The sequence below is a fragment of the Parasteatoda tepidariorum genome, chromosome 4 (genome assembly GCF_982258835.1).
Source record: "Parasteatoda tepidariorum strain Cologne lab strain chromosome 4, Ptep-v5.0, whole genome shotgun sequence".
NCBI classification, from domain to species: Eukaryota; Metazoa; Arthropoda; class Arachnida; order Araneae; family Theridiidae; genus Parasteatoda; species Parasteatoda tepidariorum.
The window spans coordinates 120891382-121035560 of record NC_141758.1 but is presented as its reverse complement, the minus strand read 5'-3'; the positions used below and the strand labels follow the sequence as shown (position 1 = coordinate 121035560).

The 144179-nt window shown below is 30.2% G+C and overlaps 3 protein-coding genes across 5 annotated transcripts in view; 1 reads left to right on the top strand and 2 right to left on the bottom strand.

Annotated features, from left to right (window-relative positions):
* The first annotated feature begins 45246 nt into the window (after nucleotides 1-45246).
* On the top strand, nucleotides 45247-83144 carry LOC107441406 (uncharacterized). Its single transcript, XM_016054646.4, has 18 exons — nucleotides 45247-45871; nucleotides 49097-49185; nucleotides 52191-52297; nucleotides 52384-52664; nucleotides 55090-55258; nucleotides 58123-58248; nucleotides 61650-61782; nucleotides 64058-64200; nucleotides 67387-67512; nucleotides 68889-69108; nucleotides 70092-70267; nucleotides 70930-71031; nucleotides 72862-72978; nucleotides 73056-73153; nucleotides 74958-75123; nucleotides 77718-77862; nucleotides 79105-79226; nucleotides 81416-83144. The coding sequence occupies exons 1-18, from the start codon at nucleotides 45507-45509 to the stop codon at nucleotides 81779-81781; spliced, it is 3051 nt and encodes a 1016-aa protein (XP_015910132.1). The 5' UTR covers nucleotides 45247-45506; the 3' UTR covers nucleotides 81782-83144.
* Nucleotides 83145-92571: 9427 nt separating this feature from the next.
* Nucleotides 92572-113479, bottom strand: LOC107441407 (receptor expression-enhancing protein 5). Of its 2 annotated transcripts, XM_043054212.3 has the most exons (5): nucleotides 113168-113479; nucleotides 107779-107872; nucleotides 105786-105921; nucleotides 102395-102542; nucleotides 92572-92721 (listed from the first exon to the last, which is right to left on the bottom strand). In XM_043054212.3, the coding sequence occupies exons 1-5, from the start codon at nucleotides 113328-113330 to the stop codon at nucleotides 92705-92707; spliced, it is 558 nt and encodes a 185-aa protein (XP_042910146.2). In that variant the 5' UTR covers nucleotides 113331-113479; the 3' UTR covers nucleotides 92572-92704. The 2 variants fall into 2 exon arrangements, with proteins under 2 accessions (XP_042910146.2, XP_042910147.2); XM_043054213.3 differs by lacking the exon at nucleotides 105786-105921.
* Nucleotides 113480-143475: 29996 nt separating this feature from the next.
* LOC147812667 (DENN domain-containing protein Crag-like) overlaps nucleotides 143476-144179 on the bottom strand; it is a 36993-nt gene continuing 36289 nt past the window's right edge. The window contains exon 5 of one of the 2 annotated variants that reach the window (XR_015433361.1): nucleotides 143476-143771. The gene's annotated coding sequence lies outside the window, so the exon portion shown is untranslated. The other variant, XM_087162026.1, reaches the window with a different exon arrangement.

The following is a 144179-nucleotide window of genomic DNA, read 5'->3' as shown; positions in this document are numbered from 1 at the left end:
GAGTTTACGACTACTAATATTCAACTCCGTGGCCTTGTCATTTTGAACCCAATCCAGCAGTCCCTGGAGCAGTTGAGGGCCATTATATTAATGCTGTTTGTAAAAATAAAAGGAACATTTCGTAAGCTGATATTATTTAATTGATGCTTATATTGAAAATATTTCTTCATCATTTTTGCTTTTTTTAAAATTATTTTAAGTACATTTGTTAAATTTTAGTGCAAGAAATTTTTTTCATTATTTATGTAAATTTTTGGCTTATATTTTTAAGGATTTATTAAAGGGTCTATTAAATATCAGAGAGAATAAATGTCATACGGGTTCAAAGTATCAGCTCTGCTCTTGATCGTGTATAGTGGCTAGAATGTGAAAGAGCAACTGTCCCGGGCATCCAGCCAAAACGAGCATTCAACATATCAATGGAACACACTAAAGCTTTATATCAATTAGCAATTAGTTTTAGATAATTACAATTGCAGAATAAGTATCTTAATATAGAATGAAATGTTTCAAAAGACAAATATCTGTTAATGTTTAACATTTAATCAACGAAAAAACCGAACCAATATTGAAATATGACGAATTTATTGTTTTTAATTATTGATACAGTTTGTGACAGAAAATATAATATAATATTGAGGATTTTAAATTAAATGAAATTTGTTTTTTTTTGTTTTTTTTGTATGCCTCTTTTATTACGTCACCATCACACCCACACGCAACTGTCTACTCTAAATAATGCTATATAGAATGAGATAGCAAGACAAACGTATGTAGTTATTTAAATTCTTATTCAAAAGTATTAGTTAATTTTTTTTTTTTGAACTGACAATTTCTGTTTTTTTTTTTTAGATATTTTAAATTGCTATTTAAAACTGCTGCATATCACATGAAAGCATTAAATATATTATTTGTACAATTTTAAAGTAAAATAAAAGGGAATTCTGATCCTTAGAAACAGATATTAAATAGTCTGATGATCGAATGATGGAGCAAAAAAAAAACTTTTTAACCTTTTAAACTAAAAAAAAAAATTTTTTTTAAATAATTTATTAATACTCAAATTGCTTGAAAGATGATATGTTCCCTACTAAAGACAACGAAGTTTTTTGTTTTATTCAGCCATTTATTTATATTTATTATGTCCGACAATGTAAAAAAGAAAAAAATGTGCATTTTGGGCTTCTGAGGGCCCCAGCTCCGATTGAAAAAAAGTGGGGGGAAAGTAGGATCAGGGGCTCTTGTCATCTCGGGGCCCCAAGCTACAGCTTATTTAGTTTATACGTAAATCCGGCCTTGAGTTTCTCTCATAGAAGCTTTAACTTATGAAGAGTTCAATATAATTTTTAAAAAAAAGCAACTCTGTATAAATTTGTGTTTTGTTACTAGACATTAATGCATGTAATAAAATTTAAGAGAAATAATTTTTCAGTAATCATAAAGTAAAAATATTTACCTTATCTTAAGAGAAATGCCTTTTTTTTTTAAAAGGGAAGAAAAAGAGCATATTTTTTTAAAGGAACTTTTCTTCTTTCGAGTTTTAAAATTCAAATTTTAAATGCAACAAACTATCTTGTTTTGAAAAAACCAAACTTATGATCGAGTACAATTCAGAAAGCGTGTGCATTACCGATTTATTAATTAGTAATAAATGAACCATTTAAAAAAAAAAAAAAATTAAAAAAAATAAAAAAAGACCGATATTCACTTCACCTGCTTCGGCTGCTTTTACCAGCACCTACGATGTTAGCAGATGGAACGAAAATATCCAAACAGCTTCTTGAAGCAGACGATTGATCAAGCTATTATTATTACACCACCTATTATTATTACCAAGCTATTATTATTTTAAAGTCTCTTTTAAAAAGTGACCTTTTATCTTTGTTGAATCTAAACTAAGCCAAACCAAATAAAAAATATATATAATAATAAGCGTTAAAAGATTTAGATAGAAAAAATGGGATAGTGGGCGTAATAATCTTTGAATTTTTGTTTAGTTATTGAATTTTTTTTTTAAAATATGCAATCTATTCTATTATCTAAGTTATTTTCCTACACTGTTGTCATTACGCTTTTAATTCAAGGGAATTGTTTTTTATTAAGTTATTCTGCTCTACATTTTAAGATAAAGTTATTTAGAAAGGTGGTCTAATCTTATTAACCGTTTTACAATTATTTTTGTGCAAATAACATTAATATACTGTAATAAATTAGAGTTAAAGAAATCTGTTAGAGCTATTTAGAACTGTTAGAAATCTATTAGATCTGTAAATCTTCTCAGTTAGAAATTTTGTGAGCTTAACGATCAGCTTCCTGTGCAGTAAGATACAAATAAAAGTATTTTTAACATTTCCGCCTAATGGGTTAGCGAAAATAATAAAGTACGATTGTGAATTCAAATTCGTTTGAACAATATAATGTTATAACACTATAAATGTTACTTAAAAAATATGATTACTTCTGTTCACCAATAGATCTAAATATTTAGAATATTTGGACGTGGGAAGTGGAAGCACACGCAAACAGAATTATTTTATGTTAATTCATTTATGTTAAGTGAATAATTTTCTCAAGTAGATAAACTGCAAAAGAAGCTGTCACCGGGGTTGGTGAGCGGCAGCGATCTGAACCCCTAATACTTTAAATATAGTTCATTATTGCTAGATATTGTTTCGTCATTCTTTTGAACAATTAATATTTGTACACAGTTTTCGAAAATCCGATCATTGGAACGAAAATTTACTCAACTTGAAAGTTTATTTTGCGCACTATTGAAACATATATTACAGAAATACTTTTCGCTGATATATTCCCTTCGAATCTGAAAAAATAACAACATAAATTTATTGAAGTTTGATTATGATCCCGTATCGAGAAATTTTAATATAAACTTTTATTAAGCCTAGGAAAATATAAAGTCAGCCACAAACTAACTCGTAAACTAAACTGCAAGCATAACACTTTTGTTTATAACTAAAACATTACAAAACACAGATGAAATAGAAATTCAATCTGCACATTATGTAAAAAGTCTAACGCAAAATACAAAATTGAACAACTTCAGCAATCCAATAGAAGAAAATTTAATACAATTTCAGATGTACAGTAATATCAAAGTTATACAATACTGCACAATACAATACTACACCATATCAAAATTTGCTACTAATTGACTAAATTTGAATTAGCTAACTATATATATAAAAAACAAAACACTTTTAATATAACTTGTCTAGTTTTTGTTCACAGCTATAACCGTAGAGTACATAAATTCGAAGTAATTACAGAATTAAATTTTACAAAAGTTTTCTAAAACTTATTTTGTTTCAAGCATTTTAGTTTCGAACAGTAAATAATTACAGTAAATAAAATGGCTAGGTTTGAAAAACTTTTCTGAAATAACAAACAAAAGACAGTAAAAGCTTTGGTGACTGAGAGCAGACTTACGACCGCTATAAAATCCCTAGTTCATCTGAAAGTTTATTCGATTATTTTAGATTGAGTTATTTAAAACATATTCTGCGAGATATTTGCCAACATATCCATAAAAAATTTAAATGAGTGCCCATATTACCAGATATACTTTTAATAAAACTAAAGAAAAATGTCCTTTATGGTTTTCATACACTGCTGGTAGAGAAACAAAGTACCTTTGGAATTTAATATTTTTCTCAAATTAGGATTAAGATTAAGATTTCCAAGAAACAGTTCAACGTTTCTTAAATATGTATTAAAGTAAAAAGCTTGAAAAAATTAGAAGCCGAGGTTTCAATTTCATTAATCTTTAAGTTTTATCCTCTAAAAACAGCTTATTCCCCCAAAACATTTAAAGTAAAAAAAAAAAAACTAAGGGAAAAAAATTTTAAGTAAAAACTTATTTCAACAATTTGAAATTGCATTTTATTTCATGAATTTAAGCCAGTATATGAAAAAAGTTAAATGAATTTATGAAATAAACTTTTTCTATGAAATTTTAAACTTGCTTAATCACCTGCATTAAAAGGGGATTTTGATCAAAGTTATTTTTCATAATTATAAAATTAAACAACGCATTTAAAAAAATTCCAGATCAGACAAACTTAAAAAAATTGAATTAAATCATTTTGAAAAGGAGTTTTCTCCGATGGATCCAAAGTGAAGCTCACCCCTTCTCAAAATAACCAATTCAATTTTTAAAAGTCCCGCAGTGGACTGATCGTTAAGACACGATTCCCAGCAGGTCACTGAAGTCAAGCATCACTGGCTGCGGTCAGTGTGCGGGTGGGTGACCCACTTGGATCAGTCTGCGTAGTCACCGAGGGTGTGCGGTATGGGTCCTCGTTAAACTGTGCTACCGTGAAGTGCTTGACTTCGCGTGCAGGTCACCGGTCTACTGAAGCGGGGGGTTCCATCCCCTCTGTAGAGGATCAAAATTGTGATGGCATGTCTTCGGATCATCCTCAGGGATGTTTCCCAGACCGTCGCCAATAGCCCATTGTGCAGCTCTAGTGCGACGTAAATGAACTACAACAACAATTTTTAAAAGTCCTACGAAAAACTTAGTTTTTCAAGACTTTAAGGGATCTAAAAAAATTTTTTTTACCAATGTTAATACAAAAACAAGTACAGTACAGAGCCCGTTATCCGGAAATCAGAAAACCGGAAAACCAAAAAACCGGAACGAAATTCGATAAATTTTCCCGCCATTTTTTTAAAAAAAAATTTTTCTCCTCATAAGATTTTAGGATTTTCCTTTCTTTTTTGAAAGATGTTTACCTTACCATCATTTTGGAAATAATCATTAGTGTATTACTTCATCGTTTTTTCTTCTTTTTAAGATTATATCCAAAAAAAAATTTTTTTCAGTTTGTTTTAACAATTAAAAAAACGGCTTTTTGTAGCGATGCAGAAAACCAGAAAAATCAGTTATCCGGAATAGCGATGGTCCCGATCATTCCGGATAATCGGTTCCCTACTGTAATATACAAAAATAATTTTAAAGTTGTTTCCTACTTAGGTTAACAAAGAAAAATTTTGTTTTAGTTACTTATTAAATAATTACGATTTTCTCTCTTAAAAAATTAATTACTTTTAAATTATGAATTAATATTTGAAAAAACTGTATTAATATCAAGTGTCATCCACTATTAAGTTTTAAAAAAATGTATTTGAACTTGAAGGGATGAATAAATAGTATTTTATGAACGATTAAAAATTTTAACGAGATATATAGAGGGAGAGTGTGGGAACTACTAGGAATTGAATAATCACTACTCGTTTCAATAAGTTACGAATTAATGTTTCGACAACTGATCAATTTGGTCGGGAAACTGATTTTCGATCAACGATTTGGTTGTTAAATTATATCTATTACCAATTACTCCTATTATTTCTGCTGTTATCAATAGCCACGCTTTAAAACCTCACTCTGCAATCGCAGGTCTGCTCTTAGACACAAAAAATTTTCTCTACTTTATTCTAACAGTAAAAACCACTTATTGCACTTAACAACAATTTTTATTCAAGTATAGGCTCTGGAAATACATAATCTTGGAAATATTTAACAGCTTTTCTTTAAAAAAAAAAATTCTACATTAACTTTTATTGCACTCTCATTCAACAAAAAATGGGTATAAAGCCAGTATGTCAACTACACAAACTTAATACAACCGTATAGAGTTTAATATTTTATAAATTAGCTACAATTTGTACAAAACTTTTGTATGCCATTGTAGAGTTTGGAGCAACGGAAATTTCAATTCCCTAAAACTTGGTATAAACAGTTTCTTTTGTGTGCAAAAATATGTGCCATCAAATAAACTTATTGTAACACCGGGGTTGGACAGCAGACCCATTTCTGGGTATACAGTTATTAATGTTCAGTTCTTAATGTTCAAACTTGCAAATTGGAACCCAATCCAAAAGACCAGGAAACTCCTGGATCAAACTAGAATTCAAGGAGGACTTTTTGTAGCAACTAACCCGCATTTGCGTTACATGGAGAGGAAAACCTGGCTCTCCCACGGTTAGCCCGACGGTAAGGAGATTTTAACCCACAATCCATCTATAACTCAGGATATTTTATGTCAGCACTGTGGTCTGTGCCGGTAGAATAATTAGCACACACCATTCAATTCCAGGGATAGAAACTTGAGACACCTCATCGGGAGGGCAACCACGAATCAGTTCTTAATTTCATTTGCAGACAAAATGCTCGCAGGATCTCGACGACACATGAATTTGCGAAATTGCAAAGATTCAATCTGAGCAAAATTAAACTTTTAGTTTCAAATAGAAAGAGAGAAGAGAAAAATCAAGGTCTCACCAACTATTGCAAAGTTTTCTGGGTGGGAAGAAGCCATCTTAAAATAGTGCAGTTTTTTCATAGACTCTTCTAATGCTTTTATTCGAAGCTGTGCAGTTTTAGTTCCTCAAGGCGTGTTCATCAGCAGCATACCAAGAAGACAGTCCATCCTGAAAAATACAAGACATAAAAGCAGGACAAAACAAAAAGGATAAATATCGAAACCAATGAGATAGAATTATCCAACATTCTAAACCAAAATAAAGTAAGTTATTGAACAATATTAATAATGCACTTGCTGTAATTAACACTCATTTCGAAGTATATCAATACAATTTAATGTTAAGCACAGATGACAGTACAGTATTACCAATAGTTATGAATGTTTAAAAGAGAGAGTAACGCAAAAAATAAAAATATACATTCTGAAGTAGTGACACTAAAAAAGGCTTTTAGTTCACTCTTTAGCAATGTGTAAAGCCATATTTGGATTGTGCCGATATAAAAAGGTAACTCAAAGTCAACTGGTTAAACAAGCTGATAATTTCTCCATATTTTAATAACTTTCATTTAATAATTTTTATTTAACTTACTTAACATTTTAACAGCTTATATTTGAATAGCTTTTTTAATTACCTTAATAGTGATGCTTTCTGAGTTCCTATGCTTTCTTTAAAAAAAGAGCATAGGGAACAGATAAAAAAAATAGTTGTACTATTGAATAGTGGATTGAAATGAAAATGAATAACCGGTTTAAGTTCAATATATAAAACAACAGTAATATTAATGCATTAGCTTAATGTATTAAAACGGTTCTAATTCTTTTTTGAAATCACAATCATAAAAAATATAAAACTTCTCAAAATAATATATTAGATTATTTACGCACCACAAAGATCCTGAAGACAATAAAAAATACTAGTTAAATGGTTACGTTATTTTAACTCTTAATTAATTTAAGAAATGGGCTGTAACAGTGCAATGGGTTAGTAGCAGTTGTTTTTCAAATTGAATTGATTTAAAATCTTTTATTAGAGTGAGAAACGGGCAACTTTTCAAATGGATTAGAATTAAATTTCCCCGTCGTTTGCAATGGGTCTTTCACTATATTTTTCTCATCAGGCTGCTTCTTAGACTATTTGTGAATTTACAATTCATATTCAATACACTATGAAAGCATATTGTGCGTAATGAAGCACTTATCTGATACAATCCACTTTCTGTTGATAATTTTACACAGAAATGAAATCAAAGTGAAGCAACAGTTCAATTATAAAGTTAATTAATTCAAAACAATTCGATTTTGTGACACTAAAACAAGAAACGTTAAACGCCCTTTCTAAAGACGATGGAGTTACCATCGTTACAAACACGAAGTTGAGTTAATTAAGTTAAGAATAATAATAAATGCTGTTGATAGTAAGAAAACTTTTATAAATTTACGGACAACTGTCATAGGTTTCCCAATATTCTCAGAGATTTAAAAAAAAAAAAGGGAGAAAAACACTTATTAATTATTCCGCTTTTGCACTGAATTTGAGATTTTTTTCCCATAAAGATTCGCTTAAGTTTGATTGTTTCTTTTTTTTACATGAATATTAACTTGAACTCCACATTGAAAATATTTTTAGTAAAAATTAAATAAATATATTTGAAGACATTACGGAACACTCGGATAGTTTGTGTAAAAAATTAGGTTGTATTTTGTAGTGTTGAAATGGGGGGGGGGGGATAATATCTTGACGATTAAGAAATTTTTCTCAAAAATAAAACGCTAGAAATGTCAAAATTATTTCAGTTTTGTTCTAAAATCACAAAATACGTGGTTAGCGTTGAAAATCCTTCCAAGAATGAATTGAAAAATTTTGATTTCCACCAGATCCTCTGGAAAAACCTTAAAATTCGCCGTTATGTAATTTATTTATTTTTGTAAATTTACTTTAATTTTATTTAAGAAAAATATTTTTTATTGCATTGATGTTTTTATAAAAATATTTAAATTTCAACTTAGAACTTGTATATTATGTTTTATTTTAGTGCCTTGTATTTATTAATAAAAAATTGCTAAGGGAAGCTGTTAATAAATTGAATGAATTTCGATCTCTATGAAAGAAATCTTTCTCAAATCTTTTTTTTTTTTAATTAAATGTTGACTTTTCGTGCCCCATTTTTCAGCGGCATGTAATTTAGGAGTTTGTGCCGGATATCTCAACAACACCTACAACGGAATACACACATCACGAATGAAAATACGCGTGACGTTCTTAAATTATGTTTTTTTTAAATCTTAACAATAGAAAGTTGTTATGTTTGATTTTCTATACTATATGTATATTTTTTATTCAAATTTTATGGCCCTTAACAACGCATGAACAGGACACGAATAAAATGAAGAACGATTTTACCAGCCCGCTGGGGATAACCACCTATGACGTCAATACTTGTCCTCCCACCAAACGAAAAAAAGAACGGAAATTCCGGCTACTTTATAAAAAAGAACTCTTTCTTGGAAAATTGCACTCGGAATTTTTCCATCTCTCAGATTTAATTGCGATCTAAGTAACCGACAAAGGTAAATAGAGCTTTTAAAACAAAAAGATTAAATCTTGTTCTCACGTATTATTCTTTTTATTCATGTGTCATTTAACTTTACACTTTTTAATTAAAAAAAAAGAAAGATTATTCTGAACGGAGATGCATGCAAAGAGGCGACCTAAGGGAGCTAAACGGAGACAGTAAGGGGGCATCGAATAACGCAACAATTTTATATTGATTCTTTGCGTTTTTATAAATAGTAGAAATACCAAATTAAGTCCATAATGAAGGACATTAGATGTCTTATACTTTTTACATTTGAAGGGAAAAAAGAATATTTTGTTGGAGATAAAAAAAATAAAAAAAATTAAAAACACTTATTGATTTTTTTTTAACGTTGAATAATTTTTACTTCTATTCGCATAAAGGAGTTAAAAATGTAGTTTCTAATTTTTATTAATGTTTCGTTTTTCCAATGTTTTCGTTTTCCGTTGAATAAGTTACCCCCTTTTATTGTTTAATATTTGAACTCCTTTTTTCAGGGACATCTCATTAAAGAGCTATTGTCCACCCACCTTTTCTATGGGTCATTTACACGCTTTTCTATCATTCTTAAATAAAAAGAAAGTTTGAACTGAACTCGGCTCATTAAATTTAGATTATAAAAGGTTTATACGCTAATTTTTCGCGTTCTTTTTACACACTTTTAGAACCATTTACCTTAATCTATCTACTAAACTCAGTGGTGCTACAGCCCATAGAGGGCCAAGGCTAACCGAACCCATCTCAGTTTTCTTAACCTTGGGCTACGGGGTGCAGGAGCAGATGTTACGGTTGGGTGGGCAGTCGAACGCAGAACCCCCCTAGTATTTAGTCCCCAAGCATGCTTGGTACTTATTTAATCGACCTACAAAAGGGATGAATTTACTACACTGACAAGTGTTAGTGCTGTATTTAAAGCAAAATTTCAAAATTATTTAATATTTAATTTAAAAAAAAAAAAACTGTGTGTAGCGGCAACTCATGAAGAGGAAAGGGAGGAGGTGACTTGGCGTTCACTATTTCGCAGCCCGATTATTATTATTATTTAGCCAAATCTCTCTCGTACCCGGATGCGATTTTTCAATCCAGTGGCGTTTAACGACCCGCTCTCCAGCGTGACCCTTTAATAAGAAAAAAGCTATATATTTGAAAAAAAATTTTTAAAGATAATTTAATTTTTTAAAAATAATTTAAAATAAAAAAAAGTTTGTATTATAATTATATAACCGTCGTTGAACAGACGACTCCATTTTGGGCTTACGACTACCAATAATCAGCTCCGTAGCTTTGTCATTTTGAACCCAATCCAGAAGACAAGGGAACTCCTGGATCAAGTAATGGGAGACATTTGCCTTCGAGGGGGGACTTTATGATGGAACTAACCCGCATTTACGTTACATGAAGAGGGAGACCACGAAAACCTCCCACGGTTAGCCTGACGGCAAAGGGACTCTAATACGTGATCCGTCTATCTCTGAAGATATTTTACGTCAGCACTCGGTGCGTCCGGTTTCGGAATTCGAATCGATCAGCCATCGTTGGGATTCGAACTCAATTCACCTCATTAGAAAGTGAACGGTCTATCCCCCGCTTTTATTGTAATTGTGATCACCAGCAACCTAGAAAAAAAATACTGCGGGAAAGAAAATAACGAGTCTTTAAAAGTCGTTGGATCGTAAATTAGCTGCCCAGAAATAGATTGAAAAATTGTAATAACTAATCCAATAGTACCATCTTTTATGTTACTATTATCATATTTTTCGTGCGTATCTAATTTAACTCAACAAATTTTAAACTGAATTAATAATGTGTGTAAAATTTATTTTTAATATATTTAATCACTCGTTGTAAATAATCTTAAGATGATTCGGCCATTAAAATCTTAAACCACTGGTTAGAAAGCAAAACTATAGAAAAATCATGTTAGAGAAAAATATTTCCGTTGACTGGTATTTAAAAAGTTGACCGCTTGTGGAATTGCTTTGATTCTTTGAACGAAAGCGGCGGAAGACATTGTCCCGCCCCGGGCAATACTGAAAACGACGCCCTTAACTCAATCTTGGGAAAGGAAGTCTTGCTGATGTAATAGCTCTGTAGTGGAATGCTTTGCATAGAATTATAAAATCTATAACAATCCTAAATGTTGATTTGGTAATACAAAATAAATTAGCCTTCAAGATTAAAAATGTTAGTTTATTTATTGAGAATATCATCTCAAGTATTCTAGAATAAATATAGATAATATTCATAATGTGCATATTCTTTTATGGTACACAAATATAAAAGCATTAAAAAAAGCATTATTGTAAATGGCATTCAATATGTCGCTATTTTGTAAAAAATTGAACAATTTTGTCGTCGACTGCCGCAATACAATTTTTGGTTTACAAATATTTTGATACATTTATAAACTCATTCATTCATTCCTCGTTTTATCTTCATTCACTCACTATATCTTAAAATGTTCACGATGACAGTTTTCATGACGAAGCGACAACCGTTTTTTATGAAATCTTAAAAATCATGATCAATGGCACGACAGCTCAGGGTGGGCATTGGTCTTCTTAAGAAGTTTTTTTTCTAGGTTAACCTTTTCCTGGTAGTGTTTTCTACTTTTTAGCTTTTAAGACCAAAAAGTCTTTTTCTAGGCCATCTATCCATCTCAAATTCGGCCTGCCTCATAATCGTGCGCCAACTGATCTGGCATTGAAAACTTTTTTTGTGGTACGGTTTTCGTCCATTCTGATAACGTTGCCTGCCCATTTTATTCTTTGTCGTTTAATAAAGTTAATAATGTCAGGCTCATTATATGAGTGATAAAGCTCTAGATTTGATCTTCTAAGCCTCACACCATTTTTTTTTAATTACTTCAAAAATACTTCTCAAGACCTTTTACTCTAAGGTACCCAACATAACCTCATCCGTGCAAGATATGCTCCAGGTTTCACAAGCATATGTTAAAATTGATCTTAAAAAGAGATTTATATAATAAAACTTTTGTTTTTCTATGAATTACATTAGATTTTGTGCACATTTTCGAATTCCAATTATTGGCTATAGTAATTCTCCTTTGTAGTATTTCCATTGTTCCTGTTGTTGATTACAGAACCCAAGTAGACGAAATTGTCAACAACCTTAAATTTATATTCTTCAATTTCTAAATGGGTGTTACTGAAGTTTGTTTTAGTACAGGGCAGGGTATTTAGTTTCGTTCTCAGGCCCATCCTGAGCGCCGCTCTCAACAAAAGCCTGTCATCAGCAAAGGCCAACAGTTGTACAGATTTATCAAAAATATTTCCCCTGATGTTAATGTTGGAATCTTTTATTACTTTTTCTAATACTAAATTGAAGAATAGGCATGCCAATGCGTCCCCTGTCACACACCATTATTTATTACCTTGATAGATTATTCTGTATTTTGGTTTCATTTAGTGTCAGGCATATCAGCCTCTTTTTAGGCACTCGCTCAATGCTGCAATGAGGGCTTTTCTATTGATGCTATCGTAGAAATTCGCATCAATGAAAAGATCGATTCCTTAGTCTTCTCCAGAATCTGTTAATATTTGCTCAGTGGTGGATCTTGATTGTCTCCAACCAGTTTTTTGTCTGTTGTTTATAAAATATTTTTGAAAATACTTTACAGCTTGTTTGGGGGACAAAACCCCCGCCGAAATTATATATATTACTTAATTAATGAGCTATTCGGTTCGGTAAATAAGATGCAGACGTATAAAATTTTCATTATTTATTTTTTTCATAATAAAGGTAAGCTGGTGGTTATAACAGTTCACATCCCCACTCCACAAGGGAGGGTGTATGGACAAAACTCCGGATGGTTCCGGCAGATTCTTTATGGAACACGTTAGTCAGCAAGAGACACGCGAAAACCATCGGTCTCGCATTAAATACTTACAGACATGGGGGTAAAAAGGCTCAGTCACTGCATAGTTTTGTAACTCTGCGCATCATCGATAATCATTTAATGCTTCCTAATATGGATGTGAAGGAGGGACAAGATTCTAAAAATAACTCATCCTTTGAAATATAAATCTAATTATAATTCAATGGTATGTTTTCAGCCTTGAAGTCCCGAAATAGAATTTCTACACGTATTCTTTACCAAAGACATTTAATGAAAGCGAAAGAGTTTTATTGTTGTTATAAATACAAAAGTATTTATTATTTTTGCATTACATATATACATATGCCTGTCAGAGGCGTAACTCCCTCTAAACATACAATAAAACTACGCCACTGGCTTGTACAAAGCAAACCTCTATTGTTTGAGCATTCAAGTAGATCGCCTATTACACTCATTTTCCATTCTTCAGGGATTATTTCCTGATCCCAAATTGCTTTTTATTAAGTTACTTAGTCATTTCAATTCCACCATTTTTCAGCAATTCGGATGGAATCGGTGTCTTTGTTAATACCTTCAGCTTCTTCCTCAGACGAGATTGGCTGACATCTTGGCTGAGATGTTTTCTGTATCCATTGTTGTCTCTTTATGTTGTTGTAGACCAGGGGTGGCGAACCTTTATACACCAACGTGCCATTTTCTCTAAAAAATTGCTTAATGAGGTCATAGACGTGCCGTCAAATAATTTTGACTTCGTGATTATTGAAAAAATAATAATACTAAATACTATCAACTCAAAACTCTTTATTTTCATTGAAAAAAAAATACATTTTGCAATGTCTCAGCTATACACGTAATTCAACTTAAAGTAACATTAGTGTGACTTCTGTTGTTGCAGATTAGATGACCAATGACTTATATTAGGTAGTAAGATGTTAGTTTAAGCAGGACTGTTGATTTTTTTGCTCGTTATTTATTGTTAGCTTGGTTTTTACGGTTATTAATTGTTTTTTTAGTATTAATTTTTTTATTAATAACTGTTTATTATTTTGTTTGTTTTTTGTGAATTTTAATTTAATTGTTACATATGCTTCATAGCGTAATAACATTTGTGTAATAACAATTCATAATGTAACAACAATTGTGGTCGGTGGAGTACCCAAAATATTGCGTCGCGTGCCATAAATGGCACGCGTGCCATTGGTTCGCTATCCCTGTTGTAGACAATCATTCCATCTCTTCAGCACTTACTCCTTCCTTATTACGATCTTAAAAATAACTGTTTAAAATAAATTAAAAATGACCTCGAATAAAACGTATTATTAAAAGAACGGACATTAGTAATATTAATTAATTATTCCTATCTAATAACTTTTGGGAAAGATGGATATTCTCGACTCAGACTAACATTGGTATATAAAACTACATATAAAACTAAATGGGGAAAAAAAGTGCAACGCTGGATACAGGAATAATAAACATTTAAGCAAATCAAATGAATAAAAAAGCAGTCAAGCCCACTATAAGCAAATATTTATTATTTTTTTTAAAGGAAAAAGTCTTAGTTTCCCAGAAAAATCTTTTAATTTGCTTATTTAAAATTTACTAAGCTCTTGATAATTATCTTAGAAATGAACCTTTTGGTCTTGTTCTTAAATAGCCCCGATTTCTCAAATTCGGATTAAAAATACTTAAATTTAAATAACATTTTGAGACGAGTATTTTCCACATGAAATATCAGCAAAGACCCTCACAAAACATTTTTTTTTTCTCTTTTGGGGCTTGTTTGATGATTTTCGCTACAGAAAAAATCTTCATTGGAAATTACATTCTATTCAAATAAATGGTTTTTCTACAGCACAATCCATACTTATTAAAACTTTTACTTAGAAAATTTCCATCATAAAATAAGCAAACCTAAGAATATAAAAAATAACCTATAAATATATTTTGAAAGTGAATAAAACTTTAAAATAAGGAGAAAATAAATAATTTACTTAACATTTATTCTCGTTTGCCCTGGAATTACATGACGACTTGTGATGGGGCTTGTCAGGTGTGTGTAGGAATTCCGACATTCCAATACATGGCATGTCCAAGTTATTCCGGATTTTTGTAAAGCAAAGTAATTTTATTTTGTTTTATATCCGTCATTGAACAGCCGACCCAATTTTTGGGTTCACGACTACTAATGTTCAACTCCGTAGCCTTGTCATTTTGATCCCAAACCAGAAGACAAGGAAACTTCCGAACCAGTACCCCCAGAGGTATTGATTTGTTACGGGAACATGGAGGACTTTGCTACTCGACAGATTTAACGTGCACCAGTCACTATTTACTACACGGGGAGTCTTCGGCCGGTTGGGATCGAACTCACGAACACTTGGACATGGGCCCAGTGCCCTAACAACCAGGGTATCCCGGTCCAAAGCAAATTATTTGGAATGAAAATGCATTAATAAAAGAAACGGAACAATCAAGGACGATCGGAGAAAGTAAAAAGTGGGTAAGCAACAAAACAAAACAAAAAAGAGAGAGAGAGAGGAAAGCTCCGAGAGAAAAAGTCTAGATAAAGAAGCACCAAAAAAAGAGCACCAGAAAAAAACCCCTCTTTAGTAAGTATATGAATTTAACAATCTATTTAATGTCACTGAATATTCATTCGAATAAAATTAGATATTTTTTAAAAATATTAATTAATATATAAGGGTTCATTTAAACCCACTTCATAATATTAAACAAAATAATTATAAAAGACAATTTCAATAATTAAACTCACATGAAATTCGTCATTAGATAAAATTCGGATTCAATGTAAAGGTCGTGGGGAATCATGGATGTTTCGTAACCAATGCTTTGTACTGCCCAGACAAGCCGCCATTGAGGATATTTGTGGAAAGAACAAAAATGGTAATCATTAATATACTGTGGTACTGATGTTATAAAATGTGCTGTGTGCAACCTTAATAACTTTTAATCCAGTTCGAGAAATGTTTTTAAACCCTAAATATGTTAATTAATTAAAGCAAACGGTATTTTAAGTAAAATAATCACATCTACATTTTATTTCAGCCTTTGACTTATAAAATACGTGGGGGTTATCATAATTAAAAAATTCCAAAATTTGAATGAATTCGGCTCAATTGTTTCTGGTCTATAAAACTTACAATAGGTTGTATTTTTAATTTTTTTCTTCTCGAGAACTGTTCGACCTAAATTGTTCTCATTTTGTATTTTTTCAATTTGTAATATTCCATAATTTGAAATAATTTAAAAATGTGAAGACCTTACTATTCATAATGCTTACGATAGAAGTTAAATTAAGTGACAAATAATTATTAAAAAAAAATTTTTTGCATGCCATAAAGAAATTATTTATGGAAAAACGAAACTCATAATAGAGTGCAAAAATATTTTTTTAATCGCTTAAAGAGTGAAGAGATATATAGCGAAATATACAATTAAAGAAATTAATATTGATATCAAAGGACAACTAAACCATAATATTTCAAAGATTACGTCATTTCATATTTTAACGATTAGAAATCCATCGGCAACAAGAACAAAAAGTTCTTTTATGCAGAACGTGTTTGCTTTTGTAACTTCACCTGGTCTAATTAAATTTCAAACGCCTCAAACCACATGTTAGTCCGTGTATCATAAATTATTCATAAGTTCTATTTTTTGTTCTCTGCACTTTTTTTTTATATATATAATAAAAATAGAATTGGAAAAAACTTGAACCGAAATTTCTTTTTAACGAAGTCTGTTTTATTTTTCCTCTAAGGAAAAATTTAAAAATGCGAAACTTAAATCTTCCGCAAAATGGCTGCAATTTTGAAGACATTTTTCTCATCTTTTAATTATTTTCTTCTTAATCAAAAATTTCAAGATATATTTTGCTTCGTGACTGAATTCGCCGTCATAGAGTAAAAAATAAAAGTTCAAAACGAAAATTTAAAATAAATAACGTAATACTTAAATAGTTAATTTAACTAACAAGTAATTTAAATAATAATTTTAATTAATAATTAATTTAAATAATAAATTAAATTTTAATAATAAATATTGCAAAAATAAAATGTTCAAAATAAAAAGTTTAAAAATGGAAATTAATAAATTACCTACTCTTAACTACTAACTGCAAAATTAGATTGATACACTTTATAAGTTTGAGAAAAAAAGAAATTAACAAAAGTTACGAATTGCTATTTCTCACAGTTTAAACTAAGCATTTCTTTTCAATCTTTATATAGTATTGTGTTTTCAATGATATTTTATAATCAAAGGATATAATAATTAAAAACAAAAAGAAAAAACTCTTAAAAATAAAATTTAAAATGTAACGTTAAACTCCAAATAACGCGAAAAAACGACTTCTAAAGTTTTTTCAAATGAAGTGATAACCCTGAATTACCAAAATCCCGCACACAAACGATAATGGAAACGCAGACGACAACAGCACACGTGGCAGGAAATAGTTCTCTACCTGTAACATTCCAAGGTTAGTCATTGCACGGAACACTTTTGCTTTCAGGATCAAAAGTTTGCTTCCGAAGATTATGGCGGATTAGGCCTCGAGAATTATGATTTCTGCCTCTTGTGGCTATATACAAACAATAAAACTAGAAGTACTACGTATAACATTTTTATTAAGGAGATAGAAAAGGATTTCAGGGTTTGGTTTCCGTATTTCTTGTAAATGAGTCTTTCGTTCCGAAATAAAATAGAGAAGCATTAATATACTTAAATTTTTTTCTTTCTTTAAAAAAAAAAATAAATACATCGAAAAAACTGCTCATGTGAAGTTAAAAATATTTTAAATTCTGCATTGAAGAGTTCTTAAGTTATGAGATCAAAAGAAATGTTCTTTATTGAAAAAGATTTTTTAATTTTTTATTATTCTAATTTCGCATTGTCATATTTAAAATTGACTGTAGATATGTATCATGTAAAGTTACGAGATTAAAATGAAATTTCAATTACGTATAGAATAGGTAGTTTTTGAATATAAATATATAGTTAACATGACGAAAAAAGAAAGTTTATTGACTCAATAATTATTCTATATAGAGATAAAATCATTTAAATCGCATTCTTATTTTATAATTTAAATAATTTTAGCCCACGCATTTAAAAAATGTGGTATTTTCATTAAAATTTGCTTAAATTACGTTCATTAAAACAAAACAAAGTTTTGTGCGTGAATAATACTATTTTATTTTTTTGAAGAAAAAAAATGAATGGTAAAGTAAATCAAATTGTAATAAAATGCAAAATGTTATTGAAGCATAAATAGTAATGATAAAATGGTAATTTCATTTACAAAACTTTCAACGTTAATCCATTATAAAAACATATGATTCACCACAAGTGGAATTTACAAAAGGTCGAATTTGCCAATAACGAAGTCAAATTTTAAGTTTTCGAAAAAAAAAGAAAAAAAAAACTTTATTTTTGTTCCAAAAAGTTATTCACTATATTAAATTACAAAATTAAAATATCTAACTAAATTCGCTTGAAATTATTGAAACAAAATTTATTTCAAAGCATTAATATAAATTACAGAGCGAAAATGAAAAGTGAATTTTTTTTTTTTTTACAAAATATTGGCTTGGAAATAATGTGCCGATGCACGTGCTCGTGCATTCAAAAAACTGTAAAAACATCCGAAATTCTTTATGAATATGAAATGTTAGACAAATGACTTTGTAGTACGTTAACTACATTATAATCTATCCATTTAAGTGAACATATATAAAAAAAGCTATATTAGAAGTTAAAAACCAATTAAATTCGTTGCATAATTTTTCTTGATAACATCGCAAATAAGTGTCTAAAAACGAATATAAAAGAATAAAAAAAAATGTTCTTTGTGTCAGTAGATATAACAGATATAAAATAAAAATGAAATAAAATTTTTCACCCTGTGGACCCCATTCCAACAAAAATTAAAAATTCACATCCCAGTTCAACTAAACATCCAATTGTGGTTCTTTTATTCGTTATTTGATGTATTGGGGTGAAATAATATGTTTGGCTGAAAAAATAACTCTTACTGAAAAAGTGTTTCCAAAACGTTTTCTGCAGCATTCTTAAAAATTACTTTTCGCAACGAAAAAGAAAATCTCGACTGTTTAACTGAAACCACCTAAAATAAATTTGCATCTTCTTTTTTTTGTTGTTGAAAGATTGTTCAATGAGGACGTAATAATTTGACTTGAAAAATCCCTCACCAAAAAATCTTTTTAAAACATCCTCCCCCTCCCCCCTCGAAATTTTAAAAAAATACCCCTTAAATAATCAGAAATATTCTCCAAAATTAATTTTGCACTTAAGAGACTGCAAAAAATATTTTAAATATTTTTAAAAAAAGTATCCAAATAAAAATTGTTTTGATAAACTTTTACCCCAAAATTTTCTTTGGTATCCCCTGTGGGTACTTCTGATTAGTGTAATATCGAAATGCGAAAATGTTTTATTAACTGACTTGTTGTGTTTATCTTAAAATTTTAAATTAAATTACATTTTGAAATTTAGATGAAAACTAGAACAACTCATAAAAACCTGCTGTTCATATTTATTTTCTTAAAGAAAAAACATTTGTTATTTATTAACTAACTTGTTGCGCATAGTAGTATTTTTTTTTTAACACTTTAAAATTAAGATAAAAACTAGATCAACTAATAAAAACCTGTTTTTTTTATTTTTTTATTTTGAAGAAGAAGCATTTGTTTGATAATTTTTTCATTTTTATTTTTTCTATATCTTTTTTATGAATAAAACTACATTAAAATCAGAGCCGTTTTAATGGCAAATTTTTCAAAGGGTTAACGTTTAACATTGCCGCATTTAATATTCTAGAAATAGACTTGTAGGATTTTTATAGGTCTCGCAGTGGACTGATCGTTAAGATTACAGAAGTCAAGCATCACTGGCTGCGGTCAGCGTGCTGGTGGGTGACCACTTGGATCAGTCTGAGTAGGGACCTAGGGTGTGCGGTATGGGTCCTCGTTAAACTTTTCTACCGTATAGTGCTCGACTTTGCGTGCAGGTCGTCGGGCTACCGAAGCGGGGATGCCATCTCCTCTTCAGAGGAGATGGCACCCCGTTACAAAATTGTGATGGCATGTCTTCGGATCATCCTCAGGGATGTTTCCCAGACCTTCGCCAATAGCCCATTGTGCAGCTCTAGAGCGACGTAAATAAACAACAACAGGGTTTTTATAGAAGCTTCTGTTTCAAATTGCATCTAGTTTAAAATTCTTTAAACTATAATAAATGATTCTTTTCAGTTCTCAGCCATTATCAAAGTCAGAGTGATTGGTATGGTTGCGGGAGCGCAGACGGTCGACTTCCTTGCTTCGAAAATAACTTCAACTTTCACTGTGTCGTGACGTAAGAGTTATAAACATTTTCTCAACTGCTCACGACAAGTGAAATTCGAAGTTATTTTCCAAGTTACTTCGACCTCCGCAATTTTTAAATCAGCTTTTTTTAAAAAGTTAAATAAATACAGCACCGTACGTCTAAATTGCTTAAATATAATTCTTTCTTGTCTACGTGTTTTTTTTAACTTTGATTTATTATTTGTTTACACATTTTATTGTGACCGTGATGCATTTTTGCAATTTCGATGCGTAATTTGTTTACTTATGTTCTACATGGCTTTGTGCCTGTCGTTGTGTTAAGTAAGAAGTATAGAGTGAAAGGATTGAAGTGTTGTAAAAGAATCTTTGTGAAAGAATATAGAATGTGTCACGTAAGAGAATTGATACTTGACTGGCTTAGTTTACTTGAAATGGAATGGAAAGAACAGTTGTTAACGGAAACAAATGCCACGTTTCAACAACCAATCATGATCGAGATATTCACTCTACGTCACTTGCAGGCATCCCATAAAAATCGAAAACATTTTATAAAAAGGGAACAAACAGTGGAGATAGATACTCCGTGTATCTCCTCCATTACACCAGTGTTTGTATACTCATAAAAAAATTAATGTATTTTTTACTGTAAAAAATTGCACAAAAGTTAAAAATCACAACGGGCTGTTGACACCACTATTTATTAACTGTTAAATCTGCAAAAAATAGCCAATGAAAAATACGTAATGGTAAATTTTCATAGCTAGCTTTGTTTATAAATAAAATATTTTAAAATGTTCGTTTGTTGCAAGATATTTCGCATACGAAAGCTCAGTCATTTTATGATCTAAACTTTTCCCGTACCCCTGGGGGTACGCGTACTACACTTTGAGAAACACAGCACTACTCCAGATCAGAAGACGTATGAAAATATGAAATATCACAAAGTATAATGGAGTCTTACTTAACATTATCAAGCAAATAGAACAAAAATAATCAGCCCCATAAAAAGAATGTTTCGGTAATATGTTCATATTTCATCAGCTTCATATCTCTTTTTATCTCTTTGCTTAAAAAAAAAAAGAAAAAAAGAAAAAAAAGAAAGGAGGAAAGAAAAACACTGCATATTTAGAGTTAGGTTTTATTATAGCCTTCATTCCCAAACCAGAAAAATTTCATATTGATAAAGGTCTTAACAATCCATAGTCGACACGCTGCTTGAAAATATCGTAGATGGATCTAAATATTTAAATAAAATTTAACCCTTTTTTTAAAAAAGTTTTTACTGAAAGTAAAAATATTTTCAGAAAAAAAGGAGATTTTTTTAAACGTGGTTAGTATAATTCTTGTATTTTTCAGATTACATTAATGACTGAAAATTGCATTAAAATTGTATAGAAGACATTTTATATATTCGAATAATGATAGTTTTCGCTATGTAATGAAGAAAAAAAAAGCTTCCACACTATTTCATTCCTAGCAACCCCTAAAAATGTGTTTTTCAATAAACAAAGGCTTTCTAATTTTTACTATTTAATTATTAATTTTTAAGAAAAGTTTACAAAAAAAATACAGCTATTTTTTTAAATTTTCTTTTTACATTTTAAATTAAGTGAGTCATTGAAATAGTTGGCCTTATTATTATTATTATTTTTTTTTTTTTTGGCATGAGGTATAAGTCTGTGACTTTTGAGAGTTAGTGTTTAAAAGAATTTTGTATTAGCAAACAGAAATCAATTTTTTTTTAACACCTTAATTTGTTGAAACATCAAAATGCAACAATGTTTATTAAAAATAACAAAAAGTTTTAATTTTTTTTTATTTTTTTTTTTTTTTTTATCTCCAAATAGACGCTTTCAAAAATGACGGCTCACATGGTTGAGATACCACAATTTCTGACTGCTTCCTCTTCTGTTTTGTTTATGGGATGTATTATTTTTATTTTTTTTATTTTCTATGGTGACATAAAACATCTTCCGTCGAACAACGGAAGCTGCTGCCACTAGAAGAAGAAAGAAAAATATCTGAAAAATAAATAAGTAAAAATAATAATAAGATTCCTTTAAAAGTCATTTTTATAGAAAAGAAAGTAAAGGGGAAGTTGCGTATGACGTCAATTAATCCACCTTGCATACCTTCGGGTTTCCTCTCACAGGGGAAAAAGGGGGGAGGGGAGATAGGAGAGATAATTCAAGTGTTATTGATAACCATCTCAAGTGAAAGATCTATTTTATGATCTTAAAAATGATTTTCATTTGCGTCATTACCAACTCAACCGGTACAATATTTGTTTAAATTATGAATTGACTACAACACCCAGGTTGCAACATGATATTATCTAACATTAGAAAGATGCAATATCTGCTGTCAGTTTTAAGGCATGCTCGAGGGGGACTATCGGTTACCTCCCCTTCTAATGTGTATATATATATATATATATATATATATATATATATATATATATATATATATATATATATATATATATATATATATATATATATATATATATATATATATATATATATATATATATATATATATATATATATATATATATATATATATTCGAAGCCTTTAAATAGACTGGAATAGCCTGGCTGGTAGGAAGCTGGACTCCCGTTTGTGAGAACGGGAGTTCGAATCCGCTCGGCCGAAGTAAATGGTGACTGATGCACATCAAATCGATCGGTTTACAAAGTCCTCCATATTCCCATGTCAAATCCACCCTATAAACCAGCATTTATTGAGTCTACCCTATAAACGGGTGGGACGTATGGGTGTGGAAGAGGTCGACTTCTTAGCCATAGATGGCACTACTGAAACACAAGAACAATCACACACCCCCTCTGCCGACAACAACAGCAACAAATGTTTAAATTACAAAAAAATGAATAATAAATTACTTTTTTATATCTACATGCTACTTGAAGTACAAGATTCATTAATCAAGTAATATGTATATATAATTTCTGAGGGGGTTTTGTCCCCCAGAACTACGCCACTGACTGCGGTGCTAAAAAACGCTAGCCTTCTGAATCCTATCTGTAAATAATACAGCTAATATTATATAACATCAAATAGTGTTCAATCTAACATTCATACTTTTAAAATTATCATCCAGCGTCATTTTTTTTATTTTTTATGAAAGGGCATCCCATATGATTAGCAAATAAGCATACATTTATAAAAGAAAACAATAAATTAAATATTATTTTATTTTACCCAATGCAATTTTATGCCAGAAAACGCGAGAAAATATAAGATGAAGTAAATTCTGTTCGCGAACGATATGAAACTGGAAAAACTCAACTGTTGAGTTGTAATTTCTTCACGATTGCCAAATGTTATATTGTTCGTGGCCGGCAGCTAGAATGAATCGCTTCTACTTCTTAAGGTATTTATAATTTTGTAATTTTTAGTAAACTGTATAAATTTCAGTGATAGCTATATAAAACATTAAAATAGTATCGTAGATAGTGTTTTTCTTTTAGTTAAAAATCAGCTGGAAAAGTTATAAAAAGCAAGATGTAGTAGAACCATTCAGTGTACCTAATTAACGTGAGCGCTTAATCAAAACATTTAAGAATTAATTTAATGATCTTGTATCGAATAAAGTCAGTAAATAGTATGAATTATAACCATTATTGACTATGAACAGTTCGCACTTTATAGTTGACTTCTCTGTTAAAACGTATTGTCAAGCTATAAATACTGCTGTTAGTTCAGAACTTGTAAAACAACTTTTACTTAGTTACTCGTCTGTGAGGAACTTTTTCTGCAACAATGAAAAAAGATTTTTAAAAAAATGATTGTCGGTAAACAAATTAACCATGTTAAGACAGTTAAAATCATTACATTGTAGAATGTTTAAAGTTTAATACAAACAATATTGATACCGAAGTAATATTCCACGTTTAAAATATTCTATAGCGGGGTACCTTTTCATAGATGAAAGTTGACAGGGTCCCCACATGGGGGACATTCGGGGGTGATATGAGCATGCCTACCTTGACAGAAACTCCACGCCTATCTTAACAGTAATGCCCTATTCGATTTGAACAGCCCAACTTTAATGGATCCTTCACATTGAGCAGTTGACTTGTGACTGTGACATTGTCCTCCTCACGTTGTTGCTTCTCAGTCTCGATTACACACAACGTATACACTCGACTGCTAAAGGCAACACAGGGAACGACTGTGAACAGCTCTCACGATCAGCACTCAAGAAGTACAGTGATCTTAATACACAGCTCTCCCGTCTTCCCACAAAACAGCAATGAATCAACTAGTGGAATTCTATTCATCGAATTTTATCACAGATAAGAATCTGGTGGGGAAATACTGTAGTGTATCTGCCACTACAAAAATATAATTCCAATTCAATAGAAGACATTTTTCGAAAGAAGTTATCGGAATTTACCCATTGAGTTTCCCCGTAAAGGATAACGACACTATTTAAAAAATATTTTCAAATTAAATAGTTTCAATCGATGTTTCATTGTCTTAAATTGGGTTGTTTTCATTGTAAAGTTTAATTTATTTTCTTTTATAATTTCAGCTCTTCATCTTCAAGAAAATCTACCATGAAGAAACTGTTTGTTTTCAAATGGAGAAATTTCCTTTCGGGCCAATTTAGTTTTGAGAAGGGCCCCTTTTCCACATGATTAAAAAATATTTCTTCTAATGGTAGCGTGTATTAATATTTTAATGAATTAGAAATAGGAAGAAAAAATAATTTTTTCTCTATTACTTATAAATATTTTAAACAATATATTAAAGGTCAAATCGATAAATGGTCAAGTCCATATTAAAGTCTATTAAGAATTCTATTTGTTTTGAAGTTCTTGACTTTCCTCTGCTGCCACTGGTAAATGTATTTTGCACAAAATTCAAATGTTGAGGAATTATGCAATAAGTACCTAATATAGGTACGAAGTATTGATATATTGAGTGCTTATTAAAACAGCACCCATACTAAGCATTTGTAATACCCATAGAGTGGAAATGAATGCCCCATGAAAGGGAAGAAGTGAATCAATCGTGGTACATTTCTATTCTAATGAGGTGAACTATAAAAAGCGAGTTTTTCTTGATTTAATAACATAAAGCCACTGGAAAGTGCAACAAACAATAATGAATAAAAATAATAAATTATTTGAGCTTTCTTAATTGTGTCGGTATATGCCTTTTAGTACCGTGCATGATTTCGTCGGTTCTGATTTATTGTGATTCTTTTCTTTTATAATTTTTTTTATTATTTTCTCTTTTTTATTTATTCCGTACAAAGAACGGGTATTCAGCAAGTTATATATAAATCCAATAGCTTTTGATCTGTTTATTAATATTATAGTTCATATAATATTATAGTTTATATAATTATTAGTACACTTTTACTGTTGAAATGGCCCATAAATTTATACTTCCATAGCTTTTCGACTTTGTGCAATGCGTTACCAGATTCTAGGATTTTTTCCCCACCAATATTAAAAATGAAATAAACTAAATAATAATAATAATAATTGAATAAATAAATAAAATGAGGGTGGCCATATTTTGCCGTTGATTTCAGGTCATTTGTCACGAATATACCGATTAAATAATAAATTAAGATTTAGAGATCCTTTTTAATATAAAAATAATGCTCCAGCAAGTATCTATGGGAATTCTAAAAACTATTATTTAAGTAGAGAATTTTTCTGAGAGAAAATTCCAATTATGGGTTTTGCCATGACAACTCTAAATGGAATACCGCAGACGATGTCGTAAAATAGAACTTTAGTGTTTGTTTTATGAATATAATAAGAACGTTTCACTTATCGTAGCATTTCATTTCCTACTGAATGTCTTTTTTTCGTGGAAATCATTCTTCGGCAAATAATTCTCATTATTTTGTTTCTTCTTCCCTTTTGTGTGTGTGTGTGTGTGTGTGTTTTTCACCTTCTAAAAAAAACTCGATGATTTGATCTAAGTTATTCTACAACCATAAATAAAAAGATCAGAGGAAATAATAAAGTTTCCCATAGTAATTCCAAACACAAAATAATTCACATTTTATTCGCATTCATATTTCAATCACTTTTTTAGATACATAAGAAATGCATATAAAGGTTTTTTTTTTTCAATTTTAACAGAAATGAATGACTTTTTTTAACTTTAATTTCACTGAAAATTTTAATATGGAGAAAATTTTAACGATAAATAATGTCCGCATGTAAATAACACTGTTTCAGAAACGCGTTTAAGCAAATACAGGTAGTTGGAAATTCTTTTAACTTTTTTTTATATCATTAAATTTGAATACAATATATATATATATATATCTGCCAACTTGCGCGGTCGCGAGTAAAGTTTGAAAGATCTTTTAATAATTAAACTAATTAAACATTGAAAATCTAAGTAAGGTAAAAATAGATCATATTTACATTATTTTTTTTTAATTATTGATTTGTCGTGGTAGGTTGAAATTTTGTTTGAAAATTTAAATTGATGCTCCAAACTGCTATAATGTTGCTACAACTAAGAAGTTCTTTCTGTGAAAAAAGTGAAGTTAAAAAAATGAATGATGAATATTTTTTTATGTCTACTTCCAACTTATCGAACTGAATAACTCATTAATCTAGTAATGTATAATTTCGGAGGAGGTTTTCTCCGCAAAACTACGCCACTGGGTGCATGATACATTCTTCAAAACCGTGATACTCCTTTTTTCTTTCTTTCTAAGATTAAGAAGTTCCTGTTGGGCTTTTATTACGTGATGTACATTGCGTAAATAACAATTCTTTTCCTCCTCTAGAGAAAATAGATTTTAGCGTAAATAGAGTGAATGATCTCTAAAAAACCTGTTTTTAAAAATGGGTCATGTTTCATTTATCCCCGAGTCAGAAAAAAAAAACTTCTTTTCGCATGAAAGATGATGATATCTGGAAGAATTGGTTTCACACAGCGTGTTTATCACATTCTATTTTTAGTGTGATGGACTGAGATTTAATTCAATTCATGGACAATATTTGTGCTGCCGATAAAGAGGATTATAAATTGAATGGTATCAGTAGAAAATGATATGTTTTAGTGAAAGATGGTTTTGACGAAATGCATTTCATAAAAGTCGTGAAAGATTAAAAGATAGACGCGCAATTTAATAAGATTTAATTTACGACGTCATTTTAAATGGGACCCATATATACATACATATATATACATATATATATGGGGGAAAAAGACATTAATTAACTTAACACTAATGCTTTAAGTTTTTTAAAAATGCAAATAAATTCTAGCATTGTTTTTATCAATCAAATAAAAATAGAAGATGCAAAAGAAAAATCATTTAATGTCTGAATCATCAACAACTTAGAGCGGAAGAAATAAAAATATCGCCCAATTACTAATAAACGTTGATTCCCCAAGTTTTAACAGTAATCCATTCATTGCACGTTAAGTAGATTTTGATGTATTTACTTTCAAATGAGTCATATAAAGTTGAGTCTTTTTTTCTTCTAATATACATTGTAAGAGAGCCATGGAGAAAAGCTTAAATATAGCAGCTGTCATTAATGTTGAAGAAGAGGGTGATTCAGGGGGGGATTCCACACTAATCTCAAAATCACTCGTAAAGGCAGGATACAGCAACCCTACAAAAAAATTCGATCTTTTTTTTTACAACACACTTATATAGCTTTGGATTTATTCATTAACTAAATACTTCATTCATAATGCCAAGAATAAAACAAATGACGACAAAGAATGTTTTAAAACTTTTTTCAAAAGGGGTCTATTTTTAAGAAAGGCCCCCCCCCCCCACCACTTCGGCTGGGGCCCAGGGCTTTTTTTTTTCCAGGTCTATGGCCAGTCCGACAAGGATCCACTATGAGTTTTATAGTATTTGAAATCTCTGTATACATCGTTAGGAGAAAATTCGATGGGAGTAAAACATTTTTTTTCTCTTCAGGATATTGTTTCGTTCTTTCAGCGGCAATTTTTCCTTCCATGGGGTGGTTACATTTCTTCTGACAAAGGGCGTGTACATCGTGCTGGATTAAAAAAGCTGAGGGGAATTTAGTTATCGAGTGTAAAGTCAAATTATATTTTTTGTTTACTCTTTTCGAGCAGCGATGGGCTCAGGGGATAGAGCGTTCGCCTTTCAATGAGGAGGTGAACCAGGTTCGATCCCTGCGATGGCGGGTCGATACGAATCTCGCATCCGGCTTGCACCGACCCCAGTGCTGACGTGAAATATCCTCAGTGGTAGACGGATCACGGGTTCGAGTCCTCTTGCCGTTAGGCTAACCGTGGGAGGTTCTCGTGGTCTTCCTCTCCATGTAACGCTAATGCGGGTTAGTTCCCTCAAAAAGTCCTCCACGAAGGCAAATGTCTCCAATCCAGGAGTTCCCTTGTCTTCTGGATTGGGTTCAAAATGATAAGGCTACAGAGTTGAGCATGAGTAGTCGCAAGCCCAAAAATCAGGTCGGCTGTTCAACGACTGTATAAAATAAAAGTAAAATAATAAGAATAATAAGAAATAAATGCTACGTTTCGAGCACTCAAAATACTTTTTGCAGTTTAAATGTGAAAAATTAGGAGCGAAAAGTTAATTTAAGTTTTCGATGCAAACACATGCATATATCGAGTACGATGATCAATTATTAATTCTACAAAAAATTTTAGAATTATAATAAATAAACTCTCCTACACCATTATAGCAATTGCTTCAAAAGGTTTGTCAAGTGAAACCTGAAGTAATCCAAATCATTTTTGTCTAGTTTTTCTTTTTTTTTTCTTTCGACATATTTAGCAATGTTTTTGATAATTAATAATTTAGTTGTATTTTCCCAACATGAGTAATAAAATTGTTTTTTAAATCCTCGGATGACATAATTTTTTTTATGAATCATTTCAAGTAATTTATGGTTTAAAGAAAACGGAACAAGAACTTTGGTGAAACCGTTTTTACGTTAGTATAAAATATTATTGATTTCAATAAAATTTCCAGTTAAATTATTTTGATGGACTTCAGGAATTTCGAGTAACTGCAAAAAATAGTTTTCATTATTTATTTCAATATTTTTATTATTATTACTATGTACTACTACTACTATTGTCAGCTGTATTCCAGTCAGCATTAAAATTTAAGGCGTCTTTGGAGTATTTTATATAAGCATAAATATTTCATCGAAAAGATCGGCATTGCTTTTAAATTTTTTGCATTTTTTTAACCACACTAATGCATGCTGCATGATCTGTGTGTGGTAAATTTATTGTCAATGTTAATGCATCAAAACATGTTCTCTTAAAGAACGAGAATGTTGGATGTTAAAGGCTGTTTACTTCAGCACCATTTTGACATGCATCCACAAAAACATAACATTCTAATTTAGGATTAACTATTTTTAAGACAGGTTTACGAATTGAAACATTCGAATGTTTCTTGACTCATTCTTTTCAGATGATTATTTAAAGCTGCTCGAATTTTAGCACAATTATATCGTTACACATTCATTTAACCTTTCAAGAGACTTAACATTAGTTGGAGGTTTTTATTATGTTATCATAATCAGAAGTCCCAAGAATAAAATTTTAAAACCTAAAATTTAAATTTTCGCTTGTGAAAAAGAATATTTTAAGTTTTTCAAAAATTTCCTCGGTTCACAGCTCTTAAAAACACACCCTCAGTGAACTTGCAGAAGTTATTTGAGTAGAATTCTACATCCGATCTATGGTCTCAAAAATGTAACTCATTTTAAATATCCTATAATTTAGTTATTTTAAAAATAATTATTTTTCTTTTGACTTAGTAGTTCCGTATGAAGCTTTTAAATTTATATTTACTGATATTTAGAAATAATACAGTCAAGAACATACAGGTATGTATGGCGGAATTTAGACACTGAAATCTGGTAGTGTTATGAGTATTTATTTTTATATCTGCAGGGTGGCTACAAAATATTGAATGCTTTTATTATACAGATATTAAATAGAAAACGCTCAATGTACAAATAGGATGAACATTATAAATGGAAGTTTACCTTAAAATATCTTATTCGAATCGACATTCATCTTTATCGATTACTAAAGATAATCTCTTATGTCGGTTTCACACACGAATCATTTTAAGAGGTCCGATTCACGCAATAAAGAAGCTCTGTGCTGCTTAACTTTAGACTCTAGTATTCTCCAACACAATAGTTTAAAGGACCCGGTGAAGGAGGGGGCCAATCTTCCTTCTTGATAAGCTTCGGGCAATTGACATGCATGTGTTGTATTGTCTCGGTGCGATGATGCAATATCTGGCTGAAATATTCAAACCGTTTTGGTTTACAATATGTCAGCATGTGTAGCCAATACTTTTCCTTCTTCTCTTTTTTTTTTTTTTTTTGCAATATTCTGCATTGATTTTTTTCCCCTTTGTAGATGAATTTCAGAGGAAATTTTCCGTTATTTGACAATGCAGCCAAAACAATTACAGAAGTCTTGTTCTGAAAACGTTGAACAGTTCGAAGACTTTCTGGTATATCATATCCGAGTTTATAAACTACATTACTTCTAGCATTATAACATTGTTTCGGGGAAAATATTTTCTCATCAGAAAAGATTATTCTGTCAACACTTTTGGTGCTATCATGCAGGATCAGAAATTTCTTACATCTTTGTAACCTTTTAAATTTTTATGCAGTAGTCAAACCTTGAACTTTTCTTTTGCGATAAGGTCGAAAACCCCGGTCTTCATTTAATATAACTTGCATAGTTCTTCTGCAGCCATTTTTATAACAGAACTTTGTGGATTTCTTTGTATATCTTCACGAATTCTTCTAATGCACTCTTTAGTACGATATGAGAGTGAACGGCGAGATGCTATAAGTATCGAACAATCGATTTATAGTTCTATATATAAATGTTCCATTAAACGCAAGAGATTTTAATCGCTTAAAGATTCTACCTCCAGAAAATACACTATCGAAAAACTGTTCAACCATGAACTTTTTTTGATTCCATCTTTAAACTGATTCTAAGTTTTTTGTTTTAAACAAAAATCGTCTGCACTTATAGAAAGTGTCACTCACAGGAACACTGAGAGATCAATTGTTTTACTGAACAATCGAAATGAATTACTACTTTTGGAGAGTTACAGTATTTAGTAGCCACCCTGCATTTAGTTATATTTTTATACAGGGTGTCTCAGTTAAGCGTTTCAGAACTTCTAAGAGGGGTAGGGGGCATCCTGACGACTCGAAATCATATCGCAATGTGGGGTCGAAAATGCTTTCCTGAAGCGGTGACGTACACAGAAGCACCATAAACAAAAGAGACCGTAAGTGAAAAATCGCTATAATAATACACTGAAAAAATTATATGGTACATGGGCCAAAATAAGTGTTCGAAGTTTCTGCCACCGGCTACAATGTACACCTCACATCTCCGGCGCATGGACATTCGAACATTCTGCAATACTCCAGGCCTTGGCGAACAAAAAACAAGAGGTATTCTTTAGGTATACTTTACTTTATACTTTAGGTATTCTTTGGCCAAGCTCCAGGCATATCTCGCAGGCAGTTACTGCGATTCTTGCAACCAGCATTATCAACAGGGGTGTCATAAACCAGTCAAGGGCGCCGGCAGAATAATACAAAAGGGGGTGCAACCCTCTAACAAACTACTCCCCACCCCCACCCAAAGAAATTACAAATATTCTGTTATCACATTTTGTTTTGTTATTACATATACTTTCATCTGTTAATTTTTTTCAAGATACATTTCTTCATTGTTAACAAGACATTTAAAAAAAAAGTACGAATTTACGTGGTACGAAATGTGGAGGAATAGAGAAAATTCTTATGAATCCCTCATCGATTTAGTTATTGAGGCCACACCGTTTTATCTAGCTATAACGGAGGCAATCAAAATTAGCCTAACTCTTCTAGCTACTACGTGCACTATTGAACGCACTTTTAGTACAATGCGACGCATCAAAAATGGAATCGGTCTACAATGCCTCACGAGAGGTTAAGTAGTTTGTGCATGCTCAGTGTGCATAAGAAAAGAATCAAAGATGACTCAGAATTCATTGAAAAAGTTATAAATAGATTTGGGCAGCTAACAAAATGATTACAATCTTTGTTCGATTAAACAGTTTTTTAATTGTTATGTATCAATAATTACTTAATTATTTGTCTTCGAATAAAAATATTTTTAATAAAAAAAATTTATACTCTTCAATTGTTAAAAAAAAAAGTCAGGGGGGTGCAAGTACACCCCCTTGCACCCGGCTGCCGGCGCCCTTGAAACCAGTGTTTTCATATGACTCCAGAAATCAAGACATGATAGGTCGGGTGACCGAGGAGGCCATATAATTTTTTCAATGTATTATTATATCGATTTTTCACTTACGGTCTCTTTTCTTTATGGTGCTTCTGTGTACGTCACCGCTTCAGGAAAGCATTTCCGACCACACATTGCTATATGATTTCGAGTCGTCAGGATGCCCCCTACCCCTCTTAGAAGTTCTGAAACGCTTAACTGAGACACCCTGTATATATGGGAACAACAATTAATTAGGTACACACATGAAGGTACATACATATACATTTAATTTCCACTTTTAGTACCCTAATTCCACTTCTTTCTTCCTTCCATAATTTTAAAATTTTACCCATAAGTATTAAATTTTCTTATTTTTATAATTAATGTGAGATTCTTTTCAATAATTATTTATTTTGAGTGGTTCGCATAAATAAAATAGTTTTGAAACTGAGATTTGATGCCGTATTGCATTGTTCTCAAATAAAGCTTCGCGAATTCTTTTTTCTAAATAAATATTAATTGTATTCATTATTGTATTTAAATAGACCATAATATAACAATATCTGCTCCTACTTTAGGTGCCATTTAATATTTCAACTATTTATATATTCTTTTACTTCGTTAAAGCTTCACGAATGTGTACCTAAAATTATTAGTCCCCCCCCCATATTTTATTTATCTTATTATGACTTATGGCAGTCCAATAAAAATTCTGAATTGCAAAATATTTTTTGCTACATTCCTTTATATTTCAGTAGTGAAGAGGTTAAAATGATAAAGCGAACTATAAGCAAAAAGTAATAATAATATTGTCAAAATAATTAGCTGCAATATTTAGGAAGAATATAGCGGATTGTTCTTTGAAAGAGCATTCTTTTACCGAGATGGCAATCTTAACCATTCATATAAGCCATTGTTAGTAACAAATACAAGTTTTGATATTGCAAAAACTACTGACCAATCGACTTATATAATCACTATTTTGCCTCTATAAGAGGTTCTGCATCCAATTTAGTAATTTGATTTCCTCTTCCAAAGTCTATACATCAGTCAGCCGAAGACTCCCCATGTAGAAAGTGGACACAGGTGCACGTTAAATCTGTCGGGTCAACAAGTCCTCAATGTTCCCATAACAAATCAATACCTCTGAGGGTACTGAATTCGAGATGGATTGTTCTCTGGTCAAAATTGCGATCTGTGGATAAATGAATGGGTGTATGAATGGGTTAGCCCTATAAACGCGCTGACGTAAAATATCCTCAGTGGTAGACGGATCATGGGTAAGAGTCCCCTTGCCATCAAGCTAACCTTGGGAGGTTTTCTCTCCATGTAAAGCAAATGCGGATTAGCTCCATCAAAAAGTTCTCCACGAAGGCACATTTCTCCCAATACTTGATCCAGAAGTTTCTTTGTCTTCTGGTTCGGGTTCAAAATTGCAAGGCTACGGAGTTGAACATGAGTAGTCATAAACCAAAAAATTGGGTCAGCTGGTCAACGACGGTTACATAATACTACCATAGATAAATTTTGAAAATTTTAAGAGTTTCTTCTTCTGCACCTTTAATACATCTATACTGATTATCAGAGAAAAAGATTAGTTGCCTGATCTATGTACTGTGATAAAATGTTTTTTAGACTTCTCCGAATTCGATAAATACCTTTAATATGACATTTTTCATGGCACCTAATTAGATTTTCAATAATGACCTCAACTCACCGAAAGATGTGCGATATTTAAAAAAATCCAAATTTCACAACAATTTTCCTACATTCAAATTAATTTTATTAGCTCTTCCAACATTCATAGAAGAACACGCTTTAATATATCTAATTATTAAACGTTGCGAAATTATTAACGTTGATTTTGTTTGTAATAACGGAAACAAAAGATAGCTAATTCATAAAAACTATTTTTTGATTGATTAAATCAGCAAGTAAGCGATTCTTTCCTATTATAAAGTATTTACCTAATTCAATTAAAAACTCTTCTTTTTTTTGGGGGGGGGGGTGTAGCGCCAAAAAAGAGAGTCGGAGGTAGATTTGAAGACGGATCCCCCGTGTTTCCGAACGTATTTCACACCCAATTGGGTGCGGATCGGTCCAGAATGTTGGATTTATATACTCACCCAAATATTTATTAACATTCTGTTTTATGTATGAAGATTTATTTATTATATGACGAGAAAGGGAAGTAAATTCGGATCATAGTGCGGACGTTCTAAAGAGAGCTAATCCGTCGTTGTAATGGGTAGTATCGTTGTAATGGGAGGAGAATAAAAATGAGTTCCTCTCCTTCTACATCAGCAAAATTGAATGAAATGACGTAACAAAGTGAGAATAAATTATTCGTTTCCTCTTCAAGATTAGAGATTATGTTATCTTTTAAAGAACGTGACAGTTATATTACTGAACCCGATAATAAGTATTGTGACGATAAAATGTTTTTTCTTCTTTTTCTTGTTCTGCAAATCAAACAAATCTTACATTCACTTACCATTTTTCTCCCTATTGAAACTAGATTAATTAATGTGGAATTTTCATGTCGTATTTATTTTTTATCCGCATGCACGATTTTAAAAAAAGTATCGGTCATAACTCATGCATAAATGCACTCTAACACTACATCTAATTTAAGTATAGTACAAATGAAAGTACAGGATCTAAAAATTTCATAATTCTATAGAGGAACCCATTAAAATATAGAATTTGATGCCATAAACTGCTTTATTCATTTATTTCAAGAAGTATTCTATAAAAAGAATACTTTTAATACTTTATGTAGTAAAATTAATAATAATTATTGTTATTTATATGAACGTAGTTCTAAATCATTTTCATCCCTTTCAAACCTCCAAACTTTTCTTCCCCCCCCTTTTTTTAAAGAAAAATTTTGAATAAAATAATTAAAGTAATTAAATTTTCATTTATTATTATTATTCAGTGTAATTATTATCTGAGAAATCCTCTGAAAAAGTACAACCAAACATAAAAGGAAGATACCATAAAATGTCATCTCTAGGAGGAAACGACTCCGTAAAATACATCCGGAACGATTTTAGGATTTCTTCCGTACATTATCCCTTTCAAGGGGTTATAAAGACACTTATTTTCACAGTATTAAAACTGCTTATTATTACAGTTTTAATCATCACCAAATATATCAATATAATAACCTATTTTTGTATACTTATTGCGTCCAACATTTGAGTTTTGTGCAAAATACAGCAAACTAAAGCCGACATTTTTAAAATAAATGACGGTTCTAATGTCGACCGTGCTTTGAGTTATCGGTATGCCAAATTTCACCGCTTTCGGTCGGATGGTTTGAGTGTTAATAAAGGACACATTCATTTTTATACGGAGATTAAGGAACTGAATGAATATGAATGTGTCTTTAAAATAAATAAGGAAAAACTGTTTTATAATACATTTTTATGATCGCTTAAATTATTGCAATGTATCATTCAGACTTGTTTTCGTTAATATAAACAAATAAAATAAAATTACTTTGTTCTTAAAATATTTTCCTGTAATTAAAAAAAATTTTAATTCTATTTTTCTTTTTTTTTCAGGGGCTGAGCAGTAATGGATCGCCCTTAAAGCTTTGATGATAACCCAAATTAATTATTATTAAAGGGTATGACATGAATTTAAACTATTATCATAACGTAACACGATTGTTTTTGACTATAATAAATATTTATTTATTTTAAATTTTTTGTTGATTTTTTTTTAAAATGAAGTTTCAAGCTGTAGAAATTTTCGAAAATTCTTTCAATTTTATGCTAAAATTAGTTTGATTTTTTCTAAAAAATAAATTTTAAAAAAAATTGCTTTTAATTTTAGGAAATTCTTATTTTATTTGTATTTTTTTTCTTCAAATTTTTCAGTGTTTTTGGAACTAAGCAAACTTAAATTGGAAGCACTATTTCGAACACACGTTAAAGCAGCTTCAAATTGTTTCCATAAACCATCCAAATAACTGCATCACAAATATTAATGTTTTTTATTGTTATTTTTTTTCATTTATTTATTATTTACTTCCTTATTTATTATTTACTTCTTTATTTATTACTTACTTATTGATACATTTATTAGTTACTTATTTATTTATTACTTACTTATTTATATATTATTTACTTATTTATTTACTTATTCATTTATTATTTACTTATTTATTTTTGCGGGTCACTTGTTTTAAGGAATCGAAACATATTGTAAGCTACACAGGAACTCTTTTTATTCTATATTTAATCATTATATGCATAGCTTTTATGATTTCTTTCAAGGATTTCGATTTCACTGCAATTTCCCTTTTTTAATTATTATTATTATGAACACGAATGGAACGGATGAGTCAGTTTCATACTGTATAATTAAGTAATAATAGTAATAAAAGAAAATGTTTCTTTTTCATTCGTCCAAATGATACCCCTTTCATGTGCATCTTCCACCCTTTCATCTTCTCGGAATGTTACTCACAAAACCACATCCTTCTCATCTTTTGGGAGACTTCACAAAAAGGACACCTAAAGCGAAACACACATTGAATAAACGTTTTATTTTACAATTTATACATAATACCGTTTTAATGAAATGTGTGCATCAAATATTTGCAATCTGTATAACACAATAACAAAGTAAACAGAACAATTCAACGAGCGGTTCCTAAGGTTAGGGCTGGCCTGAAAGACAGTAATACAAACTTATGAATAAAATAATTTATAAATACGATAAACACGTCGCTTCTTTACTCCAGATATAAGCTAGATAGGAGCTGCAGTATAGGATCCCGACTACTAATAATGATCGGAATTTCCTTCTTAGAATAAAGTTCTTTGTTAAATTCAAAGCAATTTATACGGGTCATTTTTCCCCCTACCAGATTTTGCTCTTTTCTTCTTTATTGGAAATTTCGAAAAAGTTCTTAGTTGCCCTCTTGAATGGAATCTAGTGTCAAATGTAATCCAACTTTAAGAAATTTTCGTATATTTTTGTAGCTAAGAGATTCACGTGCAATAACAATCTGAAAAGACTGGTCTAACTGTTAGGGGAAAGGAAGTTCTTTCTCAGGGATAAATAGTGCGCGCTGTTTAGAAAATGTTCTTTGCTTCTCCCCTCAATTCAGGGTAATGCCAGGTATTTCCGCGGAAGTCTTTGTTTTTTTCCGATACATTCTTCAAATTCTAGTCGGTAAAAATATTTAGTACGATAATTTAACGCTATTATAGAGTAGTATATAAAGATAGAAGCTGAGATTCTAAATTTACTATTCAAATCTCTTTTTTTTTCCTAATGAGATAGATTTGAACTAACAGTACATATATATATTATTCAAAGAAGCAAGATGGCTAGGAAAAATTCCGTTTAATTCAGTTATGTAGTAGCATAGTTATTGCTTATCAGCAAACAGTAGTCTTTCAAATTAAAAATATCAACAAAAATAATAAGTTGAAGAAGTATTATATGTATTATTGTATCACACTATAATTAGTGGAATCAGTAAAATTTAGAACTACTGAAGAATCCTAATCATTTTGTTAAATAAAGTGGGTTCTTTTCAGTAAACTCTAAAGTTAATCCTGTATTTCAATCACATTTTTAAGAAATATCTAATTAAAAACTCGTATTCAACGGCCCGAATTGAGTCAGTTGTTACATTTATACTAGAGTGAATGAGGTTTTTTTCTTTTATTTATTTTTTGCCGCTATTTCAGAGCTTGCCCAAAATCTTTATACGTAACAAAAAAAAGGAAGAAAAAAATCTCTTTTAAATCTTTTTTCAAAAGTGAATTCATTGTGTAAGAAGCCGCCCCTTTTTCATATTATTAAATGGATAAATAATGATGACGACACAACTTATTCAAACTACAAGCATTCACTTACTCAAAGAAATTAAATACTATAAATCTCTCGCAAAACTGGACAAAAGTGATTATTTTATTTACGCGTGCAATATTTCGAAAAATAACCGATGATAACGGAGCATTTCTTAAAGGTCTATCGAATAAATTGAAAGGAAATATTTCGGAGAAAAGCACGAACTTATGAACACAGACTTCTAGGAAAGCGCTATTTCGTTTATTTTAAGAAAACCAAATCATGTTATCTAGTGGTTAAAACAATTGTTCAGAATTAAACTTAGAAGAAATATGTATTCCACCATTCTATTAGGATTCGAATAAAATCTTTGCTTTGCCCCCTTAAAAAAATTATAAACAGGTGTAAAAAACTTTGCACAATTGCAGGAGAGAAGTAAGGATAACTTTAACAGGGTTGTTAAGATCTAATCATCAATATATATATCCATCTAATTCAACGTGGATATACAACGTGTTTACAGTTGTTAAATATTGATATTCTTGTTATCTTAACATTTTTCCGCTACAAAAAAAAAAAAAAAAAAAAAAAAAAGCGGGTAAATTGATAGACGATATCTATTTTTTTCGAAGCAGGGAAAACCAACTGCTTTCATTCTTATTTCTAAGTTATGTATAATTTTCTGAATAACATTCTCAACTTTGCCTCCATATTTAAAAACTGCTGTTTTCACGAGACATGCTCTATATTTTTCACACTCTACATCAATATACGTTTTGTTACCTCAAATATTTCATTTTTTAAATCACCTACTATACTGCCATTTTTCTTTTTCTTTTTTTTTTTTTATAAGTAGAACTCATTTCTTGGAAAATTTACGCCTTCATTACATTTTTTTTTCGGGTATGAACCCCTAAATAGTCTACCTTTTTTGGCAGAAGCCTGATACTTGATACATACATTTTATTAGCAATTGTGAATACAATAACAAACGAAAGACTGTTATTTGAAAAATATTGAATGATTGAAATTCTGTGAATTATTTTAAAAATATTTGATAAATTAACTTTTTGAAGAATGAAATGTTTTCATCGATATTTGTCTGAAAATTGAGTTTTATAGGAGGCATTGTCTGGAACAGTCTAATTAAATTTTAAACTGAATACATGAACTGAAAATTATTGAGCAAAAATGTGATTTCCGTTGAAATAAAATAACGAAAATAAACGTTGAAAGCAGAGAAACTTATTCTTTTTAGGCGTGCTCACATCGCCAACATGATCATTTTGCTGCATGCTCATTTCGTCGATATGATAATTTCTTGCACCTGATCACTTCACCAATTATAAATATACTTTTCAATTGCTCGCTCAAAATTTGGTTATTGCTGAGATCTAGGAAAGTAAATATTAAGTAATAACGTTGTACAGATTTCCCCTAATTCAAATGCATGTCAATTATATAAATAATTTTTAATTTACAAAATATTTTTTTGATAATAAATTGAAAAAAAATTTTTTTTAAAGTTTTATATAGAATATATTTTACTTTAAAATAATTGCATCTTATGCCATCTATGACTACGGCGTAGATTTACATATAATTTTATTTTAGTCCTACACAGGGTTCTCGCTAAAGCCATTGCTACAAATTGTAACAAAATGCCTCATAATTTCATTAAAATTTAAAATTTCATAATTTTATTACAATTTTACATGATCGAATTTTTATGATGACGAATTCAGGGGTTCATAACACTTATTTATTATTTTTAACAATCTTGTGAGGGTGGTTTTTACTATCATTGATTTGCCTTATTCATCATTAATTGACGCTGGTTATTATTCTTACTCTGCAACACTAATATAAAAAAAATTTTATACTATGTTTTCAGTTATTCATTGCTTCTTTAAAAAAGTTAATCTGGAAACTGTTAAAACTTTTTATTTTAAACAAAACAAAATTATTCAAAAATTAAAAAATAGAGTTTTTTCTTTTTTTGAAAAAAAAATTAGTATAAAATTTACCATTTTCTATTTTCCGAAATTTACTCAATGATGATTTATGTTTTTAGAGAGAATGTCCAGATTTCATTCTTCTTTAAATTTGGCAAAGAATCAAATTCTCTTCTTCCAGGTGAACTACACTATCTATTAATACATCTTCTGCATAAGCCTGATGGGAAGAAATCTGTTGAAGTTGTTGGTAAGGTAGTTTTTCTTATTATTAATTTCCTCTACCGAAACTACAGCAACAATAATTTATTTTCTGAAAATGGGAACAGCTTTATGAGTCTGAAAGAACAATAAATGATGCAAGTATCACAACCCAGATAGCATGCAATCTTACGGCAATCTTGTTTCCGAATTTTCTCTTCATTCTCACCAAAATGTTTGTACTAAAAACGCCTTTTTTAGCAAAGCAAAAAAAAAAAATTGCAGTTTCAAACCTTTCATCCTAAAGGAATTAAAAATCTTTTTTTAAAGCTTTTTTTAAAAGTATTGTCACTTAGTTCTATAATGACGTTTTAGCTGACGACACACGAGTGATAGGATCAAATTGCATTGCATTTTAAGGTTAGAAGGTTTACACGTAAACCGTATGGTGATATATATATATATATATATATATATATATATATATATATATATATATATATATATATATATATATATATATATATATATATATATATATATAAAAAATATATATATATATATATATATATATAAAAAAAAATATATATATATATATATATATATATAAATAAAGACTCTCTTATCTATTACTCTTTTTTCAATCCTTCTATTACGTTTCAAAATATTGGATAGATCCAATTCTTTGTCACTGTCATAAATTGTCGCAAACAAAAAATTATCTAGAATTTCAAGGACTATAAATATATTAGATGGCTCAATGGCACTGAAGTGTCATTGTGAAGAACTGGGGTTCGATTCCCAGCTTCAGATCGATGAGTACCAGCTTGTCTGGGATGTACAGTGTTGACCACAATCATGGCCACAAAATTGTGGACCTCCATGACCCTCTGAACCACAGCGGGCTGTTGCAGGAATGTTTAGATCAACCTCTTAAGAGGAAGTCTCTCTCTCTCTAGTCAGTCACTGAGTCACTGCAAAAGCGTTACCATATTTTTTTCCCTCCAGTTTTTGTTGTTGTTATTGCAGTTCATTTACGTCGCACTAGAGCTGCACAATGGGCTATTGGCGAAGGTCTGGGAAACATCTCTGAGCATGATCCGAAAATATGCCATCACAATTTTGATCCTCTGCAGAGGGGGTGGCACCCCCGCTTCGGTAGCCCGACGATCTGCACGCGAAGTCGAGCTCTTTACGGTAGAACAGTTTAACGAGGACCAATACCGCACACCCTCGGTCCCTACGCAGACTGATCCAAGTGGTCAACCACCCGCACACTGACCGCAGCCAGTAATGCTTGACTTCGGTGATCAGCTGGGAACCGTGTCTTAACTGTCAGTTCACAGCGGGACCTCCGGCTTTTCAATGTAAACGTTTCCAATTTAAAACTCGTTTCCTTATAAGAAGTTTCTTTTATTCAATTTTATTATTACGTATTTTAACTGAAGGCTATTAATTTGATTTATCATGCGTGTTACAGGTTTTATTCAAATTTTTTTAATTTTATTAATTTATCTTTATTCAAACAAAATGTGACATCTTCTCATCTTAAATAGACACACTTCAAACAAATTGATTCATTTGGAGGTAAGCAAATATTTGTATTAATTCATATATATTTGTATGTAATATTTGTATTGTGCATTAAGTTTATTTATTTAGCAAGTTAGATTTGATTGTACATGCATGGTTCTATTTTTAGCTCAGATTTTTGTACTTATCTTATAATTTTAAAATGAGTCCTTTAAATTTTTATAATTGTAAATTGAAAATTTAAACATCTTTTTTACAATTCAAAAGTGAAACATTTATATTACTTTTAATTTAGAAAAATATAAACAAAGTTTCACTTATAAATAGCTGAGAATATGTAATCTTTCAATTTATTTTAGTACAAATGAGGATTTTAAAATTAAATTATTTTTACTCAATTAAAAATAAATTTATTTAAAACATTTCTATATACATACTCTAGTATACTCTACAGTGATATATATATAGATATATATTACGTTTGTATGCCACTGCCCGGTATACTTGCAATAAAAAATTCAATGACAAAAAAAAAAAAAAAAAGAAAGAAATTATACGTTTCTCAAATTGTGACAATTTGTTTTTGAAATAAATGGAAAAATATGCGTTAAACTTTTATTTGTGTTGTTATTTAGCAAATACAGTTTTTTGAGTAATTTCAGTTCTGATCGATACGAAATTCTAAGGTTAGGACATCTTGTTTTACTAAACCCCGCATTCAATCTAATTAAAATGAATTTAATTTAAACGCTGTAACACGCGAAATTTCAGACAAAAGTAAAAACAAAATTAAGCCAAATTAAAGACATAAAAAATTTAAAAAGGAATTAAGCTAAATAATGTGGATTGCAGCAGACTTCTAATCTAAAACTTTCAAATTACTTATTTTTAATTCATTTATTTTTGTCAAAAGCGGGTTTCTATCACAAATAATATAAATTTGGACTTTAATGTGCCCCTTGAAAATAAATATTTCATGATTAGAATAAAAATACAATTGCCTTATTGAATCAGTGAAAATTCGATAAAATATTAAAACCAAAATATCCGGATCATCTGTTTTAAAAAGTTCAAAATCAAGGAATTAAATAAAGAAAGAAAATCCTTTTTATTATGTGCTCTACACAGACATTTATCATTCTGATTGGGAAATTCAAATTAAAATAACATTCCACTAAGATTGGTCTAAAACAAACTATCAATTTTTCTCTTTCTGTCAGTTGTGGACGTGCTAGAAAATGCCCCACCCCAAAAGAAAAAAAAAAAAAAAAAATTTTAAGCACTTACACTTTTGAAAAAAAGAGTATATATATAGGTATATGTATATATAGGTGTATATATATAGGTACGTGTATATATAAGTATTTGTATATAATGGTATATGTATAAGCGTATATATATATATATAAGCGTATATATATTTATAAGCGTATATATACATAGTATAGATATAGGGTGCGTAGCCAAATCCTTTAACAAAAAATAAGCACCTTTTAAGTACTTTTTAAGCACGTAGAAAATATTTTTAAGCTCTATATACATTAACAAAATGCAAAATAATTTTCAATGACTTTCCATGATCATGATAAAATGACTAGTTTCTGACAAAGAACTCTTTTCTTGATTATATTAGCCATGATAAAATGATCGAGAGATTTCTGGGTTCGATATCAGAGGGTGGAAAATGAAGTCTGAAATGGAGAATATCTTGAAAAATGCAGCAGAGGAGAGTGCAATAATCTCACCGAACCCAGATCAGTAGACTCGTAAGTATTTTATCAGACATGTAAAATGGTTGGCGCCTTCATACTCTACGGACCGACGGTAAGCTGAAATGGATTGTGGTTGACTGAATTGTGAAAACGTAGAGTAGAACAATGTAAAAAGCACGCTTGGCGAAAATCGACATGGAAAAGAAAATATTTAATTTACGAAGAGGAAAAATTGAGCACTTTTTAAAAGCCCCCAATGAAAAAAGAACGAAATCGAAGCACCTTTAAGCATTTTTTAAAAAAGCAATGCACCATGTATATGTAATGACGATTATTTAAATGATCTTTTAGATAAATGTGAGGTCAGAAAAGAGAGGGAAATAACGATGGGATGAATGACTTCATTTGCTTCCTTATATCGCATTCAAAGGTATCCAAATAACACCAGCAAATGAATGTCTATAAAATTTGTAAAGGAGCTAAAATGAGGCTGTTCAATGTTCATAAATGATGTTCCATATAAAAACACTCTTTGATCCCCTTAGAGCACTTCACGACGCATTGGGTCTTGATAGCCTAGCTATTAGGGCGTTGGGCCAGTATATAAGACATCTTAACTTGATTCCATCTTGATGTACCTTTTGATAGACGAAGGTTGACATAGTCGATAATTAATTCTCCTCAGGGGCCATACGATCGATTCTCTCCTTCCGAAGATTCTGAGTGCACAAAATGGAGACTGGTGTACGCTAAATCTGTCTGGGTCACAAAGTCATCCAAGTTCCCATTAAAAATTAATATCTCTGGGGGTACTGGATAGGAAATGGATGGTGCTTTAGTTCAAGTCTAAGTTACAAATGGAATGGTGTGTGAATGTGTCCTCCCTGTAAAAAAGGATTTAACTGTGTTGTCTCCGGATCATCCTCAGGGATGTTTCCCAGGACGTCGCCAATATGACACTGTGCAGCTCTAGTGCACTAAATAAAACTGCCAGTTCTACATCATAATTAAAATTTTACTTTAAAACTTTATCTATGCAATCTAAACTCACACAGCGCATATCACAGCGTTAACATCGCTTCAAATTTCAAATTATAAAAGATGTGAAAAAATATAAAACTAAATAATGTTAGTATATTTAAACGGGTGATTTTAAGGGTTTTTATTTTAACCAGAATATGTGATGTCAAACTTCTTAGAAGCGCCTTTCCCCCACCCCCTTATTTATCACAATTTCACATTAGAACAATCTCACAAAATTAAAAAAAAAAAAAAAAAAAATCTTGCACATTGAAATCCCTATTAAGAACTCCGTTTCTTTTTTACTATTTATAAGTATTTGATTTTATAATACCTATTTACTACCTACATTTGGTAGAAAAAAAAATTAAGGAAGAGAACTCTGCCAAAATTTATTGCTAAATTTTGGATATATTTTAAAAAGTAAATATTGCTGCCAGTAAAATTTTTCCTTTTCGTTTGCATTCTGATTTTTCTATTTTGGTTAGTATTATGGAATCGTCTTGCCCCTAGATGCTTGTAACTCAATAACTTCTTGCAGTGTTTTCTAAATTGTTATTCATTCTTTCATCCCAAATCAAGCGAAATTGGCGACAAACGCAATAGTTTTTCTACGCCAAGCATAGATGCCAAGTTTGCCAATCTATTGCATGATGATCGTCAGTCTCTTATATCACTTTACACCAAAAGAGACGAAAGCAATGGAAATTCGTTCCACTCGAATGAGGAGGGACTTCTCTCTTTTTACCGCCTGCTGAGGAATTATCAACTGTACAATCAAGACTGAACAAGATAGGATTGTGATAAATCACAGCATTTTGATCCTTACAGGTGTGGCGGAATATTTTTCATTTCCAAACTATGTGAAAATTTTTTCTTCCGATGTTTGGCGATTTTCCTCAGCTGTGTTACCAGCATTCCATGGCACCCGGTGTGCCACAATCGTCGAATGATTTCGCTACAAAAACTGACAGTGTCGTGCTTGTAGCGAATATACACGAACAACAACTTCGAAACTTTTCATCTGAATATAATAATGAAAGAAAGAAATCAATGGAATTAATTGGCATTCTACTTGTGGATGATCGGGCCGTAGGTAAAGTAAATGTCAGTGCGGATAGCCGTAATGTTGTTCTAGGCACTGTATGTACTGAAAATACCCAACTTAATTTAGAAGAATTACGTCGTTTGATGTGTACGGAACTTCCTTGTTTACCTGCCTCGTTTAATTTTTTAACTAGAGATGGGTGAGCAATATTTCAATTCCATTTGTCTAATATTTATTTATTTTTTTGCTTTGATTTTCAAGGACGTATGGGAGGCAGGGCTTGTTAAATTAAATCAACTCACTTACATTAATTGGCAAAATTACAAAAGTAACTATTTGATTTGTAATAATTTTGCACCAGTATTTATATCTTCAGGAGTACCTGTTCATGACCCTCTCTTTCACTTAACCTTATTTTCTTCTCATTTATTGCATACTATACATAATTTTAAATTTTTGTAATATTCACCTCAGATTCAATTTTAACACATTTTTGATTCAACACTTATTTCTGCTGTGAGTTGTGTTGCATATTTAAAGTAGACGTTTTTTTTGTATTTTCTATGAAAGATTACCTATCTTTAAACATTTAAATATTAGAAAACAAATTTCAAAAGAGGAAAACATTAAAGGAATCTGTAATTTAACCTATAATACAATTGAACAAGTATTTTATATATGCTAAGCAGCAATATTTGTACATGATGTGATTATGATTGCTGCCCTGACTTTTATATTACAAGTCAAGACTGAAGGCTGTAATTATTTTATTTTCTGACATCAAGTAATGAACATTGTAAAATGATGATTTTTTTGTTTTGAAGAAAATTGTTTAAAAAATAATTATTAATATTTTTATTAACCTTTAAAATAAATCGGAGGCAATGTATTTGCTGAGATAGGTGTCGCAACAAACAAATGTTGTAGAAATCTTCTGCGAAAGTGAAACCTAAAATATACTTTGCTTATGTTTATGTGTATATTTTGTGTTGTATTAATGTTTTGTTTGTCAATAAATCTGTAGTTTATTCATCCTTAAACCACTGTGATAAGCAAAAGTAGCATAATTGATCCCAAGTAACTATAAAAAAAAAATATTCATTTAAATATAATAATTAAAATGATTAATAATTATGATTTAATGATAGTGGAAGTAACTGCAAACTTTCAAAGATAAGTGCAATAATGGCTATTTTTCCTTTCCCATATAAATCTATGTATTGACAGCAACACCAAACTAAATAAAAAGCATTGAAAAGTTTAAGAAATCTATTGTAGAGTTTGGTGGAAAAATAAAGAAGGGTTGAGGAAAGAAAGGGACTCTATTACATCAGGACACTAATTTACTTCAGGGGCAACAGGGTGGATTCTTTTGACTAAAAGGATGCTGCGCCCTGTTTACCCTGCCTAGAATGAGATTTGTGATTACAATAATATTACGGTGCAAAGTATTTACAAGTTTTTTAAATTAATTTAGTATATGGCAAAATTTACTTAACACATAATGATATATGTTTTGTAACATTGTGTTCTTCCTTTATTGTTATTAGTAAGATGAGTAAATGAAAATTAAAAGAAGTTAAAATTTACTTATATATGATAATTTGTTTACATCCACCTGGCTTAATCATAGCGACATTGTTACAGAGTTTATTACTTTTCTTTTCAACAGAAATTTGCACTCAATATTTGAATCACGCATTTAGATAATCACTTTTTGACACGCTCAATTTATGCAGATAGTAATCGAAAATCAGTGCAGTGTTTCAATTGTGTTTTTGGCAGTTATTGATATTGATTTTTTTCTGATATTAAATATTCCCATATATTTCAAACAATATACAAAACTCAAATCATGTATTTGAGTATTTACTTTTTAAGGCAATAATTCTATCGAATTTTTGGCTGCTATTGCTATTGTTTTTTCTATAGCTTTCAAATCCGATATTTCTTATAAGATATTATTTATTACAACAAGCTAATCTCGAAACGAAAGACTTATTCGAAAAGTCCGATGCGTGTGATTTCGTGGTCGATCTTTTTTTTAACAATTACTACTACAAATGTTAAATTTTTTTTTTTATTGTGGTGATTATTTACAAAATGCGAAGGAAATAATTTGTGCGCCCCCCCCCCACTAACAAAGTGTGAGAATATCGCACATTTTATTAGTATACGAAATTGCTACATGTTCAATTAAAAAAAATTATATAGCTTTTTTTGTAAACACGTAGCGCTTTTGTTATTTTAAATAAGTAACATATATGTTTGTTATTATTAAAAAAATCTTGCAGAAAGAGAGCTTTGTCGCAAAAAGGTCAAAGAAATTTTGCCACATGGGTTTACGTTATACATAACTTGAGAAAGTTTTTTGTAAATAACGTATAAGTTTGGTTTTAGATAAATGCGTGTAAAATATTGTATGTCAGTAAATATACATTAGATAAATAAATGTAAAATTACCTAAGAAAATCATTGCGGTTTCAAATACCAGGTCATATGCATAGAATTATTAATGCATTTCATCGGGGCATCTGTTGGTATATCTGCTATTTTAAAGATCTCTGAAAAGATTTTTAAAATTTTTTATTTAGTGTTTAAAACTCTTATCTTTTTCCTTGTTTCATTACTGATGAGTTATCACTAAGTATTCAGTCTTTTGAGAAATCTGTTTATGTAACTATATGATTTATAATAATAATTTGTGTATAAAAGTGTATTTTTAAAATTGATTCATAAAGAAATAAATATCCTTTGAAGGAATACATAGAGCTATTTAGGTTTTCAAATTGTTTAAGTTTAGAATAGTTAAGGTTACATAAGTTAAAAAATAGTAGAATAAATTTTTTATAAAATTCTATTGACACAGTTGTAACAAAGAATTTTTTTTCAATTGCGGAATTAATTCTATATGGAAACCACTGGGAACAATATGGAAAACAATAACAAAAAAAAAAAACTACTGTAATTTTATTTTATTTAGTTCGAAGTTCACGTCCTTTCAATTCTACTGTGGCAAACTGACAATTATTTCCATCACTATTTTTAACCTAAGGATTATTATAACTATATTTACAGTAATGATTGTTTTTTCTATTGCATTTAATATGAAAGCAGAACAGTTAAACATTACTCTGTACTAACTTAAATTAAAAAATTTTAACCAAGTGTTATTGATGAAAAAGTAAAAGACATAACACTTATATTCTTCATGAAGACAAGAATACTGAAATCATAGATTGAATAGCCAAAAATTTTCTGAATATGCAGATATTGAAACAAAAGCTTTTAATGACGCAGCATCCCAAGACTTTAGCATTATTCTTTAGATATTTATGCGATTTTTCCAAAAATTTGAATAATGAAAACAGAAAATACATACTATTTTCTTATTAACAAAATTGAAACTGTATTCTAATTTTAGGTGGCCTATTCATAAACTGCAGGAGTATAAAATTAATTCTAGTCATGTTATTAGAGATGATAATTGTATTTGCATCAAGACAGAATATGGTAAGTTCTTTTCTCTTAGTTACTTCAATGTTATGATAACACTAAACTTATATGCAACCAAGACGTGATAAAAGATAATTTAATATTTTAATCTCTTAGTTTTCAAAAAAATTTTGTTAACTCCAGCAACACAGAAAAGCATTTACTCCAATATCTTTTTCAGTTCATTATACACTGTCAAAAGTTATTACTAAACTTTCATTGTTAAAAGTGCCACCAGATGAATCGAGTCGACACGTCTTATCTACTAGTGAACGGGAATTGAATAGCTACAGTACTCTCCCATCAGAATTTTATCTGTGATAGAATTTGATGAATGGATACAACTAATTGATTCAATGCTGATTTCTGTGAGCGGCAGGGAGTGCTGTAGTAAGATCATCGAAATTTTAGGCACTGGTCCTGATAGTTGTATTGAAATCATGGTTGTGGGGGTGCTCACTACTGTGTTGCTGTTTAGCAGTCTAGTGTGTGCAGGTATCGATTGTGTTTGATTAAGTCTGAGTAGGAACAGCAGGAGTAGGATAATGTTTGCAGTTATATTTGGAAAGTCAACTCTTCACTGCGTTCCATCGATTAAACATATCAAGGTGGACGTTTTTGTCGAGATAGGCGTGTTCAGATCCGGTCTTAGGGTCAGCAATGAGATGATAGTTGACACCTTACATTAGATCATGTCAAAGTCATCAATGTGAGGAGACAGTTATCTATCTAATGATATTCCCTAAGTGTCTCATATAGTAATGAATGAAAATTAAATTGTTGTTGTGATACACGTTTGAAATATCGTTAAATATTGTGAGGTAAGATTCCATGGATATCTTCAATCATATAATATTTGAATAATTTCAAAGATAATATTTCCCCAACATCTTTTTAGAATAATATACCAGGCCATAAATCAGACGTATCAAAATATCATGTCATTATAAGATGCAGGATTGAAGTCTTTCGGGGATATTCTTCCAATGGGTTTACATTTGATGTTTACAATTATTTATTTAATGTTTATAAAATATTCAACTTTCATGTCTAATGATTATACAAATATTTTACAGATATTGATGCAATTTATACTTGAATATTTATTAGGTGTACAAAGTGATAATAAAAATGACTGATGATAAAATCGTTACTGTATAAAGTGTTTACAATGAAATAGATTACTGCCTTTTTAAGTGTATGACCAAAACTAAGATATGACTTCTTTTTTTTTAAGTATGTAATATTTTCTCAGATTCATCAAAAGCCCTCAGAGACCTTTGCCTAGGGTCCCCTCATATTTGCTTTCTTCTATTAGTATTAAATATATTTTTGTTTGTGTTTTCCTTAAGAGTTATTGTTATTAGATTTATGAGTTTGCAAAAATTGAAAGAAGCCTAAATTTACTAATATATCATAAATTGCATATGTAATAAATAACTTAACAGCATGTTGTGAATAAGCAAATAAATTTCGTTTAAAGTTACGACCAGTGTGGGGGACTCTGTGCTTGAGCCCTGCCTTGCTTATTAATAGTTCTGTTATCGCATTTTGCATGTATGAAAAACATTCAATATAAATCAGATAAATACATGTAAAATATTTGTACAATACTGAATATGTGCTTATTAGTAAAATATTCAATATACATTAGATAAAATAGGTAAAATAACCTAAAAAAATCATGGCAGATTAAATAAATGCCTGACATATACATAGAATTATTAGTGCATTTCATTTGGGAATCGATATTAAGTATATATGTTATAAATATTCACTAATACTGCTATTAAATTGAGAAATGCTAAATTAATGCTAATTTAATGCTAAAAACTACACTTTTTTTTCTTAGTTTCATTCTTTATAAGTAGTTAGAAAGTGATCATTCTTCAGAGAAATCAATATTAGTTAACATAACAGTTTTAGGTCTGAAAATATTTATGTATAAAACTGATTAAATAAGAAATAAATATCATTAGAATTAATAATAAAGCTTTTTACAGAGACTAGAGCTTTTATCCGCTGTCCTTGGTGCAAGAGTGCTAGACTCCATGAGAAGTGTTTTTCACGTAAAGAACAATTGTTATTTATGGAATGGATGTTGACTTTACATATCGGATCAAAGGGTGTGCTAACAATCGTAAGTACTTTGTTGGGAACACAGTAATGGAAGTTAAAGTGAAAACTGGAGGAGAAAATTTGGGACATTGCTGTTGTATTGTTAATCCTGCTGATTTGTTGACACATTGGTGGAAAGCAAGCGAATTAAAAGAAGGATATAAATGGTGGCATGGACCACCTTGATTGAGCTTTAAAGAGTTTGAATGGAATAATGTTTTATCTCTTTGAATAACTGACACTTAGTTGTGGAAATTCTTGTTGAGAAACAAATTAAGCCCATTAACATTATAAATGCTTGCAAGGAAGACTCTGTTAGCTTGATCTTATGAACGTCATAAATAAAATTTCATCGTGGATGCAAAGAGTATTTGCCTGGTGTGGAAGATTTATCTAAATTGCAAGCTTCCAACTGGAAAAGCTTTTTAACAACTGCAGAGATACAAAATATTAAAAATTCTCTTGTGAAGATAGTTCAAGAAAATGCTTTTGGTACTGAAATGGAATATCTGCAGAAGACACTTCCAAAAAGTAGCAATCTGTTGCCACCCTTTTTTGACTCATTGGGGACTGCTCCGAGTTGGTTGAAGAATTCCAATTTTCCTGACCGTCAAAAACATCCAATGCTTCTTCCAAAAAAAAGAGATATTTTCTATAGATTTATTGGGGGAGATATTTTCATGAAATCCATCTACATGGAACTATTCAAATGACATTATCATCATTAACGCAAGACTCACATGTGCCGTGAGAGGAGATCTCCTTCAGATCACATACACGTCACGGTCCTTAAGAAGTTAATAAAACATCTTTTCTTATGTTTCAGTTATGTAATTTAATTTGTAGCATAATATCTTAAGATTTTGAGAAATGCTTAGTTTATTTAATTTATTGTTTTTTTATAGAAAAGTCTAGAATCGGTGTCGTAACATCCAAAGGAGATTCCATGGGGTTCGTTTTTGCAGATCTCAATGTAAATATCAAGCAGTTACGAGAAATAATTGAACAGCAAGTAAGGCCCTATTTTTTAAAAATTTTATTTCAGCAGAGGTTTCAAAAGGGTTTGTCCATGCTTACAATATAAACTTTCTCTTTCAGCTTAAACTTAGTCAACAGATGAGGTTGGAGTACAGGTTTGTGGAGAAAAACGGTTGGCCTGTCATGTCCAAGCAGGAACCAACCCTTTCCCTGTTGGACATAATGTTAGGCCAAATTGTATGCATTCAAAGTTGTTGTTCTAAGCCAGCAGTTTCAATAGAAAGGCCAACTTCTCTAGTCTATAATACAAATACTTCCATTGAAAGTCAGCTTCCTAGTCCTCAAGAAAGCACTACTGGGGAGCAAGAATTGGTGAAACGAAAGAAGTCAATTAAATTTAAGTAAGTATGCCTTGTTTCTTTTATTTCCAATCATATTTCTTTATCATGGTGGGTAGTATATTTAAAAAGTGCGTAAAGGTGCTTATTTTCAATTTTAAAAGCTCTTAAAAGTGCTTTTTATATTGGGTGTTTTTAAAAAGTGCTTAATTTTTCCTTTTCGAAAATGAAATATTTTTCTTCGCCGTGTCGATTTTTGCCCCGTGTTTAAAAAAAAAAAAAAAAAAAATCCTTATGCTTACAGATTGTAGACTGGACTAGGAGTCAATTACAATAATTGACATTATTGATAACTCTGAATATTAATTCCAATAGCAGGCTGTCAAGAAAGGAAATAAAGGTGGTCAACAAAAGGTAAGTTTTTTTCTTTCTTTCATGAAGTGTACAGAAAAATTTTTCTTTTGTAAAGAAACATAATTTGGTCAATGGTAAACATAACGTCATAAGCATAATAAAATTAGGTTTGTTTTTTGCATTTCTCTAATGATGCAAAAGCGTGTTTTAACAATTTATTCAAGCACAGTCTATTTCAGCTTACCGTCGGTCCATAGTGTATGAAAACTTCAGTCATTTTACATGTTAGATTTATTCTACTACTGCGTATAGTGAGCTGTTTTCGGTGAGATTAGTTCACTCTTGTGTGCAACTCTGCTGCATTTTGCAAGATATTTCCACCTTCTGATTTCGAACTGAAAAATCTTTCGATCTTTTTATAATGACTAAGGTAATCAAGAAAAGAGTTCTTTGTCAGAAACTAATTATTTTATCATGATCATGTAAAGTCTTTGAAAATTATATTGCATTTCGTTAATGTATATAGTGCTTAAAAATAATTTTTGAGTGCTTAAAAATTACTGAAAAGGTGTTTATTTTTTGTTGAAAGATTTGGCTATGCACCCTGAATATATTTATTAGTTTTTTTATATTAAGTTCTACCTATTTTTTTCATATTTAATTGAGGAATAGGCTGGCATTCTTAGAAAAATACATATTTTTATATATGTAAATGACAGTGAAAGCTCAATGTAACAGGTACAGAATGTTAAGGAAGTTTCCAAGCCACCATCAAAATGCTAGTATTAAAGATACAAAAAATGACAAGTCTTCTGCTGTTACTGCAATATTTTTCTCTCTTTGAGATAAATAAATTTTTTACTGTTCAAGCGATCAAGATTGTACATAAAAAAAGGGGAGGGATTATGAATGAAGAAGGATTAAAAACAATTGGAACACATTTTTATGTGTGTTATCGTTAGAGAAATGGAAAAAACAAGCCTAATTTTATTATGCTTATGACGTTATGTTTACCTTTGACCAAATTATGTTTCTTTACAGAAGAAAAATTTTTCTGTACACTTCATGAAAGAAAGAAAAAAACTTACCTTTTGTTGACCACCTTTATTTCCTTTCTTGACAGCCTGCTATTGGAATTAATATTCAGTGTTATCAATAATGTCAATTATTGTAATTGACTCCTAGTCCAGTCTACAATCTGTAAGCAGAAGCAGTTTTTTTTTTCATTTTAAATTAAATTAGTTATTCAAGTAAAAGGAAAATGTGTATTTAATTTTTTATTGTTTTAACATTAAATGCATGTTTCTGTTTATAACATGCACACTCAGGCACGAACTGGTCAAGTTATCCAAAGGCAGAAGGAAAACATGTATGATTTTGTTTAAAAAAAGATTTTACATATAATTGCCAAAAATTAGAACACCTAGAGAGAATTGTCAAACAAAATTTTACATTTGCAAGCAGTGGCACAGTTTTACTGTATGTTTGGAGGGGGTTACGCCTTCTGACATGCATACTCTCTCTCTATATATACATATACACACACACCTGCCAACTTGTACGGTCACTGAAAAAAGATTTTAACAAAATGGTAATGATCAAGTAAAGTTGAAAATTTTTTTAAATAATTACCTTTTGAGGTACCTTTTGATAGATGAAGGTTGGCATTGTCTAATGATCTAGCCCCCACATTGGTGATATGATCACGCCTATTTCGATGAATGGTCCACGTACAACAGTCGTCTTTCTACTTTGTGACTGCGACATGGTCCTCCTCACGCTGATGCTTCTCAGTCTCACACACAACTGGTTTCTGCACACACTCGACTTTTAGTGGCAACGCAGGAGTGACCACAACCCTGCACTTAATACCGCTCTCATGGCTTAAGCTAAAGAAAACCCGGTGAACAAATACAGTAACTAGTGGTTCATCGAATTCTATCCCTGATAAAATTCTGGTGAGGGGGGGAGTATTGATTATTAAACATCAATTCACCAGTGTAATGCTAACTTGATTCAATTTTGAGATACCTTTTGAATAGATTGTCTAATGGCCTACAGTAAGTTTTCACTCTAGGATGTGATGCTGATTGAAATGATTTTAAAACATTGTATTTAAACTGTACATTTTCAGACCTGAAAGCCAATTTTCAATCAAATTAAGAAGCAGTGATAAAAGACCAAGAATAGGAAAAAACTCTTTAGTCAGACCCATTCTGATCAGCTATGTAAGAGCAGAAGCTGCCCAGTATGCCCTAGACTTGAAGCAAGAACTGGTCACTTTGGGATTCAGTGTATACCTGGTACTCATTATTCTTCTCATTTTTCAGAAACTTTTTTTCTCTTGAATTTATGAAATTACATAATTAGTCTCTCTATATTAAGTGATGCTCTTTTGAATATTCATAGCTGCCAACTCTATTGCCAGTTTCTACTGATTTCCTGGTTTTTTTACATTTTAGTAAATTCCCTAAAATGGGGAAAGTTTTCTAAAAAAAAATCCCTATTGAATAGGATTTTTGTACGGATTATTGTTTGAGTATTTAGATAAGCATTACTAATACGTAATGAAACGAACCTCATTTATAAAAATCATTTCAAACTTTTTTTTTCTTAAATGTTCAGTTTATTTTTTATTCCGAACTCTCTTTTGTAAATCAATTAAAACAAAACTTTTAACCAACTTTGATGAATTAAATGTCTATTAATCAAAATTATGAGTAAACTTAATACATAACATTTCAAGTATGTTTAATATCAATCATAACTGGAAATTATTGCAGTTTTTCTATTCTGATGATAATAAAGATCTCTAAAATTCCCTAAACTATTTAGTACATTATGCCACAATTATCAGGAAATTTATATTATGTAAAATCTACTGGATTTTTCCTATCCATGTTGGCAGCTATGGGTGTTCATTTTGTTTTGTTGTCAACATAGCAACGTGAAATGACTGAGGTGTGTCGAAAGATTGCGACAAGAGTTTAACGTTTGATTCTAGATTTATTAACTGTTTGTGTTAAAAAAAAGTATTATACAGACCAGGTAGCAGGAAAGCAACTTGGTGTTAATAACTCGTTTGAAAGGGATTGAAATTTTAAGATTTTTTTTCTTCTCCTTTTCTGCTTAATGTTGTACTTTGCTTAGCTGCTCAATATCTATAAGACTTTGAAATTATAAAGGTATGTAGAAAAAGTATAGAGTATACGATGGAATATAAAAAATTTAATTTTGATCATTAGTTTCAGAATTATCAACTGTAGTTAAAAAACAATGAACAATGTTGATCGATTCACTAAAATGCAACTAGAGTTCAAATTGGACATGCTGGTAGGGCCATTTTGTATTATAATTTTAAAACTTTCAAAAAGTTAATGCTGAAAATTTAGTTTTTATTCACGAGATCTTTATTTTATTAGAGCACACTTGAGTAAATATCAATTAAAAGTTGTAAAAGAAAAAGAGACACATTTAACATGTTGCCAGATATAAATCTTAATATTCATATTTAAACTTTTAAAGATTAAAAGAAACTTAAAATTTTTTCATAAAAACAGTATTTGAATTGTTCTCCTCAGCGAGTAAAACTCTTTTCTTTCTTCTAATTGAGTCTTGCAACCACCTTAGGTTAATTCAAATACATCTTATCATTTTCCAAATCTAGGTCCTTTCAATTAGGTAACATAAATATTTTTACATAAAGCTACGATAGTTGTATATTTTTTAACTAAAATGTGATTCTCGGGACCTTCAAGAAGAAATAAATGATTGACGGGCACCCAAAAATAAGTAAAGTGTTCAAAATTATGGACAATCAGCTAGGAAACAGAAATGATTTTTCCAACCTTTTTCTAAATGAAATATCAAACATTCCTACAATTTTTAAAAAAAAATTTTAAGCACAATCTAATTTAAAATAATTATAAACACTAATACAAACCACATATTGAATCTGCAGTCCCAAATAGTGTACAAGTAGCATTTATAATCGAGTAATATTAAGTTTGACTCTAAAATAATGTGATTTTAAAATTCTGTTTTAAACTATGGAAAAATAGATGTTAAAAAATGTTTGATATTGAAATAAATTTGTTTAGATCTACAGTCCCTTAACAAATTATTAGACACACTATAAGATTCTATATAAAATCATAATTATTAGGCGATACTATACAGCTTTATTGTTTTCACGCGGTTTGCTCTTGTTTACGTTAGTGTATCCATTGGTTAAATTAGGCGATATATAATGTAAATTTGACGATAAGATAAATTAGATGATTTATTATATAAATATAGAATATTAATTATATCACGCATTATATTAATATAGTATTACTATAATTAGATAAAATTATTAGACGCGCTTTAGTTTTTTTAATAATGACATGTTTTGCACGAGTTTAATATGCAATACTTTTATATTTAAACATATATGTAATGGGTTTTTATTCAGGAGATTTTTTATATACTTCCTATTTGTAATTATTTTAAACGTATTGCATTACAATGTTAAATGTTTTTAATAATGACATGTTTTGCACGAGTATAATATGCAATACTTTTATATTTAAACATATATGTAATGGGTTTTTATTCAGGAGATTTTTTATATACTTCCTATTTGTAATTATTTTAAACGTATTGCATTACAATGTTAACCCATTGATAAAAAAGTGCAAACCGGTTTCTCTCGTGTAAAAACAATAAAGTTGTATAGTATCACCTGATAAGTAGATTTTACATAGAATCGTCTAATAATTTGCCAGGGACTGTAAGTTAGTGTTATTGAAAAAAAATTGTATTGGCCATTGTTATTTCTTCCTGGAAGAAATAGGACAAAATGATGACAGCAATATATTTTTTGATCACAATTTATAGAAACTATTTTGGTATTTAGCAATAGAATGTAACAAGGGAAGATCAATAGCAGAGCAAATATTCTGTTTCAGTGTATCAAACAGTCTTACATAAAGCCAATACTGAAGTAAGGCTACCAGTAAAGGTATTAATAATGAAGATTCTCCTTTTTATTTTAAGTAGTGCTTTAGACTAGATTAATATGAGTTACTTTCATTGTTTTGTCTCTTTCAAATGATATTGGATGACAGCGTACTTGAATCTTTTATGCAAACTCAGTAATAGAAGTGTTTTTATCTCCACACAGGATGTTCATGAAATTAAAACTGGTTCTGATTGGCAAGATGCTTTGAATCATGCTGTCACACATTGTTTTCTTTTTGTTCCACTCATCACACCAATGTATGGAAAAACTCAATGGACTAACAGAGAGGTATTAACCATTTCATTTAAGCATCTCTAGAATTATTTACTTAAATGTTTTGCATACAAACTTGTATACAGGGTATCTTGAAAAGTCATGTATTTCGGCATTGAACAAAATTTGTCATGATTTTTATCTGAATTTGTAAAAAAATCCCCACTCAGTCATATTTTATTAAATTATGAAATGTTTTTATCATGTTCTTTAAAAATTATGCCGATCTTTCAAAAAATGAAAGAAGAAACATTTCTAAAGCGAATTATCTTTTTAACTTCTGTGATTTCAGAATTTTTGTTATTACTTTTATTTTATCTGTTTTGAATTCTGGCTGAAGCAAGCCAGGCATTGGTAAATTTTTTTTATTCCGAGAGTAGAAAAATCAGGGGTATTTCTTTCCTTTCGGATGAACAAGAAAATTATCTTTAGAATATAATTCTGCAAAAAAGAAAAAATATTATTTGCTTTTGTATTTTTTTCAGCTATTTTATTGCTTCAACTCTTTCTTTACTCTGTTTTTTAAATTTGAAATCTATAAATATGAAGATGCAGAGTATAACAGTTTTAGTTATGCCTATCATTTCAATGAATGTTATTAGAATGCTTTTTTAAATTTATTGTTGTGTTTTTGTCTGAGAAAATAGTTACTTCATTAAGTCGTGAAAAACTCTTGGAATTAGTCGTGGAAAGTCGTGAATTGGAAAATCTAAAATGTAGCAGATACCCTGTAGCTTTTGTAAACTTTTTTAAATAAAATTTTGCTACTTTTTAAAAAAAAAAAAATTATAAATATATTTAATGTAGTGGGAAAAAAATGAAGAAATTCAACTCAAAATTTAAAATATCTAACTAAATTATGGTTAGATATAAATAAAGTAGGACAGCCAATTAGCAACATTTAAAAAAACAACAACATCATTATTAAATAATTTTTATATATAAATTAGTTTGGACATTATTGGAACATAATCAAAACTTAGCTATATTATTGGTATGGGGTATAAAGGGGAAAAAAACCTAATACAAATATAAAGATAAAGATGATTAAATATTAAGATAATTAAAATTATTTACGATATATAAAAAGACTAACAGCTATTAAAAAAAAAAAGAAAAATAGAAGAAATATTTTTGTAGTTCTTAAAAAAAAAACTTAAATTTTGAAAAAAATATTTTCTGAAATAAAAAAGTATCCATAACGCATTAATAAGGGATATAGTCTATCAGAAACTCTTTTAAAAATGCAGCACACAAAAGTGCACATAAAAAGTTTATCTAAAAACAAAACAGAAAAAATAAAAATACGAAAGAAATTTAAAGTTAAATATTTGTTTTCTTATTACTGTTTTTTCTAGAAAAAGTGAAAAAAAAGTTTAACAGAAACCCTTTTAATTGTCGCGTCGTAATAAAAAAATCTATGAAAAAACAAAATCTAAAATTAAAATGGGAGAAGCTAAATAGAAACCAAAACAAAAAATTTTCTTCATTATTAGGCCAAATCTCAGTTTAACTTTTTCACATTTCCATATTTTTAGAAAAAAGTGACTATAAAAGAACAACGTTTATTAAAAACAATCTTTAAAAACTGCTGGCATAATAAAAACGCTGATAAAAAAGAGCAAAAGATAATCAGAAGTAAAAAATAATTCTTCGTTCTGAAGTATGACATTAACATCATGAGTCAGAGTTATATATATATATATATATATATATATATATATATATATATATATTATATATATATATATATATATATATATATATATATATATATATATTATATATATATATATATATATATATATATATATATATATATATATATATATTATATATATATATATATATATATATATATATATATATATATATATATATATATATATATATATATATATAAATTTCACTTTTTTAACCTCTTCTCTGATTATCCAGAGTTAATGTGTAAATTGCAAATATTTATTACTCGAGTAAACTCGGGCATAGCTTGATTCAGTCAATACGTTTCGTTTTATTGACTGAAAGCAAAGCAAAAAACAATGATAATCTTTGGAAGTTTGGCAATTTTTGCTTGGGAGCTTTGCTATTTGTGGGACTGTAGACGTGTTTTGTACAATTGTATATTGGTGGATGAATTTACATAGAAAAAAGAGTAAAAAAATGGTGTCCGCAAGCGAAAGTAATGCAAATGATGTTTCAGATGATGAAGATGTGAACATATACAAAGACTAATATTTAATTTTTTTCATTTGCCCCCAGATCATTTGGGATAATAAACTGAAGGTAAATTAAATATTTTTTTACTCATAAAAAAAATTCAAAAGTCAACTTAGAACTTGTGTATTATGTTTTGTTTTAGTTCTTTGTATTTATAAATGAAATTAAAAAAAAATGGGTTGATTTTTTGAATTTTTTCTCTTCAAAAAAATTGGTAAGGGAATCGGTTAAACAAAAAGTGTTAAAAAAAAATTACTTACATGAATATAATAATCAGCTGTACAAAACTCATGGTTTAGTATAAAGTTTCAAAAATGACTTACATGATTATAATAATCAGCTGTACAAAACTCATGGTTTAGTATAAAGTTCTTCAAATTTTCCTTTTCCATTTGTCTTTCAGATCAACTATTTTAAAACTTAAAAATTTGTGCAAAAACTATTTCTAATAATGTATAGTAAAAAAAATTATAATATGGATAAACATTCAGCTTACTGAATATTCGGTGAAAGGGCTGAGTACTAAGCAGTGGCTGAATATTCGTTACGTCCCTAAAATAAAGTTTTATCATTTTCTCTTCTTTTCCTTCTAATGATAATCTAAATGTCAATAACAAATGTAAAATTAGTAGAACTTATATTTAGATTCAAGTGACAAAAGAAATAGCTTATTTCTAACTTTTTTTTACTTTCTGTTTGTCAAACTATTTGAATAATTTTTGTATTAGTGTTTAATATCTTGATTGAAAATTGCTAATAAAATTTAATATTCTTTTAGTGAATTTATTCGTCGGAAAATTTAAATTCTTACAACTGCTATAATGAGCATCTTGCATCAGCCAGGAATTTCTTGTTTAGAAGCAAATATTATGATATGAGAAATATTATTATTGACTGTTGAGTTACATAAAGATTGTGTGTGTCATCTATCCGCATCAGGTTTGAGGTTTGCTCCTCAAAAATTTAATCTCTTGTTAAAATATTTTTCCTACCGTCGAATAAAGACGATGTTCGTATATTCTAAATTTCGGAAATGAATTGCTATTGTTTTAATCTCTTTTATGTGAGATTTCTCAAAATGGGATAAAATTGGCTTTCTAAAACTTCTTTGGATGACATATCAAGAGAAATAGATGAATTATTATTTTTTTTAAACTTCTTAAGTGACTGTTTTGTTGAATGATTATTATTTTCAGGTTAAATTAGCTGATGTACTGGGAAAAATGATAATACCAGTGAATTTTATGGATCAGTGGCCCCCTCCTTGTTTAGCTATTCAATTTGCCTCTACGCAGTACATACCTTGGAAATTGCAAGAGAGTGAACACAGTAAGTCTCATCCATTAGAAATGTTCATAACAATAAAGTACGTTTTTGGTTGCAATCTAGTTTTATAACAGTATGTCTATTTAAAAGAAATGTTACCTGATGCTTCTTCTCTTCATAAAAGCGCAGAAAAATGTAACTCCGAGAATAGTTTTTAATCTAATAATCGGAATTTCTTACTTCTTAAATATTTTAATTTTGTGTAATCTTTTGTGTAATTCTTAAATATTTTAATTTTGTAATGCGTTGTATTTTAATTTTCTCTAACGAAGGAAACAATTATTCAATGTTTTTAATCCTCAAGGTTTAAAGAGTAACCACATTCTAGACTGCAGTCTACTATCTGCTGTGTACGGGAATTCAAAAATGTCAACTTATAGTTTTCATATTTCCTGCAAAAGTTTTTTTTTTGAATGTTAATGACACAAAAATTCATTAGTTGCATTTTTAGTGGTTAATGGTGCTTAGTTTCAATTTTTGTTTTTTAAAAGCTCTTAAAGGTGCTTTTTTTTATTGGGTGTTTTTAAAAAGTGCTTAATTTTCCCTTTTTGAAAATTTTTTACTGGCCGATTTTTGCCACTTACTATTTTTTCACCTTGTTCTGTTCAACGTTTTCATAATTCATTCAAACAATGCATTTCGGCGTACCGTTGATCCATAGTGTATGAAAGCACCCATTATGTCATGTTTGACGAAATACTTGCAGGTCCCCATGTGCGTCTACTAATCTAGATTCAGTGAGACTCTTGCACTCTCGTTTGCAACTCTGCTGCATTTTGCAAACTATTCTCAATTTCAGGCATCATTTTAAACCCTCTGAAATCGAACCGAAAAATGTTTCGATCTCTTTGAGGTGGCTAATATAATCAAGAAATAAGTTCTTTGTCAGAAACTAAGTATTTCAACGAAACTAATTATTATAAAGTTAAACTAAGTATTAAAAAATTATTTTTCATTTTGTTAATGTACATGGTGCTTAAACAGTACTTAAAAGGTGCTTTTTTTGTTGAAGAAAGATAACCTTTTAATTGTTGTTATTTATGTGGGTGCGAATATTATATCTTACTCTTTAAATTTTTTTTATCATTCTTTAATAAAATAATATTTTATCATTTAGGTAATTTTTGGATAAATGAATGTTGTAAAATGAGTTTGAAAAATAAATATATCATTTAAGTAATTAAACTTTTAATCTTTTACTTGATTAAACTATTGCGACCATATTTTTTAAGTGAGGGACTACCCCATACATTAAGTTCCAAAAATCTAAAAGGTAAGGTTATTTTTTAAAACTTTTTTTGTTGAGAAAGTCTGTTTTTGTGTCTGATTTCTGTTTAACTTACATATTCAAAGTGTCCCTTTTATATTGAAATATCCTCTTATTATTGCATGAAATTCTCACCTTTATCTCTTTTGCTGCCTTAAAAAAAAAAAAAAAAAAAAAGAAATTAACAGGAAAAATAACATTAAAACAATGTTTTTAAAGAATCTACAATTATTATCTATCTAAATCTACTATAAATATTAATATTATTTTTCCTTTCTATATGTTTCATTATGGCATTGTTCTTATTTTATTAGGCCAGATAGTAAAAACAATAATATTTAAATAATTCTGTGTGCAGTTATTAACTGCTAAGTATTTATTTATTATTTTTTTTTATTTTTTATCAAAGAATATGCAGTGAACTAAAAAATAGTATAAGTATACATAATTTATCAAGATCTAAGTGTACTTATCTATTTTGGAGAATAAGAATAACATGAATCCCATTTAAAATAAATAATTTTAGTACAGATTATATGGATTTCATAACAGTATGAAAATAGTTATTTTAAGAAAAAGTAGACGTGAAACTTAACTTCCTTGTAGTATAATAGTTTATTTATTCAGTCCTTATTAATTATTAATTTAATCAGTCCTTATAGCACTTATTTAACAATCAAGTTGTGCAGTTTTTAGTTTGTTCTACTTTCCCAGTTTTTTCTACTTCTGCTTTTTTTTCGTTTTTTCCCCAATGTCCTAGAAGAAATCTCAATTTTGTTCTTTGGTTGGTTATCGTGTTCTGAACATGGAAAATAAATCAATAGATGGGACAGAAGGTCCTATACGCAATCTTGTTCTTCCTGTTCAATCACAATCCTGTTTATACTTTTAATAATTAAAGTGTCTTACACATGTCATAGATGATTGTTGAATTTAGAAATTTCATTGTTTTGTATTTTAGTGATTCTATTCCATTTAATTATGTAATTGAAATTTTTTTCTTCAATGCAGCTAGAGTTGAACCTGAAAAAGCTACTGATCATCGTCATTGGGATCGTGCATGCGTCAAGAGAGTATCTCGTCAGATTGCTGATTGCTTTAAGGACTATTATTTTAAATTGCCCAAAAGAACTCCATCCAGCAAAGAAATTACTGTAAATACATATTTGTTATTGGTTAATGCGTGTAGATTCCCTATATTTTATTACTGGCGCAAATTATCCCATTGCAAAACTTGATAAGTATTTTCCGGTATAATTTACTTATCTTAAAAAGCAATACTTAATGAGTTTTGTAACTGGGAGAGTCCTCCATGTATATGTTATGTAAATATATTTTGCATTGTGATAAAATGTAGGAAAGCACTGCTGTCTATGATGATGTGATGTGGATTAAATAGTAGCTGAATGCTCTGCACAGGGAAAAGAAATGAATAAATCAGTACTGAACATCACTGAAACTGAACACAATTAATCAAGCTAAAATAATTCTATTTGTTGTTTTTTGTTCTTGCTGGTGGCGGCAAGCAAACCTTCTTAATAATTCATTCCTTCAAAATAAATATGATCAGTGTCTTTTTGGCATGATGCTATTGTTTGAAGCCAACACATGATCAGAGATGATTGTGCTCCGTGTAAAAAAAACACGATCCGGAAATCCGAGATCCAGAAGTTTCGAGAAATTATCGATCACATTTATAAATAAAAATTCTTGTATATTTTATTTAAAAATATTAGTACTAGAATTTATACTTTGCATCTCTTTCATTTGTAAATACTTCTTCTGGTAGAATAATAAATGTGATTAGAGATAAAAGTAAACCTATTCATAATTATTCATCTAAATTATGCTGCATATATATTAGAATTTCATGTTTTAAAAATATCAATGATTTAAATTTAGAAAGACATTAAATTGAAATGCGTCATTAATGATTTTACTCAATAAATTTTCAGGAATTTTGACTCTCCCCTGCATCATAGTCAAGAGTTACCACAATCATACATTTTCCTCCTTTTGAAAAATCATAAGAAATGTTTATTAAAACTGCAGAGTATTAATACAGTTTTAATAGGTACTAATTGTACCTATATAAGTATATTTGGCACCTATTAAAATTGCACCAGTTTCCATAATACCAAAAGTGCTTTTCCAAAATAGTTCAAGTACCATTAGCATCAATAGAGAATGAAATTTTTTTAATTTTCTAAATAACTTAATAATATTTTTCAATTAGTTTTATTTCAGTATATAGCTCATTTTTTATTTCAATTAGTGCCTATTGCAAAAATTAATAAAACATAATTGGCATCAATAATAATTGCTTTTAGTACATAGCTCATATTTTCATTTGAATTATTATCTTTACACCAAAATTATTATCTTCCATTACTCAACCTATTTTGTTATTTATTTCAATTACTGTTGATTTTTAATTATTTTTATAGATTCACACTTTTAAAGCATAACTAAAAACAAGTGAAACACATGGTTTCAAATAATTTGGGGACATAATCTATCAAGACTATTATGTTCATGCTGATCATAGAGTTTTTTTGGCATAACTATTAAAAAATAATTAATCATTAAAGAACATCAGCAAATATCACCAATGAAATCTTTGAAATAATTGAAGGAAAGAAAATTGTCCGATTCCTCGTTTTTATTAACGGCGGCAAGCTAGTGAAAAAAAATATCAAATTTTTCAAATGTCTTTCCTAATTAAATTTTTTTATTCAATTTTAGAATCTTTTCATCCACTGTTCAAATTTCAGGATGCTAGCTGAAACGATTCTTGAGTTGATACATGCACAGACTCTTCATTTTATTATTATAAATTAATTTATGTAACATTATAATCCGATCATTGAAATAGAATTCTTTTCAATTTCAAAGAGAAAAAAAAAAAAGACTTTTTAAAAAAAAAGAAATCTCCATTTAATGCTGAAAGTTTATGTTTAGAAATCATGAGTGTCATAAAACATTTTTATTCATGAGATAATCTGTCATTACATAAGCAGTCTTAATTCAGTTGTAGCCTTATAACAAACTTCTGTTATGTGCTACGATCCTTTAGGATACACTTGGATATGTATTTTAAAGTTTTAAAAATGATTATATTTTTATTTTAGGAAGAAGTGTTTGATTTCATAGATGTGCGTTCAGTGTGCAAAATAAAACTTAGATTTAATAATTGGATTACCGCATGCTAGGTTACATTATTTTTGGTTATTTTAAATATGCTATTTAATTTGTGCATGTAATGTTTTAAGCTATTAAATCGATGCAGAAGTCTCTGATTAAGGCATATAGATTTAAATTTAAAACTCTTAAATTTTGAGGGAAATGCAATAAGAATCCTCGATTCTTTTAATTATGCTTATTAAAATCTGTCTCTCCTAGTTAAGTATTTAAAGAAGACAATGTAGAGATTCAAATATTAAAGGAAAAGTTTTTCCCTTTTAAATTTGTTTATCCACCTTCTCCGAAACCAAACTATTTAAAAGCATTTTTTTATCCTAGAGTCATTTTAAGAAGTTACATAGATTTAAGTACACATTTGGGCTCAAAATATTTGGTTTTACTGCATCGAGTTTGACATTTGGAGTTATTTGAGTCGTAATATTTGTATTAAAATTTATATGATAATTAATATTTTTATTCTTTTTATATTTACTATAATTTCTGTGGAATTTGAATTTGCACGTGGGTACAATTGAACCAATGCTTTCACAGTTATTTAAAAAAATACTTACTATAATTTTGCAGAGATACGCCACAGCGTTTATGATTTAAAATGATGATTATTATCATGATGCAAGCGTGATGGTTCAATTGTACAATTTTTTGCTCCTAGTCCTATTCTTTTTATCAATATATTGTATTCTGATAACTTACTTTAATTATATTAGATTCTTAATGCCTTGCTTAATATAATATGCAAATATTTTAAATTAGTATTTATTATCCTAATACGCATGGAATTGTGTTGCATTTGAACTGGGTACATTTGAAAATTTCTGATAAAAATGATCAAAATATGTCATTTTTGATATTAAGTAAGATTGCACCCATTAATTTATTGTATATCTATTAATTATTTTTAAACGTTGAATAACTTATTTCGCATTTAATTTGTTATTTGTAACAGATGCATTAACTCTGCAATCGCCCATCTATTAAAATTTTGTGTGACATTTCATTTTTTAGTAAAATTTTAGTGTAGCGTGTCTCTGCGAAATTGCAATAATTCTACAGATTTCGTTAAAAATAGTTCAAATGATAATAAATGAAAACATATTGCTGGACACAAAGAATAAAAATGCTATTTTTTCCAATAGCGTGAAGTAAGCAGACCCTTGCTGTCTCAGAGAGGTGAAGATTATTATTCACTATCAAAAGATGATTATTATGTTGATGGGAAACAAAGTATTGTGATCAGTGCGCATCCCAGGCAAAGGTACTTGGTAAGTATCTTAAATAACTATTGTTTTTAACAATGCAATATTCAGTGATTCCCAAAGTAAAATGCTTTTATTTATTATGTTTCTATATATCGTATTAATATTTCTTTTGAATGCTCTCAAAAGAATTTCAACATTTTTATGACTGTTTTGTTAAATCGAGAACAGGATTCTTTCTAAACTTTATTCTCTTTAATCACGATTTATTAATAAAGCTTAGCAGTATATTAAACTCTCAATGTACACAGATATTTTTTAAATTTTAGCTTAAAATAGTTTTACTCTTTTTTTTATTCTTCATAAATTGAGTATTTTCAGACATTTTGGTTTTTTTCTCATGCCTAAAAAAGGTAAATGTGCAAGGTAGATGTTTTTGTGAGTTATTTGTAAATATTTCTACAATTAGAATTGTCTGTTACTGAAGCTCATTAACATAGTGCAAAAGAAATTCCTCGTATTTTGTTTTAATTTACTAATTATTAAATAAAGATTCATGTTGGAAGTACTAAAACAAAATCCTATTTTTTTTATCACTGGAAAGGTCATTTTAAAGGTTTTACATTGTATTAATATTTTGTATATTTATATAAGAAACATTTTTACACTGCAAAAGAAATACTGGCAAAATATCTAATAACAGTTATAATAATAGTAGTAGTATAATAATAACAGCTTGTGTTTTGACTTCTTATCAAACACAATTAGTAAAGTTAAGCATAAATATAAATTATTATGTAAATAAGATTTCAGGCTCACTCATTATTGCCAATTTTTATGTAACAACTGAAGAGAAAGGATCCCTAGTTTCTCCTTTTTAGAAAACTATCTAAAAAGCTTTCCGATTTTGAGAGCGATTGAATATGAAATTTTTTTTCTCTCCTTAAAATGACTAAAAATATATCAAAAGAGGGCGTGCTTTAGGGTCATTTGAATGGCTTTTATTTAGGGTATCGAGCAGGGTTCTTTGAAGTCGAACATTCAGAAAGTGTAGCTATAGTTGAGCAAAGTTTCATATTAGCAAAGTATGTAGAACAATGCAAAGGATCCTCCATTAAAAATTACATTTTTGTTTTCATTTGTAAATTTTCAATTTATTATCTTTTCTTTTTACTAGTGTAAGAAAATGTGTAGTATTGTTTGAACTTGTAGCATGAAAACTAAATACTCTTGACTAAAGCTTATGCTGCGAAATGCTAACATAAAATCCCTAATGTTTCTTATTTCCCCTTTTTATTCTACTTTTAGTATTAAGACATCTATTCTTTGCATAAGCAAGCACAAATAATAATCTAAATTCAATTTCAAAAGAACTATTTAAATTAGACAAAAGTAATATCTTAATTGTTTTGCATGTAAGTAATAGCAGTGGTTTATTTTAGGCACAGGATCTAAAAGACATGTTTGAAAAAATTGGTCATGAAGTCTGGTGCTCTGTTGATCTTTTGGATCAAGGAAATTTAGGATCTGAAGAGATCGCCGCTGCTGATCCTAACACACCCCATCTTCCGACTATACAAGAGGGAGATGTGTTTTTCAATCAGACGGATGTAGAACTTTTTAATTCTGGTGGTGATAAAAACTATTCAGGAGTTACTTATGGTAACTATTATTTTCCCTTTCATTAGTGCAACATTAAGAAAGATTAAGTACTAAATTAAAAAAAAAAAAAAAATCAATATAGCTAACTAAGTAAGTGTTCTCTTTTGGGAGAAGGATAAGAGTATATTTTCTTAAATATGACTTATTTAATTTAAACTTAAAACATAGAAAAAAACAACAATGTTTAAAATATATATATAAAAAAAATTTGAAAATAAAGTCTAGTGAAGAATTTTAAAAAAGAATAGTTGAATTTATTATGTGAAAAAGAGTTTGGTTTGATTTAACTGTATAAAGAAAAATAGTTGCTTCCTAGTGTAAAAAATACCTGTCTGAGAATTTCTAGACAATTTTGCCTTCAAAAAAGTGTGCAAAATTTAAATTAAGTTAGCGCATCATTGTTTGGTTTACCGATACACCTAATGATTTTTTAAAAAAATTAGTTTAGAAAAACTCATTATTTTTGCTCTTAACAAATGGAGTTCATTGAAAAGAGTTCCAAAAAGCACTCCCTCTAGTGTTCCATTCCGATTGATTTACAACTTAGAGAAAATATTCTTGACATGTTGTATCGAAGAAAAAAAAAGAAAGTTTTTTTGAAATTTCGTGATCTCGATCAACTTTTTAAGAAACTTATCATTTTTTTAACTATTGGTTTTGTTAGAGAAACTTTTTTCTATTTAATTTTAGTTTCTCTGTTACTGATCTTTGAAATGTTAATCAATTTTCTTCAATTATTTGTTTGTATTTATGTTCCTTTATTTTTATAAAGAGCTCTTCATTTTCGTTTAAAAAGTAATACATTGAGTTCTCATAAAATGTATTATGCTTAATTTTTAGTTACATAAATCAGTGTAAATGTTGAAAAATGATTCATTTCAAAGTTATGAAAAAAAGAAAATTTGTTGTGCTGTTTTTATTACAGTTATTCATTACTATCAACAGATAAGTTTGCATTCTTTTTTTATTTGAAAAAAAAATAGGACGAAGACCATTATCTCGCCTAATGTCTCAATTAAGTGACATCAGTCAACCCTCAACTCTTAGTCGAGAGAAACTTGACCAACTGCACACCTTTCAGCTGAAAGTTGACCAAGCAGCTGTGATCATAGTATTAGTTTCTGCTGCCTATACAAAGTCAGCATTTTCACACCAACAGGTAAGATTTAAATTGTGCTCATAAACATTTGAATTCTCGAGTAAAAAATGTTTAGATATTTCACTTCATAAAGTTAAACCGAGCTAACTTTCGGAAGAGAAACAATATGAACAAAATTATATAAAGGAATATAAAAAAAGATAATTATTATAATTTTCCTGTTTTGAATAAGGGGTAAGAATAATCCTAACACTCTAAATTCTCAGTAAAATATTTAAAAATGTAATTCAACAACATACATTCAAAACCAGATTTGTCTATTTATATGCTACTAATTTTTATTATTATTATTTTTTTGAATAGCAAGCATAAAATGTCTTTGATCTACTTTCAAGTTCGGCTTAATACAGCAAAATCATAACTTATTTTTAAATGGAACATAAGGTATACAGAGATTTGATAGAGGTGTTTTAGTTATAATTAGGAACCACACTTATTATTAATTAAAAATATTATTGTACTAGATAATGAATCTTAGGAATTGCATAATTAAAACTGTGTTTAGTTTTATAAATGCATATTTATTAATTAAAATTCATTATTAAAGCAAGCTAAAATGTTTCAATATGTTCCTCAACACCCAGTTTTTGATCAGAAATTGTTTGAACATAACTTATCGGGAGATTTCATAGACACATATAAATTCTTTTTCTTTCTTACAGGTATTTTACTGTGAGCATAGGAAGCGAGTCGTCCTTGTGAACTGTGATTCTGCCACAATACCAAAATGGTTTAGGCTATTGATGGGAAATGATATGATTATGGTAAAATCATCTTCAATATTAATCAGTATTATATATTGCATAGCTGCCAACTCTACTGGATTTTGCCACATTCTCCTGGTCCACTGGTTTAATAGAAATTCTCCTGGTTTTTGTACATTTTAGAATATTCCCTAAAATTAAAAAAGTTTCCTTAAAAAATCCCTATTGAAATAGAATTTTTGAGCAGATTATTACTTACTTGAATACTTAAATAAGTGTTACTAATGCATAAAGAAGTGGGCCTCATTTATCATTTATAAAAGTCAGTTAACTGTCTTTAATGAATTATATCCTTATTACAGTTCAAAATTTAAAGTAAACATAATACACAACATTTCAAGTTGATTTAGTATTAATTATAACTGGAAAATATTGCAGTTTTTTATTTTAATGACGAAAATTCCCTAAGTGTAAAATATTTAAAACATTTTGTAACAAGTGTCAAGAAATTTATACAATTTCGTAAAATCTACTGGATTTTTCCCTATTCATGTTGGCAGTTATGATATTGGCTTTTTTTTTTATCATTTATCATTTATAAAAGTCAGTTAACTGTCTTTAATGAATTATATCCTTATTACAGTTCAAAATTTAAAGTAAACATAATACACAACATTTCAAGTTCATTTAGTATTAATTATAACTGGAAAATATTGCAGTTTTTTATTTTAATGACGAAAATTCCCTATGTGTAAAATATTTAAAACATTTTGTAACAAGTGTCAAGAAATTTATACAATTTCGTAAAATCTACTGGATTTTTCCCTATTCATGTTGGCAGTTATGATATTGGCTTTTTTTTTATCATTTATCATTTATAAAAGTCAGTTAACTGTCTTTAATGAATTATATCCTTATTACAGTTCAAAATTTAAAGTAAGCATAATACACAACATTTCAATTTCATTTAGTATTAATTATAACTGGAAAATATTGCAGTTTTTTTATTTTAATGACGAAAATTCCCTATGTGTTAAATATTTAAAACATTTTGTAACAAGTGTCAAGAAATTTATACAATTTCGTAAAATCTACTGGATTTTTCCCTATTCATGTTGGCAGTTATGATATTGGCTTTTTTTTTAATCATTTATCATTTATAAAAGTCAGTTAACTGTCTTTAATGAATTATATCCTTATTACAGTTCAAAATTTAAAGTAAGCATAATACACAACATTTCAAGTTCATTTAGTATTAATTATAACTGGAAAATATTGCAGTTTTTTATTTTAATGACGAAAATTCCCTATGTGTAAAATATTTGAAACATTTTGTAACAAGTGTCAAGAAATTTATGCAATTTCGTAAAATCTACTGGATTTTTCCCTATTCACGTTGGCAGTTATGATATTGGCTTTTTTTTAAGTTGTATCAAATTAAGAAATCGACTTGCTAAACATGGAATATATAATTAAATTTAGTTACTTAGGATCATGGGCAGAAATTATGAAAATTTAATCACTGGTCTAAAGAATCAATAACTAAAAGATATTACTAATCATTACATTTTCTCTATTAAATTTTATTTTAAAAAAAACCTATTTACTAACTTTAAAAAATTACAATGCAGAAAAGTGCGATGTTCTATTTTATAATGAAATTTGCCAATATGTGAGAAACAAAAGCCATTGATTGCTGTCCCTAAGAGACCTCTAATAATTTATTTTATAGTGGTCTGAGACAAATATTAGTGGACTAAGCGAAATGAGTCACCATTCTTTTCTGGACCTGATTAATATTATTGAATAAAATTAAACTAATTGTATCAAAATTGAGTTCTTCTAAATGATGTGCACATTTCATGATATTAAATAGATATTTTATTGCAGAAAAAGGACAATCCTGAATTTGAAAGTATTCTGAAGACACGTGTTAAGAGGGCCTTAAATCCATCTTCTTCAGAGACACCCAAAGATGCTACAGCTGAAGCAAAGATGAATTATTTAGTAATTACACTTTAAAATAAGACAATTTTTATTCCTCATTTGATTGCATGTATTTTCATGAACTTCCCTGTGTTTAGGTAAATTTTCTAAAAAGAAACCTACCTCTCCAAGACTTGTGTGTTTATGTTGCTGGTAGCAGTAAACTACAATCTGAAAGAGCTGAAGAAATATGCAAGTACGTTACACGTTTTTCAATAAATATTTTTTTAAATACATTTATAGATTTTCTTTGAAGCTAGTTGATATTATAAATCTTGTCTCTCTTTTTATCTAAACTATTTTTTGATATGATATTCTTGATTTCAATGCTGTGAATAAAGTAGTTGATACTTTTTTGTTCTAGAGTTTTGTTAAAATTTAACTTACTTTTTTTTGTATCACTATTTCTGATTACGAACAACATAAGTCATAATAGTACGAGACTGAGTAGTTCCTTCCATCAATGCATAATGTTTTCTTTTCCATAAACACAATGTTATTTGAAGGTCCAAATTCATTCTAATATAGTGTTCAAAAAATCACTCCAAAACAAGCATGACAAAGGTGCTCAATGAACATGAATGAAAGGTTACTATTTATAAGAGCATCTTCCTGTTAGTCATGAATGTTTGAAATCTGTATTTATTTATTTTTTTTGTCACATAGTATGAGACCCCTAATTCGGCACCTAATCCAATCTTTCTTTTTTTTTTTTTTTTAAAAAAGAAATTTTTATTGATAAGAGAAAAAAAAATTAATTATATTCTCTTTTTATGTGGAATTTTATTCTCTTGAAGTAAGTAATAAAAAAAGCATAGAAAAAAAAATAATAATACTGTGTCAAACAAAACATCTGTTTCTAAAGCAGTTTAAAATAGAATAAAAACTGCATTTCCAATAAAGAAAATACAGAAATGCAAGTTGGGAGAAACTGATCTATCAATCTTGACAGATGTGCATATGCTCTGGTTTGTCCTCACATTTTTCATTTGACCATAAATTGGCCACACCCAGTCGACATTGAAACTACCGACAAAGTGAATTCTATCCCTTTTGCAGCTTTTTGTATTCCATATTTTATGCGTTTGGTATAGTTAAAAAATATATATTGTTATTTTTATTATATAGGTTATTATTTTAATAAAATTGCTTAAGATGGCATAGTTTTAAATTCACCCCATCATAATCTATGATCAAAACTTAATTAAATTTATTGATTTTTCTGAAATTAACGGTATAATTGAATTGTTGTAATATATGGGCGCCGTATTGGAATTTCCAAAAGAGATCCGAAATTCGACTAATTCTGAAATGCAAAATTTCATGGGTCCCGTGAGTGCCATATTCGTTGTCCTATTGTTTTATAACGAGTGTTACCACACATTTTGTAATATTTATTAAGAGATCTAATTATTAAATTTTTAAATGTTGTTTGGAAGCTCTTTTTTCCTTTACGTAACCTTAAGGCTATTGATTGCCTTAAAGTTTTGATTGCTGAAAAACTGAAAGAAGCATGAAATTGTATAGAAAAATGTAGACTGAAAGTAATTAGTTCGAGAATTGTGGGCTGCTCAGCTAAATTACTACAGAGTTGAAATTCCAAGTTGTTTGAAAGTTATTGTAATTTCTGGTACTCATATCTCAATTTTTACTTTTCTCGTGTGTGCTTTTAAAGTACAAAAAAGAAGAAGAAGAGAGAGGGGATTAAGTGTTCCCCGATATAAATCTTAAAATTTATATTGAAATTTCTGAAAATATGAAAAATTTAATACAAGGGAAATAAAAACCTTTTCTATTTGATTTCTTATGAGTAAAATTACTTCTCATTTATTCCCTTGATTTGATTCTTCCAAATACCATTCTTTACTTTCTAAATCCAAGTAATTATTCATTTTGTTTTTAACATTATAAACTATTGTTGTCAGCGAATCAATCCTGAGGGTAGGTGAGCAGCTTATTCTAAGCAAAAACTAAAATAGTTGTTTTTTTACATTTTGTAGAGCGATTGGAAGAGAGTTGGCCAAAGTGGAGAGAGTGTCTCTGGTGACAGGAGGTTTTTTTGGTGCAGCTGATATCATTGCAAAGACATTCTATGAATGCAGAGAGAATAACCAGCAACAGAATGAAGAGTCTGTCGTTCATATACTTCCTATGAGAGATTCAGAGGTATAAATATTTTGATAGCAACGCAATTTTTATGCCTGTAAAAAAGATCTTGCAATAAACCTAAAAAATAGCTAATTTTAAATTTGATAGTAAGTTAACTTCTAAAAAATTGGACTGCAGCATTTTTTTTTTTAGAATTAAAGAATAGTTTGTGAAAAAATTAACTATTTTTATTTATTTATTTTTTTTTTAATTTTTTTTTTACAATTGCTAATTTTGAAATTTTTCTTAAACCTTAAGCCTATTTGTAGTTGAAGAATACCAAGTTTTTAAAAATTATTATTTCTGAATAAATTAATTTTGGCTCTTAGTAAGATAAATATATATGATGGTTAATGTATGACTGAGGTAACTTTTAATAAATTAAGTTTAATTGAGATTTTAAAATTGGCAAGTTTTTGTGCAAAATATTACTTTTATATTCTTGCATTCAAGTTCTCTAAGTTAAATATTTTTTTTTTAACATTTAATGTTTGGCCTATCAAAAAATGGGGAATTTTGTTGAAGTTTAACTGTACAATACAATTTAACTGTAAGTTATTTTATGAACAGAGGGTAAAGTCTTTTTTTCGTGCAATTTATATAGTTTGTGGACGAAATTTAATGCTTAAGATTCACTTTTATTTTACATGTATTACGATTCGTAAGTTTCAACACCGTTTGGGATGATAAATCTAAGATCCATTTTAATATACAAGTATGGCATCGTGATTCATATGCCCGTGATTAAAAACCACGCTTCGTATTCGAGCAGCATTCATGCAACATTACGATTCGTTTTCACGTGCTTACCAAGCAAACGTCCCAATTAGTTTTAATGCAGTTTAATAAAAAGACATCTCGATTCGCAATGATGCAACTTAAAACCAAATATTCTTATTTGTATTGACGTATTTTAAAAACAGAACATCGTAATTCATAGTCAGACAATCATTTCATGATTGTTTTAACACACTCTATTCTACTCGTATTTCTAAACATATTTGTAACAAAATTAGGTGCTCGTTCAAACAAGTTTTATAATTTTTTATATAATTTTCCATTACTCAAAGATAATTCAATCTATCTAAGCAATAGTGTTAAAAAAAGTAGGTATTTTCATTTTGTAAAATAATGTAGCTTATAATTTTGATTTTTATTTAATTAAGCTTTAATATCAAAATTTTATAAAATTGGACAATAAAGAAATAAAATTGCAAAAAAAAAAAAAAGTTTTTATGAAAGGTAAAAGTTTATGTAGTATTTATGAAAATTATAATTTATAACTTTTTAAATGCAAAAGTGTATGATACCTACATACACTTTTTTCATACTAATATTTCCTGTATATGTTTTCATCTGGGTTGAGATTTCTAAGTGGAGAACTTGCTACTTATAATGCATTGAAGATAAAAATTGAAAGAAACTAGGCAAGGAAAAAACTAGAAATGACCCAATACATGTTTTTTTTTTTAAAATGATTATTTCCATATTATTTATGTTAGTTTTATTGTAACTTATAATGTAATTCATTTATAGTTGCTCCGTGGTTAAATTTTTTTTACCTTTAACTTTCTTTCTTAAAGAATTGAAAAAGATCATTCTGCATTTGAAGCAGTAGTTGAATTAGTAAATGGTCTAATCTAGTATTGTATGGTACAGTTGTATCATGAAATGTTTTGGTTTATTATAATAATTATTCGAAACATGGATGGCATCTGAAAGGAGATATATGTAATGGAAACCCTAATTAAAAAAGTAAAGGGAATGTCGTCTATGAACAAGCGAATAACTTATGATACCTTCTTTAATAGTGTGCTGGTTTTCATTTTTAAGTCTTATAATTTTCATGATATACTTTAGTCAGATATCACTTGTAACCTGCCAATTTCTTTTTATATTTTGTTGATTGATGCTTCATTCATAATTATTAAAATTAACAAATTGTACTAATCTTATCATGTTATGAATAGTTATTCATTTGTTTATTACTATTCACTGTTATTATTAAATCAAACTACAGTACAGAACCCGTTATTCGGAAATCAGAAAACCGGAAAACCAAAAAACCAGAACGAAATTCGATAAATTTTCCCGCCATTTTAAAAAAAATTTTTTTTTTTCCTCATAAGATTTCAAGATTTTTCTTTCTTTTTTGAAAGATGTTTACCTTACCATCATTTTGGAAACAATCATAAGTGCATTACTTCACCGTTTTTTCTTTTTAAGATTATTTCCAAATATATATTTTTTTAGTTGAGTTTGACAATAAAAAAAAACGGCTTTTTGTAGCGATTCAGAAAACCGTAAAACTCAGTTATCCGGAATAGCGATGGTCCCGATCGTTCCGGATAATCGGTTCCCTACTGTACTTTCACTTAGACACAAGGCAATGTTGAAGAAAAGAAAACTCTGTCCAAGCAAGTGGGTTCTATAATTAGGTTGCTTTATTATTTAGAATCAGGCATACAATTACTTTTCTCTTCAGCTGTTAAACTCATAATTACTATCTGGAAAAAATTAATTTTAGGAGTGATTTGAGAGTTCAGTAAAGTAACTTTCTCAGACATAATTTAAATTGTATTAAAAAGATACATAATTTGTTTCTCTTGCAGGATTTCACAGCCAAAGCTAGACAAAACCTTGCTGATGGTAGCTTTGAGGCTCTTCCATATGGAAAAACTGTATTTCTAGGTGATTCTGTCAAAGAGAGAGAAACTGTTGTTGCAAGACTGTTGGACACATGCTTGGTTATTGAAGGTACTTTTTATTCTCAGTAATATTTCTTAGACTGGAGAGAGATTAATTTATGTAATATGAGAATAGTCAGTTTTATTCTAATGCAAAAAAGCATCTGATAATTTTTTGCCTTAGCCTACTCTATATCCTTCTTTTTTTTTAGACAGTTTTTAATTATAAGCGACATTCTCATTGTTTTCAAGTTCATTCAATGTAGCTTATTAATTATGTATTATTTTTCTATATCAAATTATGCAATGGAAACATTACCAAATTTTCAATAGTTTAGTAATCATTGTATTTTCAGAATGTCCGTGCACCTGGAAAGTCATGAAAAATCATATATTGATCAAAATTTACCATGAAATGTCATGATTTTTTCTATTTTCTAAAAAAAATCATGGAAAGTCATGGATTTAGGTCTCCAAAAAATCTAATTTTTAAAATAGAATCCCCTCCCCCAATTTCATCTTGTTCCAAACATCTGAATTCCTAACAAAATCATTACTCACTCATATTTTATTAGAATATTAAATGTTTTTATCATGTTCTTTAAAAATTATGGTGTTCTTTTAAAAAATGAAAGAAAAAACATCATTTCTAGAGCGAATTATCTTTTAAACTTCTGTGATTTAAGAATTTTTATTATTAATTTTTTTTAATTTTATCAATTTAAAATTCTAGTTGAAGCAAACTGATCATTGATGAATTTTTTTAAATTCCGGAATGAGAACAGAAAAATCAGGAGTATTTCTTTCCTTTCTGATGAACAAGAAAAGTATCTTTAGTAATATAATTCTACAGAGAAAAAAAAAATTAGTTGCTTTTGTATTTTTTTTTCAGTTATTTTATTGTTTCAACTCTTTCTTTACTCTGTTTTTTAAATTTAAAATCTATAAATATGAAGATGCTGAGTATAGCAGTTTTGGTTATACCTATTATTTCAATGAATGTTGTTATAATGTTTTTTTTTTTTAATTTATTGTTGTGTTTTTGTCGGCGAAAATAGTAACTTTGTTAGTTCATGAAAAATTCTTGGAATCATGGAAAATCATGAAAAGTCATGAATTTGAAAATCTAAATTGTAGCAGATACCCTGTATTTTGAAGTACCCAGTTTTATTAAAGAAACTTTCAAAATTCACTGTGATGAATGACAGACGTAATAAATCACCTTCTCTAAATAGTGCAGTTGATTGCTATAAATTATTATTAAGTAAAAAAGGAAAGAATATTCTTAGCTCACAAAATGAATATTTTGTAGGTGGACCTGGTGTGGTGCACGAGGTAGAAGAGTTTATTTGGAATGATCATTTTGTGATTCCAATCATGTCTACAGGAGGGGCTGCCAGTGGATGCTATGGAGTGCCTGTCAAAATATTTGAAGTAAGATCTTTTAAACCACATCTCCTTTTAGGCTTATTAACTTAATAATGATCCCAGAACCATTGCTGCAGAGCTCAACTGCCATCATAATAAGATAAACAAAGTATACTTCCAGAGAGCTAATAATTTTACGTTTTTCCTAAGTAAAATTTAAATATTTCACCTAAAGTAAGAATTGTGCAATGATTTAATAATTATTCAGAAAAAAATGAAGTTTTTTTTTTACAGTGAGATACAATATGAAAGCTCATTGATGCATTACATAAATTAGTTTTTAAATCTCAATTTTAAAATTATTTTAATGATGCAAAATGAAAACTAAAAAGAATCAAACATTAACTATAAAAAATATATAGATATGAGGAGTTCAGTAAAACTGGCTGAGTGGCATTTTTTTTTAAAAAAAAAGTGAGATTTCTCTAAGAAAGTTCTTAATTTAGCTTTATTTAAATATATAACATTTATTTATATTGCTAAATCTATTCATTCTGAAGATACGCGGTGGAAGAACTGGCTATGTAAACATTATGTGAGTATTCAGTGGTGGGAAGAACCGTTTATGTGACTAGGCGACAGATAGTCAATAAACAACCTTAGACAATCTCTTGCTTAAGCCGAGATATGAGAGAAAAAAACAGAAAAAAAAGCTTTCATGCAAGACATGAAGAGAAATTTGTTTTTTGCAAATCAATAGTAAAAAAAAAAAAAAAAAGACAAGAGAAATAACCCTAAACCGCTTCAACATACATTTTTTTTTGCTTCTTGTTCGCATTAGTTTGTTTCAGACACACTGCCCTAGTAATAATAAAAAAAATATTTTTTCAAGGCAGAAACACATTAAAAATAATTATTATTTTGCACTTGGGCAACTTTTTCAGTTTATTATTACTAGGTGAAAACCAGTTTTTCTTTTTGAAATAACACTAAATAATCAATAATCGGTGATGAACAAAATTGCAAATTCATACACAAAATTAAAAAGATCGCCTATTCCGCTCACGCTGCTTCTGAATCGGTTTTTGACTAAGAAGACACAAAAAAATTTAATACCAGTTTGCTTCAAATTAAGGTTGTTAATGTTTTATTCTGTGAATCTAAGCATAAATATCTGTATTTTATATTTTTAAACCCAATTATATTCGATGATGTCATCCACAAAAACAAGCAAATGCTGCTCACATAAATTATTTTAATCTTCCTTGCTAAAAGAGTTCTAATTGAAAGTTTGTGAGTTATGCCTTCACAAGCATACTAAAAATAAAAAGGAGGAACATCAAGCGCTCACTAAAATATCATTTTCACTAAGCTGTTCATATAATTCTTGATAAAATTTCAAAATTCTTATTAAATGTATCTTAAACAATTAAAATATGCATAATAATTTGACTAAATAGATATAAAATTGAATACTCATAGCACAATGACATTTGACTAGACTGCTACACTCTCCAAATGTACCAAGGTATACGTATGGCATGTTCCTGACTGTATTATTTTTAAATACAAATTTAAAAGCTTTAAAAGGAAAATAATTATTTTTAAAATGATTAAATTATATGCATATTTAAAATGATATACGTGTCCATTTTTCAAAAATCACTTATGTCGAATTCTGCTCAAATAATCGATTGGAATCCCCAGAAAGCTTTAATGGAAATGAATTTTCCGGCAAGGGTTAAACTATAAATTTTCTTATTGTGTGTACGTATGTGGACTGAGGTAATAAAGAAGTTATATAATATTTATAAATAAAATGAAATATTAAAAAGATGTAGTTCTTTTCTTTGTTGATCATCGTCATATTTATTCAACTGTAACAAGGATGTTAACAATGCCTCCTAAAGTTTGCAATCTTTCCTTACATCTATGCATTATGTAATGTTTTAAAATAGGCCTCATTCAACGATGGATGTTTAAGCATACCAACACAGTTTCTTTGTCTGGTTATGAAGCAATAATTGTTTTTTTCCTTTTTTATCAAATCTTGAAGTGTTAAAATAACTATATTAAAATAGTTAAGATTTAAAAAAAAGTTTTTTGTTTTCAAAATTGACTAGTGTATTATCATAAATTTAGCTCCTAATTTTGTGTGCTCAAGTGAACGGGTTTAACACTCGACGACGACCTTTCTATTCGTCACCCGTACCGAGGCTAAAACTATTCTCACCTCAATCTACATTTCTTTGCAGCTACCTCCCGGCGTCGACGAATCCGACTGGTCGATTCTCTCGGAAAGAAACGCATCCCCCGAAGCCGTCGCTAAATCCGTCGTGAATATAATGGTGAGTTTGAAGAAGTCCCTCTCCTCCCCTACGAGCACCCTCCAGAAATCGACCCTGATCCTGAAACGTAAATCTAAAAGGAAGCTGAGGTCGAGAAGACAAAGAGTAGATGAAGGAATGACCTCAACTCCTGTTGAACTGGGGAATGTTTATGAACTGAGGAAAGCATTTGAGATGTCTCAATGCAGCAGTGAAGATCACCTCTCCATAACCAAAACAAAATCCAGCTGGTGGAGAAGGTTTTTGAAGGTTTTCAAACATAAAGAGCAATGACTGTTTTTTTTTTCTGACTGTCATTATGGTTTTATAGTGATATTACTCAAATCTTTAAATGAAATATACAGAGTTCTCCCTAAGAATAAAAAAGGGCAGTGTAAAAAATGTGTATATAGTGTAAATTATGTAATAACTGACATTTATTGTCAACAATTTTTAAATTACCATGTTATACTATTTTATGCGTGTATTTCAAAAAGTAATTCTTTCTCATTATCAAAATAAGAAAAAAATTTGTAGTTAATAAAAATAGGTCTGCATATTTTTTCTTCTTCAAAAAGTTAACTATCGAAAAATGATTCATTGATAAATAACTTGCTTATTTCTATAATTAGAACTGAAAATTATAAGAAAATAAACATTTAAATGTGCAATTTAAAAAAAAAAGATACCTGCTTTAAAAGTAGTTTTAAAATGTACCAATATCCTTCTACTTCTAGTTTGAAAAGATACTTCTAGTTTGCGAATAATCCTAACAAAGTAAATATTTGTAATAGTATTTAGAATGAAGCCATAATTTTATCAGTGTGTAATTATTGTTTTTACAGGAAATTATTTTTAAAATGGAATATGAATTAAATAGAAATGTTTTTAAAGGATAGCAGCTTATTATTACAAAGAGGGTGCATTTATTGGGATCAAAGGGCTGTTTAAAAGCCCATCAAAAAACGCTTAGGGAGAACACTGATGTATATAATGTGACAAACTTTTTTTTTTTTTTTTTTTTTCATGCATTGATCATTTTTATTTTTTAAATACAACTGTTGGCATTGCACATTCAAAAACTCAATGTGTTACGTTTTGCTTGTTATTTATTGAATTTTAATCATAATTTGTTGCTTAATTTATCTAGCTGGGAAGAATTGAATATATTTAGTAGTAAACTTGTTATTTTTTAAAAATAATTGTTTTTAACCATAAAAACGATGCATGCATATTTTAAAATTCAATTTAGTTAAGTTTCCATAACAACATTGCAGCTCTACGTTTAGCTTTTAGGAAGGTTTTTCTCATTAATCAAGATGTCTTTTGAGTATACTTTTATAATTTAATTATCATTCTTATATTACTATGCATTTGTGTTTCCGTCATACCCTGTGAATCATTTTTATTCATTCATTTTAATGTACATCCTTTACACCCTATAATAGGAATGTCTTTTTAAAAAAAGGTTAGTTGAAAATCTGTGATATCTTTGTTTTGTAAGTAATGGATTTTGTTCTGTTGAAATAATTTTTATTTAGAATGTGCATTTTTTACACATTGTAATTAAAGTTTCATAAACATTGTTTAATACTAAATAATTTATAAAAAAAAATCCTGTAAATACCGTTGAAAATAAATATTTTTAGTCACCTGCTGCAAATTATTTCATTTCCACAGAATCTTTTTTAGTTGCCTATAAACTTTCTAAAAGTCACCCTCATCCCTTCAATAGATGTGATATCCTATTTATTCTGTTGGATTTAACCCCTTCTCTTACAAAGAAAAAAAATGCAAAAAATCAACATATTTTTTTATTTCATTAATAAATACAAGGAACTAAAACAAAACAAAATACACAAGTTCTAAATTGAAATTTTAATTTTTTCATGCATAAAAAATATTTAATTTACCATCAGTTTACTATCCCAAATGATCTCGGGGGCCAATGAAAGAAGATAAATATTAGTCTTTGTATATGTTCACAGGTTCATCATTTGAAAAATCATCTGCATTACTTTCTCTCAGGAACGCCATTTTTTTTACTCTTTTTTTTTTTCTATGTAAATTCAACATCCATCGTATATACAATTGCACAAAACACTTCTGCAGTCCCACAAACAGCAAAACTCCCAAACAAAAATTAGCAAACTTAAGGAGATTATTATTCCTTTTCTCCTGTGATAAAACAAAACGTATTGACGAATTCCGCTATACCCAAGTTTACGCGGGATAATAAATAGTATTTGCAATATACACAGACCAGAGTTAACTCGGGATAATAATAATTTTTTGTTGTTGTCATAATTGTAGTAGTTTTCTTTAACAGCTGCGAAGATGTTTTATTTAAAGGGTTAGTTAGAGATTTATACAAATTAAGTGTAAATAAGCTTTGATTGTTTCTTAATTAAAATAACCCTTCAACACTGTAGTCACAAGAATCTTATTCTGATTATTAGTTAAAACCACAATAGCATTATAAAAGTGACTCTGCATGTATCAAAGACATTTCAATGCAAAAATGAAATCTGTCTGCCATTCATTTTACTTTTTACCCATTTCACAAGCTAACTGAACAAATTGGAAAATTTTTTATATAAAATTTGAAACATTCCAAAGTAGGAAAAATTTTTGAGAAAAGTAATTGAAAACAAAAGAGCTCTTAGTGTTTCCCCTTAAAATTATAATTTTTACGTACTTTAAAGCATTTTATATATTTTTAATTTATAAGCAATTAAATGTAACTCATATAGCTCCTAGTAGCAGAGCCTCACCAAGGCAGGGGCATACGGGGCAATTGCTCCAGGAGAGGGCCCCAAAATCGAATAGAAAGTTTATTTTATGTTTCCTTTTTTAATGAACTTTTTTTTAAACAAAATATCAGTAAACTGTAAAATCCGTCAGTTTTATGCTAACTTCCTCATTAATCTAAACAAAACATCTAACAAACACAAAAAATCTAAATTTCGTAAATCCATGGCTTTCTATAGCGGAATACAGCTAAATTTTCTCAATGACGATGGACACATTTGGCCAATCAAAAGCCTCTACTTTTACATATCTCAAAATGCAATATGCTTACAAAAATCAGGCTTCTAATTTGCTTAATTGAGCCATCATAATTGCGAAAATTTCGCTGAATGCCGTCATTAATGTCAGCAAGGATATGAATTTTTCGCAGCTGAATGACAAAGTTAACAATCAGAACACTGCATTCGGTAGGATGAGCTTAGAATTGTCAGAAAATCAATAAAATGGACAGAACGATATTTCGTCTGACCATTGGAGGAGGGGGGGGGGGGACTTACTGATGATGACATTCCCTAAAACCATTAGTACCTTTTCAAATAAAATTTTTAAGTAATTAAATATTGCATTGTATGTGTAAAAGAAAAAACAAATATTTCCCTTCTAAATGAGAAAGAACTCATAGTTTTATGAAGGAAATGTTTCCAAATAAAAATCGCACAAATTTTAAGCAATTGAATGATTTTAGTATTGAAAAAGTTCCCCCTAAAACCATAAGATTCAGTTACCTTCCAAATAAAATTTTTAAGCAATTATATATTAGAATTTTAACTCTTAACGATCCAATTCAGTTCCCTTCTAAAGAGCACAAATCAATAATAGAAATGGAAGAAAACACATGCCAGATAATAAACAGATAAGAGGGGGTTTGGCAGGAACTTCAGAAGCATGCATGGGGACGTTACTTTTAAAAAGTACTGAGTACAAGCACTTTTAAGCAAAAGTACAAAACAAAACTAGTTACAATTTTTTAAAGTATTTTTTATGGAAATTAGAAATTCAAAGTAACTTAAACTTCATGAAGAAAAAAAAATATATATATACAGTGAAACCCTGCTGTAGTGAGCCTTCAAGGGACCAAAATTTCGGTTCACTGTATCCGTTCTGCAAACATTTTTAACTCATTTTTCCGAACTTCTCCCTTTTATGACACCTTATTTAAATAAATGACCAAAAAAAAGGAAATACAAAAATGATTAAAAAACAATATGTAGTAACAAAAAATGCTTTCACTTTTATTTTTTATGACTTCGTCTTGCGTACAAAAAATTCAGCGATGGGAAACTGATATAGAAGAAGCAAACAAGAAAAAATGGCTACGCTCAATAGATGGTTCTAAAAATCGGTTTTACTATTTTATGTAGAAATTTCAAAATGAAGAAAAGAAATCAGCAGAAAAAAGTTCATACTATCCAATTTCTTCTTTTCGTTCAGTATATCCACAAAAAATATATATGTATAGCAATGCATGGGAGCGAACATTTCGTTCGCTATATCCGGGAGTTCACTATAACGGGGTTTGACTGTATATATATTTTTAAATTTAAAATACAGGAAAATGTTACAGAATTCATTAAAATAGTGAACGTAAAAAATATCCAGACTGAAAAAAAAGAAATCAAAATTTCAATGTTGGAATAGAACAAGAAGTTTTGATTTATTTTGAAACTACCAAATCTTTAGAAATTTTGTTTTTACTTTTGGAATTTGTAGTTCTAAATTAATTTCTTAAAACAATTTCGATAACATTATAATTTTTGTTTAAAGAATTAAGTAAAAATTGTATTCATGTACATGGAACACCTTGAAATCCATTAAATAAGAAATTATATTTCGTTTTTTATAAAAGATTTAAAAAAATACTTTTGAATTTTAAATAAAGACGATTTTTTAATTTTTAACTAATCAAAGATTGAGCTCCAGAGTTTTATTTTTAAATTTATTCATGTGATGAACTAAATGTTTATAGGGTAAAATTCAAAAAAATAGTTTTTATTCAAGAAATAATAAAACTCTAGAATTTGTTTTTTATATGCTATACATTTTAATTAAATGATGCGTAATTTTTATATTTTAGAACTTAAATGCCAAAAAAAAAATTTTTTGCGCAAAATATGTTTGATTTAGTAACATTAAATAAATTATTTAGAAATCCGTGGTTGGCAAAAATATTGCTTGTCAAAATTAAATAAAGGGATTCATTTACATTAGCGATGGCAAGATTTTTTCCAACATGTAAATTATTACTACTGCTGTATATTCCTAATTGACACGATTTTATTTCGCAAATATACTTCGATTCACTTTATTAACCATTTGCACCTGGTCTGTGACTGGTATTACAATCCGTTCAACACTCGATGGTCAGAGGAGTACATTTCACAGGGATGAGATTCTTCCGCGGATTTCCGTTTTTTTTTTTCAGATTTTTCCCGCTAATTTCCGCTGAAAATGTTTTTTGCACAAGTTAAAATATTTTATGAGGAATTTAATTTTCCGCGGAGCGAAATTATTGAAGTCCTTATTCCTCCCTCTGAAGTTTCTCTAAAAATCATTTCCTTGGGATAAAACTGGTTGACCTTTATACAGGGATGAGATTTTTTTTGTCTCTCGAATTTCAGCCTTTTTATCAAAAACTCCAATTCTCTAAAAGTTTCGTTTTTTTATAAATATCCCGGTTTTTCTTTAAATTCAGTCGTTGAAGTGAAATAATTATATTTATTTACGATTTTCAAAGATAAACAGAAAATTCAATCTATGCCCTAGCTGCTCACCCTTCCGCATTTTTACTTATATTAGCTATTTTCTCTGATTTCACGCACAGAAAATAAGATTTTCTGTACTTTTATCCGTCGGCTGGATAGCTCGTATTTTCGTTATTCAGACGTCGCTGTTTCTTGTATTCTGGAACCGCTCGATATGGTATGCATGAACCAAATTATTAAGATCACAGTCATAGTGGCGCCATCTTCTGTTCATATCAATATCGTCTCAAACTGCTCCTAACCACTCTCACGCAATCCTAATACTACTGTTATTTCTTAATATTATCGCCATATTTACTGATACATACCAACCACATAACCCAATTGTGATTAAATTACTAAGATCCTAATACTCTCATTATTAGTGATATCTGCTTATTTGTCGTTTTTCTTTTATTATTATAAGTTTGTTACTGATTGATATGGTATACAAATACCAAAATATTCGAATCATTGCCATAGTGGCGCTATCTCCTTTTCAACTTTTTGAGATATCTTCATTCTTTAATTGTTTTAATATTTCCCTACTAAACTTTTGTGTTAGAAACTGTTATTTTATTATTATTACCCTGTTGAACTCTGATACATAATCCAGATTATTGTACATACTCTCTTCCAATTATGTGAATTTCTTATTATTAATATCATGTGAATTTATCATCATTACTACTATCGTCATATTTACTGATATTTACCAAACACATAATATTTTTATTCCTTTATTTATTCCTACATTATTATCTAATTAGTAAGATCCTTATACTTTCATTATTAGTTATATCCGCTTATCTCTTGTATTTGTTGTTTTTATTTAAATTTATATAAGATTGTTACTGATTGAAATGACATACATGCATCAAAATATTACAATCATAGCCATAGTGGCGCCATCTACCTTCCAATTTATAATTTATCCTCATACTATATTTTTGGATCTCTATCTTACAATGTATTTCCTACTGAACTTCTGTGTTTGCTACTGTTATATTATTATAATTACCCTGCTGAATTCTGATGCAAAATTCAGATTATTGTACATACTCTCTTCTATTATGAGAATTTCTTCTTATTATTATTATCGCCATAATTACTGATACTTACCAATAACATAATACATTTACTCATGAATTATTATTAAATCACTAAGATTCTAACAATTTCAATATTAGTCATATCTGTTTATTTGTTGTATTTACTTAAATTTACCTAAATATTTTAAGATTATTATTGCTTAGAATGTATGCATGTATCAAAATATTCAAATCATGGCCATAGTGGCGCCATCTTACTGTCATATTATGAGTTATATTCAACCTTTATTTATTTATTTTTTTTGATTTCCTCTATTTTTCAATGTTTTTCTACTGAACTTCTATATTTGCTAATGTTATATTATTAATATCACCCTGTTGAATTCTGATACACAATTCAGACTGTTGTACATTCTCTCTCCAATTTTTGTTACTCAAGAATACTACAACACTGCTACAGTATTTTCATGTTGTACCCCTGTAAAACATACATGCTAATCCTCAAGGTATCACCTATAGTCATAACATTATTAATAACTTTTTATTACATACCAATCATTCTAACCAAGCTACTATGTCCCTGCCACCCAGTTTATCCCGCTCCTAAATCTACAGTACTAAATTCTTTATTATATCACTATTATATCTCATGCTACAGGATATTATTTGTTATTACCAAGCGCACAACCCATTCATCCCAGACAACAATATTAATATACTAGACATCTTATACTTCATTATAAATTTTTAACTGCCTTTTGTCACTTGTTTTTCAAATTATTACTGCTTAGTTATGGTATGCATACACCAAAATATTATAAATACAGCCATGGTGGCGCCATCTTCTGCTCATACCATTAGTTACCTTAGTACTACACCTTTAATTTCCTTTTCTTTGCTATAATTGTATATTGAAATTTTTATCTTTACTACAATTCTGCTACATAATTCAGATTATTGTAATCATTCTCTTCTATTTATGTTACTCAAGGATTTTACATCACTGATTCTATGTTTACATTTTGTTCTCCTGTTATAACTACATGTATTTATCCAATGTACCACTTTGTAATCCCCTCTTTTGTAACCTCCCTTTTTGTTTTTTCTCCAATAAAAATGTAATCCTTTTTCTTTTGAAGTTGGGAAGGTAGAAGTGTGTGATGGATGTCATCGGCTAATCTTTTCCACATGATGAAATTACTAGCTAGACCTAACCCCACCCTCTTTTATTACAATTTATTTTTAATTTATTAGATTAACAGACCCCCTACTTCATCTTTTTCATTTATATTTCGATCGGAGGTGCGTGCCTAGTGCACAGGTACTCCGTTGCCTAAAAGCAACACCACTCGCCCTTGTATTCTGGAGTGGAAAAAAAAAGGAAAACAAAAATAGAGGTGGATTTGCGGTGAAATTATTTATTTGTTCATTCAATTAATTTTGTAAATTTTTTTTTAATATGTCTAAACAAAAACAATACAAACAAGCCCAAGAAAGCCAATCCCTTTTAGACTCTGCAAATATCTCGATTTTTATTCACGCGATTTTAATATCAATCATCGATTTTCGTATTTACCTGATTTAAAAGTTGCGCATTGCGATTCTTATTTACGCTATTTAAATATCGTACATTGCGATTCTTATTTACGAGATTTAAAAATCCAATATCGTGTTTTGTATTTATGCATGTTTAAAATTGCGATTTCATTATCAAACCTCGATTTTCGTATTTACCTGATTTAAAAGTTGAACGTTGCGATTCTTATTCAGACGATTTAAATATTGTACATTGCGATTCTTACTTACGAGATTTAAAAAATCAATATCGAGATTTGTATTTACGAGCTTTTAAAACCCTATGTAGCAATTCGTATTCACGCGAGCTCAAAATCCAATGTCGTGATTCGTTTTTGCTGTTGTAATATCGCACGATTTAAAAATTATGCATCGTGATCTAAAAATTAAAAAATCATGATTTGTATTTTCGCATTTTTTAAATTCGATGTAGAGCTCATATTTACGTGATTTAAAAGCCTCATATCGGGATTTATAATCACATGGTTTACAAGTTTAAAAATCGCACTTTTTTTGACTTATATATTCTTTTTTCTTGGATTTCCTCTATTTTACTTTCTGACTACTCTCATCCCTGATTTCAGCCAACAGATAATTTATGCAAAATTGTAGGAAAACGGCGGTCATTTTGCTACATCTTCAACAACGATCATAAACTCTTTAAACTAATATATATCAGAATATTTTTTTTCAGCATTAAAATCTACATAATTTTAAAGATTATAGTTATTTTAATTACATTAAGCAAATTAGAAGCTGAAAATTTTAAATTCAACTTTTATAGGTAGCACGCTTAATTATTAATACATACATGAATTATTGTATTAGCAATTTAAAAAAAAAGGGTAAATATTTTTTTTAACTTAACAAAAAGGGAAAGTGTTTTTTAGTGAGAAGCTCTTCTTTTCTCATGAATGAACCATAAAGTATTTCTGAAGGAATTAAAAAAAAATGGTATGTGGCTTAGAAGTTAAAATCTAGAGCTCTATCATTCGTATAATGAACCTGACATTATTAACTTAATTAAACGACAAAGAATAAAGTGGACAGGCCACATTATCAGAATGGACGAAGACTGTACCACAGAAAGTTTTCAATGCCATACCAGTTGACACACGAAAAAGAGGCAGGCCAAATCTGAGATGGATAGATGGCCTAAAAAGACCTTTTGGTCTTAAGAACTACAAACTGGAAAACACTAGGAGGAAAAAGGTTAGCCTGGAAAAATTTTCGTGAAAAGGCAAAGGCCTACCCTGGGCTCTCGAATCATTGATGATGATGAACAAAAATGTTTCTCCAGGACTCAGTAGAATCCCAATACATCAAACACTTTTCCCGAAGCAATAAAGATAAAATCGATTTGAATTTCCCGTCGATCAGCTAAGGGAAATAAATCACGATTTGGTAGCAGATTATATTTTTCAACAGAAAGAAACCAGGTTGGACAATGCTAGTCAAAAGGCTCAGTCCATCCCTATCACAAGATAATGTTTGTCATTAATTGTTCTGTTGAAAAATAGTGTCCTGATATTTCGGATAGAAAGTTTGAACCCCCTTCATGTTAACTTCACTTTCTGCGTATCTTGGGAAGTTTTAAAGCTGCTAAGATTATTTTGACACACAATTTTATAATTCGTTTATCTAAAGACGTAAAAAATAATTTTTATTCAATGCCTTTAACAATGGTGAAAAATTTTTGACTTGTAAGGTATACAAATTCTTACATCATTTTAAACTATGTAATTTTAAGTAACAAAATACTAAGTTTGAACAAAATAAACTGAATCGTTTCTTTGTTATTAAATTTCATAACGGCCATAATTTTTGAATTTTGTTTAAGAACTATTTCACCCATTTTATTAATTTAAAATAGTTGGAAAAATTATATACCTTAAAATTCAATTTTTCTCCAAACCTTATTTAATAAAAGAATCATGAAAATTAATTTTGACCTGGAACTATCTGTGAATAAACTAAATTTATAATTGTAAACAACATATAAGATAAACAAAAATATCTTGAAATATGTTAAGAGTGAAAGCTAATATTATTAATTGTTATGCATATTTTGTTGGTTAAGAATCAAAATCTTGGTTTTTCTAAATTAATTAGTATATTTTGTGGTCAACCTAATCATAAGACCTAACCTAATCATAAGAACAAAAGTTATCCATGAGAATATTAAAACTAAAATATTTGTAAACAGTGGATATATTAAAATCAAGGGGTGTGAATTAAAACCTTTCATTCGATGACCCACACGTAAATTTTAAAATTCATTAAATTTTCCTCAAGATGCTTAATGTATACGAATATTTCAGAATGGGGAGAAGTTTTTTTCTGTTGGTTGAGCAGAAGATTTTCAGTGTTCTCAGGGTCTTATGGACCTGGTCATGATGAGTATACGTCTAAAACGAATTTCCTGGGTGTTGCTACTCATATCTGTAAAAAAAAATTCCACTTGTTTCCCTCGTAGATATTATACACACTATATTATGAGGAAACAACAATGACTGTGCTCTTTTGAGAGCTAACTATATTTATTAGTTTGAATGGCTTGACAAACAGCTGGACATACTTTAATGCTATAGTAAATGAAATAGTTTAGTATAGCTGAAATATCATGGTTAAATATCCCATAGATGACGCTTTGGGTGGTCACTATTATTGAAAAGACGAAAATATGAAACAAAATTCCCTGCTCTTTCCCTTTTATTTTAGGTGATTTTTAAATTCCCTATGGAGCGGCAACCCTGTGATCACTTATAATGACGTTCCTCTCATCCTTAAATTTGCCCCTCAAGGATCCTTTCTCCAAATGCTCTTCCATAGAATGCATTCACATAATCCTTTCTAGAATGAAGTCATAAAATTAGAACTAGTGTGTTTATAAAATATGACAAAATTCTTCACAAAATCATTATTTTATTTCAATTCACGAACACATTTTGAGAAAACGACACACAATTCAAGTGTAAAATACAATTCTGAAGCCTTCTTTAGATGAACATTCTTTGGCAATGATATGATGAGGATACTCAAGAACTGGACAGTGCTATAAATTATGAATAAATATGTTACTGACATAAAAATTATTTATGCATTGTTAGGCTCAACAAATAGATTACTTGAAAGTGCAATAATAACATTTTGTACAATGAATGGAGTGTGTGAGGGAAGATGTCAAGAGAAGCAGTTCTTCTCTTTTATAAGAAGACAAGGGGGTGATTGTGTGAGTGAAAAGTTCTTTAGTAAAATCATTCATGACCCATTCCAAAAAAAATTATGTCTTTCTAAATTTCTTACTAAATTACACGCAGCGTAATTTTATCCGGCGTCGAACGGCCGATCCGATTTCGGGTTCACGACGACTCGTGTTCAACTCCGTCGCCTCGTCGTTTCGGACCCGTCCGGAAGACGAGGAAACTCCTGGACCCCCAGAGGTATTGATTTGTTACGGGAACACGGAGGACTTTGTGACTCGACAGATTTAACGTCACCATTAACTACGCGGTGATCGAACCCACGCAGCATGATTTAAGTGAATAATTATGTATAAGTTTACTTTCATCTCCAATCACATTTATTATTCTACCAGAAAATATGTTTACAAATGAAAGAGGTGCCATGTATAAGTTCTATTATTTTTAAATAAAATATACAAGAATTTTTATATATAAATGGGATCGACGATTTCTCGAACTGTCTGGGCCTGGGATTTCCAGAAACTTCCGGATTCCGGAGCACGATTGTCTCTGTGAGACAACATCTACTTTGACTTGGCTGAAAGGTATTTGTTACTTTGATTATCAAGCAATTTATGTGGTTATTCCAGCAGTGCCGTAACTTCGCCCCGTGGGGCTCTGGGGCAAAAATTTTTGGAGGAGGCCCTTTCAAAAACTTTCAGTATTCCATCTCTAACCGTCATTTTAGCTATTTATGTATTATGTTAGCGAATATATTTATGAAAACAAGTTATTTGTTCGCATATAAATTGGATTACAAAACATTGTAAGTTTTCCACATGGCAAAATACAAAATTTCAGCGAAATCGATTAATCCTGAGAAATTAAATTTTAAAAAAGTCGTACTTATAAGACTCGATTTCTCAGGAACTAATCAACCAATTTCGCTCAAATTTGCATTTTCCATGTGAAATTAGATACTTTAAAATGATACGAAAAACAAATTATATGCCTTACGATTCAAAAGTTTTCAGACTATTATTATCCCGAAGAGGAGTGATCGTTAAGACACGGTTTCAAACAGATCACCGAAATCAAGCATCCCTGGCTGCGGTCAGTGTGCAGGTAGTGACCACTTGGATTAGCCTGCGTATGGACCGAGGGTGTGCGGTATTGGTCCTCGTTAAACTGGTATACCATAAAGTGCTCGACTTCGCGTGCAGGTCGCCGGGTTACCGAAGCGGGGGTGCCATCCCCTCTGCAGAGGATCAAACCTCAAGGGATGTTTCCCAGACCGTCGCCAATAGCTTATTGTGCAGCACTAGTGCGACGTAAATGATCAACAACATTAGACTATTATTAAATAAAAAATAATAAATATTTACTAAAAGTTATTTTTTGCATGGAATTATCTTTAGATAAAAGAATTTTATAATCGTGTGCAAAAATTTTTCGATTCCCTTAAAAAGCTCTCGATCTGTAGTGAAATACAAAAACAATTAAAATTAACATTTGGGGGTCCAAACTTTGGATAGCTCACCTTTCCAAACTATTGGGACCATATTTTCCAGATTACAGCTACCTCCTATATTACGGGGGTTAGAAAATCGAATCTGTTGAACAAAAGTTATGTTTATTCAGGGAAAGTATGTTTTAGTGTCTGATTGCGTAACTTAAAATAAAATATCGTGCACTAATTAATTTGCATATTTGAAGTCATACCCTCGAATTATTAAGATGGAGCCCTAGAACGTGAAGATCCGATCATTAAATCAAAAGTTATTCAGGGTGGTAAATTTATGATTCACTGTACGTAAAAGGTACCAATTTATGATATCTCACCGTGAAAATATGACTAGGGGAAAAAAAAGCTATTCATGTTGTCTACTTTTGTCCCCCATGTCCACTGTAGCCTCCTTTTCCTCTAAATATAATGCTAATCATAAAATACCAATTTTATAAACCTGTTTAATCCGGTTACTATATCGTAAGGAAGGTCTTTTCAAGACAAAACCATTATAAAAATGAAAATTACTTTTTAGTTTCAAATCTAAAAGTTTTTTGATCGCATTATGGAAACTGAAGGAAATTATAGACTTTTTTTTCTATCGGCACATATACCACATTAAAAAAAATTCCTAATAGAAAAAAATATACCGATTTTTTTTCTCTATATACATTGATTGACAAAAACAAAGTTGCATTACTCCAATATGGACAGGTCCCTAGAAAATATAGCTATATTTTGAAAAGAATTCGTTCTTAAATATTTGGCCTATGTATTCATGACGCTATGTAATCAAATGTGACAAAATTATGACAAAGAGTAATAGTTTTTTCTTATGAAAGAAAAATGAGAAAAAGTCAAAGCATATTTGCTAATTAAAAAAAAAATTCTTTTTAATGGTTTGTCAATACAATGAAATTTAATTGCTACGGATTTCTAAGCTGATGTTCATAGCTTTTTTATTAAATTAAATGCGTTTTTTATTAAGTTAAATATGATATTTTTTTATATGTAAAGTAAAGATTGCATTTCATTTTTTAATGAAAACAAAGTTGTTAAAAACCCTAAGAATTCGAAGTTCCAATTAAAAAAAATTAAAGGTCTTAATAATTTAAAAAATATAAAATAAGAACAAAATCAATGCACACAATAAACAGTAAAATTATCAATTAAAGTACTATACAAATTAAATTTTATATACGAACGTAAAAAAAAAGCAATTGCTATATTATCAATCTTATGAAAGAATTCTAACAGTATATAAATATAAAATTTAAATGTATTAAATGAGTTAATGCAAACATTTACGTACCTCCTTATAAATAAATTTACATTTGGTTTTCCTGTTTTCCAAAGAAAATTTTTATTAAGAATGGGAATTATTGATATCATGATTTATGTTTGAAAAAAAGGAAGTTGCAAATAATTTTAATAACCCTTAATTAAAGTTAAATTTTAATTTCAAAAATTGAACAAAATAAAAGTTAACAGAAAATTTATATCTGAATTAAAAATGGTTAATTTAAATGACGCAATTAAATGAGCTAAAAACTGGAATTTAACTGGAACGTTTTACGTTTGTCTCAGAAAAAATCTCTTGACAAAATGACCTAAGTAAATGTCAACAAGAGTCATCCCCTTGGATCCCTTAAAAGCATCTGTTTTCCTAGAACATCTAGATTGTTGCTAGTTTAAGACAACTTAAGGGACATATAGATGGTACTGTAAATATCTGACATTTTATAAAAGCACAAAAGAGCCCAGGGTCATAAAAATGATTAAGGCAATTTAAAGAAGCAAAAGGTCATTTTCCCATGGTGTAAAAGGAGATGGCTATTTTTTGAGGAGTCAAATAACTGTGGGGTAAACTCTGTGGGTGGTATGAAGGTTTTAACACCTTCATTCCACCCACAGTCAAAAGATGCTTTAAAATATATCTATTGGTCTCAGTGTATGATGCATTTTTCAGGATGCAAAAAAATTGGTACTTATTTAGGTTTTCTAAACACTTGTTATGTTTTTTTTATGATGTGCTGCTCTTCTCTTTTCGCATTTTAGTTTTAAATTTTTTTAATAAATTAAAAGTCGTAACATGTAGAAAAAAATTGAAACAAAACCGAAGTACTTTTCTTGTGGGGAGGAATTTCTATTTCAATTAGGAAAATAGCTAGTAAATTGCAAAAAAAGTAGTTTCTTTTTCTAAAATTCTCAATTTTATTTTACTTTATTGTAGCGAATGTCAAATTTTCAGAAGGGGTGGCTCACATTCTCAGCCATCTCAATTAAATTTCAGAGGAAAATAAAGTTTTCGATTTGGAAAATCGCTTTAAAGTCGAAAATAAAAGTTAAATATAAATTTTACTTGACCTTATGTCTGAATTTCAGAAGAGGTGAAGTATATTCTTTGCCCCCTCATTTTAATTTAAGAAGAAAATAAAATTTTCTGTTTGGAAAAGAGCTTCAAAGTTTTTTTTTAAAACAATTTTACTAGACTTTATTATTTCAAATGTCTAAATTTCAGGAGATACAAAACACATTTTAGCCCCCCTTTCTTTATATCAGAAGAAAATAAAGTTTTCTATCCTCTTACCATGATTTAAGAGGAAAATGGAGTTTTCCTTTTGGAAAACATCGTCGAAGTTATGAAACAAAACAATTTTCTTCTTCTAAAATTTCCTACTTTACTTGATTTTATTCTATTAATGTTAATTTCTAAATTTCAGAAGATGAGAAGCAAATTCCCCACCCCCCTCACTTTTATTTCAGAAGAAAATAAAGTTTTCTATTTGGAAAATAGATTCAAAGATGAAATTTTTTTTAGTTACCAATTTCTATTATTTTTTAGCGCTTTGAAATTTCAAAAGGGGCGAAACACTATGTTCGCCCCCTCATTACTATTTCGGAAGAAAATAGAGTGAAAATTGGAATTAAAATATTTTTTTCACTTTACTTTTCCAAAAGTCAAAAAACACATTAATCGCCCATAACAAAGTAAAGTTTCCTACTTTATGTATATCTTCCAAACTGAGGAAGAATAGCTTTTTTTTTCTTCTCTAAAATTACCTATTTTACTAGACTTCGTCTTGGCGAATTACTAAATATCAGAAGAGGCAAAGCACATAAATGTTAGAGGAATATATAAAGTTTTCTATTTCAAAAATAGCTTCAAAATTGATTATTTTTTTTTAAATTACCGATTTTACTCTATTTTCGTGAGTGTCTAAATTTCAGGAGGGACGAAACGCATCGTTTGCCCATCACCTAAATTTTAGAGGGGCCCTCTGCCTCCCCCTGGTTGGCACGCCACTGGATCTGACGCTAGATAGTAGAGGAAGCAACTAAGTAAACCAGAAGTGCAATATACAGAAAGTGTTAACAATCAACTACATGCAGATGTGGCCTTTCCCCTTCTCTGCAAAACGTGTTTGTTCTTTTGAGAAAGGGAAGTAATTCGCGAAAAGGTGTTTTACAGTTTTTCACCCTTCCCTTTATGTTATAGTAGGTACGCAATTACAAAAATGAAAATTTTCATCAACTCTATCTTAACACAATTTCTTGCCTACCTATATATAATTAGAGTACTTTATTTTGTAAAAACATGATGTGGTCTCTTCATATGGGGCCCCCTTGACCGTCGGGGCGGTGCCCCGGCGTAGTTACGGCCCTGTATTCCAGGTGAGTGACCACCTTGATTTTATAAATGTTTTGAGGAAATTTTTGTGAAGATATTATTTCATTGCCTATTTTCATTTGAGATTTATATTTTAAATAAGGCAAATATTTGGAACATGCATGTGAATAACGAATTCCAAAAATAAAAACAATTATATTTTTTTAACTCTTCTGGGTTTTAAAATACATAAAAACAGAAAAATAACTATAAAGACACTATAATTGAATAATTTTGTGTTTATAAATCAGCGTAACATCTCAGGGTGCATAACCAAATTTTTCAACAAAATATAAGCACCTTTTAAGCACTCAAAAATATTTTTAAGCACTATATACATTTACAAAATGCAAAATAATTTGCGAAGACTTTACGAGATTATGATAAAATAACTAGTTTCTGACAAAATGGTGCATTGAAATAGATCGTGAAAAATTCCCTTTTTTTATTATTGTAAAATACTTCATTCATTTCTACCACTTATCTACTTTTAGACAGAAAAAAGCCATTTATTTTAAATAACCATTAAGAGAACAACTAAGTTAGCATTTTGAACTCTGAACTTACTGCGGTATGTAAAAAAAATTTTAGGTTGGATTTTTATGGAAGATTTTTCTTTAAAAAAAATATATATATTGTTTATGGAACAATGAGAGAACATTTACAATGATATTTTGAAGGTCAGTGTGAGTCTTCTACTTTAGAACTCTCCCCCCCCCCCAAAAAAAAAACAGGATCCCATGTGCAGTATCCCCTTGTCCACACTATTTTTTACTTTTAGAATGCTTCACTTTCCTCATAGAGCATCATTTTAGGCAAAAGGAAGAATATACTAATGAAAGGGCATGCTTTCCTCCCCTCACACACATCTCTTTTTGTCTCTCCTCTACTCTCCATGTATAGTCTCATTCTAGGTTATAAAAGAAACATTTTTTGTTTTAAATATTTTTGTAAGACTGAATTTTTTTTTAATCACGTATAGTGATGCTGGAAACTGAAGGACTTGCAGTTTTTAGGGACCGTGGGAACCCCGTAATATGATTTTTTCCTTAGAAATAAATTTTGCTGCTGTAGTTTTCCATGACCAATGTTTTAATTATAGAAACTGAAAATTAAATGTATCAAATCTTAAGCAGTGTCGGCACGACACAAAATGTGTACCATCTTAAAGATATTTATTTTTAATGTGGTACAGACAGCAAATAGACCAATGAATTTTTATTAGGTTAAATGAAAAATTTATTAGAATAATATACACAGCAACTGTTATACATACATAATCTGATAAGTATTAGTTGCATAACTTTGCCCTACTCGCCTGTATGTTTTATTAAAAAAATGAACATTTCAATAATGGAATGCAAGTATGAAAACTAAATAACATAAATAATATGTCCTTTGTACAAAATATTTATACAGGCAAATCCCGCCTATTAAAAGTGATTAAATAACTATCATTAAATTTAACTAATTCTGTCCAAGAAACAATATTTGATAATTAAATTTATCTAATAAAAATATTAATGACTTGAATATAACTTCTGTTTCTTAGAATATCTGTATTAAAATTTTGCAAGAATATGGTAGGGGAAAAACACTTCAAATAAATAAACAATAATAAAAATTAACATTTGCTCTCACTTTTTAATCCGATGAATGAAATTAACTTTCAAAATGTAAAAAAACATACATTGTTTTATCAACATCTTATTTCAAACTATTTTAAAAGCTGCGCTTTTTAACTTTATTAAAATAAATGTGTTTATAATTTTAAAACAGGAATAAAACTTCAAACAATGCTATATACATTAAAGAAATGTATGCATTTCTTTTGTAGCAGTTTATTTACACAATTCTTTTTTAATTAATAAAAATTTGAAATAATTTATAAAATGCATGCTTGTTTTTTAGAGTAAATGTTAATATATTTAGAAAAAAAATACTGACTCTTCAATGTGTTAGGAAAAAAAAAGTAAGCAGTCAAAATATATGTGATTTACAACCCCCCATGAACGTTTCTCCCATTTATAAACTCTCATTACAAGGGGGATGAATAATTTCAGTCACATTAGTAGAAGATAATGTTTTCATCTTACTAAGCAGTTACTAAAACATGATGCATAGCTAAATCTTTTAACAAAAAATAAGCACCTTTTAATTACTTTTTAAGCAGTCAAAAATATTTTTAAGCACTATATACAAAAACAAAATGAAATATAATTTTCAAAGCCTTTACATGATCATGGTAAAATACCTAGTTTCCGACAAAGAACTCTTTCTGGACTACATTAGCCACCCTAAAAAGATTAGAGATTTTCGGTTCAATTTCAGAGTGAGGAAAATGAAGCTGGAAATTGAGAATCTCTTGCAAAATGCAGCCGAGTTGCACACGAGAGTGCATGAATAATTCTCACTGAATCCAGCTCAGTATATGCACACCCGAACCCGGAAGCATTTCATCAAACATGTAAAATGATGGATGCTTTCATACGCTAAGGAACGACAGTATGCCGAAATACATCGTGTTTGAATGATTTGTGAAAACGTTGAACAGAACAATTTGAAAACCACGCTTTTGCATTATACGTGCCGAACATCGACATGGAAAAGAAAAAAAAATTCTCATTTTCGAAAAGGGAAAATTAAGCAGTTTTTAAAAACACCCCATAAAAAAGCACCTTTAAGGGCTTTCAAAAAACGAAAATCGAAAATAAGCACTTTTTAAATATGCTATGCACCATGTGAAAGGTTAAAATGCAGCTTAGAAAACTTGGGCAGATAGAATCCATATTTAGCAGGAAACAAAAAACCTGCTGAAATTTCTTTGGCTAATTTTATATTAGTGATACATTTATAATATTTAAAAGAAAAAAAAATACTGAAAGTTGTCAAATTAAGCATTGACCTTATTGAAAAATTGGATCTTAAGCTTTTTTCATTTTTTAATAGATTGCAAACACTTTCTTCATATGTTGACCATAACTATTACAGCAATTATAAAAGTAACACGCTATTTATTTAAAATTTGTCATTTGATACGATCTTCAATGTTACAATAACTGGAATAGATTGCATACAGATTGACTTACAGTTCTAACAACAAAAAAATCAATCTAAAGAAAAGAATAATTGTTTACAGAGATACAAAACACCCGGTTGCATTAAAGCCACTTCACGTTTCAAAAGAACATACTTATTCTGTTTATATTATTTTAAAAAAATTAATAAATTCAATTGAATTGGAGTTAATGAAGGGTGAAAATTGTATCATTACACGTCATATCAATATAAATTAAGCATGTATCATTCAAATTCTAAATTGTTTCAAAATGAATAAATGTTCTAATGGAAGGGAAGCTCTAGTGAAGATCCCTTACATCAGTGTTTCTCAAACTTATGATTTTTGTGTACCCTTTCTAAATTTTTCATAACGCTGTGTACCATTAATAAAAAAAATTAATGTATTTTTTACTATAAAAAAATTGCACAAGAGTCAAAAATCACAACTGTCTGTTGATACCACTAAAGATTAAATATTAACAATGCAAAATTAACAATGCAATTAACTCTGCAAAAAATAGCCAATAGAAAAAAATGTAATCGTAAATTTTAATTGCTAGATTTATTTTTAAATAAACTTTTTTGAAATTTTCGCTTGCTGCAAGATACTTTGCATAAAAATGCGTACCCCCTCTAAACTGTTCCCGTACCCCTGGGAATACGCGTACCACACTTTGGGAAACACTGCCTTACATAGATGATTTTGCAAGAGTGCCGTAAATATTTATGTTTGGGCTAAAAGATTGGTTAGCACAAAATGAAAATGTTGTCTGTTGTTTCAATATAAGTTGATATTTTATTATTAGGGAAAATTAAGTCACAGGTTTGAAGAACCAGTTACTAGAAAATAATAACAGTCTGTACACATTGTGCATGTTGCTGTTAAACTTCTTTTAAAAAAAATAATAGAGTTAATTAAAACAAAAAATTACAATAGAGAGATTGTGCATTGCATAATGTGTAATATTCTATTCCATAACAAAATCTAAAATATCTTTTTATAAAAATAAAAAAATCTTTTTATAGCTAGTCCAAAAGACCATCAATAGTTATTTTAAGGGGGTGCAAATCAAATTTCAGAGGTCTTTAACCGATGGACCACCGTTAATTTGTAGCTTGATGAGGTTTGAATTAAAAATCTGACGTTAGAAAAACTAATATAAATTGTGGTTGCACATGGTCAGAAAAGCATAGTTTTGCAAACATGAAAATATAATTTGGGTGTATCAATAATGTATAATAAATGTCCATAAGTAAAAATTATTTTAATAAATCAATAGATATTCCGTAGAAGAGAGAAATTTACCTTCCACGCTGTCTGTGTAAATGGAATGTGGCGCAGTCTTCTGTTGTTCCTCGTTTGTTGTACGGAAGAAGGGGCGAATAGCATAGTCGTAGACAATGTCAGAGCCATTTCTCTCCTGAGGTGCATAACACCAATACAAGAAGCCACACTGTGAAGAAGACAAATTTATTAGGCATGAAACCACATCAGTGACTTTCTGTTCAGGCTGACAGTTTAAAATATGAAAGGACAACAAGTTAATCAAGAAGAAAATTTGATTTTCTTTGGGAGCATATCTGTGATAAATGAGATCCATAAATAAAATTCAAAAAAAAAAAAAAGACTCATAAAAAACCCAAAAAACACTAACAGGGGACTGTCCAGACATTTTGTAAAATTGTGAAAAAATTACTAGTAATTTGTGAATATAAAATAAACGTTAAGTCACATTCTTTCAACTAGGGTCCTGTTATTGCAAAAAACCTCTTTGAAGAGTTTTTGAATTGTAAAGACATTCAAGATTATGCTCAACACTGTAAAATTATAATTATAAAAATTGAATTTTAAAAAATAAACAACAATTGCTGCTTCTAAATTAGAGATGCAACATACAAATATTTGGTATTTAGCCTATACTGCTGAAAGCAGAATATTCATTTCGGACGAATAAAGGAAGATTCCTGGGAAAGGTTTATTCGATTAACAAAATAACAATGAAGATAAACAAATTTGTGAAGGGTCCGATTAAAAGATAAATTATTTTGTGAAGGGTCCATTTTTAAATTAAAGTATTTTGTGAAGGGCCCGTTTTTATGAAAAGATATTTTGTGAAGAAACCGTTAAGGGACCCTAATTTCTTCTAAACAGACCCTTACCTAATGACACTATTTCTGTTACAAGTTCAATTTTCTTTGGAAAATATATACAGGTATTTAATTTAAAATTTATTTTGATGGATATATTATTGTTTTTCAAAAAGTAAAAATCTTTTTTGTTGGAGATAATATTAAATGATTTTTCTTTATATGTTAATAAATGTTCTCTTGACACTACAAGAATAAACTATATTGAAAATAACAACCTTTGTTTGTTTATTCTCTCTCATACAGCTTTGTATTAAACCATATCAAGAAATTCTAAAAAGGTGTCTGCAGTCATGAATTCTTAAAGACAAAATGTATCTGTTACATTTTAGATTTTCAAATTCATGACTTAACAAAGTTACTATTTTCTCCAACAATAACACAACAGTAAATTTAAAAAAACATTATTATAACATTAATTGAAATGATAGGTACAACCGAAAACTGCTATACTCTGCATCTTCATATTTATAGATCTTAAAAACAGAGTAAAGAAAGAGTTGAAGCAATAAAATAGCTGGGAAAAAAATACAAAAGCAAATAATTTTTTTTTCTCTGAAGAATTATATTCTAAAGATACTTTTCGTATTCATCAGAAAGAAAGAAACACTCCTGATTTTTCTGTTCTTATTTCGGAATTTTAAAAAAAATTCGGCAATGACTGGCTTGCTTCACCTAGAATTTTAAATTGACAAAATAAAAAATAATAAAATTTTTAAATCACAGAAGTTTGAAAGATAATTTGATCTAGAAATGATGTTCCTTCTTTCATTTTTTGAAAGAACATGATAAAAACATTTTATATTTTAATAAAATATGATTGTGAGGGGGGACTTTATTGCAAATTCAGATATTCCGAAAACAATGAAATTGAGGAGTGGGGGGTAAATTCAATTTTAAAAATTAGATTTTTCAGTGACCAAAGTCCATGACTTTCTATGATATTTTTTAAAAAAATAGCAAAAACCATGGCGACAAATTTTGTTCAATACCAAAATTCATGACTTTCCAGGTGCGCAGATACCCTGTACCTATCAAATATGAGAGAAGAACCATCCTAGTAAAATAGCAGGCTATTTTCAGGGTGGGTGAAAAATGAAAATTAATCCATCCCAATCAGTAGAATTTGGCTGAATCCTTTCCTTATCCCACAAAAATATAGGATAAATCACTTTTTTTAAATATTGGATGTAGTATATCTACCACTACAAAAACACAATTCCAATTCACTAGTATATAAGACATGTTAACGATTCTTGGGGTACTTATTCACACACAACGTTGGTCTGTATACACTAGATTGCTAATGGCAACATAGGAGCGATAACGATTGTGAACTTAATACAGCTCTCACGATCAGTACAGTAATTTTATTACAGCTTCTCACAAAAACAGCAATGAATTCACTAGTCGTATCCATTCATCGACAGATAAAATTCTGGTGGGAGAGTACTGAAGTGTATCTATCACTACAAAAATGCAATTTCAATTCACTAGTATATAAGATATGTTAACCCAATTCTACCTTTTCATAGATGAAGGTTGACAAGTTCGATAATTACTCTCTCTCCCCACATAGGATATCCCCCCCCCCAAAAAATATACAGGACAATGGCGAAGCCTGACTAATTCTTTTAAAAAAAAGTAATGGTAAAATTTAGAACTTTATATATTTTGGGTGTTATAAAAAGCTATGTAAATATTTGTGAACATTTCTTCTTTTAGGAGGAAATAGTGCGCTTCTAGTGCCCAGCTATTTTTTAAGTCAAAAATTAACCCAGCATAAATCTTCAAATAACAGCCACAATTAATCTAAAACTCATTTTTATTTGCACATGAATAACTTTACACACTATTAGGATAACCAGGAACTGCAAGAACAGTTTCCGCAGAAAACTTAGCCTGCAACCATTGCAATTTCGCCTCATAAATGACTCAAATCAACATAACAAAAATACCACTCTTCACATCAACAAGTTTAAATCCAAAAGCAATTACAAAATGTAATGTGACAGAAAATTAATTCCTAAACCAAAATTTTAATCACATAATTCCACAAAAAATATTACGTATCAAACCAAAACTTCAAGGAATCTTTCTTTACTTAACCAAACAACTCTATCCTATTTGTGCAATAACAAATCTGATTTTACATCGCACACATAACATGGCAATCTACTTTCACAATCGCCACCTGGAACTTTCTGTTTACAATTTTTCCAACCTACAAATTGAAACTAGATTATCAGCTGGTGCTGAACTTGGCGATAAAAAACAATTTCAAAAACGGGTGTGTACAGATATCAAAGCTGCATCTTTTTTTTTTCTTTTCATTCACTGGGGAATGAGATGCAGTATAAACTAAACCCTGATCGAGGCGGCACACCCCTTTTTAGGGTGGCATCCGGTTACATCACAACTGGTGCCAGCAAACTATTCCCCCATTACCTACGTAGAGAAAAAGATTCTTTCGTATAACATGCGGTTCAATTTTCGATCAGAATTCAGAAAAAAAGCTGTAAATTATAAATTTGTTTTTGTTCACACACCTTGAATATCCAATATCCTGGAAGCCAGTGAAGGAAGAAAATGAATGTTTCAGCAAAATTCAAAGCAGCATGAATGAGCCAGTATATCAACCACTTCTTCTCAACTAAAGGATTTGGTTTTTCTAAGGCTACAAATCTAAAACATTCAAAATGCTTTTTAACATACAGTAAAGGAAGATTTCAGATGATAAATAGTTCATTAAACAATTATTTTTCCTTAATGAAGGATCATTTAGTAAAAGAATATTTTTACTCCTTGATGAAAAGTAGTGGGAGATTATTGTACCTACGGCAAGTAGGTGACGAAACTCGTGGAAGGAAGTTTTATCATTTCAATCCAGTTTAAATATTAGTATTCATTTTCGAGCTACTTTCTACACAATTTTTAAATAAGCAAAAAATAAATATTTAAATTTTTTTAAAAATCAAAATAATAAATTTTTTAATATTTTACGTTAAAGAGTTTAGAAAAACTTACATTTTATAATTATATTAAGAACCATCAAAATAACAATAAAATTTTATTAATACAACTGAATATAGATACTACTGAAAATACACATTGAATTATCCATTACAAATGGCATGCTAATGTTAAAAATCAAATAATATTAAGTATTATGAATACTTAAATAATATATGCAAATTCTAAAATTCTCTATAAAATTACAATAAATGAAAATTTAAAAAAAAAAATTAAATGTGATCCATTTTAAATGTTTCGGTACTATCTTAAATCTGTTTAAATTGGAGTTATTTTTAAAAGACTTATTGTTAAACAGCCCTGTGGCTGAAAGATTTTTACTTTGATCTTTTAATGTAAAAATATTACGTTTGCTTAACAATATCAACATGGATTAACATACTTAAATAAGGATTCTGAAAGTATTTCGGTTTATCCTTTTGCTTTCTTTAAAACTCTTATACTTGTCAGTGCATGCACTCTTCCATACCTGTTTTGATGCTCCAATTTTTTCCCTCATATCACAATGGTGACACCACTTATTATTTCGGTCCTAGAGAGAGCTTTCATACTCTGATGTACCTTTAAACTTGTTGGTGACCTTTCCAGATAGGTTGCCAAGATAGTTAGGATAAAAATTACACAAACAAATATAGGTCTGGGTATAATATATATTAGTAGAAATAGACAGGGTGGCAAATTTTTCAACAAACAATTAGCAGATTTTAAGTACTTTTCAAGCACTAAAAAAATTTTTTTAATCACTTTCCAAAAAAAAAAAAAAAAAAAATCTTAATTAGGATCTATGCAGTCAAATTATTATTTTCTTTGGTTTAAAGTTCTTAAGTTATGTGCAGAAAATCAATAAAATTCAAAAACATTTTCAAAAACTTTACATAATCACACTAAAAATAGCTAGTTTCTGATATATAGTGCGCAGAAAATTGCGAAAATCATGCATTTTTTGTGATTTAGAATGACAATCGACATGTCGAAGAAAAAATCTTTTTTTAAAAGGTAGAAATTGAAGCACTTTTTACAAAATCCGAATAAAAAAAAACACCTTCAAGGACTTTTAAAAAATGTAAATCAAAAATAAAGCAAAATTAAATAAATTTAATCTTTAATTAAATCTACGATTCAATTTTTGAAAAGGGAAGGGAAAGAGAAACAAATTTATTAACTTACTTAACAGTCCCTCAAACAATGAGATATTCAGTTCTAAGCAATGAAATCTGTCAAATTGATAATTAATGAAATTAAAATGTGACATCTGCTGATATGACATTTAAAATACAAGTATTGTAGTTTGGTACAATATTATTTGTTCATGTGCATTACTATTGTTTGCTCATGTGTAAGCATGACATGCAATGTTAAAATGTATAAATGAAAATATAAAAAGTAAGTTCTAGGTTATAATGAAAATACATCCTATTTTCTTTTAAGTATTAGATTATCAAATTTGCATTTCGCGTGTCACTAAGTATATGTTGCTTTGTTTATAATAAAACCTTAGACAGATATTACGTTTGATAAAGAGGATAGATGAAGCCAAATCCACTCATGATTAATGAAACACCGTGTTGAAGCAATAATCCAACCAAGAACACTGATGATGCTCCTGTATAAAAAGAAATTTAATTAATTCAGACAATCTCGAATAATCATATACAATAGTCAAACTAATGAGCGATGAAATACTTGATAGATGGTTTGGAGGAATGGGTTTACACATATCATCCACCCAGTTTCACTAACAGCCAAAGTTATCAACTTTGTTGCAGAAGAACTTAAAAGATTTCTAGCAGAAAGATTTTTCTTTTGAAACGTAAAAAACTTTACTTTTTTTACAGAAATTTACGCATAATATTTGAATCCTGCATTTAGATAATCGCTTTTTTCACCAATAGTATTGCAAATCAATGTAATGTGTGCCAATTTCATATATGCTACGTTGAAATAGAATGGGATTGCATTAATTATGAAAATGTTGAGTAGAACAATGTCTTCTTGCATAATTCGTGGAGAAAATCAACATGGTAAAAAAAACTCACTCTGGAAAAGGGAAAATTAGGCACTTTTTAAAAACACCCAAAGAAAAAAAGCACCTGTAAGAGCTTTTAAAAAACAAAAATAAGCACTTTTTAAAAAACACTACCCACTTTCCTCATTTTTGATTACAAAATTTACAGAATTTCTTTTAGTTTCATTTTAGGCAAACTCATGTTCAGCAGAAATAATTCCGACACTTTTGAGGTGTTCTTCATTAAATGAAAAAGATATGTTTAATCATTGAAAGAGATTCAATAAGTTTGCTTCCAATCTTATTTAGGCTTGTATTTTCTCACCCTATTTATTAGGCTAATTTATAACTAATGTACACACGTAAAATTGAGATACAAGGGAGATAAGACAGACTAGAAATGGTGCAAATCAGATCACATTTGTCTTATTTACAATTAACAAATATAAACAGTCATTTAAGATAAAACAACAATTATATTTATAAGCTATCTATTTATTTACCTCACACAAGAACTGCCCAATGGGCTAGTGACGACGGTCTGGGAAACATTCCTGGGGATGATCCGTAGACACACCATCACAATCCTGTGATAGCCACTTTCTTAATTTAGACATAGATCTGAAGGGAAACTTTCTCCAGGTACCCATGATAACTGCTCAACGACCACAGGACAGATTTTACGATGCGTCATGTACTCTGTAGGTCTCTAAGCAGAGTCATAGAGTCAAGGATCGAAGTTCTCTAACTAGCCCCAGTTAACTATTTATAAGAAGAAATTACCCTCTGTAAGGGACAACATTTGATGGAAACAAATAATCAAAGACTATTTAGGAAAGTGACTCAAAATAATCTTTGCAGAATATTCAGAAACCCATCTTCGAAATGGTAAATATAGAAAGCAGTTTGAAAGATTTTGTTAGAAAATTATTATTAAATAAATATTTAGTGTATCTACCACTACAAAAATATAATTACAATTTACTTGTATATAACGCACATTAACTAGATTCTATGTTGGGGTACCTTTACATAAATGACGGTTGGCATTGTCGATAACTACTGTCCCCAAATTGGTGACCTAGATTTGATGTGAACATGCCTACCTTGACAGAGACTCCCACTTTGATAATAACATGCCTACTTTGACAGCAACGGCCACTTCTATTTGAGCACGCCTACTTCGATGGATGGTCCACAGTGAAAAGTTGACAGTTGTTACTCAGTCTCGACCACACACAACGTATACACTGCTAATGGCAACACATGAGCGACCTCGACCGTGAACTTAATACAACTCATACGATCAGCACTCAAAAGTCTGGTGATCTCAATACAGCTCTCCTGGCTTCTCACGAAACAACAATGAATTCACTATTCCTATCCGTTCATCGAGTTCTATCCCAGATATAATTCTGGTGGGGGAGTACTGAAGTGTATCTACCACTACAAAAATGTAATTCCAATTCACTAGTATATAAGAGACAGGTAAACTCTATTCCAGACAGGGGGTACCTTTTCATAGATGAAGGTTGAGAATGTCACTAACTACTGACCCCACAAAATGTAGTTGTGCTTAAGTAAAGTGTTCCAAGGATTTTTGTCCAATTCTCAAATTTAAAAAACATATTCATTTAAAAAAAAAACTTAGGTGATCTTTATTTACCCCAGAAACAGTGATTGTGAATTATCCCGGGTATATAAATCATAATTATAGCTGTATAAAATGCAAGTATTGTGCAGGATTTAATGTGTAGTAAAATGTCCCCAACGTTAATAAAGTAACTTGTTTCAGGTTTTTGTCAGATTTATACAGTCTTTGATGTATCAAGTCCAAAACCAATTTTTGACATCAAAATGCTAACCTTACAATTAGGATATGTGCACTAATAAATTTTTCCTTCTTCCCATTGGTGAAAGATCTTTGTAAATACATTAATAAAACATAAAATAATTTCCAAAGACTTGACATGATCATCAAAAAATAACTTCTAGTATCTGACAAAGAACTTTTTTCTCGATTATATCAGCCACTGTAAAAACAATTTATACAAAATTTTAAATATATTCAATATTGAATGGCTTATTCTATTTTTTTAAAAATAATTATTACTTTATTTAAGTAAAAAAAATTAATATAAAATCATAATTAAATTAACTATTATTTAAAATTTTTATTGAGTGCATTTTTTATATTAAAATAAAAGTTATCTAAAAAAGCATATTCAACAAAATATTGACATGATTAATATTATTGACCAGTACTGAATTTATAAAGATATGTTAAGAATTAAGCAAACTAAGAAATTCATATTACAAATGACCCCTAAAAATGTTTATTATTATTTGTTACCTGGTTAAGGATTACTTTAATGAAATGATTTAACAAAAATTTAAGTACTTTTGACATGTAAATACAATGAGTATTGAAGCTAAACATTTTTATCAGAAGTAAATCATTATATGGTATAATATATATTTTAACCATATAAAATATACATAATTAATCAGGAATGTGTCTAGGTTTTTCTGAGAGGTACCTATTTTGTGAAAATTTAGACATAATTTGTGAAAATTAAAAATTATATTAAAAAATCAACACAAAAATATGGATTTATCGTTTCTTACGAGATACAAAAATACAATTTTAAGAAAAAAGTATTTTGTGAAATTACCGTTTTTCCGTAAGTGGAATTTGTGAAGGTACCGTTAAACGGTAGTAAATTTGGCCTGGATAGACCCCTGTTAGTCAGTAGTGTGAGAAGTAAAATTATATGGTAAATTATATAACATATTTTTTTGGAATGAAAAATCTTTTTACTAAACATAAGATATTTTGTGGCATTTTAAAACATTGAAAGTCCCTCACTTTATCTTGCCTCTAAATATTATAAAGTTCTCATAGAACAACTTAAGAGTACAAATTTTTTTAAAATTAATACAATAATTGAAAAAAAAAGTAATAAAGTAGAATAAGAGTTTTTAAAAATTTTATGCCATTAGTAGGGTTGCCTCAGAAAAAAATAGTTTCTTTTAGTTTTCTAAAGCATGAAAATAGTTGCCGAAAACTATGAAAATAGTTGCCTAAATAAAAACAAAATATCCTTAGAAATAGGATTAAAATTTTAATAAATGACTAAATTGTCATATACCATGATCCATTTAGTTAAGTTGGTGGCACTAAATTTTTATATAAAAAAAATTAGTAGTATATTTGCAGAAATTAAATGCTTTTACAAGAATTCATTCAAAAAGTAAAAAAAACTTTTTCATAAAAAAAACATATACTTTTTTTTAAAAAAAGTTTCCCTTTTAGTGTTCTATGTCCTTTCTTCTGTGTGATTGTGACCCGCCCTATAAACGGGTTTGTGGTTGTGGCAACGCTACTCCAGCGCCGTGGTTTAGCCATAGGTGCTCACTGGGTAATGATAAGAGAGTAGCAATTCTGGCATTTATGAGACCAATGGAAAATAGACCCAAGTGCCCGCCATTAAACAATACATATATAATGAAAAGTGATTACTCAAATTTGAAATTCATGCATCTTAATGTCCTATTAAAAATTGGGTTTTTTAATATCATGGGAATTTTGCACCGATTGAAAAGGTGATTGAGAAACCAAGTAGACTTACAATACTCCAGGTTTTCAATCCAATTTATGCTAAAGAAAGCATCACTAGTACAGAAAAGTCTTTAAAAAAATAATAAATTGTTGCTTCTTTAGCCTTTTCAGGTAAAAGAAAGTTGCCTTTTACCGAAAATAGTTGCATTTTAGTAGCCTGCGGCAACCCTGAATTAGTGGACGCTTAAGATTATGCTTAAAACTCTAAATTAATTCTCAAATTTAATGAATAAAAGGGAAACTTTTTCTGGGTATCCACATGAAAATACATAATTATTGAAAGATCACCTTGTCAAGTTTGAGGATCTATAAGTAGTAATCTAGTACATGGTACTGATTTATCGCATGGCCATTAGCTTGCCAGTGACAAAGGCGCTTCATCAACAATGAAATTAACAAGAAAAATAAACTTTTCAATGCTCAGTTGGATGGAATCGGGGAGCCTGAAAATCTCTTACAAAGCGAAGCAGAATTTCACAAGAGACGACAAAAATACTTACGACCGAATCCAGCTTAATATGTGTGTAGCTGTGAACCCACGAGTGTTTAATCAAAACATTGAAGTCTTCGTACGCTAAGCCAAAATTAATTGAGGTTGAATGAATTGTGAAAACCTTTAATAGAACAATGTGAGCAGTCTTTTTGCCTAATTTGTAGCAAAAATCAACATAGAAATCTCATTTTGAAAATTAAGCACTGTTATTAATTAAAATGATTAGGCACACAAAACACCCAATAAATAAGTACTTTTAAGGGTTTAAAAAAACGAAAATAAGCACCTTTTAAGAACACTTAGCATCCTGTCTACTAAATTCTACAAGTGTTTTTCAGCCAATAGATTACAGGTTCATTAGAAATTTTAAAGCGAACTTTCACAAACTTTAATTGCTTCTCAATAGACAAGAGAAAGTAAGAACATACTCCAATCCCAATATAAACATGAAAAAAATAATGAAAGCGATGATCAAACGGGACCTTCAATAAATGAATCTACCTTTCGAATTGAATCCAATACAATGGTTTTGGAGAATACTAAAATATTTTTTTTTAAAAGCAGGGGTATAAGTGGATCCGAAAAACAATATTACAATAAACAGACAATAGAAAAGAAAACTTTCTTTGTATTGTGCAGAAATAAAGCAAACATTATATTTTAAAATTTAGTAACTGTTTATGAGAGTTTATAATTTTTTTCCACGAATCCGCACTCGATAACGAGCAAATGTGTTCGTCATAAGCGAGTTCGACTGCTTATATACATAAATCATTACCCAAAACAAGATAGACTCGGTTCACATTTAGAGAGACTTCTGCTTGGTCCAACATAGGCTTATACCAATGATTATCACGCAACTTTTTTTCCAATTTTATAAAAGTTTCAGTGCCTTCCACAGTTTGCAGATTTAATGAATCGTAGAAATTGTTGACTGCCATGAATAATTTAGACTCTGGAAATAATCGCGAATACAAAATATAAATTAAGAAGTTTCAAAGCAAAAAAAGTATTTGGAAAATTGAACTACTACATAAGAACTACTAATTAACAAGATTTGAATTTTGATGATAATGATTACTGGCGATCAGTTTTGGAGCTTTATGCAGTTTGCAGCTTATAGCTCTCCTAGCTTCTACCAATAATTATTTGGACACCTATGGTCCTGAGAGACGTCACGCCCTCCGCCGGTACATATCGTGTAGGGAATAACATCGGCATTAGTCCCATGCAAGATGCAACGCAGTTCGGAGCTCTCTGATTTCGAAAAAGGTATAATTGTCAGGTATCACAAAAATGGCCGATCCCTAAGGGACATATCTAGCGAGCTGAATTACCCAAAATTCGACAGTGGCCAATGTGATTAAGAAGTGGTAGGTAAGCGGTGAGAGTTGGAATGTGCCCCGAGTTGGAAGACCAACAAAACTGGGAGATAGAGACTGACGGGTTTGTCCAGAGAAATTCGGAAAAAACGCACTCAGCCGATCCCCCACATACTCCAGGAGTTTCAACAGGCATCTGGGAGTCTTGTTTAAATTAATACCATCGGTAAGGAAGCACATCTGCTTGGTTTTCATGGTCGTGCTGCTGTCCATAAGCCTTTGATTACAAAGTACGACCACATTGTTCGGTTAATGTGGTGCAAAACACATCGAAATTGGACCGTAGATCAGTGAAAAGCTGTTCTTTGGAGCGACGAATCAAGGTTCACGCTCTACCGTTCGGATAGCAGAGTCTGGGTCAGGCGTATGCCTGGAGATCGTCTCCTGCCAGTTGTGCAAACAGTCAAGTTTGGCATAGATGGAATTATGGTTTGGGGGTGTTACTCCAGGTATGGACTGAGACCCTTGGTCTCCATTTATGGCAAGCTCAACGCCGATGCCTACTGCACTATTTTGGACGACAATGTGCTTCCTACGCTGTGGCAGTTTTACGGGGTGGACCACTGTTATTTCCAGGACGACAAAGCCAGCTGTCATGTTGCGAGGGTCACCAAGGCTTTGTATGGTGCCAATGGGGTTAATCGAATGAACTGGCCAGCCCAGAGCCCAGACCTGAATCCTATCGAGAACTTCTGGGACAAGTTGGATCGCCGAATTAAGGGGTATACTACCTGTCCAAAATCGGTGAAGGAACTTACATGTCTTCTCCAAGCCGGGTAGAAGAAAATACCTCTGGTATATAATATAAATAAACTAATTTTCCGGGATTTTTCCAGTTTTTAAGCATTACTTGAAATTTTTCGAAAAAAAAATCATTTTTTTTACATAAAGGATCCTTTAATATATCGAAAAACACATTAAATAAATAATAAAATGTAAAATAAACAAAAGAGAAAAAAAGAAAATTTTTTAAAAGTAGACCACGGCCGGGGTTCGAACCCGCGCCCCCTCGCACCAGGCGTAAGTCACTTGAACATGGACGCTTAACTAATGTCCACTTTGTTGCCTGCAATGCTTTTGTCTGAGTGAGGCGAAAGAAAGTTCATTGTGGCGGTGTACAATGGTGTCTCACCTCGGTAGAGATAAGGGCATCTTTTCCACCGCATAATTAGAAAATATAGTAGCTTCTTAAAGATTTAGAATAAGTGTTTAACGTCTTTCGAAAGGTATAAATTCAATCGATTTATTAATAGGCTCAGAATATTATTTTAAACTCCACCACACGCGAAATAAAAAAGAAATCACCCTGAATAACTTTCGTTTTAATTTTCACGTACTCTCGGTTCAAGAGGGTGACCATGCGAGTAATTAGATATATCTTATCAAGTTACGAAATCAGACGCAAAAACGTACTTTCTCCGAATAAACATACAATTTTTTTGCGCATTTGGATTCCTGAACTTCAATACATAGGAGATAGGCAAAATTTCAAAAAAATTGAGCCACAGATTATGGTAGGAAGCTATATATATTTGGCGTAGTCACCCGAAAATAGCCAAACATTATCTTTGTAGCAGGAGAAGCAATTAACGAAGGGAGTTACGGAGTGAGTCGTGTGCGTAGCTCCTGAGTCGAAATTTATCCGTTTTTTAGCTAATATTCCCTATTTCCCAAAGAAAAATAATTATTTTTATATATCAAACACTTTATTCACGTTGAAATATCGGAAAATGAAATGTAAAAAAAGTTAAACAAAAAAAAAATTTTAAAAATTAAAAATTAATGCGTGATCAGCACCGAACCCCGAGACCACAGGGTCTACAAACTTCTTTACCCGTGGCGCTACCAACCACACCACAACTCACACGATGCGTTCACGAATATATAGCTTAAAGAACTTCCTTCCGGTTAATTAACAAAATCTATTTTGGCTCTTTATGTGCCCCGTAATTAGAGTATAAAAATCCCCTTTGGTACGATTGTTTGGTATATAAAACTCTAATTTCCGGCAGAGTTTGAAAATTATAAGTCAATATTAAAGGGAGTTACGGAGTGAGTCGTGTGCGTAGCTCCTGAGTCGAAATTTATCCGTTTTTTAGCTAATATTCCCTATTTCCCAAAGAAGAATAATTATTTTTATATATCAAACACTTTATTTACGTTGAAATATCGAAAAATGAAATGTAAAAAAAATTAAACAAAAAAAAAATTTAAAAAAATAAAAATTAATGCATGATCAGCACCGAACCCCTGACCACAGGGTCTACAAACTTCTTTACCCGTGGCGCTACCAACCACACCACAACTCACACGATGCGTTTACGAATATATAGCTTAAAGAACTTCCTTCCGGTTAATTAACAAAATCTATTTTGGCTCTTTATGTGCCCCCTAAAGAGAGTATAAAAATCCCCTTTGGTACGATTGTTTGGTATATAAAACTCTAATTTCCGGCAGAGTTTGAAAATTATAAGTCAATATTAAAGGGAGTTACGGAGTGAGTCGTGTGCGTAACTCCTGAGTCGAAATTTATCCGTTTTTTAGCTAATATTCCCTATTTCCCAAAGAAAAATAATTATTTTTATATATCAAACACTTTATTCACGTTGAAATATCGGAAAATGAAATGTAAAAAAAGTTAAACAAAAAAAAAATTTTAAAAATTAAAAATTAATGCGTGATCAGCACCGAACCCCGAGACCACAGGGTCTACAAACTTCTTTACCCGTGGCGCTACCAACCACACCACAACTCACACGATGCGTTTACGAATATATAGCTTAAAGAACTTCCTTCCGGTTAATTAACAAAATCTATTTTGGCTCTTTATGTGCCCCCTAAATAGAGTATAAAAATCCCCTTTGGTACGATTGTTTGGTATATAAAACTCTAATTTCCCTCAGAGTTTGAAAATTATAAGTCAATATTAAAGGGAGTTACGGAGTGAGTCGTGTGCGTAGCTACTGAGTCGAAATTTATCCGTTTTTTAGCTAATATTCCCTATTTCCCAAAGAAAAATAATTATTTTTATATATCAAACACTTTATTCACGTTGAAATATCGGAAAATGAAATGTAAAAAAAGTTAAACAAAAAAAAAAATTTTAAAAATTAAAAATTAATGCGTGATCAGCACCGAACCCCGAGACCACAGGGTCTACAAACTTCTTTACCCGTGGCGTTACCAACCACACCACAACTCACACGATGCGTTCACGAATATATAGCTTAAAGAACTTCCTTCCGGTTAATTAACAAAATCTATTTTGGCTCTTTATGTGCCCCGTAATTAGAGTATAAAAATCCCCTTTGGTACGATTGTTTGGTATATAAAACTCTAATTTCCGGCAGAGTTTGAAAATTATAAGTCAATATTAAAGGGAGTTACGGAGTGAGTCGTGTGCGTAGCTCCTGAGTCGAAATTTATCCGTTTTTTAGCTAATATTCCCTATTTCCCAAAGAAGAATAATTATTTTTATATATCAAACACTTTATTTACGTTGAAATATCGAAAAATGAAATGTAAAAAAAATTAAACAAAAAAAAAATTTAAAAAAATAAAAATTTATGCATGATCAGCACCGAACCCCTGACCACAGGGTCTACAAACTTCTTTACCCGTGGCGCTACCAACCACACCACAACTCACACGATGCGTTTACGAATATATAGCTTAAAGAACTTCCTTCCGGTTAATTAACAAAATCTATTTTGGCTCTTTATGTGCCCCCTAAATAGAGTATAAAAATCCCCTTTGGTACGATTGTTTGGTATATAAAACTCTAATTTCCGGCAGAGTTTGAAAATTATAAGTCAATATTAAAGGGAGTTACGGAGTGAGTCGTGTGCGTAGCTCCTGAGTCGAAATTTATCCGTTTTTTAGCTAATATTCCCTATTTCCCAAAGAAGAATAATTATTTTTATATATCAAACACTTTATTTACGTTGAAATATCGAAAAATGAAATGTAAAAAAAATTAAACAAAAAAAAATTTAAAAAATTAAAAATTAATGCATGATCAGCACCGAACCCCTGACCACAGGGTCTACAAACTTCTTTACCAGTGGCGCTAATAACCACACCATAACTCACACGATGCGTTCACGAATATATAGCTTAAAGAACTTCCTTCCGGTTAATTAACAAAATCTATTTTGGCTCTTTATGTGCCCCCTAATTAGTGTATAAAAATCCCCTTTGGTACGATTGTTTGGTATATAAAACTCTAATTTCCCTCAGAGTTTGAAAATTATAAGTCAATATTAAAGGGAGTTACGGAGTGAGTCGTGTGCGTAGCTCCTGAGTCGAAATTTATCCGTTTTTTAGCTAATATTCCCTATTTCCCAAAGAAGAATAATTATTTTTATATATCAAACACTTTATTTACGTTGAAATATCGAAAAATGAAATGTAAAAAAATTAAACAAAAAAAAAATTTAAAAAAATAAAAATTAATGAATGATCAGCACCGAACCCCTGACCACAGGGTCTACAAACTTCTTTACCCGTGGCGCTACCAACCACACCACAACTCACACGATGCGTTTACGAATATATAGCTTAAAGAACTTCCTTCCGGTTAATTAACAAAATCTATTTTGGCTCTTTATGTGCCCCCTAAAGAGAGTATAAAAATCCCCTTTGGTACGATTGTTTGGTATATAAAACTCTAATTTCCGGCAGAGTTTGAAAATTATAAGTCAATATTAAAGGGAGTTACGGAGTGAGTCGTGTGCGTAACTCCTAAGTCGAAATTTATCCGTTTTTTAGCTAATATTCCCTATTTCCCAAAGAAAAATAATTATTTTTATATATCAAACACTTTATTCACGTTGAAATATCGGAAAATGAAATGTAAAAAAAGTTAAACAAAAAAAAAAAAATTTTAAAAATTAAAAATTAATGCGTGATCAGCACCGAACCCCGAGACCACAGGGTCTACAAACTTCTTTACCCGTGGCGCTACCAACCACACCACAACTCACACGATGCGTTTACGAATATATAGCTTAAAGAACTTCCTTCCGGTTAATTAACAAAATCTATTTTGTCTCTTTATGTGCCCCCTAAAGAGAGTATAAAAATCCCCTTTGGTACGATTGTTTGGTATATAAAACTCTAATTTCCGGCAGAGTTTGAAAATTATAAGTCAATATTAAAGGGAGTTACGGAGTGAGTCGTGTGCGTAGCTCCTGAGTCGAAATTTATCCGTTTTTTAGCTAATATTCCCTATTTCCCAAAGAAGAATAATTATTTTTATATATCAAACACTTTATTTACGTTGAAATATCGAAAAATGAAATGTAAAAAAAATTAAACAAAAAAAAAATTTAAAAAAATAAAAATTTATGCATGATCAGCACCGAACCCCTGACCACAGGGTCTACAAACTTCTTTACCCGTGGCGCTACCAACCACACCACAACTCACACGATGCGTTTACGAATATATAGCTTAAAGAACTTCCTTCCGGTTAATTAACAAAATCTATTTTGGCTCTTTATGTGCCCCCTAAATAGAGTATAAAAATCCCCTTTGGTACGATTGTTTGGTATATAAAACTCTAATTTCCGGCAGAGTTTGAAAATTATAAGTCAATATTAAAGGGAGTTACGGAGTGAGTCGTGTGCGTAGCTCCTGAGTCGAAATTTATCCGTTTTTTAGCTAATATTCCCTATTTCCCAAAGAAGAATAATTATTTTTATATATCAAACACTTTATTTACGTTGAAATATCGAAAAATGAAATGTAAAAAAAATTAAACAAAAAAAAATTTAAAAAATTAAAAATTAATGCATGATCAGCACCGAACCCCTGACCACAGGGTCTACAAACTTCTTTACCAGTGGCGCTAATAACCACACCATAACTCACACGATGCGTTCACGAATATATAGCTTAAAGAACTTCCTTCCGGTTAATTAACAAAATCTATTTTGGCTCTTTATGTGCCCCCTAATTAGTGTATAAAAATCCCCTTTGGTACGATTGTTTGGTATATAAAACTCTAATTTCCGGCAGAGTTTGAAAATTATAAGTCAATATTAAAGGGAGTTACGGAGTGAGTCGTGTGCGTAGCTCCTGAGTCGAAATTTATCCGTTTTTTAGCTAATATTCCCTATTTCCCAAAGAAGAATAATTATTTTTATATATCAAACACTTTATTTACGTTGAAATATCGAAAAATGAAATGTAAAAAAAATTAAACAAAAAAAAAATTTAAAAAAATAAAAATTTATGCATGATCAGCACCGAACCCCTGACCACAGGGTCTACAAACTTCTTTACCCGTGGCGCTACCAACCACACCACAACTCACACGATGCGTTTACGAATATATAGCTTAAAGAACTTCCTTCCGGTTAATTAACAAAATCTATTTTGGCTCTTTATGTGCCCCCTAAATAGAGTATAAAAATCCCCTTTTGTACGATTGTTTGGTATATAAAACTCTAATTTCCGGCAGAGTTTGAAAATTATAAGTCAATATTAAAGGGAGTTACGGAGTGAGTCGTGTGCGTAGCTCCTGAGTCGAAATTTATCCGTTTTTTAGCTAATATTCCCTATTTCCCAAAGAAGAATAATTATTTTTATATATCAAACACTTTATTTACGTTGAAATATCGAAAAATGAAATGTAAAAAAAATTAAACAAAAAAAAATTTAAAAAATTAAAAATTAATGCATGATCAGCACCGAACCCCTGACCACAGGGTCTACAAACTTCTTTACCAGTGGCGCTAATAACCACACCATAACTCACACGATGCGTTCACGAATATATAGCTTAAAGAACTTCCTTCCGGTTAATTAACAAAATCTATTTTGGCTCTTTATGTGCCCCCTAATTAGTGTATAAAAATCCCCTTTGGTACGATTGTTTGGTATATAAAACTCTAATTTCCCTCAGAGTTTGAAAATTATAAGTCAATATTAAAGGGAGTTACGGAGTGAGTCGTGTGCGTAGCTCCTGAGTCGAAATTTATCCGTTTTTTAGCTAATATTCCCTATTTCCCAAAGAAAAATAATTATTTTTATATATCAAACACTTTATTCACGTTGAAATATCGGAAAATGAAATGTAAAAAAAGTTAAACAAAAAAAAAATTTTAAAAATTAAAAATTAATGCGTGATCAGCACCGAACCCCGAGACCACAGGGTCTACAAACTTCTTTACCCGTGGCGCTACCAACCACACCACAACTCACACGATGCGTTCACGAATATATAGCTTAAAGAACTTCCTTCCGGTTAATTAACAAAATCTATTTTGGCTCTTTATGTGCCCCGTAATTAGAGTATAAAAATCCCCTTTGGTACGATTGTTTGGTATATAAAACTCTAATTTCCGGCAGAGTTTGAAAATTATAAGTCAATATTAAAGGGAGTTACGGAGTGAGTCGTGTGCGTAGCTCCTGAGTCGAAATTTATCCGTTTTTTAGCTAATATTCCCTATTTCCCAAAGAAGAATAATTATTTTTATATATCAAACACTTTATTTACGTTGAAATATCGAAAAATGAAATGTAAAAAAATTAAACAAAAAAAAAATTTAAAAAAATAAAAATTAATGAATGATCAGCACCGAACCCCTGACCACAGGGTCTACAAACTTCTTTACCCGTGGCGCTACCAACCACACCACAACTCACACGATGCGTTTACGAATATATAGCTTAAAGAACTTCCTTCCGGTTAATTAACAAAATCTATTTTGGCTCTTTATGTGCCCCCTAAATAGAGTATAAAAATCCCCTTTGGTACGATTGTTTGGTATATAAAACTCTAATTTCCGGCAGAGTTTGAAAATTATAAGTCAATATTAAAGGGAGTTACGGAGTGAGTCGTGTGCGTAGCTCCTGAGTCGAAATTTATCCGTTTTTTAGCTAATATTCCCTATTTCCCAAAGAAGAATAATTATTTTTATATATCAAACACTTTATTTACGTTGAAATATCGAAAAATGAAATGTAAAAAAAATTAAACAAAAAAAAATTTAAAAAATTAAAAATTAATGCATGATCAGCACCGAACCCCTGACCACAGGGTCTACAAACTTCTTTACCAGTGGCGCTAATAACCACACCATAACTCACACGATGCGTTCACGAATATATAGCTTAAAGAACTTCCTTCCGGTTAATTAACAAAATCTATTTTGGCTCTTTATGTGCCCCGTAATTAGAGTATAAAAATCCCCTTTGGTACGATTGTTTGGTATATAAAACTCTAATTTCCGGCAGAGTTTGAAAATTATAAGTCAATATTAAAGGGAGTTACGGAGTGAGTCGTGTGCGTAGCTCCTGAGTCGAAATTTATCCGTTTTTTAGCTAATATTCCCTATTTCCCAAAGAAGAATAATTATTTTTATATATCAAACACTTTATTTACGTTGAAATATCGAAAAATGAAATGTAAAAAAATTAAACAAAAAAAAAATTTAAAAAAATAAAAATTAATGAATGATCAGCACCGAACCCCTAAACACAGGGTCTACAAACTTCTTTACCCGTGGCGCTACCAACCACACCACAACTCACACGATGCGTTTACGAATATATAGCTTAAAGAACTTCCTTCCGGTTAATTAACAAAATCTATTTTGGCTCTTTATGTGCCCCCTAAAGAGAGTATAAAAATCCCCTTTGGTACGATTGTTTGGTATATAAAACTCTAATTTCCGGCAGAGTTTGAAAATTATAAGTCAATATTAAAGGGAGTTACGGAGTGAGTCGTGTGCGTAACTCCTAAGTCGAAATTTATCCGTTTTTTAGCTAATATTCCCTATTTCCCAAAGAAAAATAATTATTTTTATATATCAAACACTTTATTCACGTTGAAATATCGGAAAATGAAATGTAAAAAAAGTTAAACAAAAAAAAAAAAATTTTAAAAATTAAAAATTAATGCGTGATCAGCACCGAACCCCGAGACCACAGGGTCTACAAACTTCTTTACCCGTGGCGCTACCAACCACACCACAACTCACACGATGCGTTTACGAATATATAGCTTAAAGAACTTCCTTCCGGTTAATTAACAAAATCTATTTTGGCTCTTTATGTGCCCCCTAAATAGAGTATAAAAATCCCCTTTGGTACGATTGTTTGGTATATAAAACTCTAATTTCCCTCAGAGTTTGAAAATTATAAGTCAATATTAAAGGGAGTTACGGAGTGAGTCGTGTGCGTAGCTCCTGAGTCGAAATTTATCCGTTCTTTAGCTAATATTCCCTATTTCCCAAAGAAAAATAATTATTTTTATATATCAAACACTTTATTCACGTTGAAATATCGGAAAATGAAATGTAAAAAAAGTTAAACAAAAAAAAAAATTTTAAAAATTAAAAATTAAAGCGTGATCAGCACCGAACCCCGAGACCACAGGGTCTACAAACTTCTTTACCCGTGGCGCTACCAACCACACCACAACTCACACGATGCGTTCACGAATATATAGCTTAAAGAACTTCCTTCCGGTTAATTAACAAAATCTATTTTGGCTCTTTATGTGCCCCCTAAATAGAGTATAAAAATCCCCTTTGGTACGATTGTTTGGTATATAAAACTCTAATTTCCCTCAGAGTTTGAAAATTATAAGTCAATATTAAAGGGAGTTACGGAGTGAGTCGTGTGCGTAGCTCCTGAGTCGAAATTTATCCGTTTTTTAGCTAATATTCCCTATTTCCCAAAGAAAAATAATTATTTTTATATATCAAACACTTTATTCACGTTGAAATATCGGAAAATGAAATGTAAAAAAAGTTAAACAAAAAAAAAATTTTAAAAATTAAAAATTAAAGCGTGATCAGCACCGAACCCCGAGACCACAGGGTCTACAAACTTCTTTACCCGTGGCGCTACCAACCACACCACAACTCACACGATGCGTTCACGAATATATAGCTTAAAGAACTTCCTTCCGGTTAATTAACAAAATCTATTTTGGCTCTTTATGTGCCCCGTAATTAGAGTATAAAAATCCCCTTTGGTACGATTGTTTGGTATATAAAACTCTAATTTCCGGCAGAGTTTGAAAATTATAACTCAATATTAAAGGGAGTTACGGAGTGAGTCGTGTGCGTAGCTCCTGAGTCGAAATTTATCCGTTTTTTAGCTAATATTCCCTATTTCCCAAAGAAGAATAATTATTTTTATATATCAAACACTTTATTTACGTTGAAATATCGAAAAATGAAATGTAAAAAAAATTAAACAAAAAAAAAATTTAAAAAAATAAAAATTTATGCATGATCAGCACCGAACCATTGACCACAGGGTCTACAAACTTCTTTACCCGTGGCGCTACCAACCACACCACAACTCACACGATGCGTTTACGAATATATAGCTTAAAGAACTTCCTTCCGGTTAATTAACAAAATCTATTTTGGCTCTTTATGTGCCCCCTAAATAGAGTATAAAAATCCCCTTTGGTACGATTGTTTGGTATATAAAACTCTAATTTCCGGCAGAGTTTGAAAATTATAAGTCAATATTAAAGGGAGTTACGGAGTGAGTCGTGTGCGTAACTCCTGAGTCGAAATTTATCCGTTTTTTAGCTAATATTCCCTATTTCCCAAAGAAGAATAATTATTTTTATATATCAAACACTTTATTTACGTTGAAATATCGAAAAATGAAATGTAAAAAAAAAATTAAACAAAAAAAAATTTAAAAAATTAAAAATTAATGCATGATCAGCACCGAACCCCTGACCACAGCATCTACAAACTTCTTTACCCGTGGCGCTACCAACCACACCACAACTCACACGATGCGTTCACGAATATATAGCATAAAGAACTTCCTTCCGGTTAATTAACAAAATCTATTTTGGCTCTTTATGTGCCCCCTAATTCGTGTATAAAAATCCCCTTTGGTACGATTGTTTGGTATATAAAACTCTAATTTCCGGCAGAGTTTGAAAATTATAAGTCAATATTAAAGGGAATTACGGAGAGAGTCGTGTGCGTAGCTCCTGAGTCGAAATTTATCCGTTTTTTAGCTAATATTCCCTATTTTCCAAGGAAGAATAATTATTTTTATATATCTAGCACTTTATTCACGTTGAAATATCGAAAAATGAAATGTAAAAAAAGTTAAACAAAAAAAAAATTTAAAAAATTATAAATTAATGCGTGATCAGCACCGAACCCCTGACCACAGGGTCTACAAACTTCTTTACCCGTGGCGCTACCAACCACACCACAACTCACACGATGCGTTCACGAATATATAGCATAAAGAACTTCCTTCCGGTTAATTAACAAAATCTATTTTGGCTCTTTATGTGCCCCCTAATTAGTGTATAAAAATCCCCTTTGGTACGATTGTTTGGTATATAAAACTCTAATTTCCGGCAGAGTTTGAAAATTATAAGTCAATATTAAAGGGAATTACGGAGAGAGTCGTGTGCGTAGCTCCTGAGTCGAAATTTATCCGTTTTTTAGCTAATATTCCCTATTTCCCAAAGAAGAATAATTATTTTTATATATCAAACACTTTATTTACGTTGAAATATCGAAAAATGAAATGTAAAAAAAATTAAACAAAAAAAAAATTTAAAAAAATAAAAATTTATGCATGATCAGCACCGAACCCCTGACCACAGGGTCTACAAACTTCTTTACCCGTGGCGCTACCAACCACACCACAACTCACACGATGCGTTTACGAATATATAGCTTAAAGAACTTCCTTCCGGTTAATTAACAAAATCTATTTTGGCTCTTTATGTGCCCCCTAAATAGAGTATAAAAATCCCCTTTGGTACGATTGTTTGGTATATAAAACTCTAATTTCCGGCAGAGTTTGAAAATTATAAGTCAATATTAAAGGGAGTTACGGAGTGAGTCGTGTGCGTAACTCCTGAGTCGAAATTTATCCGTTTTTTAGCTAATATTCCCTATTTCCCAAAGAAGAATAATTATTTTTATATATCAAACACTTTATTTACGTTGAAATATCGAAAAATGAAATGTAAAAAAAAAATTAAACAAAAAAAAATTTAAAAAATTAAAAATTAATGCATGATCAGCACCGAACCCCTGACCACAGCATCTACAAACTTCTTTACCCGTGGCGCTACCAACCACACCACAACTCACACGATGCGTTCACGAATATATAGCATAAAGAACTTCCTTCCGGTTAATTAACAAAATCTATTTTGGCTCTTTATGTGCCCCCTAATTCGTGTATAAAAATCCCCTTTGGTACGATTGTTTGGTATATAAAACTCTAATTTCCGGCAGAGTTTGAAAATTATAAGTCAATATTAAAGGGAATTACGGAGAGAGTCGTGTGCGTAGCTCCTGAGTCGAAATTTATCCGTTTTTTAGCTAATATTCCCTATTTTCCAAGGAAGAATAATTATTTTTATATATCTAGCACTTTATTCACGTTGAAATATCGAAAAATGAAATGTAAAAAAAGTTAAACAAAAAAAAAATTTAAAAAATTATAAATTAATGCGTGATCAGCACCGAACCCCTGACCACAGGGTCTACAAACTTCTTTACCCGTGGCGCTACCAACCACACCACAACTCACACGATGCGTTCACGAATATATAGCATAAAGAACTTCCTTCCGGTTAATTAACAAAATCTATTTTGGCTCTTTATGTGCCCCCTAATTAGTGTATAAAAATCCCCTTTGGTACGATTGTTTGGTATATAAAACTCTAATTTCCGGCAGAGTTTGAAAATTATAAGTCAATATTAAAGGGAATTACGGAGAGAGTCGTGTGCGTAGCTCCTGAGTCGAAATTTATCCGTTTTTTAGCTAATATTCCCTATTTCCCAAAGAAGAATAATTATTTTTGTATATCTAGCACTTTATTCACGTTGAAATATCGAAAAATGAAATGTAAAAAAAGTTAAACAAAAAAAAAATTAAAAAATTAAAAATTAATGTGTGATCAGCACCGAACCCCTGACCACAGGGTCTACAAACTTCTTTGCCCGTGGCGCTACCAACCACACCACAACTCACACGATGCGTTCACGAATATATAGCTTAAAGAACTTCCTTCCGGTTAATTAACAAAATCTATTTTGGCTCTTTATGTGCCCCCTAATTAGTGTATAAAAATCCCCTTTGGTACGATTGTTTGGTATATAAAACTCTAATTTCCCTCAGAGTTTGAAAATTATAAGTCAATATTAAAGGGAGTTACGGAGTGAGTCGTGTCCGTAGCTCCTGAGTCGAAATTTATCCGTTTTTTAGCTAATATTCCCTATTTCCCAAAGAAAAATAATTATTTTTATATATCAAACACTTTATTCACGTTGAAATATCGAAAAATGAAATGTAAAAAAAGTTAAACAAAAAAAAAATTTTAAAAATTAAAAATTAATGCGTGATCTGCACCGAACCCCTGACCACAGGGTCTACAAACTTCTCTACCCGTGGCGCTACCAACCACACCACAACTCACACGATGCGTTCACGAATATATAGCTTAAAGAACTTCCTTCCGGTTAATTAACAAAATCTATTTTGGCTCTTTATGTGACGCCTAATTTGTGTGTAAAAATCCCCTTTGGTACGATTGTTTGGTATATAAAACTCTAATTTCCCTCAGAGTTTGAAAATTATAAGTCAATATTAAAGGGAGTTACGGAGTGAGTCGTGTGCGTAGCTCCTGAGTCGAAATTTATCCGTTTTTTAGCTAATATTCCCTATTTCCCAAAGAAAAATAATTATTTTTATATATCAAACACTTTATTCACGTTGAAATATCGAAAAATGAAATGTAAAAAAAGTTAAACAAAAAAAAAAAATTTAAAAATTTAAAATTAATGCGTGTTCAGCACCGAACCCCTGACCACAGGGTCTACAAACTTCTTTACCCGTGGAGTTACCAACCACACCACAACTCACACGGTGCGTTCACGAATACATAGCTTAAAGAACTTCCTTCCGGTTAATTAACAAAATCCATTTTGGCTCTTTATGTGCCCCCTAATTAGAGTATAAAAATCCCCTTTGGTACGATTGTTTGGTATATAAAACTCTAATTTCCGGCAGAGTTTGAAAATTATAAGTCAATATTAAAGGGAGTTACGGAGTGAGTCGTGTGCGTAACTCCTGAGTCGAAATTTATCCGTTTTTTAGCTAATATTCCCTATTTCCCAAAGAAGAATAATTTTTTTTATATATCAAACACTTTATTCACGTTGAAATATCGAAAAATGAAATGTAAAAAAAGTTAAACAAAAAAAAATTTAACAAATTAAAAATTAATGCGTGTTCAGCACCGAACCCCTGACCACAGGGTCTACAAACTTCTTTACCCGTGGAGCTACCAACCACACCACAACTCACACGGTGCGTTCACGAATACATAGCTTAAAGAACTTCCTTCCGGTTAATTAACAAAATCCATTTTGGCTCTTTATGTGCACCCTAATTAGAGTATAAAAATCCCCTTTGGTACGATTGTTTGGTATATAAAACTCTAATTTCCGGCAGAGTTTGAAAATTATAAGCCAATATTAAAGGGAGTTACGGAGTGAGTCGTGTGCGTAACTCCTGAGTCGAAATTTATCCGTTTTTTAGCTAATATTCCCTATTTCCCAAAGAAAAATATTTATTTTTATATATCAAACACTTTATTTACGATGAAATATCGAAAAATGAAATGTAAAAAAAATTAAACAAAAAAAAAATTTAAAAATTAAAAATTAATGCATGATCAGCACCGACCCCCTGACCACAGGATCTACAAACTTCTTTACCCGTGGCGCTACCAACCACACCACAACTCACACGATGCGTTCACGAATATATAGCATAAAGAACTTCCTTCCGGTTAATTAACAAAATCTATTTTGGCTCTTTATGTGCCCCCTAATTAGTGTATAAAAATCCCCTTTGGTACGATTGTTTGGTATATAAAACTCTAATTTCCCTCAGAGTTTGAAAATTATAAGTCAATATTAAAGGGAGTTACGGAGTGAGTCGTGTGCGTAGCTCCTGAGTCGAAATTTATCCGTTTTTTAGCTAATATTCCCTATTTCCCAAAGAAAAATAATTATTTTTATGTATCAATCACTTTATTCACGTTGAAATATCGAAAAATGAAATGTAAAAAAAGTTAAACAAAAAAAAAAAAATTTAAAAATTTAAAATTAATGCGTGTTCAGCACCGAACCCCTGACCACAGGGTCTACAAACTTCTTTACCCGTGGAGCTACCAACCACACCACAACTCACACGGTGTGTTCACGAATACATAGCTTAAAGAACTTCCTTCCGGTTAATTAACAAAATCCATTTTGGCTCTTTATGTGCCCCCTAATTAGAGTATAAAAATCCCCTTTGGTACGATTGTTTGGTATATAAAACTCTAATTTCCGTCAGAGTTTGAAAATTATAAGTCAATATTAAAGGGAGTTACGGAGTGAGTCGTGTGCGTAACTCCTGAGTCGAAATTTATCCGTTTTTTAGCTAATATTCCCTATTTCCCAAAGAAGAATAATTATTTTTATATATCAAACACTTTATTTACGCTGAAATATCAAAAAATGAAATGTAAAAAAAATTAAACAAAAAAAATTTAAAAAATTAAAAATTAATGCATGATCAGCACCGAACCCCTGACCACAGGATCTACAAACTTCTTTACCCGTGGCGCTACCAACCACACCACAACTCACACGATGTGTTCACGAATATATAGCATAAAGAACTTCCTTCCGGTTAATTAACAAAATCTATTTTGGCTCTTTATGTGCCCCCTAATCAGTGTATAAAAATCCCCTTTGGTACGATTGTTTGGTATATAAAATTCTAATTTCCCTCAGAGTTTGAAAATTATAAGTCAATATTAAAGGGAGTTACGGAGTGAGTCGTGTGCGTAGCTCCTGAGTCGAAATTTATCCGTTTTTTAGCTAATATTCCCTATTTCCCAAAGAAAAATAATTATTTTTATGTATTAATCACTTTATTCACGTTGAAATATCGAAAAATGAAATGTAAAAAAAGTTAAACAAAAAAAAAAATTTAAAAATTAAAAATTAATGCGTGTTCAGCACCGAACCCCTGACCACAGGGTCTACAAACTTCTTTACCCGTGGAGCTACCAACCACACCACAACTCACACGGTGCGTTCACGAATACATAGCTTAAAGAACTTCCTTCCGGTTAATTAACAAAATCCATTTTGGATCTTTATGTGCCCCCTAATTAGAGTATAAAAATCCCCTTTGGTACGATTGTTTGGTATATAAAACTCTAATTTCCGGCAGAGTTTGAAAATTATAAGTCAATATTAAAGGGAGTTACGGAGTGAGTCGTGTGCGTAACTCCTGAGTCGAAATTTATCCGTTTTTTAGCTAATATTCCCTATTTCCCAAAGAAGAATAATTATTTTTATATATCAAACACTTTATTTACGTTGAAATATCGAAAAATGAAATGTAAAAAAAATTAAACAAAAAAAAAATTTAAAAAATTAAAAATTAATGCATGATCAGCACCGAACCCCTGACCACAGGATCTACAAACTTCTTTACCCGTGGCGCTACCAACCACACCACAACTCACACGATGCGTTCACGAATATATAGCATAAAGAACTTCCTTCCGGTTAATTAACAAAATCTATTTTGGCTCTTTATGTGCCCCCTAATTAGTGTATAAAAATCCCCTTTGGTACGATTGTTTGGTATATAAAACTCTATTTTCCGGCAGAGTTTGAAAATTATAAGTCAATATTAAAGGGAGTTACGGAGAGAGTCGTGTGCGTAGCTCCTGAGTCGAAATTTATCCGTTTTTTAGCTAATATTCCCTATTTCCCAAAGAAGAATAATTTTTTTTATATATCAAACACTTTATTTACGTTGAAATATCGAAAAATGAAATGTAAAAAAAATTAAACAAAAAAAAATTTAAAAAATTAAAAATTGATGCATGATCAGCACCGAACCCCTGACCACAGGATCTACAAACTTCTTTACCCGTGGCGCTACCAACCACACCACAACTCACACGATGCGTTCACGAATATATAGCATAAAGAACTTCCTTCCGGTTAATTAACAAAATCTATTTTGGCTCTTTATGTGCCCCCTAATTAGTGTATAAAAATCCCCTTTGGTACGATTGTTTGGTATATAAAACTCTAATTTCCGGCAGAGTTTGAAAATTATAAGTCAATATTAAAGGGAGTTACGGAGTGAGTCGTGTGCGTAACTCCTGAGTCGAAATTTATCCGTTTTTTAGCTAATATTCCCTATTTCCCAAAGAAGAATAATTATTTTTATATATCAAACACTTTATTTACGCTGAAATATCGAAAAATGAAATGTAAAAAAAATTAAACAAAAAAAAATTTAAAAAATTAAAAATTAATGCATGATCAGCACCGAACCCCTGACCACAGGATCTACAAACTTCTTTACCCGTGGCGCTACCAACCACACCACAACTCACACGATGCGTTCACGAATATATAGCATAAAGAACTTCCTTCCGGTTAATTAACAAAATCTATTTTGGCTCTTTATGTGCCCCCTAATTAGTGTATAAAAATCCCCTTTGGTACGATTGTTTGGTATATAAAACTCTAATTTCCGTCAGAGTTTGAAAATTATAAGTCAATATTAAAGGGAGTTACGGAGTGAGTCGTGTGCGTAACTCCTGAGTCGAAATTTATCCGTTTTTTAGCTAATATTCCCTATTTCCCAAAGAAGAATAATTATTTTTATATATCAAACACTTTATTTACGCTGAAATATCAAAAAATGAAATGTAAAAAAAATTAAACAAAAAAAAATTTAAAAAATTAAAAATTAATGCATGATCAGCACCGAACCCCTGACCACAGGAGCTACAAACTTCTTTACCCGTGGCGCTACCAACCACACCACAACTCACACGATGTGTTCACGAATATATAGCATAAAGAACTTCCTTCCGGTTAATTAACAAAATCTATTTTGGCACTTTATGTGCCCCCTAATCAGTGTATAAAAATCCCCTTTGGTACGATTGTTTGGTATATAAAATTCTAATTTCCCTCAGAGTTTGAAAATTATAAGTCAATATTAAAGGGAGTTACGGAGTGAGTCGTGTGCGTAGCTCCTGAGTCGAAATTTATCCGTTTTTTAGCTAATATTCCCTATTTCCCAAAGAAAAATAATTATTTTTATGTATTAATCACTTTATTCACGTTGAAATATCGAAAAATGAAATGTAAAAAAAGTTAAACAAAAAAAAAATTTAAAAATTAAGAATTAATGCGTGTTCAGCACCGAACCCCTGACCACAGGGTCTACAAACTTCTTTACCCGTGGAGCTACCAACCACACCACAACTCACACGGTGCGTTCACGAATACATAGCTTAAAGAACTTCCTTCCGGTTAATTAACAAAATCCATTTTGGATCTTTATGTGCCCCCTAATTAGAGTATAAAAATCCCCTTTGGTACGATTGTTTGGTATATAAAACTCTAATTTCCGGCAGAGTTTGAAAATTATAAGTCAATATTAAAGGGAGTTACGGAGTGAGTCGTGTGCGTAACTCCTGAGTCGAAATTTATCCGTTTTTTAGCTAATATTCCCTATTTCCCAAAGAAGAATAATTATTTTTATATATCAAACACTTTATTTACGTTGAAATATCGAAAAATGAAATGTAAAAAAAATTAAACAAAAAAAAAATTTAAAAAATTAAAAATTAATGCATGATCAGCACCGAACCCCTGACCACAGGATCTACAAACTTCTTTACCCGTGGCGCTACCAACCACACCACAACTCACACGATGCGTTCACGAATATATAGCATAAAGAACTTCCTTCCGGTTAATTAACAAAATCTATTTTGGCTCTTTATGTGCCACCTAATTAGTGTATAAAAATCCCCTTTGGTACGATTGTTTGGTATATAAAACTCTATTTTCCGGCAGAGTTTGAAAATTATAAGTCAATATTAAAGGGAGTTACGGAGAGAGTCGTGTGCGTAGCTCCTGAGTCGAAATTTATCCGTTTTTTAGCTAATATTCCCTATTTCCCAAAGAAGAATAATTTTTTTTATATATCAAACACTTTATTTACGTTGAAATATCGAAAAATGAAATGTAAAAAAAATTAAACAAAAAAAAATTTAAAAAATTAAAAATTGATGCATGATCAGCACCGAACCCCTGACCACAGGATCTACAAACTTCTTTACCCGTGGCGCTACCAACCACACCACAACTCACACGATGCGTTCACGAATATATAGCATAAAGAACTTCCTTCCGGTTAATTAACAAAATCTATTTTGGCTCTTTATGTGCCCCCTAATTAGTGTATAAAAATCCCCTTTGGTACGATTGTTTGGTATATAAAACTCTAATTTCCGGCAGAGTTTGAAAATTATAAGTCAATATTAAAGGGAGTTACGGAGTGAGTCGTGTGCGTAACTCCTGAGTCGAAATTTATCCGTTTTTTAGCTAATATTCCCTATTTCCCAAAGAAGAATAATTATTTTTATATATCAAACACTTTATTTACGCTGAAATATCGAAAAATGAAATGTAAAAAAAATTAAACAAAAAAAATTTAAAAAATTAAAAATTAATGCATGATCAGCACCGAACCCCTGACCACAGGATCTACAAACTTCTTTACCCGTGGCGCTACCAACCACACCACAACTCACACGATGCGTTCACGAATATATAGCATAAAGAACTTCCTTCCGGTTAATTAACAAAATCTATTTTGGCTCTTTATGTGCCCCCTAATTAGTGTATAAAAATCCCCTTTGGTACGATTGTTTGGTATATAAAACTCTAATTTCCCTCAGAGTTTGAAAATTATAAGTCAATATTAAAGGGAGTTACGGAGTGAGTCGTGTGCGTAGCTCCTGAGTCGAAATTTATCCGTTTTTTAGCTAATATTCCCTATTTCCCAAAGAAAAATAATTATTTTTATGTATCAATCACTTTATTCACGTTGAAATATCGAAAAATAAAATGTAAAAAAAGTTAAACAAAAAAAAAAAAATTAAAAATTTAAAATTAATGCGTGTTCAGCACCGAACCCCTGACCACAGGGTCTACAAACTTCTTTACCCGTGGAGCTACCAACCACACCACAACTCACACGGTGTGTTCACGAATACATAGCTTAAAGAACTTCCTTCCGGTTAATTAACAAAATCCATTTTGGCTCTTTATGTGCCCCCTAATTAGAGTATAAAAATCCCCTTTGGTACGATTGTTTGGTATATAAAACTCTAATTTCCGGCAGAGTTTGAAAAATTATAAGTCAATATTAAAGGGAGTTACGGAGTGAGTCGTGTGCGTAACTCCTGAGTCGAAATTTATCCGTTTTTTAGCTAATATTCCCTATTTCCCAAAGAAGAATAATTATTTTTATATATCAAACACTTTATTTACGCTGAAATATCGAAAAATGAAATGTAAAAAAAATTAAACAAAAAAAAATTTAAAAAATTAAAAATTAATTCATGATCAGCACCGAACCCCTGACCACAGGATCTACAAACTTCTTTACCCGTGGCGCTACCAACCACACCACAACTCACACGATGCGTCCACGAATATATAGCATAAAGAACTTCCTTCCGGTTAATTAACAAAATCTATTTTGGCTCTTTATGTGCCCCCTAATCAGTGTATAAAAATCCCCTTTGGTACGATTGTTTGGTATATAAAATTCTAATTTCCCTCAGAGTTTGAAAATTATAAGTCAATATTAAAGGGAGTTACGGAGTGAGTCGTGTGCGTAGCTCCTGAGTCGAAATTTATCCGTTTTTTAGCTAATATTCCCTATTTCCCAAAGAAAAATAATTATTTTTATGTATCAATCACTTTATTCACGTTGAAATATCGAAAAATGAAATGTAAAAAAAGTTAAACAAAAAAAAAATTTAAAAATTAAAAATTAATGCGTGTTCAGCACCGAACCCCTGACCACAGGGTCTACAAACTTCTTTACCCGTGGAGCTACCAACCACACCACAACTCACACGGTGCGTTCACGAATACATAGCTTAAAGAACTTCCTTCCGGTTAATTAACAAAATCCATTTTGGCTCTTTATGTGCCCCCTAATTAGAGTATAAAAATCCCCTTTGGTACGATTGTTTGGTATATAAAACTCTAATTTCCGGCAGAGTTTGAAAATTATAAGTCAATATTAAAGGGAGTTACGGAGTGAGTCGTGTGCGTAACTCCTGAGTCGAAATTTATCCGTTTTTTAGCTAATATTCCCTATTTCCCAAAAAAGAATAATTATTTTTATATATCAAACACTTTATTTACGTTGAAATATCGAAAAATGAAATGTAAAAAAAATTAAACAAAAAAAAAAATTTAAAAAATTAAAAATTAATGCATGATCAGCACCGAACCCCTGACCACAGGATCTACAAACTTCTTTACCCGTGGCGCAACCAACCCCACCACAACTCACACGATGCGTTCACGAATATATAGCATAAAGAACTTCCTTCCGGTTAATTAACAAAATCTATTTTGGCTCTTTATGTGCCCCCTAATTAGTGTATAAAAATCCCCTTTGGTACGATTGTTTGGTATATAAAACTCTATTTTCCGGCAGAGTTTGAAAATTATAAGTCAATATTAAAGGGAGTTACGGAGAGAGTCGTGTGCGTAGCTCCTGAGTCGAAATTTATCCGTTTTTTAGCTAATATTCCCTATTTCCCAAAGAAGAATAATTTTTTTTATATATCAAACACTTTATTTACGTTGAAATATCGAAAAATGAAATGTAAAAAAAATTAAACAAAAAAAAATTTAAAAAATTAAAAATTAATGCATGATCAGCACCGAACCCCTGACCACAGGATCTACAAACTTCTTTACCCGTGGCGCTACCAACCACACCACAACTCACACGATGCGTTCACGAATATATAGCATAAAGAACTTCCTTCCGGTTAATTAACAAAATCTATTTTGGCTCTTTATGTGCCCCCTAATTAGTGTATAAAAATCCCCTTTGGTACGATTGTTTGGTATATAAAACTCTAATTTCCCTCAGAGTTTGAAAATTATAAGTCAATATTAAAGGGAGTTTCGGAGTGAGTCGTGTGCGTAGCTCCTGAGTCGAAATTTATCCGTTTTTTAGCTAATATTCCCTATTTCCCAAAGAAAAATAATTATTTTTATCACTTTATTCACGTTGAAATATCGAAAAATGAAATGTAAAAAAAGTTAAACAAAAAAAAATTTAAAAATTAAAAATTAATGCGTGTTCAGCACCGAACCCCTGACCGCAGGGTCTACAAACTTCCTTACCCGTGGAGCTACCAACCACACCACAACTCACACGGTGCGTTCACGAATACATAGCTTAAAGAACTTCCTTCCGGTTAATTAACAAAATCCATTTTGGCTCTTTATGTGCCCCCTAATTAGAGTATAAAAATCCCCTTTGGTACGATTGTTTGGTATATAAAACTCTAATTTCCGGCAGAGTTTGAAAATTATAAGTCAATATTAAAGGGAGTTACGGAGTGAGTCGTGTGCGTAACTCCTGAGTCGAAATTTATCCGTTTTTTAGCTAATATTCCCTATTTCCCAAAGAAGAATAATTATTTTTATATATCAAACACTTTATTTACGTAGAAATATCGAAAAATGAAATGTAAAAAAAATTAAACAAAAAAAAAATTTAAAAAATTACAAATTAATGCATGATCAGCACCGAACCCCTGACCACAGGATCTACAAACTTCTTTACCCGTGGCGCTACCAACCACACCACAACTCACACGATGCGTTCACGAATATATAGCATAAAGAACTTCCTTCCGGTTAATTAACAAAATCTATTTTTGCTCTTTATGTGCCCCCTAATTAGTGTATAAAAATCCCCTTTGGTACGATTGTTTGGTATATAAAACTCTATTTTCCGGCAGAGTTTGAAAATTATAAGTCAATATTAAAGGGAGTTACGGAGAGAGTCGTGTGCTTAGCTCCTGAGTCGAAATTTATCCGTTTTTTAGCTAATATTCCCTATTTCCCAAAGAAAAATAATTATTTTTATATATCAAACACTTTATTCACGTTGAAATATCGAAAAATGAAATGTAAAAAAAGTTAAAAAAATTTTTTTTTTAAAAAATTATTGCGTGATCTGCACCGAACCCCTGACCACAGGGTCTACAAACTTCTCTACCCGTGGCGCTACCAACCACACCACAACTCACACGATGCGTTCACGAATATATAGCTTAAAGAACTTCCTTCCGGTTAATTAACAAAATCTATTTTGGCTCTTTATGTGCCCCCTAATTTGTGTGTTAAAATCCCCTTTGGTACGATTGTTTGGTATATAAAACTCTAATTTCCCTCAGAGTTTGAAAATTATAAGTCAATATTAAAGGGAGTTACGGAGTGAGTCGTGTGCGTAGCTCCTGAGTCGAAATTTATCCGTTTTTTAGCTAATATTCCCTATTTCCCAAAGAAAAATAATTATTTTTATATATCAAACACTTTATTCACGTTGAAATATCGAAAAATGAAATGTAAAAAAAGTTAAACAAAAAAAAATTTTTAAAAATTAAAAATTAATGCGTGATCAGCACCGAACCCCTGACCACAGGGTCTACAAACTTCTTTACCCGTGGCGCTACCAACCAAACCACATCTCACACGATGCGTTCACGAATATATAGCTTAAAGAACTTCCTTCCGGTTAAATAACAAAATCTATTTTGGCTCTTTATGTGCCCCCTAATTAGTGTATAAAAATCCCCTTTGGTACGATTGTTTGGTATATAAAACTCTAATTTCCCTCAGAGTTTGAAAATTATAAGTCAATATTAGAGGGAGTTACGGAGTGAGTCGTGTGCGTAACTCCTGAGTCGAAATTTATCCGTTTTTTAGCTAATATTCCCTATTTCCCAAAGAAGAATAATTATTTTTATATATCAAACACTTTATTTACGTAGAAATATCGAAAAATGAAATGTAAAAAAAATTAAACAAAAAAAAAATTTAAAAAATTACAAATTAATGCATGATCAGCACCGAACCCCTGACCACAGGATCTACAAACTTCTTTACCCGTGGCGCTACCAACCACACCACAACTCACACGATGCGTTCACGAATATATAGCATAAAGAACTTCCTTCCGGTTAATTAACAAAATCTATTTTTGCTCTTTATGTGCCCCCTAATTAGTGTATAAAAATCCCCTTTGGTACGATTGTTTGGTATATAAAACTCTATTTTCCGGCAGAGTTTGAAAATTATAAGTCAATATTAAAGGGAGTTACGGAGAGAGTCGTGTGCTTAGCTCCTGAGTCGAAATTTATCCGTTTTTTAGCTAATATTCCCTATTTCCCAAAGAAAAATAATTATTTTTATATATCAAACACTTTATTCACGTTGAAATATCGAAAAATGAAATGTAAAAAAAGTCAAAAAAATTTTTTTTTTAAAAAATTATTGCGTGATCTGCACCGAACCCCTGACCACAGGGTCTACAAACTTCTCTACCCGTGGCGCTACCAACCACACCACAACTCACACGATGCGTTCACGAATATATAGCTTAAAGAACTTCCTTCCGGTTAATTAACAAAATCTATTTTGGCTCTTTATGTGCCCCCTAATTTGTGTGTTAAAATCCCCTTTGGTACGATTGTTTGGTATATAAAACTCTAATTTCCCTCAGAGTTTGAAAATTATAAGTCAATATTAAAGGGAGTTACGGAGTGAGTCGTGTGCGTAGCTCCTGAGTCGAAATTTATCCGTTTTTTAGCTAATATTCCCTATTTCCCAAAGAAAAATAATTATTTTTATATATCAAACACTTTATTCACGTTGAAATATCGAAAAATGAAATGTAAAAAAAGTTAAACAAAAAAAAATTTTTAAAAATTAAAAATTAATGCGTGATCAGCACCGAACCCCTGACCACAGGGTCTACAAACTTCTTTACCCGTGGCGCTACCAACCAAACCACATCTCACACGATGCGTTCACGAATATATAGCTTAAAGAACTTCCTTCCGGTTAAATAACAAAATCTATTTTGGCTCTTTATGTGCCCCCTAATTAGTGTATAAAAATCCCCTTTGGTACGATTGTTTGGTATATAAAACTCTAATTTCCCTCAGAGTTTGAAAATTATAAGTCAATATTAGAGGGAGTTACGGAGTGAGTCGTGTGCGTAGCTCCTGAGTCGAAATTTATCCGTTTTTTAGCTAATATTCCCTATTTCCCAAAGAAAAATAATTATTTTTATATATCAAACACTTTATTCACGTTGAAATATCGAAAAATGAAATGTAAAAAAAGTTAAACAAAAAAAAATTTTAAAAATTAAAAATTAATGCGTGATCAGCACCGAACCCCTGATCACAGGGTCTACAAACTTCTTTACCCGTGGCTCTACCAACCACACCACAACTCACACGATGCGTTCACGAATATATAGCTTAAAGAACTTCCTTCCGGTTAATTAACAAAATCGATTTTGGCTCTTTATGTGCTCCCTAATTAGTGTATACAAATCCCCTTTGGTACGATTGTTTGGTATATAAAACTCTAATTTCCCTCAGAGTTTGAAAATTATAAGTCAATATTAAAGGGAGTTACGGAGTGAGTCGTGTGCGTAGCTCCTGAGTCGAAATTTATCCGTTTTTTAGCTAATATTCCCTATTTCCCAAAGAAAAATAATTATTTTTATATATCAAACACTTTATTCACGTTGAAATATCGAAAAATGAAATGTTAAAGAAGTTAAACAAAAAAAAAAATTTTAAAAATTAAAAATTAATGCGTGATCAGCACCGAACCCCTGACCACAGGGTCTGCAAACTTCTTTACCCGTGGCGCTACCAACCACACCACAACTCGCACGATGCGTTCACGAATATATAGCTTAAAGAACTTCCTTCCGGTTAATTAACAAAATCGATTTTGGCCCTTTATGTGCCCCCTAATTAGAGTATAAAAATTCGCTTTGGTTCGATTGTTTGGTATATAAAACTCTTATTTCCGGCAGAGTTTGAAAATTATAAGTTGCGAAATGTGTTCTGTGTTTTAAATCAAGTGTCTTTCTTGGTGAAAGAACGCATAATGGAATAAAAAATAAAATAAAATAAAATGACGGGAGAAAGGTTCAAATTTAGAGTCCGTCTAACTCCCTTTAATATTAAGCTATAAATTCCAAACTTGGGTGGAAATTTGGCCTCTAAGAACCGAGCCACCCTACCGAGGAAAATTTTTATAGACCCATTAGGGGGGTTGCAAGCACCCCTTAAGTCTTTTGTTTAGCTCACCGAGAGAGGGTTCTTGAAGCTATGTAGTAGCCCGATCTTCGTATAAACGTGGTTCAACGGCTAAAACTGCGTGCTAGTGACTTACGCCTTAAGCGATGGGGTGCGGGTTCGAACCCCATCTGAGGATACTTTTTAAAATTTTTCATATTTTGTTTTTTTTACATTATATTATTTATTTATTGTGTTTTTCGATATATTAAAAAATCCTATACAAAAAAATTATATTTTTTTTCGGGAAATTTCAAATAATGCTTAGAAACTCGAAAATTCCTGGAAAATTAGTTATTTTTATTATATTTTTTTTTTACTCCTTTTACAATATTTTCACTATAGTTTAGCATGCGCAATGTGTTCTGTGTTTAAAATCAAGTGTCTTTCTTAGTGAAAGATCGCATAATGGAATAAAAAATAAAGAGCATGGAACTAACGCTTCACCGTTATAAATTTTGAACATTTTATGCCAGTGATATAAACGAAAAAGAACTAGAGCTATAATTAGAACATTTCAAGCATGATTTGGCCTAGTAGAATAAGTTAGATAAATTTGGAATAGATGCATAAAATAGTAAAAAACAACATTCTCGGAGACACGTTTCCATACATTGACGTTTGTCATATTTTTTTCAAGCGTGACATTGGACAATTGTCACTCATGATAACTAGATGTAGTGGCGCACGTTCATTCTCCATACTAAACTTGATAAAAAATGAACTAAAAATGACTTAAGAAAGAATGATTTTCCATGAGCATTGAAAATGATGTGCTGGAAATTGATTTTAGCAATGTGATAGAGGGCTTCACCTCTCAAAACGCGTAAAAAGTATTGCTACCTTAAACTTTTGGTGAAAATAATGTAATTAAAGCTTTTATAATAATGTATCAATGTTTTACTTTCTTAAAATAAAAATTATTCAAAAGCAAAATTTTTTCTTTATTTCTTTTCTTTATTACTCATAAAGAGCCCCCTAATGAAGGCAGGCCGAGGGCCCCCAAAACAGCTCTGCTTTTTGTATTATACATTTTCATTTAAAAAAGTTTAATGTATTGCCTGAATGCTAGTTTCGTGTACAAAATGAATAAATAATGAAAATGTGACCGAGCTTACACTTTATCGTTCTCATTTATCTGCTATATAACTTAAGTTTTTCTGGAGAGTATGCATAGCGCTATCGAAAGACGGAGCTCCAAAACTAGCACAGCAGTACGTTGTAGTTCTGGGAGGTAATGTCCCAATAGTTTCGTCAAGAGAGCAGTCCAAAGTTTAGAACAATTAATGTTAATATTTTACTTTTTGTGTACTTCACCATATCTCGAAAACTTATAGAAAGAATTTCAAACATTTTTGCTCTTAGTTATAAAATTCGCTTATCCAAAAGAAAATTCAATGCAAAATATAACTCATAGTAAATGGTAATTATTTTATTTAATAATAGTCGAAAAATTGAACTGCAAGGTAGAAATTTTTTTCAAAATTTAACTTTTCACTAATTGACTTATTTCACTGAAATTTTGCTATTTAAAATTGCATTCTTTAAAATGATGTAAAAAAATTATCCACTATACAATTCAAAAATTTTAAGACTTATATTAAATAAAAAAACAATGATCATTTACTAAAAGATATATTTTGAGTGGAATTAAATTTAAATAAACGAATTTTACAATTGTGAACAAAAATCTTTCAATTCGTTTAAAAAGTACTGAACAAAAAAAAAAAAAAAAAAATTAACATGAAGGGATCCAAATTTTGGAATTCTCTTCTGTCCAAACTATTGGAACCGTACTTCCAGAGTTCCGTCTGCCCCCAATATCTTGGGGGTCAGACATCTACATCACTAAAAAAAAAAAAGTTGGTTTACTCAGAGAAAGTGCATTTTTGTGTCTGATTTCGTAAAATATTGTTACTGTAAAACTGTCTTTTTTGTGTTAAAAGGGCATTTATATTCTATTTTTTTACTATTTGATTAAAAGTGGCCAAATACTGTCTTTGGAGATTCTTGACCTCATTTCATTCGTTTCTTTTTGCCTACTATGGCAGGTAACACAACTTTTTTTTATTATAATTAATTTAAGACAGAAATTAAGATTTGTATACTATTGAATTTGTAATTTTTGTTGAGAAGAATATAATTACATGTAGAGAATTGGCATTTTATGTTTAAATTTCATATTGGTTCACTGATCCTAACCAATAATAAGTCACTGATCCTAACCAATTTCAAGCATTGATTTGAAATAAATACTGTACTAAAATTTGGATATATGTCCAATTTTATTGTGTTTTAATCGATTTTAATAACACACTGTGTTTTTAATCGAATTTATTAACACAGAAACTGTTCGTGTAGAACAGTTTCTGTGTTAATAAATTAATGCAATTAATTCAAATATGGTGTTTTATGTTTTTTAAAGTGTTGACCAAGCTGTAATTGGTCTTGTACCAGGAAGGTTCTGGGTTCGAATCCCGCTTAGTGCATAGGTGTAATCTATCTGTCCTTTTAAGGGGGACATTGATCCATCTTAATGGGACCCACAAAACAGAAATAAACAATAGTGCCTGTCACGTGCCATAGGCTGCCAAAAGTGGTGGGCATTGAAATAATATTTCTGAAAAATATTAATCTTTGGAATGTCTTGCACATCATTCATACAAAGTCATCTTAAAGACTAACAGTTAAAATTGAGTCAGCTACTTTTTAAAAAAAATCTTTCTAGCGTTTCAAATTTTATAAATTAGAATGTCTTTAAAGATTAACAGAATATTGTATTTTAAGTTTCTACGATTGTATAATATTTTTATGCTCAATTGACTGAATTAAATGATAAATTTTATATTATGCTTTTTGAGGTAACAATATGTCTTTTTAAATCTTGCTTTTTTTTATGTGTCACGTTGATGCACTCTTTTATATATATATACATACATATATATATATATACATATATATATATACATATATATATATACATACATATATATAACGTCGTTGCCGAGAGGAAGGATAAAAACAGGTCTTAGGCAGGGAAAGATGGCACAATATTTAATTTTTAGAGAGAGAAAAATCATCAAAGTGACACAAAATCCTTGCGTTCTTCGATAAAAGTTAGTTTCCCAAAACTGTGGCTTTTCTTCAAGTGCTAGCTTCTATTGTTCAATACTTATCAGTGTTTCAATCAAATGACTTCTACTAACGTACTATTGGACATATTTTCTAAATTTAAGAAGTTTTTAATTAAATACAGTAGCATTAAATTCTAAATTGAAATTTACTTAAACTGAAACAGTTGCAGTGAAATAGTAGTAAGCTTGTATATAAAGTGAATTAAGTACCTTGGATAGATATTCTATAAAATAGCAGCCTTCCCTTAAAATATATCTTCAAGAAATGATAAATAAATGAGATACATTTTCTTTTGATAATTTTTATTTTTACCTTTTTATTTATTTTTTAGTGGTAAGTAAGAGTACAGCATATATGTAAAAAGTACAAAATAGGACACAAAAAATTATAATATAAAAATATAATAAAAAAATATAAAAATATTTGAAGTATGTCTATTTTGTTTCGTTCTTATACAATAGACAAAGAGTATTGGTAGCCAGCTTGACTCTATGATGCTGCAATCACATAAGGTTTATGACAGCTACTAGTGGCAATATCCTGAGAAAAGGAGCAGCTAAAAGTCTTGTCTGCTTATTCAGCTGTAAAATAGAAGCATTTTTCTTGTTAAAAAAATTGAAATCATGATACCTTAAAGTTCTGCAGTGGGTCAGAATCTAATCTAAGACATAAATTATATTAATATCTGACAACTATGCCAAATAATAAAGAGCTTAATTATTTTTTATGAATTTAAAAAATTTACAATTATATCTAATACATATAACAAAATTAATGACTAAATTTTGACTTGTTATGGCACAGAGATATTCTTCAAAGCGAATGAAAATCTGCATAAATCATAGTAGAAACATGAAGTCCTGGTAAACATATCTCACAGAAAAGCTTTAAGCAGACAATGCTGTGAGATTATTCTCCGGGACAAATGTAAATCATCAGTAGAACAAACGGCAATGTGAATACTAATAAATTTTTTTTTATTAAAAACA

Coding starts and splice junctions, on each gene's coding strand:
- LOC107441406 (XM_016054646.4), top strand. CDS start 45,507: ATGTTTGGCGATTTTCCTCAGCTGTGTTACCAGCATTCCATGGCACCC. Junction 72,979..73,055: donor AAGCAAAGATGAATTATTTA/GTAATTACACTT, acceptor CCCTGTGTTTAG/GTAAATTTTCTAAAAAGAAA. Junction 75,124..77,717: donor TTCCTATGAGAGATTCAGAG/GTATAAATATTT, acceptor TTTCTCTTGCAG/GATTTCACAGCCAAAGCTAG.
- LOC107441407 (XM_043054212.3), bottom strand. CDS start 113,330: ATGGCAGTCAACAATTTCTACGATTCATTAAATCTGCAAACTGTGGAA. Junction 107,873..113,167: donor CCGAGTCTATCTTGTTTTGG/GTAATGATTTAT, acceptor CTTTTTATACAG/GAGCATCATCAGTGTTCTTG. Junction 102,543..105,785: donor CAGGATATTGGATATTCAAG/GTGTGTGAACAA, acceptor TCTTCTTCACAG/TGTGGCTTCTTGTATTGGTG.